Source organism: Diadema antillarum, unplaced genomic scaffold (genome assembly GCF_040938485.1).
Source record: "Diadema antillarum isolate AM-2024a unplaced genomic scaffold, OU_Dant_1.0 seq00000569_RagTag, whole genome shotgun sequence".
NCBI classification, from domain to species: domain Eukaryota; kingdom Metazoa; phylum Echinodermata; class Echinoidea; order Diadematoida; family Diadematidae; genus Diadema; species Diadema antillarum.
The window spans coordinates 2,021,034-2,165,212 of record NW_027271507.1 but is presented as its reverse complement, the minus strand read 5'-3'; the positions used below and the strand labels follow the sequence as shown (position 1 = coordinate 2,165,212).

Here is a 144,179-nt window from a genome sequence, read left to right as displayed (position 1 = left end):
TTTTAATGTGCTATACTTTTTCCTCCTATCAATCACATGTATTTTTGGGTGGAATGTATTTTGACATAAAGCATCATAGAATCAACCGCCTTTGGGGTCGGGAATTTTGTCATATCATATTGTGATTTAGATTCTGCTCTATGCCGATTTTGTTTTATTTCTATCAACTTTTTAAACTTCCCCATAGACTTTGTTCACCAGCCAACTACATCCCACCCTCTTTGGATAATGTGAACCAATCAAACATTGCTTTTACTTTTTAATAACATGTCTATACATAGCTATCAGACCAAAAATATTCAAACCGCTTTAAGTCTTTATGAGTGAAATTACAAATATCAATATATCTTTAAAAATATTCAAATTGTCTAAATTCAACTTTATCTATGAAAGCAGACTTTTAACTTTTTTAAACATTTGAATAACCCCCATAAGAAATAAGAAACATATAAAGAGGGGAGGTGCGGACTATAAAAATTGCTTACGGGAACCAGGTAATCCCTGCGCTAAACCTATGGAATTCACACAATCTTGGAGGAAACGGGTTAAATTTGTTAGGAAATATGTAGGGCAATACCCAAAACCTTAAGTTCTCAATGGAATATGCAGCTCTTCTACTGGTAAACTAGTAGTTCTGGGAGAAAAAATGAACTGTGACATAGTCCTACACCTGGCTCAGTCATTGCCCAAGATTTAAAGTATCTGAGCCAGAGTCACATGTCACTCTTTGCCATTTCTCTACAGGAGGTAGACAGTACTAAAAAAATCCTTTACCAGAAATTATATGAAATTATTCAATGAAAAGGTGCTTAAGAAAACTGGACTATTCCAACACACCTCCCTCAGGTCTGCAACACAGACTAACCACCTGTTACCATAGGAAAACCAGTAAAAATGGTGTATTACTGTAAACATGCACATAATATGTCGTATTATGGGTCTGAATTTTAAGACTAGCAACCATGTACATTGCATTGCATTGTACAGAAACCTGGCGAATGCCCTGTGTATAGTCTTTGAATTCAGACATTATTGTTATGTACAAATTAAGGGCATTTTCTCATTTTTTCTGTTAGCGGATTTCTTGGAGCACCCCCTAATTTTGATCCTCATATATATACCAATGTCTGAGGAAAAAATGACACTTTTGTCCGGCGTGTCACGATTATCAGTATATTTGTCACTAAGCCACCCCACTACTCGGTGTGAGCTCGACTGCGGATCGACACTGCACTAGAACGAATCAAATGCAGCTAGAGAATGAAGAGATTTTCTCGGACGCATATATGGACTTCTGCTATTTACTGTCTGAGCTCTAAAATATTTATGTCGGTTGCCGGGATATGGAGGCTCCATGCGGTTGGACCGGTTGGACCACAGAAAATTTTAGTAATGAGTCCATTTACGTTCTCTATATCGGGGTCGGTTCATGTTATTACACTGTGCGACCGAGTCTCTACCAGCACATTATGAACGTATTGAGTATGACTGTGATAAACAGCGTTGTAAAATCGCACCACAACTGCACATACATGTACCCGGATGTTCTGAAGTGACGTAAAAAAAAGGGGGGCGGGGTCTTCACAAGCCTGTTGACAACTCAATGCATAATTATTATAGCGGGATATTTTAAATTGTTATATTGGTTCAACGTTGCTGATTAGTAGGCCTAGTAGTTTTAGACGGTAGAACTTACTCGTTTGTGTTTGTTTTTTCATATTAAGCACTGTTTGTAAATTTTCTCTATTCCAGTAAACAAGTAAAGGGGAGAATATTTCCTGTCTCAGTATACTTGATTTAAAAAAAAAAAAAAAAAAAACTGCACGCATTTGATCTAGCTAACAACCACACTGCAAAACATCGGTGTTAGATTGAACACCAAGGATGTTAAATCTAACACCAGTCAAGTGTCAATATAGGACAACACCCACAGGTGTAGAAAGTATATCGTGATGGTGTTGAAAATTGTTCACCTGCATGGTATACTTCGTGGTGTTAATTTGACACTGTAGCTGGTGATGTTTTTGACACTGCGCTGGTGTTAATTCAACAATGACACCGCATGGTGTTAATATGATATTGCTGGTGTTAATGTCAAAGGTATAACACCTGTCCAGCTTCAATAGGAGACCACACCAACTGGTGTTTCTGTGGTGTAAATGTGTTCACACCCTTTTTTCAAAAATAAAGCACTTCATCGGAACTTTCTTGATCGTCTTGTAGAAGTTCAAAATCAACGATAAGGACAGTAACTAAGAAACTTTTCAAAAACAAAAATCTATATCTTGAAATGACACCCGGAGGTATTAATCTAACACCATAAATGAGCACCGGAAATTTAACACCAGCTCGGTGTTTCCTATTTAACACCGGACTTTTCAGGGTGCAGGGTTGTCGTATTGCCGCTATACCCTTTACTGCAAAACCCAGTCTGTATTTCACAACCAAATTAGGCCAAGCTATATATAATTCATACCGGCAAAATTTCACTGCTAAATCTTCCCTCTCCTGAAAAGTTTATAATTGATATACCCCTGTAATGAAAATGGATGCTCCCAGGCAGTCCCAGAGTGTGAGATAATGTATGCTTTTTCTACGAAATTTACCTGAGCGTATCAAAGCAGACAATAATATACAGCCGAATAGAGCGCGCTAAATTAACTCTATTCTAACTGGGAGGGTCAAATTGACCCCCCCCCCCCAGTAAAAACTTGGTCTCAAATAGCCCAGTTAGAATAGGGTTAAGCGGGGCCATGCTTCAGAAGGCATTTTATTATAATATTGACCTTATTCTCAAGGGCTTAGCTGAATCCGTCGTGAAGAGTATCTAATGCTGTCATTAAATATGATCATTTCATGAATATGTGGTGTCATGGAAGAATCGCTTGTGCATTCCCTAATTCAATATTGAATAATCATGTCAGTCTTAGTGACATTTTGATAGTCACATTGCAGTACGTGCCATTTAAAGCATTTTATCATACCTGCCGATTTTCACATAGGTTTATAGTCTTTATCATTAAATAATTGCAATGTTTTCGTCTTACTACAAGATACAGTACTTTAATTGACATTCGAAGAATTTTATCATGATTATCAGGTATGCTGTATATCTTATGATTATGAAATGTTTATATCTCTTATGTTTTTGTTTTTGTTTTTCATTTTCGAGCCACCGAATTTCATTGTATTGTGTGGGGCTATATACCATACGGAACATATCATTTTGTGATGGCCGAACTTAAAGTATGGTATTGATAAAGAAATTATCACACAACCCCCAAAAGTAAAAATGTCACCATAATCTGACAATAGTATGAAAGTGTTTCACATGTTTTTTTTATTAAAAGTAATATCCGCAAGTATATTATTGCACATGCAGATTAGAAGAGATGTAATATACTTCATTGCTCCTCGAATTTTTCATCCTAATTCACAGTAATCTTAATTACACTTCCTCTCTAACAATGAAATAACAAGGAAGACGAAATTTCCTTACTTAATTAAGAATTGAAATTCATTTTGGATTATAATAAGTAAACAATAGGCCTAGTGATTTGGGATGGGGGAAGGTTTGTAGTTACTATATCATTGAAGAGAAGTGAGTTTGCCTGCACATCCCAAGAACGTTTATTCACAAAGCAAAAGGAGAGTTATGAGGCGATGACATAAAAATACTTCGTCCGGTATGCATACGTTGTCTATGGATGGGGATTATCATATTTATTGTGAGAAAAATTGATTAATGTCTTTAAGAATGAAAGAGCTTATGGTGATGTTGTTCGACTAACATCTTTGCTTAATCTGACAACTGTTGAACAAAGCAAGGGCAAAGCAAGGAAGACAGGCAGAGATAGAGGGGAAAGAAGAAGGGGAATCCCTAAAGTGGAAATAAAGAAGCTTAGCAGACAATCCTTGCTTCCATTCACACTCCTGTCACCCCCCCCCCCCCCCAAATGGAACGTTTAGCACGAAGGATGGTCACACCAGGGAGGTTTCTCTCTTTTACCTCCCTGGTCACACATATTATACATGTATAGTATACAATGTATTTTGATATAGGCGCAAGAAGCGTCGTTTGTATATATACTTGGTAACTCGGAGGTAGCATCATCGTTGTACTTATAGCCACCAACGCGGAAGTAATCGGTACTATACGGAAAATTTGCTCTTCATAGCTTTCTGCTATACAGTTTGGTCTTTGTCAATGACAGAAAATCTACATGTGATAGCCATAATGATATATAAATATGATCTCTCTTTAATGTAATACACACAATCATGTTTATTTTCACAGGCATATTGTATAGTGTATAATCATTTACATACAAATTTATCAAAACTGCACATGATTATAAAGCAAATTTAGTAAAATTCACGTTGGTCCTTGTAAAATATGTACGATGTATAAAACAATTTATAATCTGTAATGTATGTATAAAGTTTGTGTAACTTTAAGTGCTCTTTTTTCCCTGTGCACCGCCCCCCCCCCCCCCCCAAAAAAAAAAAAAACACACACACACACACAGCAAGAAGAATAGTATCATAAACTGTTTGGCCGTCCCCGCTTATGAATGCAGTCTGTTTGTGTGACTGTGCCCTGCGTTTAGTAGTGCACTTGCATGTCTGTTTGCATACCTGGGCTGGGGCAATTTTTGTGTGGTGCTGTGTTTGTTTGCAGATAAAAGAAATAATAGAAGGAACTTCCTCGTGCAAATTTTTCCTCTCATCCCAACGTGACAACAACGTTGATGCGCTGTTAACTTTGGACTTAGGTTCTTGTAAATGTAACGCGTTCAAAGCGACGATTTATCTATTTATCTATTAACTTAATCATTATTAATCTAAAGAATTTATGCACTTGAGCTTAACAAACAATTACCTTGGCAGCCTGCAGGCCGAATAAAGGTAATTTACATATCATTTTTTCATCTGTTTATCAATACGAGTAACATATACTGAAACATACATACAATCTTACATAATTGCATACAAATGTTATATACGTACAGGATGTTTACAAAATAAGGATAGACGTGTATAACTAATATATTCATTGTATTCTTTTAAAACGAGATTGAAAATGCTTCTTTTGAAGTCTTATAATGTAACTGAGTGTATTTCATTTTGTAATATATTTTGTGAGCACGATATCATCTTCTCTTCTTTCACTGAAAGGCTGCGTTCTCTTGAGGCATCAATTATTTTTACTACCTGGTAGTATTCTATACGTGCTCTCGTTCTCTCGTCCTCACAGTTGAATCTCTTCTGCTGGAAAGCTGCTCGACAATTTGTCACTTTCGAAAACACTTGGCTAATTGTCTCTGTGGGCTTTCGCCCTTGGTGTATGCATCGACAATTTTTTGGTTTCTCTCTCTCTCTCTCTCTCTCTCTTCCTCTTTTCCCTGTTTTTTTCCTTTTTTTTCACACTTTTGCTTTCTTTTTTTTTCTCTATTCCCCGCTTCCCCAGTTTCCCGCACTCTTTGTAGTTGTAAGTTTTCACCCCATTTTCCCCCTTTCCCTCAGAGGTATCCACATGTTACAAGCTTAGTCTTTTGAGTGGGTACCTCCACTTTTTTTTCTCCTCGGTGTGTATATAGAGTGTATGTATCTTTATTTTACTGATCATGCAGACAAGAACATGTTGTTAATCCTGTCTGGTTATATATATTTACAACGATTCGCATGTCAAATTCATGATATTGTTTCTTATACATTCTGTTGAAGAAAGAAAGTGAAAATAAAGTTTGAATTTGAATTTTGAATTTGAATATGTGACTTAAGGGGTAAAAAAGAGAATTAGTTCAGTTGATAATTGCCCAAAACTATGCACTTTGTAAAGTTTCCATAATTAAGACTTTAATCATGTCCTTGTATTCTTTACAGGGATTTTATCCGTAACATTAGATCCACTGAATGCATGAAATCAGAACACGTCATCGCAGTTTGAGGTTAAGGGACTATTCCGTAATAAAGATTTGAGTCTAAGATGTATCAGTCAGTGGGTCTTGTCAAATCTATGGGACACCAACGTTGGACAGGTTATGATGTCACACTACGTAAACGGTATGAAGAAAAATATATGGCTTTGATACTCAGGCAGGATTTCATGTCGCGCTGTAGCAATTGTATGGGATATAACATTCACATATATTTATATATATATATATATATATACATATATATATATACATATATATATATGTATGTATATATATATATATATATATATATATATATATACATATATATATATATATATGCAACCCCCACACCCCTAATTGTCTCTAGGGGCCGACCAATGTTGTACAGAGGCGGATAAATTTTGGTCTGGTCTGTTAGTTTCTCTCTGTACTGGTCGGGGGTTAGCTAATCACATAGACACCAATCATCAACAAATTTCCAAAAGTCAGAAAGAGACTAATTATTGCTTCACAACAACAGTGAATATAAAATGCGGGAGAAGGATAGAATTTACGTTCAAAAATGTCGATGCTGCGAACAGCATATTTATTCACCGACCTGCCTTCTCGTAGGTCTGAAATATAGATACTTGATTACAAACACCAATTCCTTTCAATTGAACACATCATTTATCACTTTACTCTTCTATACCTGTGGAGACCTTTACTTCTTTAACACTTCTTAAGGGGAGGGGAGGGGTTTTGTTAGTAGGGATATAATGATGTTAATGGGTGTGGCCACTTATCTCGACGTCGGCATGGTCGCGGGGTGAGGTTCTCGCCTGCATGTCGATCGAGCTCGTCCAAGGGCTGGGGCGTCTGTTAACCGGTCTGCCTTCACTGCTTCTTTAAACAGTTCGTCACCATCATTGTCCACGTTGTGGCAACCTGACAGGACGCTTCAGCATCTCTAATGACATCAGTTGACTTCTGTATTCGGCGTTCTTTACACCCCAGATTGGTGTAAACCAAAATTTTGCACTCTCGTGGTGTACAGTTTCTCAACTTGTCGTTGTCCACCAGTTACTCGCGTAACCCGTTAACTCTTGGGCAGTTCAACCAAGATCCTCGTCACATTCGCAGCGTTGATAGAGTTTAGTTTATGGAGGGGAGCATGATGGATAAGGAAGGGGATCTCCTAACTCTATCTCAGATGTGGTCTCCAACTATTCATGGCCCTTCTCTATCTCTGCCGGTCTCTCTAATCACGCAGCTCCTCTGTTGTGTCCCCTCTCTTCTATCAATAATCTAACTCTCCTCAAACATGGTCTTTTATAACAAATTTACTGTTGGCATCCTTTCCTTAAAAGTATTTCATTGGCTAAATCTTATTTTAGGGTGTGATCTTCACTGGAAATTAGTTTCTTATTGGTCAGATCTTCCATTAGCTCCTCCCATTCGTTTCTGTGGAACTCCGTTTTCTCTGATTCATCTCAATTTCTGATTAACTCGCCCACTGTCTTTTAGTTTCTTTATTTCCTTGTTCTCTGTAACTACTGGTCAAGACTTATTGTTTCTTGGATAATAAAATCATAAAACAAATGAATGTTAGTGTCCTTATGACGTCCAACGTCATCGTCATCATTTTTCTGGGTTGTTGTCCCTGAATTAGGTGATCCGAGTATCCTCTCGGATCACCTATTGTATCTGTACGGATTCTTTCTTCTTCTTCTTCTTCTTCTTCTTTCTTTATTTCTCCCCAAAAGTTGTGCAGAGGTTAGCTCAGAAAGTACTATGCCTATCAAGTTCAAACTTATACCATGTATGTATCGTGTCCCAAAGACGGCAATCGAACTAAAATCAAAGTGATCAGTCGACCGTGACGTCACTATGACGTCATTATATGAAAACACATTCTCAATCATATCTCATTAATGGAATGAAGTTTTTCAATGAAATTCACGTCACATTTATTTCAAGTTATGCGCATTCTACTCATATTCTCAAAATTCACATTTTCTCTTGGTACGTGCGCGTACGCGCGCGTTGAAATATTCGTATGCTCAAATCGAGCTCAAATTTTTTTTGCACACGTTTCAGACCATTTAGAGCATTTTTTGAAAAATTGAAAAAATCGGACGGACGCGTACGCGCGCGCGCATATACGCACGCACAGCTCATATGCAATAGAAATTTTCAGTTTTTTCACACGGATCGGATGTCCACAATGTCAAGAAATATTTCTATCAAGTTTCAAGTCGATCCGACTCAATATGACATCATACGGGCCCGTCAAATTCAAAATTCCGCGCGTGCGTCAATGGGGATACACTGTGCAACTATGCCAAAAAACCGCCAATTTTAAATCGGATTTTACTCGTCAGGATGGACGATGACCCCCCATTTTCTTGACATATTCTAAAAGCTGATGAGTTGTACATGTCATTTCATGGGTTGGCGATACTGAAAAAATGATTAAAAGATATCAAATTTCTTAATAAAGTAAACAAAGTAAATTTTCCAAATGACGTCATCAAATTTCAAATTCACTCGAGCGTATCTCACTTAAATTTCGCCAATTTTCACCCAGATTTCAGTATGTTGTAGCTTATGAAATGTTCTTTCATCAATGTGATAACAACATTTTGATTGGATAACGTCATCACCTCGTAAAAATGGATTGAAAGTATCCTTGTAAAATTTCACCAGTTTACGTGTTATCTCTATGGGAGTGCAGTTTTTCTGGCAGTGAAAATTGACATGACTCTCTTTTTCGAGCACTAGCTCACTTATGCTTCGGTGAATTTTTCCCAGATTTTAGTATGTTGTAGCTGAGACTTTGGGCTATCGTAAGTGTGCCCTCCATTTTTTCATACAACGTTGGTATCACATCGAAAAACTTGGTTGAAAAATTGCATGTGGCTTCGATGCAGCGTCATTTTGCTTAATACACAGGGCCTATGGAGCATGAAATAGGTCATTGCATAGCGCATCCGACTCGTAATCCTAAGGTCCCTGGTTCGATGCTCACCCCTGCCAGTTTTTTTTTTTTTTAGGTGATCCGAGTATCCTTCGGATCACCTATTGTATCTGTACTGATTCTTTATTTCTGGACAAAAGTTGTGCAGAGATTAACTCAGAAAGTCCTCTGCCTATCAATTTCAAAATTATACCATATATGTATCATGTCACAAAGACGACAGATTTTGTAAAATCATTGTGATCAATGGACCGTGACGTCACTATGACGTCATTATATGAAAACACATTTTCATTAATATCTCATTAATGGAAAGGAATTTTTCCATGAAATTTACGTCACATATAGTTCAACTCAAGCGTATTCTACACATTTTCTCACATTTCAGTTTACACTCAAACCGTGCGCGTACGCGCACGTTAAAATGTTGACATGCTCCAATCGAGCTCAAATTTTTTTTGCACACGTTTCAGATCATTTGGAGCATTTTTTGAAAAATTGAAAAAATTGGACGGACGCGTACGCGCGCGCATATATACGCAAGCACAGCTCATATGCAATAGAAATTTCCCGTTTTTTCACACTTATCGGCTGTCTGAAATGTCAAGGAATATTTCTACCAAGTTTCAAGTCAATCCGACTCAATATGACGTCATACGGGCCCGTCAAAGTTGAAATTCCGCGCGCGCGTCAATGGCGATATACAGTGCAACTATGCCAAAAAACTGCCAATTTTAAATCCGATTTTACTCGTCAGGATGGACGGTGACCCCCCATTTTCTGTACATATTTTGAAAGCTGATGAGTTGTACATGTCATTTCATGGGGTGGCAATGCTGACAAAATGATTAAAAGATATCAAATTTCTTAATAAAGTAAAAAAAGTAAATTTTCAAAATGACGTCATCAAATTTCAAGTTCATTCGAGCGTATCTCACTAGTCCTTTGTCAATTTTCACCTAGATTTCAGTATGATGTAGCTTATTTAATGTTCTTTCAAACATAAAATAACAAAATTTTGATTGGATAACGGTATCACCTCGTAAAAATGGATTGAAAGTAATCTTGTCAAATTTGACCAGTTTACGTGTTATCTCTATGGGAGTGCAGTTTTTCTGGAAATGAAAATTGACATTACTATCTTTATCGAGCATTAGCTCACTTAAGCTTCGGTAAATTTCTCCCAGATTTTAATATGTTGTAGCTGAGACTTTACGCTACCGTAGATGTGCCCTTTGTTTTTTCATACGATGTCAGAATCACGTCAAAAAATTGGGTTGAAATTCATGCTTATCTTCGATGTATTGAGATATTTCTTTCTTTCTGCAACTTTCTTTGCAATAACTCAAGAAAAACGGCCTCTATCACTTCCATATTTTGCACATGTTTAGTTCATGTCACGTGAATTATTTCATAAAATAACAACTACTTGATCGGACACCATCTTGGGTATGTAAATTAGGGTCAAAGGTCATAAGTGTTTCACCCTGTATCTTAGTGAATACATGTCCTATCTTTCCCATATTTTGCACACTCAAAGACCATGTTACAAGGATCATTACACAAAATAACCACTTTTTACTCAGATGCCATCTTGTCTGTGCAAATTGAGGTCAAAGGTCATATGTACTTCTTTTTGTATCTTCGTTATGACGTGTTATCTCTATGGGAGGGAATTTTTTTAAATGTGAAAATTGACATGATTGTCTTTATCGAGCACTAGCTCACTTACCCTTCGGTGAAGTTCTCCCAGATTTTAATATGTTGTAGCTGAGACTTTGCGCTATCGTTATGTGCCATTCGTTTTTTTCATACGATGTCGGAATTACGATAAAAAAACTTGGTTGAAATTAAAGCTTATCTTCTATGTATTGAGATATTTCTTTCTTTCTGCAACTTTCTTTGCAATAACTCAAGAAAAACACGCCCTATCACCCCCATATTTTGCACATGTTTAGTTCATGGCTCGTACATTATTTCGTAAAATAACAACTACTAGATCGGACAACATCTTGGGTATGTAAATTAGGGTCAAAGGTCATAAGTGTTTCACCCTGTATCTTAGTGAATACATGTCCTATCTTTCCCATATTTTGCACACGCAAAAACCATGTTACAAGGATCATTTCACAAAATAACTACTTTTTACTCAGATGCCATCTTGTCGTTGCAAATTGAGGTCAAAGGTCATATGTACTTCTTTTTGTATCTGCGTTATGACGTGTTATCTCTATGGGAGGGAATTTTCTTTAATGTGAAAATTGACATGATTGTCTTTATCGAGCACTAGCTCACTTACCCTTCGGTGAATTTCTCCCAGATTTTAATATGTTGTAGCTGAGACTTTGCGCTATCGTTTCATTTCCTTTGTTTTTTCATACGATGTCGGAATTACGATAAAAAATTGGTTGAAATTAAAGCTTATCTTCTATGTATTGAGATATTTCTTTCTTTCTGCAACTCTCTTTGCAATAACTCAAGAAAAACACGCCCTATCACCCCCATATTTTGCACATGTTTAGTTCATGTCTCGTACATTATTTCATAAAATAACAACTACTAGATCAGACAACATCGTGGGTATGTAAATTAGGGTCAAAGATCATAAATGTTTCATCTTGTATCTTAGTGAATACCTGTCCTATCTTTCCCATATTTTCCACACGTATAGACGATGTCGCGAGAATCATTTCACAAAATAACCACTATTTCATCAGATGCAATCTTGGGAGTGCAAAGGTGGGTCAAAGGTCATATGTATTCATTGCTGTATCTTCGTTATTCAGTGTATACAGAATTTGGTACCAAAGATGGCAGATATGACTCCCTTTTCTAAATGAGAATGCAAACATCACACGGCCAATGTCTCTAAACACAGATGAAACTTGTATGGTCATGCCTATTGCGATCAGGACTCGAATCATTGATAAAAAAAAAAATCGGATCACCTTAATTTGTCAGTGATGACAAATTACAATCTCTAGTTTGTCTTTGGAATTCCTGTCTTACCTACTGCACTAAAGTACATCAAAATAGAGGAGAAGTTCTGGCTGGAGAACGACCTTCTAGCCCAGCGAGTCATTCATGTTTAGGGATCAGAGGGCAAAAACTCGTCATTCCCGTAATTAGGTGATCCGAGTATCCTCTCGGATCACCTATTGTATCTGTACGGATTCTTTCTTCTTCTTCTTCTTCTTCTTTCTTTATTTCTCCCCAAAAGTTGTGCAGAGGTTAGCTCAGAAAGTACTATGCCTATCAAGTTCAAACTTATACCATGTATGTATCGTGTCCCAAAGACGGCAATCGAACTAAAATCAAAGTGATCAGTCGACCGTGACGTCACTATGACGTCATTATATGAAAACACATTCTCAATCATATCTCATTAATGGAATGAAGTTTTTCAATGAAATTCACGTCACATTTATTTCAAGTTATGCGCATTCTACTCATATTCTCAAAATTCACATTTTCTCTTGGTACGTGCGCGTACGCGCGCGTTGAAATATTTGTATGCTCAAATCGAGCTCAAATTTTTTTTGCACACGTTTCAGACCATTTAGAGCATTTTTTGAAAAATTGAAAAAATCGGACGGACGCGTACGCGCGCGCGCATATACGCACGCACAGCTCATATGCAATAGAAATTTTCAGTTTTTTCACACAGATCGGATGTCCACAATGTCAAGGAATATTTCTATCAAGTTTCAAGTCGATCCGACTAAATATGACATCATACGGGCCCGTCAAATTCAAAATTCCGCGCGTGCGTCAATGGGGATACACTGTGCAACTATGCCAAAAAACCGCCAATTTTAAATCGGATTTTACTCGCCAGGATGGACGATGACCCCCCATTTTCTTGACATATTCTAAAAGCTGATGAGTTGTACATGTCATTTCATGGGTTGGTGATACTGAAAAAATGATTAAAAGATATCAAATTTCTTAATAAAGTAAACAAAGTAAATTTTCCAAATGACGTCATCAAATTTCAAATTCACTCGAGCGTATCTCACTTAAATTTCGCCAATTTTCACCCAGATTTCAGTATGTTGTAGCTTATGAAATGTTCTTTCATCAATGTGATAACAACATTTTGATTGGATAACGTCATCACCTCGTAAAAATGGATTGAAAGTATCCTTGTAAAATTTCACCAGTTTACGTGTTATCTCTATGGGAGTGCAGTTTTTCTGGCAGTGAAAATTGACATGACTCTCTTTTTCGAGCACTAGCTCACTTATGCTTCGGTGAATTTCTCCCAGATTTTACTATGTTGTAGCTGAGACTTTGGGCTATCGTAAGTGTGCCCTCCATTTTTTCATACAACGTTGGTATCACATCGAAAAACTTGGTTGAAAAATTGCATGTGGCTTCGATGCAGCGTCATTTTGCTTAATACACAGGGCCTATGGAGCATGAAATAGGTCATTGCATAGCGCATCCGACTCGTAATCCTAAGGTCCCTGGTTCGATGCTCACCCCTGCCAGTTTTTTTTTTTTGAACACTTTTTTTCCTTTTTTTTCTTTAGTTAGTCTTAATCTCCTTTCCTAACTTTATCTTTTTCTGATTTTTTCATGCTTCTCCTTCAAATTTCTATAAAAATAACATAATTTTTTCTTTATTTTTCTTTCTTTCTACTACTTTCTGTGCAATAGATGAACAACAACAATGGCTATTAATCCCATATTTTGCACATGTTTTGTTCATGTCACGTACATTATTTCATAAAATAACAATTACTTGATCGGACACCATCTTGGGTATGTAAATTAGGGTCAAAGGTCATAAATGTTTTATCCTGTATCTTGGTGAATACATGTCCTATCTCTCCCATATTTTGCACACACAAAGACCATGTTACAAGAATCATTTCACAAAATAACCACTTTTTGCTCAGATGCCATCATGTCTGTGCAAAGTGGGGTCAAAGGTCATATATTCTTTCTGTATCTTCATTATGACGTTTTATCTCTATGGGAGTGCAGTTTTTCTGCGAATGAAGCTATGACAATCTTTTTCGAGCAATAGCTCACTTATGCTTCGGTGAATTTCTCCCAGATCTTAATATGTTGTAGCTGAGACTTTGGGCTATTGTATTTTACTCTTCGTTTTTTTCATACGATGTCGGGATCACGTTAAAAAACGTGGTTGAATTTAAAGCTTATCTTCAATGTATTGAGATGTTTCTTTTCTTTCTGCAACTTTCTTTGCAATAACTCAAGAAAAACAGCATCTATCACCCTCAAATTTTGCACATGTTTAGTTCATGTCACGTACATTATTTCATAAAATAACAACTTCTTGATCAGACACCATCTTGGGTATGTAGATTAGGGTCAAAGGTCATAAATGTTTCATTCTGCATCTTAGTGAATACATGTCCTGTCTCTTCCATATTTTGCACACGCAAAGACCATGTTACAAGAATCATTTTACAAAATAACCACATTTTGCTTAGATGCCATCCTGGCTGTGCAAAGTGAGGTCAGTGGTCAAATATACTTAATTCTGTCTCTTTATTATGACGTGTTATACGGAATATGGTACCAAAGATGGCAGATCTGACTCGCTTTTCTAAATGAAATTCCGAATATCACACGGCGAATGTCCCTAAACACAGATGAAACCTGTATGGTCATGCCTAAATTATATATTTGTTGCTGTATCTTCGTTATCTAGTGTATACAGAATTTGGAACCAAAGATGACAGATTTGACTCCCTTTTCTAAATGAGAATCCAAACATCACACAACCAATGTCTCTAAACACAGATGAAACCTGTATGGTGTTGCCTATTGCGATCAGACCTCGAATCATTGATTAAAAAAAAATCGGATCACCTTAATTTGTCAGTGATGACAAATTACAATCTCTAGTTTGGATTGGGGCTTTGGGGATGGAGAGTGCCGAGAACTGACCACTAGCTGGAGAAAGTAGCCAATGTCAAACTCATAAATTCCTACGACCAATAACTTTTCCTGGGAGAGGAGAATTGACAAAAAAAAGGAAGTCTAGCTGGAAGCAAAATAAAGGGTTTCATAAACTCCAAGAAGGGGAAAAGACTGATTCATATTGACGTCACAGGGTGACTTGGAAAACAACTGTAATGCTTCTGTTTTCTTTAACTTTCTATCTTCTTCTTCTATTTTTTTTTCTTTATTATATGTGCTAGTAGCCATATGGGCTACATCTACCCCACCTCCGAAAAATTTCGTCCTCGAAATTGGGTTGAACGTGTGTCGTATTTACATACTATTTACAAGCAAGCATATCAAATCACTTTGTCAACCTGGCTTTGACCGATCTTAATACTAACTGGTTTTCATACTCATCAAAGTACGGATACAATCCTCCCATTGGTAAATATCAAGATATACGTGTCACTTCCATAGTTAGACATGAATAACATAATCACAATCATAACAAAGTATCTAGCTTCCAACAAATTAATGATAAGTGTGCACCTCTCAAACCTGAGACTTCGTAAACTTCGAGAACTGATGATAAACACGTAAAACATCAACGCAGATTTAAATGCAGGGCTTGCTTAATCTGCACTCCCGACATCAGGATAATCGTCCTCAACAAAATCAAAATGTAATAGTAACTCTTTCGCCAATTCTTAAACATAATGACTGTAATGACATTAGCATCACACTAAACCATTCAAACATAATCATATCACAATACTCGTCCTGGGGTAGCTCTTCCCCATAACAGAAACACATCATATACGAATTAATGATAACATCGGAGTGTCCATCATTACATGGCACTAGTTCAAGAAATGCGTAAGATGGGTAGTTATTCCTCATCTGTAAAGTGTAAGGCAGGTTCGGCAATAGCCCTTCACCATGGCCCTGCTGCCATGAAACATACAACACAAAATAATCAGACTGTTGAATACATCCTATCCAGACTATTCAACTCTAGTAAATCAAAGCACATACACAACAATTCAAATCGAGATGGTCATGGTTAGATGACACAAAACTGATAAAGTAACAATAGCAAGGTTCAACAAGTTATGGACACTCTCTTTATAATGCCCTAATTCACAGATCGTTTGATCCGCATTCATTTCATGTACGTCAACTGTACATAAACATCTCATCAAATTTTGAGATGCACATTTAAAAATCCTGACCTTCCTTTGTCAGTCATACAAAAATCACTATCTGACACACATTATACAACGTACAGTATAACTTTATCTAGCATACGTTCCTCAGTTAGAATTGCATAACAATACAGTTTCACAATGATACTTTATATACAAACGTAGGTAACAAACAATATGGCAAATTCAATGGCGACTGCCTGCACTATATAAGAAAAAGGTAGCGAGGGGGCAAATTAAAAACAACACGCTGACCACGTAAGTTCATTAAAAAAATGACATCTTCCTTGATTTGGAAAGGAGGTACAATGTCAAGTGCCTGCCTGAATTGGACCATAATTCAAACAGAAAATAATCTTCAAAATGAACAAGCGCGTTTTAATATTTAACGCAACACAATTATACTACCATCACTTCTGGGGTTTGTAGGGTGTTTCTACCTGCAAATGCATTCCAAAGAAAGTTTCCAATTTCAAACAATGAATTGTTACACATTGAATCAGCAGGCAAATCATTCTCCCCGTTAGGGTAATTAGCACTCAGTGAATGAGAATATCCCAGCCTGTCTGGGGGCTTAGAGGTTCTACGAGATCGTCGAACTTGACTATCTTCCTCAGAAACTTCTTGGGGAGCTGGAATAGGGTCCTGAACTTCAGGTTCAACATTAACTTCTTCAGCCTCAATATTTACCTCTACATCATCCCTCTCCTGAACATTGTCTGCTTCATTTTCGGGGGTGACAGGTTCTTTATCCTCAACATTCCTAGTCACATCATTATCATTGCTTTCGCGATCTACCTCAGCATCATTGTTCCCTAGGGGCGTGGCCTCATCTACTACGATAGGGCGTGGCGTCACCCACAGAGACACTTCTCCATTATCGCTAACGTCTTCATCATTAATTTCTTCTACTTCTACCTGAGGCACACGTCTTTGGGGGCGTTCAGGTTGCTGCTTGGGTTTCGGCACACTGGGGGCGGGGTCCTCAACTTTGGGGAGGAAATTACAGGGAAGGAGAAGGTTGCGATGGAGTGTTCTGACTCTCCCTACTCCATTTTCAGGGCGGACTCTGTACACGGGGATCTCGGGGTTCGGTTGTGAGACTACTACATAGGGGCATTTTCCCCACTTGTCTCCAAGTTTATGCTTCCCAATGATACCCACGTTTCTTACCAAAACTCTGTCACCTGGCTCGACTGTGTTCTCACGTAGTCTAGTGTCATACTTCGCTTTGTTCCTAGCACCTAGCTTACTAGTCCTCTCAGATACTAGCTTATACGCATAATCCATGCGTTTCCTTAGGTCCTCTACATATTTGCCAGCATCAGCTCTCCCTTCATCTCTAGGATCCAGCCCTAGGTAAACATCCACGGGTAAGCGGGGGTGGCGTCCGTACATGAGGTAGTACGGTGAATACCCCGTAGCATCATTTCGAGTACAGTTATACGCATGGACGAGAGGGGCTAGATGCGACTTCCAGTCGGCTTTGTGATCATCTTCTAGGGTGCCTAACATACCGAGAATGGTTCTGTTCATACGCTCACACATGCCATTCCCTTGGGGGTGGTATGGGGTAGTGCGGGATTTCTCAATACCAGCTAGCTTACACAGGTGCCTGATCACTTCCGATTCAAAGTTTCTGCCCTGATCAGAGTGAAGGCGGGAGGGGAAACCGTAGTGCACGAGAAAATGGTCAAACAGCACCTTGGCAGTAGTGTGTGCGGTTTGATTTCTGGTCGGGACAGCTACTGTGTAGTGTGTGAAATGGTCAGTTATCACCAAAATATTGGAGTACCCTCCTTTGGATTCTTCCAAAGTGAGATAATCCATACACACTAGTTCTAGGGGCCGGGTAGTCCTAATGTTTACTAGTGGGGCAGTCACGTGAGACTCGGGGACTCCTTTTCTTCTCACACATCTCCCACACGTCTTCACATACTGAGTGACATCATTGGCCATGTGGGGCCAATAAAACCGCTCTCTCACCAAGTCAATGGTACGCTCTATCCCTAGGTGCCCTGTGTCGTCATGGAGACTCTTGAGCACTTCTCTCTTGTACTTTTCAGGGAGGACTAGTTGCCTTGTCTTCCCTCCTTCCATACACTCTTTCACTCTGTATAACACACCATCATGTACCACTAACTTCTTCCACTCTCGCAACAGCACTCTCACTCTCTCACTCTCCGCATTCCGCTGGTCAGCAGACGGGGGAAGCCCCTTTTCTACGTAGTGGAGCACACGTTTGATTACGTCATCATCCCGTTGCTCCTTTGCCCAGTCAGGGGGTTTCACCTGGGAGTTAGGATTCGGGAAGGGTGGGGACTGGAGTTCGGGGGGCACTACATTACCTGCATGAGCTACTACCTCAGCATACGGGTCCTCGTCAACATTAACATGCATGGCATAACTACAAATAGCCTCAAATGAATCAGACTGAATGTGGCCACACTTGTTCACATCATCCTCACTTTCACCATTTCGTCCATCATGCAAACGGGAGAGTAGGTCAGCATCTGTGTTGGACTTTCCTGATCGATATTTAATGGAGATGTCATAATTCGCCAGCGCAGCTAACCACCTGTGTTGGGTTGCGTCTAGCTTTGCTGTCGAATTCACGTAGGTCAGAGGGTTGTTGTCGGTCAGTACTTGTACTTTGTTGCCGTACAAGTAGTCATGGAATTTGTCAGTCACGGCCCACTTCAGCGCTAGAAATTCGAGCTTATGCGCGGGGGCATGGCTCTCACTCTTGCTGAGGGACCTACTTGCATACGCTATGACTCTTTCTTTTCCGAAGTCATCTAGTTGGTACAATGCCGCGCCAAGGCCTGAAGTGCTGGCATCTGTGTGGAGGATGAATGGTTTCTCAAAATCGGCATAGGCCAGAACAGGGGGACTCATTAACTTTTCTTTGATTGTTTGAAATGCCGATTCACATTCGGAGGTCCATTTGAAGGGAGGGGGCTTGTGTTGGGGGGTCTTACCTTTTCTCTTACGGGGGCCACCGAGAAGCTCATTTAGGGGCTTTGCAATTTGTGAGAAATTACGGATGAATTTCCGGTAATAACTCGCAAATCCGAGGAACGATCGCACATCGCGCGTGCGCGCTGGTCTGGGCCACGTCCTGACAGTTTCGATCTTGTCTGGGTCAGTCTCGATACCGTCTTCCGATACCACATGTCCTAGGTACTTAATTCTACTCTGGAGGAGTTTACACTTGCTGGGTTTAAGTTTGAATCCATGCATGGTCAGTCGGTCAAGTACTTGTCGTAGTCTGTCCTTGTGTTCTTCAATTGTCTTGGAAAAGATAATTATGTCATCTAAGTAAACGACACATATCTTGTGATTCAGGTCGCCAAGGCAACGCTCCATCGCTCGTTGGAACGTACCAGGGGCATTGCACAATCCAAAGGGGAGACGGTTGCACTCCCATAGTCCTAGGGGAGGGGGCAAGACGAAGGCGGTTTTATGCTTGTCTTTCTCTGCGACTCCTATTTGCCAGTAGCCAGAGCGCAGATCCAGGGAGCTAAACCACTTCGCACCATTGAGAGCCTGTAAAGTCTCGTCAATGCGGGGGAGGGCATAGGAGTCACGAATTGTCTTTGAATTAAGCTTACGAAAATCTACACAAAATCTTAGAGAACCATCTTTCTTTCGCACTAAGACTATGGGACTGGCATATGGGGAAAAGGATTCTCTGATCACTCCTGAATGCTTCATCGTGTCTAAATGGGCCCTAACTTCGTCATACAGGGAAGGTGGTATCGGGCGGTATCGTTCACGGAAGGGTCGGTCGTCAGTCAGTTCAATGTTATGTTCGACTATGGTACTATGTCCTAGGTCAAACTCATCCGTACTGAATGCAGAGGGGTATTCTCTCAAAACATGTCTCACATCATCAATCTCATCACTTGAGGCTGGGGACTGGGAAAAATCTAGGGAACCTAACACTTCATCCGCACTGGGAGGGGATTTCCCGTTCCCATGGTTACTACCACTGGAAGTCTGGCTATTGCACATTACGGGACCTTGGACGGAGCACAAATATGCATCCCCCACAGCTGTCTTCCTAGGGATCCAAACTGGGTATGGGGCATGATTCTTCAGGGCTATTGCTACATTACGTCCCTCTCTCTTACCTACTGTCACCACGGCAGACTCGACTAGTATCTCCCTAGCAAGTTGTCGCTTAGATGTAGTTTCTACAAGCACATTGCACTCAAAATGAATGGGGGCAGACACCAATTCACACTGTACAACAATCATCTCATTTGCAGGCACACACACAGCTTTGCCACTACACAGTCTTAACGTGCCTACTTTCCCACTCCGGTCAGGCGTGACATGTACGCTATGTGATAGACTACGATATGCAGCCTGCCAGGTTGGGTTCACACTGCCACTGTTTACGCTCCTACCTTGAGTTGCTCTACCTTCTTCCATACAAACTAGGATTACATTAGTGCCAACGGTTAGGGGTACGCGTTTGTTGTAAGGAGTATCTCTTACAATCAAAATAGGGGCAGTCATTCTAGCATCACCAGGTAGAGAGCCGGGGAGTTCAATGTCGACTTCAATGTATCCTGCGTAAGGGACTGGCTGACCATTTGCAGCCTCAATTCTCAAATTCTCATCCAAATCCTGTAACTTGATATGTCGAAGGCGTGATCTGTAGTACGACAAGGGGAGGGTGGTCACTTGGGAGCCAGTATCAATCAAACATCTACATGGTCTACCGTTAACAACTGCATTAGTCTCCATTGGATTTCCGACAAGCTTAGGCATTTTATGGGCATTTGTTCTGGGCCCTTGCGGCTTCTGACCCTGACTTTGACCTACTGTCCGCCCCGCGACAGAGGTCCTATTCCGTTTAAATACGGATCTACTGGCTGGGACATGAGTGGGGAAATGTATTGGGACTGAGATGAGGGATAGGGAGCCGGGGCATTGACTGGGCCATGGGGGTACCTGGGGAAGGAATGGGCATGTGACTGCACTGGATTGATAGGGGGACGAGTGGGGCAATTTCGTTTATAATGTCCTACATTTCCACAGCTATAGCACCTATTCTGCCAGGAAATTTGAGGGGGACTTGTGGGGACATGGGTGGGGCAGTTACGTTTCAAGTGCCCCGCTTTGCCGCATGTGTGGCACCTATTGTGCCATGGGTTTTGTGGGGGCGCGTGGGGGTTACCTGTGTTAATTGGAGTTTGGGTCGTGAACTGGGCCTGTGGTTGGGGTATCTTACGAGCTCCCTTTTCCAAACTGGCTACCTTTTCAGTCAGCTCCCCAATTTTCGTTAACAGTTCAGACTCTTTGTTGGACACATATGTGGCAGAAAATGAGCTAGCTACCCGGGTGTTCTGAGTGGGGCGGGATTTTGTTCCAGGACTTGGGGCTGTGGCATGAAAACTAGCAAAATCTATGGCCTCTTGTTCAGCCGCACGCGCCGCTCTAATCAACTCATCGAATGCATTAACGACTTCGAACTTGTGCTGAATTGCCTGCTTCACCTTTTGGTTCGACAGTCCCCTCCAGAACACAACTTTCAGGGTTTGATCTCGTGCCTGCGCGGGAATTCCCCCTCTCTTTTCTGCCTTATCAAATGAGAGTTGCAAGCGGGCACAAAAGCTTGCAATGCTCTCATCTTCCCTTTGTTTCGAATCATACAACTTCTGCAAGAGGACCGCACCGGACTCGACTGTCCCGTAGAGCCCCTCTAGTTTTGCTATGATTTCATCCACTGAGGCATCCGGCCCCATGTGGAGGACGATCTGGCCTGCTTCCCCACGCAGTGACTTTCTAACAATCAACCCTAGGGACATATTATCATGGTCTTTCTGGAGGCACTCAACCTCATACCTCCACATCTCAAATGTGACGTCAGATCCTACCCTTTTTATGTCTCCTGAAAAATTTGGTAGCCGTGCACTGTTTTGGAGAATTACGGGGGCAGTGCTAGGACTAGGGGACGGGGCATTTTGGGGGGTTGGTGGGGATGTTGCTCTTAAGAATAGAGCGGAACGGGGTATCTCACATACTTCTATTTTTCTTCCTTTGAATTCTTTGCCGTTTTGGGCGAGTGCCTGGGTTGCATCCTGTGCAGTTTTAAAGCTGCAGTATGCAGACCCAGTCATCTCACCCGTCAACGAATCTTTCCCAAAGGAAATCTCAACTACGTCCATTTTAAAGAAATCATTCAGATCTTTGTCACATATCTCTGGGAGATTTTTAACGTACACAGTACAGTCACCCTTCATGTTTGCCATATTGCCACAATGAATAAAAACTAAATCAAAATATCTGGATAAAACAACAATGATCTAAGAACTTAACATACACTGTACCAATTCAGAGGTGCACTCTACGTATATTTCTTACACTTAAAACAAAGTACTAAAGAGCATCGTGCTGATAAACGGGAAAGAAGGTCGGTGAGTTCCGTGCAACCCCCACACCCCTAATTGTCTCTAGGGGCCGACCAATGTTGTACAGAGGCGGATAAATTTTGGTCTGGTCTGTTAGTTTCTCTCTGTACTGGTCGGGGGTTAGCTAATCACATAGACACCAATCATCAACAAATTTCCAAAAGTCAGAAAGAGACTAATTATTGCTTCACAACAACAGTGAATATAAAATGCGGGAGAAGGATAGAATTTACGTTCAAAAATGTCGATGCTGCGAACAGCATATTTATTCACCGACCTGCCTTCTCGTAGGTCTGAAATATAGATACTTGATTACAAACACCAATTCCTTTCAATTGAACACATCATTTATCACTTTACTCTTCTATACCTGTGGAGACCTTTACTTCTTTAACACTTCTTAAGGGGAGGGGAGGGGTTTTGTTAGTAGGGATATAATGATGTTAATGGGTGTGGCCACTTATCTCGACGTCGGCATGGTCGCGGGGTGAGGTTCTCGCCTGCATGTCGATCGAGCTCGTCCAAGGGCTGGGGCGTCTGTTAACCGGTCTGCCTTCACTGCTTCTTTAAACAGTTCGTCACCATCATTGTCCACGTTGTGGCAACCTGACAGGACGCTTCAGCATCTCTAATGACATCAGTTGACTTCTGTATTCGGCGTTCTTTACACCCCAGATTGGTGTAAACCAAAATTTTGCACTCTCGTGGTGTACAGTTTCTCAACTTGTCGTTGTCCACCAGTTACTCGCGTAACCCGTTAACTCTTGGGCAGTTCAACCAAGATCCTCGTCACATTCGCAGCGTTGATAGAGTTTAGTTTATGGAGGGGAGCATGATGGATAAGGAAGGGGATCTCCTAACTCTATCTCAGATGTGGTCTCCAACTATTCATGGCCCTTCTCTATCTCTGCCGGTCTCTCTAATCACGCAGCTCCTCTGTTGTGTCCCCTCTCTTCTATCAATAATCTAACTCTCCTCAAACATGGTCTTTTATAACAAATTTACTGTTGGCATCCTTTCCTTAAAAGTATTTCATTGGCTAAATCTTATTTTAGGGTGTGATCTTCACTGGAAATTAGTTTCTTATTGGTCAGATCTTCCATTAGCTCCTCCCATTCGTTTCTGTGGAACTCCGTTTTCTCTGATTCATCTCAATTTCTGATTAACTCGCCCACTGTCTTTTAGTTTCTTTATTTCCTTGTTCTCTGTAACTACTGGTCAAGACTTATTGTTTCTTGGATAATAAAATCATAAAACAAATGAATGTTAGTGTCCTTATGACGTCCAACGTCATCGTCATCATTTTTCTGGGTTGTTGTCCCTGAATTTGTCTTTGGAATTCCTGTCTTACCTACTGCACTAAAGTACATCAAAATAGAGGAGAAGTTCTGGCTGGAGAACGACCTTCTAGCCCAGCGAGTCATTCATGTTTAGGGATCAGAGGGCAAAAACTCGTCATTCCCGTAATTTGGATTGGGGCTTTGGGGATGGAGAGTGCCGAGAACTGACCACTAGCTGGAGAAAGTAGCCAATGTCAAACTCATAAATTCCTACGACCAATAACTTTTCCTGGGAGAGGAGAATTGACAAAAAAAAGGAAGTCTAGCTGGAAGCAAAATAAAGGGTTTCATAAACTCCAAGAAGGGGAAAAGACTGATTCATATTGACGTCACAGGGTGACTTGGAAAACAATTGTAATGCTTCTGTTTTCTTTAACTTTCTATCTTCTTCTTCTATTTTTTTTTCTTTATTATATGTGCTAGTAGCCATATGGGCTACATATATATATATATATATATACATATATATATTGAAACAAAGAGAGGGAAAACTGACCAGAAACAAATTATAAATAGTGAAAACTTTGAGCAAAGAAAATAGGTTTTCATCGGGATTCGAACCCGAAACCTCCGGATTACTAGACCGGTTCTCTACCGACTGAGCTATTGAAAGCCCTATAGTTCGGAGTTCGTCCCAAACCCTTAATTCTCTTTGCTCGTGTGGTCAGAAGCTATAGTGTGTGTATGTGAGCCACACACACACACACACATTAATCTGACATGAACCCAAATAATGTAAATCAACTTTGGAATAAATGCGAGGGATCACCGAAGCTTTTTTATTTCTTGTAATATATTATTGAAACAAAGAGAGGGAAAACTGACCAGAAACAAATAACAAATAGTGAAAACTTTGAGCAAAGAAAACCCGAACAAGGGCTTTCAATAGCTTAGTCGGTAGAGCACTGGTCTAGTAATCCGGAGGTCTCGGGTTCGAATCCCGATGAAAACCCATTTTCTTTGCTAAAAGTTTTCACTATATATACACACACACACACACACACATATATATATATATATATATATATATATATATATATATATATATATATTATATATATATATATATATATATTATATATATATATATATATATATATATATATATATATATATATATTGCTGATTCATATCCCAATGACAGTTTTGCATTCATTACTTCGATTAAAATATCGTATTTATGGTACTGTCGAGTGACGTTTCTGCAAAACCGCTTTAAAGCTTAGGGAATGATAGCTGCGCGCTTGAATCGCCCAGATATTGCCCAGATAGGTAGAGTTAAGATGAGAAACCTGCATAATTTCATGACAGATTGAAATGATTAAGAGTCAAGAACAGCACGAGGTAAGGAACGGGAGACTGTTATTGCATCATGGTGTTTCAGGGTTTTAATCACATGAAATCTTTTGCATCATTGGCATACACTTCACAGTAATACTTGAAAGAAACCCACATCCGTACACGAGTTAGTTCACCGTGGGGATCAATCCCTATGGTGACCAATTCCCCAATGAAAGACAATAATAATACAATATAACACGTTTTTTATCTCTTACTGCATCAATTTCTTTCAACAAGAAGAATAACACGTTCTATTAAGAGATCCAGTGCATATTTGGAGATGTGCATAGACTTACAACTGAAAGTGCTCGCAGTTACTTCAATATCATTTCAAGTGCAAATATGGAACTAATCCATTATAATCTACAAATTCTATAGACACCAAAAAGACGACGTATATAGTGCACAACACAATGAGATATGGAAGTTGAAATGTAGGAATATAGCCGTTGTATGTATTATGTTTATATACTCATTTCTTTTCTTGGCATGCGTGACACTCAATGTGGAACAATCTGGTTTAAATACAATTCTGAAGTTTTGACATAAATTATGCATGCCTATATAACACGAATATCAAAACCAATTGTGCATGCCTATATATCCAAACTAAAAAGTGTACGCAGATTAAATTCCTACACCAATTTTGGCTCAATAAATATATAAGAATCGGCCACAAAGATTAGTAGAAGTTTCATAAACACTTGAATTGGACTAAACACATTCGTACTTCGTATGGCACAAGGTACTATACAGTTTGCTCACTATTGCTAGTCTCCTCGGGAAAACCACGAGAGGTCGGCATCTTTCGTCCATTTTTCTTGTGTGGGTTTCTAGGGTGTTGGACCATTTCACCGGCTTAACACCCTGCTCTTGATTGAATGAATGAATGAATGAATGAATGAAGTGGGAACTTTTACGTGCGTGAGTTGTGACTAACTCATACACGGGACCTTCGTTTAATGTCCTATCCGATGGACAGAGTTTTTTGTCCCTTACTAGAGGGGACGGTATGATTTTACACGAAACATTGCTCAGCTATAGACTCCGGGGAATCGAACCCGAGTCTTTGTACTGGAAGGCAGGTGCGCTACCGACTGAGCCAAATCACACTGGTAATGGCATTTCAAAAATTCACTCAATTTTATGAGTTATTAGTTGCTTCCACATGATACACTGCAAAAGAGATGAGGTGAGAATGTTCCCTCACACGTCTCTTAGTGACATATATATATATATATATATATATATATATATATATATATATATATGTGTGTATTATAACTGAAATAAATAAGATATCTTGTGTTGTGTTTTAGTAATTGAATGATCGACAAAACACCTGTCATAACGCGTGTACAAAGAAATAGGGGAGTTGACAGTCGATAACATCAATGCATTATCTAATTATTGCAGATATCTGGCGAAAACCGGGAACATTCCATATCGAATCTTTCTTACCTCTGATCTCGACAAATCTTTTACCACTCTGTTTCTGTGATTTAACTATTTGAACAAAGTTGGATGGAGCATGAAGAGGAATTGCACTTTAATGATACGGAGTCAAAAAGCACGCATGTAATAGTATATAGCCAGTTGAAAACTGGAGCATTTTTTCCAATCTGTAACGCACCGTTACGATAAGAATCCTCAAAGTTTCTGCGAGTGTGTGATACAACTGAATACCATGAGTAACTGACGAGTAGAATTAATGCACTTTGAATAGACACATCAAATTAGTTAAATGATATCCTGTTACTGCACCTCTGTCAACTCATCCCAACTCAGTACTCTCTCACATGTCGCGCGCGCACACACGCACACACACACACACACACACACAGAGTCTCACACAAATAAACACACACGTGATTATTATGACGAGACTTGATACTAGTATTTGCATAACTTGGTTTGTATTGACAAGTAGAATCGTGTGCGCAGGTCAAAGAAATGGCGATGAAGATAATGTCAATAAAAAATATATTCAGTACTGTTCCATATGGGGTAAACCAATATAGCAAAACGAACTTCACCATCCATCCGTTTTTGATATTGCATTGTGGATCATAATTCCACATTCCTACAGATCAACGACAAGTACATTACCCTATTCGGGGCCAAACAAGGATTGGCAGAGTTGTGTTACGAGGAAATTACTCGCATGGCGCAGAGAGGTGGATTCCACCTCCCTACATGTCTTCAATACACCAGTTTATCGTACTGCAAGTAAATGCATGCGTTTGTCGTGCACGAAGTTAAGTTCTCCTCACTTATCATATTTCGAAACATGGTTGCTTTTGACAACCAAAAATGTTTACAAACTTGACAAACGTAGCAACAGCTGATGTGTACATACTTGATGATGAGTATCGCAGGGTACTGCTCTAGGTCAGTGAATGTATAGCGTTTTAATAGCTTCTTGCGGAAAGAATGGACGGAAATATCCCCATGAATAATACATCAGTATACCAGCTTATACGTTTTTTTGATGATAATATTTTAGGGTTTGATCTTGGACGGTCTCCGCGAGACTGGGTTGAGCAACGTGTCCTCGCAAGAGATGTTGGCACTCACTTGCAGATATTCGAGGAAGGATGTAGGGTGAAGATAGAGAACTAGAGGTTCTGATGACGTCAGATGGCTTATGGCGTCATCCAGTCTGCTCTCCACCTGTGGTGAGAGAGAAAAATCGAACTGACTGATAAGAATCGACTCTCAAAAGAGATTACATCTTACTTGATGTACTGAAAATTCATCTATGCCCGTCTTGATTAAGTTCTGAAGATACGTACTGATACAGTTGAATTTTATGAGTTACTACTATAGAATGAGAGATCTTTTCGTTTCAGTGAAAACATTTATGTCACAATCACAATTTCTGTGCTACAACTTTTGTTTGTTGTTATATTTGACAGAGAAGACAATATTGTAAACACTGATGTGTAGCCTCAAGATAAAAAACCCCATCTTGTTTATTCATGTTATTTCCTTGAACTTTTTCATCATTAATGCATAATCCAGTTGTGGTATTTCTTTTTGAATTGTGGATATCGTTGTTCTGGTTTAATATGCTGCGTTTACTTATGTCATTACTTATGTAAGCTAGAGTAAGAGGATATAAACAGCAACTCTCAAACAATCTGTGACGCGGGGAAAATACCACACTGAAAAAACGCCAACAAATGAATCAGAGCATCTTTGAATGTGACCACACAGCATTTACAATCATAATGATAGTTAATAGTGTCTAACAAAAGCTGGACACACTTTTTTCACGTGATCACAGAGGGTTGAAAACCACAACAAAACAAAACATCAAACAAAATGTTAATGAAAGAAAACACAGATGCACAAAGTGTTCTAACTCTAGAATACATGAGTTGAGAACTCCAAGCAGACCACGTGATAACTGTACACCATTATTTCGGACACCACTGAAGGAATTTTTACCTCTTCCGTTGAGGCGCCACGAGGGACCAACCGATCTCCGATGCTTGTGATCGATCGCCTGCACCGCTCGCCGGAAAACCATGCACAGAGTGGGTCGCAGACTTGTCGCAAAGCACCATCAGGGGACATGTGAACAATCTAGTGCCATGTAGGGAAAAATGCCGGTTATATGTCGGTTCAAATCATGCATGACAGAAAAAAAATGACAGAAAATATCACAGCCTACAGGGAACTAAGACGTGTCTGTTACCGGACCTCCGCATTGGATGACTGCATTTTCTGGTCTGTGTTCACTTAGCGTAATAGTCGTTATTTGAAGCACAATGTTTTACTACATGAAACTATGCAACTATTTACCAATCTATTAATGTGTTCATGTGACTTTTAGGTCGTCATGCTGAGAGAAATGAAATATTTGCCGTCTGTCAAACGTAGTTCTAATGTTTTCAACAACACCCGGACAATCCTGTTCATCATGACCAAAAAAAAAAAAAAAAAAACATAAAAAGAGAATTTTGTTATGTTGCCATTGCACCATGTTCAATTTCGTAGGGATAGAAGACCTTCATACCTCGCTGCTCTCTAACTGGATACCAAGATCCTCTCGTGAGCGGACATGCAGAGCAACGAGTAACCCGCAAGGAGAACGCCGGATCCGAAGGGTAACCTGCTCAGAACGAAAAGACCATTAGCCGATTATATTTCATACTTATATTCATATCTAAATATATTAATAAAGTGATACATATTAATGTACACATGGCTGGTGGATTATCTATATTGAATACAATACATTATCATCATGATAATTTATCCTTAAAGCCTTATTTTCCCTGGGTCTAGTGGGCTTCGATGAAACAAAATTGCCCATTTTAAGGTAATTGTTCTTTTGATAACATACATGGGTATCGAAATCATGCATACTTAATTCATGTAATGTGATTATCAACATGAATATGATATTCAAAGTATATGCAAAAATGTATCCGTATATACATATTCATAATTATAATACAGGTATAATGTATTTGCAGGTAGCCATGAATGGTATATTTTGGAATGATAAACTTTCTTACCGTCTCTTCTTCACTGGTGAGGATGAAGTTTTGCACGGCCCTCACATTACAGACTTTCTGCGCATTGATTGCCAAAATGCAGTCCAGAAAACCGATGTCACGATGACGGCGCTCCCATCCCGTCACACTAGAACAGAAAAAGACAGATCAAAAGAAACTGATAACTGTTTCTTGTGAAGACCTTTTGTTTTTGTTTGTTTTTTGTTTGTTTGTTTGTTTGTTTGTTTGTTTGTTTCAGGTAGAGGATGAGATACGTTTGTACATTTCAGCTTTGATGTCATTAAGTTTCTTCACTTGTGCTCATTTGCACAAACTGGCAAATCCATGCAATAGTACCATGATTGACATAACATGAATCACGACTATGGCAGCAACACGACGCTCTTATATGCTATAATAATTATATAGGACTATAATGACTTTGTAGGAACAGGTCAGAGAAATTTAGTGTCGTATTTAAAAAACAGTAAAAACTCTACGATATTATACAGACAGTAATTCTATACCAGCTGCTAGTCTTGAGTTCTGACTTCAAATCAATAGAGAACAAAAAAAAAGATTATATATATATATATATATATATATATATATATATATATCATATATATATATATACATTATATTTTTATATATATATATATATATATATATATATATATATATATATATATATATATGTATAACTGCATCCTCATATATTATGTTTGACACAGTCCTTGATCAACAGTATAAGTGTGAAATTCGGAGTGCAATTAATACTTTCCAGGGAATTCAGTTTGATAAATTATGACAAACATAGTAAGGACACATTATTTCTAATTTCTAAGCTTACGTCATCTCATCATTCAGGTAATAATGAATGTAATTCTTCTTACCCTTTTAATATTTTTCTCAATTCAATTCAATTTAAATCAATTTTATATTCATTTCCATCCAGCAAAGAGTGAAACAAAACACAATAAGATAAGATATTAAGCATTCATAATACGATCAAATTAGTTGATTAATTTCAGTCCAGGAAAAGAGGAAATATATACATAATCAATCGTAATGAGTATAATAACATATGACATAAGTAGAATAACAAAGAACACCTATGCATGATTTCAAAGATAACAAAAAAGTAGGCATGGAAAAAGAGTGGTATACGTCCACTAAAAAGCAAAGCTTGTAAAATGGATCACTTACGTCATGTTTATCATTGACAATAAATGATATAATACTGTATATAGTGGAACTCATGAACAGGATGTCCATTCATAACTATAATTCAATCTCCATTTCAAGATCGAGGTAGTTATGGTAATCTTTAGAACTCCTACACTAGGACTAGAGACTGACTAACAGATATGTTTGAAGTAGGTCCTATGACCTTAATGTCTTATCACTACTCCCAGGGTACACAGCAACAGGAAAACAATGTACAAAACAATCTTACTCTGCTGTATATATTTATCTGTTCGTGTGGTTTACAGATAATATACAGATAAAAATGAAATGGCATAGAGTTATGAAATCTATTCATTTGTGCTCGACAAGCATGCAGTGACATCAATCAAAGCTCTAACGGTTTCACGTCACGAGATCGACACCCACAAGTCATACAGCCCAAGAGTCATACAGCCAACGAGTCATACAGCCAACGAGTCATACAGCCAACGAGTCATACAGCCCACAAGTCATACAGCCCAAGAGTCATACAGCCCAAGAGTCATACAGCTCACGAGTCTTACAGCCAACGAGTCATACAGCCAACGAGTCATACAGCCCACAAGTCATACAGCCCACGAGTCATACAGCCACAAGTAATACAGCCCACCAGTTATATAGCCCACGAGTTCGACACTAAGTAAATAAAGCCCACTACTTCGACATCAAGTTATAAAATAGGCCCACGAGTTATACAGCCTATGAGTTCGACGCTACGAAGAAAAGGCTCACGAGACGGACACTACGCAAACAAAGCCCACGAAACTGACACTACACTTAAAAAGCACACAAGACCGGAGCTTCGCAAGAGAGGCGCTCGTTACCAACACTATAGGCAAAGAAGGCCCACGAGGCTGATATGATGAACAGCGCCACCTATACCGTGTGTCTAAAAAAAACAACAACAACTATACACTTTCGAAATGCCCGCCGAATTAAAAACATATACAATTCTGGCGCAAATGTTTATATGTATGGATAGCTTATGGACTCAACTTTCATATGACACCAAAAAGTCTGAAAAAATTTCATGTTTAAATGAGCACTGCTCACTTTTGTAAAGGGTATGAAAATTAGGCTGCGCAGGAATTAGCCTTCCAATTTTACGAGAGGTGAGTCCATTGGAGCTTACAAAACTGAAGTTAATAATATGATAGGTAGAGATTATGTAACATTGAATATTCAATTATGGATTGTCAAAAAAAAAGAAAGTCAAGGATGTCAGCTTTTTATTCTTCAGGTCAATGGGCAACCTGATTTATAAGTAGCCAGTAGCTGTGACATTCCTTTTTCATTAAAATGTATTTGAATAATGAATTTACATAATCCCCATCTGGTTATTAAGTAAATCAATGAGCTATTCTACTAATCTGAAAATAACTGCAATGTGGGGAGAAGGTTTTCATTCAAGTCACAGATGTAAAAAAATAAGAGTGTGTAACATGGAAATTGCAACATGTACCATCACCTCATTCTGACTCACCTGAACACACCACTGAGTCTACCAGGGAGATTTGCAATGCTACAATAAAATAAATGCACCTGCGGTTTACTCATGCACAAAATTTTGGTTTAATAAATCATAAAATTCACTCAGCAAACACAAACTGATCGCAATTGATTACAAATTTATCATATCAACTTCAGTTTTGCACGCTCCAACGAACTCACCTGTCGCAAATGTAAAAGGCTAATTCCAGTGAAGCCTAATTTTCATACCCTTTACAAAAGTCAGCAGTGCTAATTCAAGTATTAGTTGTTTTTAGACTTTTTGGTGTCATATAAAAGTCGAGTCCATAAGCTATCCATACATAAAAACCTTTTCCCCAGAATCATATATCTCTCATTCGGCAGCCACATTAATTTAAAAAATACCCAAACACTCTCGTTTGCATGTTAACTCTTTGACCTGTTTAAGATATTCTTACTCCCCATCCCACCCCTAAAAAAATAACAAAAAAAAAAATCTGCCAACGGTCATGGTTATCATATTCTAGTGTAGGGATCATGTGGAAAATGTGACTGCTAGATACATTTCACAAAGTAAAAGTTGGAAACTGCACCTTACCCGTCTTTGAGCATGATTCAAGTATGATGGGTTGATTAGGGAAAAAAGAAAAAAAAACGATGAGTAAGCAAAATTCTTAGTGAAACTCCATCTAATCCGCAAAAAATAGTACGTTGGCGTTATCAAAGATCTAAAATCAAACCACGCATCGTCTTGTCCCCTTTCATTTATTATCTTTTATGGGGGGGGGGTCCCATGACATTTCCAATTTCATCTTGAAAAAAAAAACATAATAGGTAACAATGTCGCTAGCGTAGTGTGACAGAACTGTCTCTTAAAAGCCACACCTGTAGAAATACATACTCGATGTCGTTGATATGTACACAGCGCTGTTCAATAAATAGTTACACGCTCTCGCTCTATCGCGTGACGAAAAAATAAAAATGTATCCCAGTGCATTTTTTTTTCGCTACAAAGCCATAGATCATTCATGAATATTCATTAGTAGGGGCATAGGGCAGCAAAAGCCTCGATTTTCTTGAAGTACGCATAGTTCTGTGAGGCGTATTATTTGAGTGTTCACACAGATGCTGCGTGCTGTGTGTATGGATGTGTGTGTGCATAGGTGTACAAATTCTTAACCCTAACCCTAACCCCCCCCCCCCACACACACACACACTCATACACACACAGTCATGTCCATGTGTGTACACGCAAGGAGGTACTTCTTTAGTACACGATGCTGTAGAAATTACAGGCGTGGTGAAATTTATGCATCGAGAGAATGGGGACTGTCCACTGCCTGCGTAATGAATATTCATGAAATAATCTCTCGCCTGCATACGAAATAAAAAAGGTTCCACCCGCCAGTATGTTACTACCCCCCCCCCCCCCCCCCAATGGAAGGAACACCCTTTACAAGGACATACTCGTAAGTGGCATGGAGATGGCGCTGTTCATCTTGTCAGTCTCGTGGGTCTTTTCTACGTAGTGTCGAACTCATGAGCTGTATGACTCGTGAGCCGCATACCTCGTGGGCTGTATGATTCATGGACTTTTTTTTTAATGTCGGTCTCATGGACCGTATGACTCATGGGTGTCGGTCTTGGATGACCCCAGCTTTACCGACCGTTTGCAAAAGACATTTACAGAGTTAGACAAAAAAAATCAGTGCAACAACAACACACACACACACAAAAAAATATCCCTTCAGATTTTTCGTAGAATCGTTGTTGTTGTTTTTTTTTTCCGGAAGAGGAGAGAAATGCACAGTAGTTACTAAATAGGTTACGAGGTTAGAATAAAGACAAGCATTAAAAAAATGGAAGATTTTATGCGTAAAGATAGGGGCTTTGAACTTGTCGTATTCGTTTGTCTGTTAACAGAACAGAACAGAATTCTGATATTGTGTATCATATAGGAACGATTGAAATAGGTGAATGGACAGAACTAACATGACTAGAAGCAGACCAAAGCTAATGAGCGAACGGAAAAACGAATATCAATCCGTGCATGCATGCATGAAAAGAAAACAAACGTTAATATAGAGTTCTTGGTAAAGACATCTGAACCGGTGAAAAGAGGGTAAGGTGTTGTAAAGGTTAATCTTAGGAAATATTTGTGCACTTTCTTGTGCACGCCCATATCAAAAGCTTGTTCTGGCTACTGGACAATGGATTTGATCTAAATTATACCTTTGTGAAATCGGGCTTTACGTGCAAATGCGTGCACCTGCGTCTAATTTCAAGCGTAAAATCAAAACATATATGATCATAGAACTGCGCATGCACATGCATCCTTACCGCGGTCTGTTATGGGCATCAACTGCACTTTGTCCTCAGAGGTGACAAGATAAAGACACTACCACACAGATTAGTGGAAAGGTTTCAGAGTACCATATTATAGCAAAATAGCACAGGCATATTCAGGTTTTAAAGTTGACGCTGATAGAAAGAGTAACAGCAGACAGAGTGACAGACATCATCGAAAGATCATCGAAGTTGGACTTGAAGTGAGAAAACTATTCGGCGTTTCACCGAATTTAGTTTGGCAGTTCATTTCTATTTTATTATAGTGTATCAAAAGAACAAAGGAAAACATGTAGGTTTACAAGGGCACTTCATTAACACTGAATGTGCTGGTAAAGGTGCCGGTTGGTATTCTGATAAGTTATGTTATCATTTTCAAGATATTGGTCGCAACCACTAAATACCGTAGTGGTTAAGTCATCAGTTTTAACTTATAATTTCTCCTCAAGTAAGTACACGTTTATGAATGAAACTATATTATAAACGTAATGTTTCAGTCGATATTTCAGGAGCCAAAAACCGTACCCTCCTAAAGGGTATCATTTTCAGGCTATAGAAAATATATAAAGAAATGATGGAAATGCTGAAAGTTTTCTTTCTCCTTGATTTCATGTCAAAAACCGCAATCTATAGTCAATATCTAAACAGTGTGTAGGTTTATGGGATCGAGTCTCATGACACCATGAAATTGTCACTAGTCTTCATCTTATCTGTAAGAGCAGGGGCGTCACCAGCTTTTTTTCAAGGGAGTGCGTTTTGACACTAAATGTTTACGAGATTTTTTTGGACAGACATTTGGAATATAGGAAGCTCTCAATCCCTAGACTTTTACTGTTTTTTGAGGGAAACCAAGCGGGGAAAGGGCAACGGCGCGCCGGTAGCTAGGATTTCATCGGGGGGGGGGGGGGGGGGGGGCGGGGGGCGGAAGTGCCGGAGAGGGTTGCATCCCTTATAAATGGATTATGGAATGACGGTGTGAAACGACAAATTACTGGCAGTGATATCAGGGGAATGGCATAACGACTACATACGAGCGAGCTTGGAAATTTTGACATTTTACAGTCCAAAAAACTGCCGTTTGTAGCCATATTTTTTTTTTTTTTTTTGCTTTGTAAATTAAGGGGGGCGCACCGAGCGCAACTGCTGGCAATTACTGGCAGCAATATCAGGTGAATGGCATGATAATTAAATGCGAGCGAGCAAAGAGAGCGAGCTTGGAAATTTTGACATTTTACAGTCCAAAAAACTGCCGTTTGTAGCCATATTTTTTTTTGCTTTGTAAATTAAGGGGGCCGCACCGAGCGCAACTGCTGGCAATTACTGGCAGCAATATCAGGTGAATGGCATGATAATCAAATGCGAGCGAGCAAAGAGAGCGAGCTTGGAAATTTTGACATTTTACAGTCCCAAAACTGCCATTTGGAGCCATATTTTTTCGCTTTGGAAATAAAGGAGGGGTGGGGGCGCAACGGGCGCAACTGCCGGTAATTACTGGCAGCAACATCAGGAGAATTGCATAACAACTAAATGCGACCGAGCGAGCGAGCGAGCGAGCGAGCTTAAAAATTTTGACATTTTACAGTCCCAAAACTGCCGTTTGTAGCCGTATTTTTTTTGCTTTGGAAATTAAGGGGCGCACCAGGCGCAACTGCTGGCAATTACTGGCAGCAACATCTGGTGAATGGCATAACAATTAAATGCGAGCGAGCGACGAGAGCGAGCTTGGAAATTTTGACATTGTACAGTCCCAAAACTGCCATTTGGAGGCATATTTTTTCGCTTTGGAAATAAAGGAGGTGGGGGGGGGGGGGGTTCACCGGGCGCAACTGCCGGCAATTACTGGCAGCAAAATCAGGAGAATTGGGTAACAATTAAATGCGAGCGAGCGAGCTTGAAAATTTGACATTTTACAGTAAAAAACAAACTGCCGTTTGTAGGTATATTTCTATATTTAAGGGGGCTCATCGGGCGCAACTGCTGGCAAATACTGGCAGCAATATCAGGAGAGCATAATGATTACATTCGAGCGAGCAGAACGAACGAGCTTGAAAATTTTACATTTTACAGTCCAAAAACTGCCGTTCTTTTCTTAGCCATATTTTTTCGCTTTGGAAATTAAGGGGGCGCACCGGGCGCAACTGCAGGCAATTACTGGTATCTAGCAACATCAGAAGAATGGCATAAAGATTAAATGCGAGCGAACGGAGCGAGCGAGCTTGAAAATTTTGACATTTACAGTCCCCAAATTGTCGTTTGTCGCTATAATTTTTCGCTTTGGAAATTAAGGGGGGGGGGGCACCAGGCGCAACTGCCGGCAATTACTGGCAGCAACTTCAGGAGAATGGCATTACGACTAAATGCGAGCGAGAGGAGCGAGCGAGCTTGAAAATGTTGACATTTTACTGTCCAAAAACTGCCGTTTGAAGCTATATTATTATCTTTTTTTTCGCTTTGGAAATTAAAGGGGGGGGGGGGCGGACGCCCGGTGCGCCCGGTGCGCCCCTCCCCCTGGATCCGCCACTGGTAGTCAAGGGTGTGGGTTTATGTTCATGACTGGGGGAGGTATGACCAGCGAGGTGGCGTCGAAGTGACCAAGCGGGGAAAGGATGTCCAAAATCTGCACTTTAGAGCATCCCCTAAACTAATTGTGCGTGTTTGTTTGTGTGTGTATTATATGTACATGGAAAAGTTAGGAATTAGCCCAGGTCAAGTCTTTTTATTGGCAATGCAAGACATTTCTACATAGACTAGTATGTAAAGCAACACTGCAAAAGCAATGATCTAGCTTTGATATAACGAAGTGTAAGGTACAAAGGTGCTGTACATTCTACATCACATTGCGCAACATTGTAGCGACTCTTCGTTCGGATGTACTGAGTACACTGCGCACGTCCTGCTTATATGCAGAATGCCAACCAGGAATCACGCTGAATCACAATCTTTTGTCGGGTCCGGGCTTTTTGAACAATGTTTCACACTATATACCTATCTAATTATGGTTAAAAGAAATCATAGAAAAATATCTTATTTCTTGATCACCCTTTCATTCAAAAGCAGTTTACTAACACTTGAATTACTATTTCGGTAAGTCTTTTTTTTTTTACCAGCGGATTATGAGGGGGCGCACCCCCCCCCCCCCCCCCCGTAGTTACGCCACTGCTTTTGGGTGAAATAATTGGACAGATTTCTTGAATTCTAACAAAAAAGCAAGACAATCTTTTCATCGCGGGAATTATGATCATGTGGGGTGGGGCAAATGGTGCGCTTGCCTTCCAATATTTTTATGGGGGCAACATTTTTGTTTTATTTCACAAGCAAGAAAATTTCTCATTTCGGGAATTATTAATTATGGGGGGGGGGGCAAAATTAAAATATGCTTGCCCCTCCAATATTTTATGGGGGTAACTTTTTGTTTTTCGGTCCAAAAAAAAGATAAGAAAATCTTCTCGTCTCTGGAATTATGGAGGGGGGGGTGGGCAAAGTAATATGCTTGCCCCTCCATTTTTTTTTTCATCTTTTTTTAATGAGGCTAAGGCTCGCTCTTGGGCTGGCAATATTGATTGGTCAGAAGTAATGTACATAGACCCTACTATGTACTTGTAAGTAGCACACGTACATGCAAACGTGTATAAGTGCTCGGTATCGTAGGGATGTACAGTACGGTCGATAAATAGTAAACACTGTAGAATACTAATAGATATGTATAAAATCAGTGCTGCCAGAACCAGGGGTGCGAATTGATTTTGTGTGTGTGTGTGTGTGTGTGTGTGTGTGTGTGTGTGTGTGTGTGTGTGTCCCTGGTGCAAAATATGAAGAAAAAAATAGAAAAGAGTAATTATTTAGCGTCCGGCGTTGAGGTCGCTCGCAGACTGATTTTTTTTTTTTTTTTTAAGGATCTGAAGGGGGGTGCGTTCGCACCCAACGCACCCCCCCTGGTGACGCCCATGAAGAGTAGCCTGTAACTACCATTATCTCTGTTTCGTGAAAACTTATCAAATTACATGGAACCCACAACCTATTTTTTATCGTAAGATTTTTGTAAAACTTCTATCATTCCATCCGTGTGGGGTTCATTATTGATCTATTACAGCAAACCTAAACATGCATGGAATGACATTTTAGGTTTCCATTATGTTGAATAGAATGGCAGAGAAAAGGAAGGTCATTCCGTCATCAAGTATATACTCAATGTGATCCCTTGCGATCTTTGTACGCTTAAATGCAAATTTGACTTAATTCTAATTATCTCTTGGTATGATATTATGACAGTACATAATGCAGCTAATTATTTGATGTTTGTTGATGATGTCTTTGTCTCATTGTTTGTCCTGTCTATTCCATACGTTCTTGTTGACTGTGAGCGTCTTGTGCCTTTGTGTGTGTGCGTGTGCGTGTGTGTGTGCTTTTCCGTATCTTTACATTTATTGTATTTTAAATTCAATGTACTGAGTGACCCACATTCCAAAAAGCTTGCGTGGGTCCCTCTTTTCCATTAACGAAATTATTTTTAACAATTAGTTCTATATGCATTTTTGTTGTTGTTGTACAGCGTAATACATTGTACGTTTTGTTTTCATCGAATTTGTATGACAACAAACATGTGTTACTGGAAATAAAATGTCATTGAATTGAATTTGATTCAGTTTATCGCTTTGTTTCCGAGAACGCCGTATTCTCATTTGCTGTGTAGGTCTATGTGATAAAAACTTTGCAGACAAAATGAAATGAAATGACATGAAATGAAATAAGCGAAACTTACATTCGTCAGAAAATTAACTTTGAAAAGATTATGATTAATATATACAGTGTCGTTGAAGACATTCATTCCATGTGTATATAATGAAGCTATAACATCTCGTAAAATTTCAAGTAGAAATTCAACAATGACTCAAACATTCATATGTCATTCAAATTGATATGCACACAAACACCTCGCTTCATTATCACCGACTTAACAATGCTTAATGAGTGAGGGGTGACTTGAATATATTCTTAGGACGTTGTATATTGTTTAAACATCATTTCTAAGGCCCTCATCCTCGTCAAGTGTTTGCTTATAGGTCTCATGTATTTCTGTTATATCTAGATTTGTTTAATCTGTCTTTCGAACGGCAGGTACACATCATTTTGCATTGATATGTGACAGAATATTGTTGGATATTTGAATTAATCATTTATCTGTTTCAACTGTCAGATTTAAATAACACTGTGCTCACTTAGTTCGTTCAATTGACTTTGTATTACATTTATTTATGAAAAAAAAAGAAATTCTGAAATCAAATCAAATCAAATCAAGTCACATCAAATTTCAACAACAAACATGACAAAGACAAACACGTCTGTAATAAACAACGAAGAATAAACGTACTAGAAATAATCGTCATGCTTGCACAGCTTCAGACCCATGATGGCGAGTTCACTTTTTTTCCCATGTATTGTGACAGATTCCTCGTCCCGCTCCTCTCGTAGTCTTCTGTAGAATTCAAATCAAAGATTAAAAAAAGAAATACTCTCCTAGATAAGATGTCGCCTTCATACATCGTCCACTCATTCTATGTAGCCACTTTTAACGAATCGTCTTTGATACGCTGTGTCATTTGTTTTCTTCTGTTTTTTTCTTCTCTCTTTATTCCTGCTTTCATAACTTATCATTCACCTTTCGTGAATGGAACAAATTTAGGCTAATAGATCATTTTACCGTATGTCCTACTGATGAATAATGATTAAAAAAGGTCTTGGTTAGCACTGATTCGGCCTACGCAGAAACCTACATTCCAGACATGAGGACTAAATTTGTGAAGTGTGAAGGAATCAATATCTTGAATATGTCAAGATAGCTACATTATATACATAGCTTATCTCCAGGCACTGAAGATCCTTTGAAAACTATCTCTTCTACTGTGGCACATATTCTTCGGAATACAGACATAATTCTTTCATGGCAAAAAGAGACTCAAAGCGGTGTTCTATCGCCTGAAAATCTTCGGGATCTGCCAGTTTCATCTTGCGTGAGAAGTTGGTGAATTCATTGTAGCTATGTAGGACTCCTACCAAACCACTGAGAACAACTCACGAAAAGTAACGCAGAATCGATTCCTATTTTGCAGGGCTTTTTTCCGATGTATAGACCTGATAAAACTTCATATTTCTTCATAGAGGAATTTATGAACTATTGCTAGTGAAAAGGCTTTATCTTCTCAGCGCAACAGCACTGGTAATGAAGAGCTCACCTCACGTTTTCCGAGTGAATCACACTGGGGTGAGACAGGAGAGGCTGTGGGGAGGAGTACGACCTGCTGCTGCAGCTGTCGGCATGCAGAGGTGGTACCCTATCGCCACAGCTAACTGTGGGCGAACTACAATCAAGTCCAGTGAGTCTATTAGGCTGAGGATCCGATACGAGAGGCTTTGGCATCGATACTGATTCGTTTTTAGACGAATCGGAGCCCGTTATTGATGACTGCGATATCCGTTGACCCAGAGAGTCAATTTCATTTCTGCAAAATGAGCACACGGTGGCATGAAGCTTCTCCTCGCTGCTGTGCCGCTGCTCCGGGGTGGGTGCCACTCCGCTTCCGAGTACATCAGCAATGTGCTGTTCGTCTGGCACCCGAGCCTCGTTACGTCCATTCGTTCCTGGTGGAACACATTGACCGGATGTGTTTTCGTCGTCATCGCAGTCATCGTGTTCATCCTCTTGCTCATCCGGCTGGTCGCTGAATTCGACCGCCTGCAGCTGGGTATTTTCGATAAGGATATCATTACTTCAAGCCACTATGATTCCAGTTTTCATTCTCTTCACTTTCACAACTTAAAGGAGACCTCCGGATGATTTTCAGATTTTTACATTTGAACAACTATAAATTAGTTATACTGAGGACAGAGTTTCAGATTTTGTGATAACTGGGGTGAAGAATAAGAATATTTTCAAATTTTAGAACAAATTGCAATGAACAAGGATGATGACATGGCAGAATCACCATAAGAATGTATGAGTTGGGGCTCAAGGAAGCAGAACAAAAGAAGAAGGCATGCATAGATTATATACAGGTGAACTCGCAAGCAAGCGGTATTGTAATGGAATTACATGGCTACATTTCTGAAATATGTGAACCTCCTATGTCATCATCCTTGTTCAGTGTAATTTGTTTAAGGTTTTTCAAAGTATTGTTTCTCTGCTCAAGAACCACAATAAATTCCACAAATCTATACATGGAGTTGTCGATTTATGTACTACATGATGTGAAATTATGAAAATCGTCTGGAATGTCCCTTTAATTACGCAAACACAAAGTACTCGTATGCAGTGCATCATACATACTGCTATATTATAGACCTATATATATCTTTTTTTATGTCATTCATTTTTTTCCTCAATCAATGAGCCAGCATGGTAAACATACCGAAAATCCGTTGTTTAATGGCGCCGATATTCCATCCTTCCGTCTCTTGTTCTTGTAGTGTTTATCCACCCCAGTATTCATCCTCCTTCTAGGCGGTGGCTCCTGCCCGGTGATTTTACACAGGGCATCCTCCCACTTATCAGCATCACTGTGTCATAAGCAGAATAATGATGGTTAACAACATAGTAATCAACATACAAACAATATCATACAGTCATATATGAAGAATTATTTACGTGAGCTCGAAATCAGTTTAGAATATCATTACTTTCGCCAATAATGCATAATTTAAGGTCTAAGTGTGGTTTTATCTCACCGAAAACGAAGTAGAATCGCGCGAGGGCAAATTATGAAACCATTTCTTATAAACTATTATAGAAAGTAAAATGTTTTATAGTATATCTTTAACAAGATGTGAGTCAACACAATTGTTAAATCAATACTAAGTCACGTGGTATTAATTTTGTCAATCACGAATCTTGTTATGAATACACTATATATATTTAGATATATATACATTATAATGTATACATAATAATTATATATATATACATATACATACATATATATACATATATGTGCATATATATACATCATATATATATGCATATTTAGATTATGTTCATTAAAGTTTTGTTTGTTTAAAATTTGAAAACAAACATTTCAACTTCTAATTTTCATTCAAAATCCATAGCAGCTTGAAAAGAACATTGCGAGATAAAAATGATAAAACAGTAATAAGAATGCGAAAGTGAAAATAATTATGGGAAAAAAATCACCTTTACTTTATTATTATTATCGTCATGATTGTTATCATTATTATATTATTATCATATCATTATTATTATTATTATTATTATTATTATTATTATTATTATTATCATCATTATCATTGTTATCATCATTATTTCGGCCTCGATTCCCACCACAACGTGTTACCATCGGACTTTGGTAGCTGAAGCTACAGTCATAAACTGACATTCTCCAATCTAAATTGAGATACATTAATTAATCGATGGAATTGCATGTATATCTACTGTATTTCCATTCTTGTTGCTAATCTATAGTTGCCAGCATCGAATGTGGAGATGCCAGACTGATACACCGTACAGTGGAAATACGGTCATTTGGAATATAGTTCTCTCTTGTAATTACCGCCTATGGGTGCAGAGTAGAAAGACGTGAGATCGATCTAACTCCGTGCCGTATTCCAGGCAGAGAATCTCCCTGTCGAATCGGTGTCTGGTGACCTTCCAGATTTTCGGGATGATCAAGAAGGGTTTCTTTCCGTCTGGCCCAAGCCCTTGAAGATATCCATTACTGGTATCAAGCTCCCATGTACTAGCGATTAATTTCTGTAATATGCCGATAATGAAAACCATTTTGTTTGATGCTAGGATACAAAGGCAGATTGGTAACAAAATATGTTTGATCTCATTTTATTTCCAATCAATCTTAGAAGGGCAAATGTGAGTCTTAATGTGAAACTTTGTTTTAGCCGAAATGGAGATAACATAGTAATACTCTTGTGAATTTCAATGTTTTCAACTGAATCTACACCACTTCAAGGTCAGAGACATGATTTTTAAACTGACATGTTCTCAGCCGGTTTTGATAGACAACCTTTCCATAACAAAGCTTTTTGATACCTTTGTGGTATCGTTATAGTATGCTTTGAGTTTTCTTGAATTTCTAAACACTTTTATTTAATTTTTGGTTTTTTGTTGTTGTTGTTGTAGTTGTTTTTTTTTTACTGAGACCACGCGAGATGCTTTAAAGACAGTATAGATTGTCTTTATTTCTTGAAAGACACATTTCAAATTTCTGTGGAGTGGACACTTTTGATGTAAGTAAACTCATCTCTTCTAACATGAATCTAGAGGATCTCATCTTGTACCTCGGGAGATATTTTGCATCTCGAGAACGTAACAATTTATACTTGCATAAAATTTGGTGTACAGTTCCAAAATGATGAAACGATGATGTGATCTAGCCCACCCTTTCTCATTCAAGAATAGTTCTTACTGTTGGTAGTCTCTCGGTCTTTGTTGTGTTCGAGGCCTGAATAAAGGATACATATTGAAATTTGAGGGTTTTATTTCTCACCGAATCTTTATTCAGTTCCGCAGCTGGTTGCTGACTGAAATGAAACAATCCAGTGAGTTTGTTCGGGGACGGTCCGCAAGCCATTTTCTGAAATAAACGATGTATTATAACATGCATATCTTACTAACAAGATGAGAGCGAAACAAAAAATGTGCCAGTCCCACATTTCTATATCTTTATGACTCCCCTCCCCTATAGGTTGCACGCGCTGAAATAAACTAGCAATATTTTTTTTTAAGGAAATCGTTTTGGAAGGAGGCAGAATTCGGAACAGGATGAGATTGACAAATTATATACTCAAATGTGACTTCATCGGATGATTCGCGGAAATCTAAATGATTGAATGTTTCTCCACATTCCCGTCTCGATCTCCGTGACATTGCGATGCATTTCCATAAACCCCACTCATCTCCTTACAAAAATAGAACGTGATAAACAGTGTTTCCAGGCCACTTTTATATTATTACAAGGCCCACGCAATGTAGTGTAATGCCGCGAAGTATACATAGCTTGATTCGGATTTCACTGGGTCAGTTAAAATACCCCGTGTTTACATTATAAGCTTTTTGGCACGGATCATGGCGCGACTCAAGTTAGAAATCTAAATGAAAGAAAAGAAGGCACTTGAAAGGTGAGTTTCCTGAAATGATGCCATGCCAAAGTGAAAACTTACCCTTCACGGATCCTGCAGTAGTTTGAGACACCCGATAAAATGATTGAATGTTATAGAGTGGTTCGATATACGTGGCTATCATAACCTTCAGTGTCCGCAGCCTATTCGTATACGGTATAGGTGAACCCTCGCATCACGCTTATTCTGATGCAATGTAGAAGATCGAGCCGAAAAAAAGGGATTTTTCGAAGAGGAATTCGAGCCCGTAAAATAGGTAAAAAGGAAATGCACTCGGAAAATTGGGAACTAAACCCTACTTAATTGTAGGGACATTTATGAATCAGTGTTTGCAGATTCAAAGGCTATACACTGAACAATACAACCGTGACATATTTACAGAATAGTGCACATCCACCGCTAAGTATACACATGTTTGTGTTAGAAAGCTATCGCAGGCTCAAAGTGTAAGTTCGATACCGTGTTTAGGTTTACTTTCAATGAATACAGTAAAATCAGAACGGAAAAGGAATCATGCAAACTTTAAATTAGGAAAGTATCAAATTCCAAAGATTCAAACTTTTCATCACATATTGATATTGGTCGCAACCATGTATTCACAACCTTCCCATTGGTTTGTACACTAATAATTTAACCCCCCCCCCCAAAAAAAAAGTGTTTTTTTTTTCGTCATTAAATTACCAATTGTAACACCTTCCCCTAAAAAGTGTTTTTGCCTTGCTCTCACGAGACGATGATATTCTGGAACATGAAAAATATAATCTTTTTTGCTTATTTCAAATAATCAGTGCAGAGTAAGGGCGCGTTTACACCGAGCACGGTATACGGGTAACGGTCCGGGTTTTGCTATGGTGCGCCAAAAGAAACATGTCTGGCTCTGTTTAAAAAAATAAATATCAGCTATTCGGTACAAAATCACCCAAAATGTTATTCTTGTGTCAAAATCAAGAGCAACAAATCAGCAGTAGAAGATGAATTTTGTAACAAAATTTTTAGCGGCCTTGAGTGTGGCAGTGCGCTTGATTTGGATGACACGAAGAAGTGACACAGAGAAGTCACTAGAAGTTTAAATTGGTATTTATCTCTCGAAACACAGACGGAGCAGCACAATGTTGCTACCTAGAATGAAAGTGAAAGCACTAAAACGTCTTCCAGAACATGTCCGTATACGGGACCCATACCACGTCATCATGGCCAGGGTATATACTTGATTAAGCGCAAAGCCAATGTGGACAGAAAACTAGAGGAATAAACCCTCAAACCAATTCAGCGACTTGGACCATTTTATGTCATGAAAGATGTAAATTTCAAATCATCAAGGTTAGTGATAATCGGAAAATGAGTCGGTTTAATTACTTACCTTCGGCTACGTAGTTGCCAAGTATTCGGCAGAGTATATATCCAATTTAGTGAGGTTAATGGCATGAAATACACCGAGCAGCAGATCGTTCTGTCTTCGTGTCACTTTATTCCAGGAGACTATCACTCCATCACCATGAGTTGGAATGCGAGAGCGTTATTGTCTATCAAAAATGATCTCTCCTCCAGCTCTACCGAATTTAATCCAGACTACCCTACATTGATGTGGAGGAGAGCATGGGAATGGGTAGCGTACACCTTCTATTCCCAGGGTTTCGTAAAGTTCCACTGTAGAAAATGAACGTGTACAGGTGCACTGATCCATTGGTAAAAATGGCGGAGTGCAAGAGTGAACCAATCAGATCGCCGTATAGAGGGGCTTTCCCGAATTACTATTACTGACCAATGAAGTCATTTAAAAGCATGTAGTCGTTTTCTGGAAAAAAAGGGACTTTTGGAAAATTTCATGTAGAAATTCATTTTCGCAAGCAGTACACATTGTACTCGCTATACTAAGTTTTGGTATATGACGTCACAAACTTTAGTATGATGTCACAAACTTGAGAGAGAGAGAGACAGGGGGGGGGGGAGAAAAAACATAGGAGGACGGCAACCTTGATGTTGATTGTACGTTCTGGTTGTGGACAACAGACTGGGGTGACATTCCATGACTCGTACGTATAGTGGTTTGAAATTAGGCCATCACTTAAATTGGTATGTGTATTATTATACGATTCATTCTAGATCATGTTCATCGAAATTCAAATTTGAATTAGAGAGCTATGTAAAAAGTAATACATGTACCTAATTATCTACATTTATGTCATCAAAATCGTCACTGTTTTGTGCTTAAAATTTCATGATCATGCTCTGGTAGATAATTCTAGCAACCGCTGGACACTTTTCAATACTGGATTTATTGCAAGGTAACAACAGATGCTGAGGACAATACTTTTTTGTTCCTCTGAGATTCAAGTCAAAGAAGAAACTTTGGGAAGGTCTATGTTAGGTCACACAGACTTGAGAGGACTTGAGAACATCACATCATTTGTGTGTGTGTGTGTGTGTGTGTGTGTGCGTGTGCGTGTGTGTGTGTGTGTGTGTGTGTGTGTGCGTGTGCGTGTGTGTGTGATATGAAATTAATATATTTTTTTCGAAACATACACAAAGGATATCACACAAGCGTAATTATTTCCCATCACGTCGGTTGACAAAAAATGAAAAAAATCCCACTTAAATTTTGAAGAAAGCATTTTTTGCTGTGAAATTGGGCAATTTTTTAAAAGGAATTCAGCATTACCAACGACAGCTTACTCCTTCTTATGAAGCCAAGTACATGAATGTGGGTTTTAGTCCAAAATTAGTGATAAAGGTGTAACCCCGGGTTACAAGGTCTGTGATGAAGACCACAGAGTTTGGAGTCTTCAACCTCAGTGTAAACATACACAACCCCTTCCTCCCATATGCACATGCCCTCTCGTGCATTGTCCTCCAGTCCCTACATCCGTCCTTATCTTTCTTTTCCCCTCTCTCCTTTTACACGGGGATGCAAACCCCTAATGTACACAAGTCTCTCCTCATCTCGTATTCGTCTTTCCCCTACCAACATCGGTACTGCCAAAATTTTGGGAGATAAAGATAGAGTTCCCATAGTGCCACGTCCTCTTGCCCCCTTGGACGTTGGAGAGAGTGGATGTAGTAAGGCGTGGTGCTGGCTCCTTTCAAGGTGAGACCACTATTATGTCAGTTTTACATGTCATAAACCTTATGGATTACTGTAATTTCAGTTTACATGCAAAGTGAAGGTATAATAGACTGATAAACTTATTCTTTGTAAAGGAAAGTTAGGATGTTCAATTGATGGAACATTTCACACAATGACTCAAGCAAGGCTGTCAGTTCGCAACCTCTATATCTATGTATATGTGTGTGAGATGAAGTGTGAGGTTTATAGTGTAGTTTGAACAATACCTGTGGTATGCACTCATGTATGTATGTCATATTTGTTAGACTTTCTACACCATGCTATATGAAAATCATATAGATTTGAACTCTGCCATGCAGACGATTTATCAGTTCCAGCTAAATCATGTGCTTTGTAATGGCTGAAGATAAGCAAAACTTTTAGGGTCTGAATAGTACAGGCTAAAGTTTGGTGTACTTGAGTGCTAGGGCGTGAGAGAGAGAGAGAGAGAGAGAGAGAGAGCCTGACTCTGTGGAGAGAAAGGACTTGATTGTTTTAGTGCTTGGCTCCGGCTTCATCCCGATTTTAGGACAAAGCTGATAAGAACTGTGTTTGTAGTGTGCCTGGTAGTGAATTACAGTGCAGGCTGAATAGGTATATAATATACTCGTATGTTATACCATCTCCTTGTAATCAGTCATTCCCTGCTGAGAGTAGCTATCCACTACCATTCTATTATAATTGTTTTGTTCCATTATTCTTGTGTAGAAACGGTAAAGTAGGAGAACAAGTGTTGGATTTTCCATACACTGTAGTGGGTAGTTTAAGTGTTTTGATAGATACAATAGTAGATATGTGTGTTATGTATGATTAGAATAAATTTGAGAGTGAGTGACATTTTGAAGTAAATAGTCATAGCTAGATACTTCTGTTTTATTAATGTTTTAAGAAGAAATTTGATTATATTTGGTATTGACAAGGTTGACAAATGTAGAAATCATAATACCATATACTTTTATTTCATAGGATAAAGCTATTTCCCAACTGAATGGATAATCAGATTAATGTGGTTTATAAGTGAAAAAGAGAATATATCCAATAATACCCATAACGATAATCACTTCAGAGTGATGATATTTGATTTAATGCATGAAAGTGTTAATGCAACTTCACATGCTTATTAGGTTCGGCTTTGATGATACAGTACATGTAGTTCAACCTTATGTTAATACACATGAGCTTCTGCTCTAATATTCAGTCCTTATGGTTATTTGATTGGTTTGAGCTGATAAAATAATAATGTTTGTATAGTAGTATAAACTTACATTTTTGATAAGTGCACGTAACAATTATTTGGACGAGAAGTCTGGCAAGTTATTCATAAACACGCTGTATGTATAAGACCTTTTATTTAGTGCATTTATGTTGTATATGCACCTCCTTTCAAGGTACCTCCTTTCAAGGGTTTTCTTCATGGATTCATCTCATCGATAGTCCACACCCGAGACATCAGTGACAATAACGCGCAATTTGGATCTTTTTTTGGATGCGACCCCCCCCCCCTGATTTGTTTAATGTTTGGTGAAGGACGCTCTGCTGTTAATCCCAAGTAGCAGTTATTTCCCCACGAAACAACGCTGTTAATAGTTCTCTGATGATAGCCTTTGGAGGATATTTGAAGAATATTTATTGATGCCTTTCTCATTGTACCCCATGTGAATTATGTGTCAAAGATATTGTTGCTCCTGCTAATAGTAATCTGTGATTAAAAGGAGGAACATCCACACATATAAACATAACCGTTGAATTGTACATTGTATTTATTTACATTGTGCTAAGAGAGCGAATCTGGTGTTACAAATGGCGACCCTGCCAGGACCTGCTCTCGATTAGATTTGTGTTATGTGAATTGTCACAATCTATATACGATTTGCACATTGTTTTAATGTTTGTTATTTGATTATTCGTAAAGGAGCCAGCACCAGCGCATGTTAATGATATAGTGTTGTATTGTAAAGAAAGTACATCACATTAAGGAGGTATTTACATGTATTTTGCATATGTGCGCAATTTACTGAGCAAGTCAAAGTGACCTCCTCTGAAGATAAACAGGTGATATTCTGTATTGTACGGAGTATATGTTCTCAGAATTTTGTACTGATTTCTATTACATTGAATTTCATCGTGATAGACTATGGCCGACTTTAAATCAAACCTTCTTGCCCCTGCTAAGGCTTTGTGTAAGAAGGAAGATATAGCGCTTGATATGGCGTTATTACTCCTTGGGGAAGAGGTAGATGGTGTGACCACGGATGAGCTAATAGTTGCCTTGTCTGAGGTGGTAGATTGCGTTCGGAGCGGCATGGTTCTGGAGCGTCAGTCTCACATCCAGTCTCCCTCTGTAGCACTCCTCGTGGAATTGGAAATCAAGTCCTCCCAAGTGATGATGCGGGACCAAAACATTCACTTGAACATACATGGGGCACCTAGACCGTTTTTCTTGGCACTACTCTCTGATGTGGCCGGACCCTCATCAAGACGAGTGACACTTGCGGAAGCCAAGAGGAACTTGAGGATGGCAGATCCTGCCCCATTGCAGCCTCCCTCATCTTCAAATTACAGATCCGCCTTACCACAATCAAGTCAGGAGCATCAACATGCCTCTCCGTACAAACATCAACAGGCAGGACAAAGCTTACCCATGAGTATCCCTGCTACTTATAGGAAGCTGCGACCCTTCTCTGGATCTCCGTCAGCAAAGGACGAAGACTCCTTTGACATATGGGTGGATCAGGCAGAGGGTCAGCTAGAAGAGTGGACAGCTGCCGGCATTGGAGAGGTGGAGAAAAGGAGGAGGATAAGTGAGGCTCTCAGACCACCTGCTTCGACCATAGTGAGGGACCTGAAGCTCTACAACGTTCATGCTTCTGCTGGAGACTATGTTTCTGCTCTAGACGCTGCCTTTGGAACCACTGAGAGTGGAGAGGAAATTTTGCTGAAATTCCATGATACCGCCCAACAGGAGCGTGAGAAACCTTCAGATTTCTTAATGAGGGTTAATGTTGTACTCCGTCGTGCCATCCGAAAGGGAGGAGCAGAGCCGGAGAGAGCAGACTACCTGAGACTCCAGAAATTCATCAGGGCCGTTCACGATGAAATGCTTCTCATAAGCCTTAGGTTGAGGGACCATCTGCCAAACCCGCCCTCCTTCATAGATCTACTCAGCCGAGTGAGGAGATATGAGGAGGAGGCCTCCCAAAAGAGGCAGAGAACACCTACCAGGGGTAGGAGCCTGCAGGCCCTCGCCGAGCCATCTACAGGTGTCATGGAAGCTCGCTTGGCAAGATTGGAAGAGCAGATGGCTGCGGTGAAACTGCCGAACATCGCCATGTATAACGCCCACCAAACACCCCAAGCTGCAACCAAACTCCCTGACTTCTGCTACAAGTGTGGGCAAGATGGACACTTCCGCAGAAATTGTCCTAACCCTCCCGACTTAGCAGCAGTGAACCAGAAGTTGTTGAAACATATCAATCAGCTGCAGGGAAACGAGCAAGGGCGCCGGAGTCGGAGCAATCAGGGGCCCGGATCATCTCAAGCTCCCCAGACCTTCTCCCAGCAGCAGTAAACGAACTTCATCCAGATACAGAAAGCAAGAGTCAAGGAGACGTTCCTGGTGGTTTGGTGGGGGAGAGAGCCACTTGCCCCTGCCTCATCGATGGTCAGCCCTCAAAGTGTCTATTGGACAGTGGTTCCCAAGTCACCCTACTCTCCGAAGGACTGAGCAAGAAGCTAGGCAAAGAGATTCTGCCATTGGAAGACCTCATCCTATGGCATGGTGGGGGAGGTCACATACCATATATTGGATACACCCATATCGAGCTCGGTTTTGACCCATCATTCTCAGGGACGTCCAAATGTGTTCATACCTTGGCACTTGTCATCCCAGACAATCCAAACACTGCTATCCATCCTGTGGTGGTAGGCACAAATTCTGGAATCTTCGAATCGTTACACCAAGCCTGTCAAGTAGAGAAAGAGGGTGAAGTCAGCGCAGTCTGTGCGGCAATCTACCAAAGAATGCCTGCTGAGACGAGAACGGATGTCAAGCAGTTACCGATTCAGTGGGGACCCATCCCACAGGTTGCAAAGGATCGTCTGGTCGATAAACTTCGGGAAAGGTCCAGTGTTTTCTGTCTCTCTGACCAGGATTATGGAGTGACGAGTAGAATAGAGCACCGGATTAGACTGACAGATGAGACCCCCTTTCGAGAGCGTTCGAGGAGAGTATCTCCCTCCGACTTGGCGGATCTGCGGGCCCACCTGCAGGAGCTCTCCCAAGCAGGGATCATAACGGATTCGAAGAGCCCCTATGCCTCGCCAATCGTCCTCGTCAGGAAAAAGAACGGGAGTCTCCGTCTCTGTGTGGACTATCGCACATTGAACTCTCGAACTGTTCCTGACCAATATGCTGTCCCCTTGATCCAGGAAGCAATTGATGCCCTCAATGGAAACCAATGGTTTTCTGTGATAGACCTGAAGTCGGGGTATTATCAGATCCCTATGGCCGACTGCGACAAAGAGAAGACGGCGTTCATTTGTCCAGTAGGATTCTTTCAGTTTGAAAGAATGCCCCAAGGAGTGAAAGGAGCCCCCGCTACCTTTCAGCGGTTGATGGAACGATGTATGTCGGGTCTTCATATGTCCGAAGTTTTGGTTTATATGGATGACATCATTGTCTTCGGGAAAACTCTGGAGGAAATGGAAGAACGCCTTCTCCGTGTTCTCGACCGTCTACAGGAGTATGGACTGAAGATTTCCCCTGAGAAGTGTCAGCTGTGCTGCACCTCTGTGAGGTATCTTGGGCACATAGTTTCTGGCGAAGGTGTGAGGACAGACCCAAGCAAGACAGAAGTGCTTCGAGACTGGCCTGCTCCCAAGACTGTGAAAGAACTGCGCTCTTTCCTGGGATTCACCGGATACTACCGGAGATTTGTGAAGGGGTATTCGAAGATTGCTCGACCTCTTCATGAACTGACTGCAAGCACATCACAAAAGGGACACACGAAGGAAGCTGGGAGACCCAAACCTTCAGCAAACATCAGTGAGAAGTGGACTCCAGAGTGTTCTAGGTCCTTCAAACACCTGAAGGATGCCCTAACCACTGCACCTGTATTGGCATTTGCGGACCTACAAAAGCCGTTCGTCCTCCAACTCGATGCCAGCCGAGATGGGTTAGGTGCAGTTCTGTGCCAGGACCACGACGGGCACCTGCGTCCTGTAGCGTACGCCAGTAGGGGCCTCTCCAAGTCAGAGCGAAATTACCCAGCCCACAAGCTGGAGTTCTTAGCGCTGAAGTGGGCGGTTGCTGAACGTTTCAAGGACTACTTGTATCTTACCAAGAACACCGCCATATTCACTGACAACAACCCTCTCACCTATGTTCTGAGCAAAGCTAAACTAGATGCAACAGGCCACCGATGGGTGTCAGAACTAGCAAATTATGACATAACCATCCACTACCGTCCCGGCCGAGTAAACACCAATGCCGACGTACTCTCCCGACTGCCCAAAGTTAGAGGTGCCGATGACTACACAGACCTCAGCTACCTGGAAGCACGGCTAAGAAATGAGGTGGCAGAACCGGACCAACAGATCGGTCTTGAATCTACAAATGCCGTCTTGATGTCTGTGTCTAGCAAGGAGGACACACCTTCTGCACATCTAACTTCTAGTCCACTGATAACTTGCCTTTCCATACGTGCCGAAGCCATTCCCGATGATTATGAGTTCCCACATATCAGTAATATGTCCAGTCCCACCAACTGGAAGAGTGCCCAGAATGCTGACTTAACCATCAAGAAGGCTACATCTTGGGTTCAGGCTGGTCGAAAGCCAAATGGACGCACCCTGAAGACACCAGAGGAACGCATCCTTGCACGAGAGTTTCCCGAACTGAAACTTATTGAGGGAGTACTTCACAGGATGCTGAAGGACCAAGATGGCGAGCCCGTTTACCAGCTAGTGCTTCCGGAATCTCACAGGAAGGATGCACTCCGCAGACTTCATGATGAACATGGACACTTGGGCACTGACAAGACATCCTCCCTCATTCGGGCTAGGTTTTACTGGCCCAAGATGGCCCTAGACATTGAGAAATGGATAGGAAGCTGTAGAAGATGCCTCGCCCGCAAGACCCTTCCGACTAGAAGTGCACCACTCCACAGCATCCAGACGACTCAACCGATGGAGCTGGTCTGTATGGATTTTCTGGGTTTGGAGATGGATGGAAAGGGATTCAAGTCCATTCTAGTCCTAACTGACCATTTTACGAGATACGCACAGGCATTTCCCACAAAAGATCAATCCGCTCGCACTGTCGCGAAAACTTTGTGGGAGAAGTACTTTGTGCATTACGGCCTACCTCAACGGTTACACTCCGATCAGGGCCGAGAGTTTGAGGGCAAGGTCATAAAGGAGCTTACTCAACTTCTTGGCATCAAGAAATCCCACACTACACCCTACCATCCCCAAGGAGACCCCCAACCTGAACGGTTCAACCGTACCCTTCTCAACATGTTGGGCACCCTAACAGATGAACAAAAAGTCAACTGGAGCCAACACGTAGCAAGCCTGGTCCACGCGTACAATGCTACAAAGTCAGCGAGCACTGGGTACAGTCCTTACCTGCTCATGTTCGGCAGGGAGGCAAGACTCCCAATCGACGTAACGTTCAACACACGTCCAGATGGGACAACTGCCCTCGACCACGTGAAGTACGTCTCAAAGTTGAAAGCTGGTCTTCACCGAGCATACCGAGCAGCGAAGGAGGCTTCGGAGAAAGCAGCAGCCACCAATAAGCGACGCTATGATCTGAAAGTTCGTGGTGGAGAACTTCAGAATGGTGATAAGGTGCTCATGCGAAATGTAGGATTGAAAGGTCCACACAAACTGGCAAATCGATGGAAACCTGATTCGTATGTTGTGGTGGGACGCAAGAATCCGTCCCTGCCCGTATATGATGTCCAGCCAGAAGCCGGTGGCAAAACTCTGACGCTGCACCGCAACTTGCTTCTCCCTATTGGGTCAACAGATGTGCCCAATGATGAGCACCCACCTGTCCTCTCTCCCCGAACTTCAACCACTAGACGCCCCAGAGCGAGGGGGCGGCGAGTTAATAGAAACCCGCAACCAACAACAGCCCCGCCATCGAGTGAATCTGAGAGCGATGGATGGCTCATACCTCCTTTGCCATCACACCGTCGTTTGGACCAGACGATCCCCAATCAGCAATCCCGTGGTCAGCAAAGAACAGGTCAACCCGAGCATGTTCAGGCTCAGGCCTCTGGAGACACCCCTCAGGAGGGAGATGTCACGGAAAATCGAGCCCTTGACCCCACTGCAGAACGACAACACCCCGAGGCAGGAATTCCCATGACTTCTGAAGAGATTTCAGAACAGGATGCTCCCATAGCAAACGACTCTCCAGAAGAAGTCCAGAGTCCTTCCCCTCTCGATGTCCAAAGTCCAACATGCGAGCTGCCTGAAGAAATTGATTCACCAGGCGAGACACCTGCCGTTGGAGATACCAACGTTCCTGAGACTACTGACATTGGCACTCCTATCGACCCTGATAGAGCTGATTCCCCAACTTTAAATGGCGTTCCTGAAAATCCGCATTCCCCTACTCCAGACCCAGCTGGTGAAGGCAGAAACGTCACCACTAATGAGGAAACTGCAAACCACAACGAGGTTGCTCAGGGAGTTGGTGGTGAGACTGGCAATCCCTCACCGTTGTCTTCTGGGCATACACATTTGAGAAGGTCGTCCAGACAGAGTGTGGCACCTGAACGACTAAACTATTTTGGACGAGGTCAACCACTGAACTGTTCGGTTACGACCAGCCCAAAACGTGAAGGGTTGTTTACTGCATTAAGACAAAGACTGTTAGGCTATTGATTCGAGCTAGATTGCTAATCATGTATTGAAATATGTTTAAGTGAGTTATATTATGCCCTTTTCTTCCACCGGGACGGTGCGAGATTTGGTGGGGGAGAGTGTAACCCCGGGTTACAAGGTCTGTGATGAAGACCACAGAGTTTGGAGTCTTCAACCTCAGTGTAAACATACACAACCCCTTCCTCCCATATGCACATGCCCTCTCGTGCATTGTCCTCCAGTCCCTACATCCGTCCTTATCTTTCTTTTCCCCTCTCTCCTTTTACACGGGGATGCAAACCCCTAATGTACACAAGTCTCTCCTCATCTCGTATTCGTCTTTCCCCTACCAACATCGGTACTGCCAAAATTTTGGGAGATAAAGATAGAGTTCCCATAGTGCCACGTCCTCTTGCCCCCTTGGACGTTGGAGAGAGTGGATGTAGTAAGGCGTGGTGCTGGCTCCTTTCAAGGTGAGACCACTATTATGTCAGTTTTACATGTCATAAACCTTATGGATTACTGTAATTTCAGTTTACATGCAAAGTGAAGGTATAATAGACTGATAAACTTATTCTTTGTAAAGGAAAGTTAGGATGTTCAATTGATGGAACATTTCACACAATGACTCAAGCAAGGCTGTCAGTTCGCAACCTCTATATCTATGTATATGTGTGTGAGATGAAGTGTGAGGTTTATAGTGTAGTTTGAACAATACCTGTGGTATGCACTCATGTATGTATGTCATATTTGTTAGACTTTCTACACCATGCTATATGAAAATCATATAGATTTGAACTCTGCCATGCAGACGATTTATCAGTTCCAGCTAAATCATGTGCTTTGTAATGGCTGAAGATAAGCAAAACTTTTAGGGTCTGAATAGTACAGGCTAAAGTTTGGTGTACTTGAGTGCTAGGGCGTGAGAGAGAGAGAGAGAGAGAGAGAGAGAGCCTGACTCTGTGGAGAGAAAGGACTTGATTGTTTTAGTGCTTGGCTCCGGCTTCATCCCGATTTTAGGACAAAGCTGATAAGAACTGTGTTTGTAGTGTGCCTGGTAGTGAATTACAGTGCAGGCTGAATAGGTATATAATATACTCGTATGTTATACCATCTCCTTGTAATCAGTCATTCCCTGCTGAGAGTAGCTATCCACTACCATTCTATTATAATTGTTTTGTTCCATTATTCTTGTGTAGAAACGGTAAAGTAGGAGAACAAGTGTTGGATTTTCCATACACTGTAGTGGGTAGTTTAAGTGTTTTGATAGATACAATAGTAGATATGTGTGTTATGTATGATTAGAATAAATTTGAGAGTGAGTGACATTTTGAAGTAAATAGTCATAGCTAGATACTTCTGTTTTATTAATGTTTTAAGAAGAAATTTGATTATATTTGGTATTGACAAGGTTGACAAATGTAGAAATCATAATACCATATACTTTTATTTCATAGGATAAAGCTATTTCCCAACTGAATGGATAATCAGATTAATGTGGTTTATAAGTGAAAAAGAGAATATATCCAATAATACCCATAACGATAATCACTTCAGAGTGATGATATTTGATTTAATGCATGAAAGTGTTAATGCAACTTCACATGCTTATTAGGTTCGGCTTTGATGATACAGTACATGTAGTTCAACCTTATGTTAATACACATGAGCTTCTGCTCTAATATTCAATCCTTATGGTTATTTGATTGGTTTGAGCTGATAAAATAATAATGTTTGTATAGTAGTATAAACTTACATTTTTGATAAGTGCACGTAACAATTATTTGGACGAGAAGTCTGGCAAGTTATTCATAAACACGCTGTATGTATAAGACCTTTTATTTAGTGCATTTATGTTGTATATGCACCTCCTTTCAAGGTACCTCCTTTCAAGGGTTTTCTTCATGGATTCATCTCATCGATAGTCCACACCCGAGACATCAGTGACAATAACGCGCAATTTGGATCTTTTTTTGGATGCGACCCCCCCCCCCTGATTTGTTTAATGTTTGGTGAAGGACGCTCTGCTGTTAATCCCAAGTAGCAGTTATTTCCCCACGAAACAACGCTGTTAATAGTTCTCTGATGATAGCCTTTGGAGGATATTTGAAGAATATTTATTGATGCCTTTCTCATTGTACCCCATGTGAATTATGTGTCAAAGATATTGTTGCTCCTGCTAATAGTAATCTGTGATTAAAAGGAGGAACATCCACACATATAAACATAACCGTTGAATTGTACATTGTATTTATTTACATTGTGCTAAGAGAGCGAATCTGGTGTTACAAAGGGCTCGGGAATTGTCCACTTTATTTACAGGTGATGTCAACGAGCTATATAAGTCGAATAATTTGAATATCCAGGGCTGTGCCAACCTTTGGCGGAATCATATCAGAATAGTATACCTAATTAGCCCCAACTTTGTTCAACTGCTTTCTGATTTAACACTGTCGCTGTTATGTGCAAAGTTATTTTTTCTCTACAAAAACATTAAATCAAATATCCCTTCAGAAGACTGAACATTTTGTTTTCCCTTTTCCACATACCACCCCAACAATAGTAGTACACGCGTTCTGTTTGCAATGATACGATAGACTGAACTTTGGGGAGTTCATGGGAATAAAAAAAAAAGGGGAAGCCCGATTTCCTTTTTGCATGACGTCTTCCTCCAGCAAAGAGAGTCCAACCATGGGAGGATATCTCAGCTTCTTTAATGAGGATTTGCAAATTTTCTTTTACACTTATTAGAACAAAACATCACCGGAGATAATACACTTATCATTTTTGTATACAACATTGGCTTTTTTGTTTTTCATTTATTTGCTTATGTCACTACTATTGTCATAATCGCAAATCTTTAGAATTCATATTTCATTAACATTACTGAAATAAGGCATTTGAAATAGTATTTAGGGTCATTATACTCATAATGATAATGAGGGTATCCTCAGAGCTGGTATCATTACCACCATCACCTCTTTGAAAAGCGCATTAAAATTTGTAACAAGTCAGTAATCCGCCAAATAAAAACTAGAATAGATATTATTTTTATTGTTATTATGATGATGATCATCATTGTTATCACCATTACTATGATAATTCTTATCATGATCTGTCTAAATATTTTCTAAATAGATACAGAATACCTCGACATCATCACATGGCTTAGTATTTAGAGTTGAAGACCATAGTGTTTATGCAACATAGTCCTAGAATTTAAAAAAAAAAAACCCACGACACTATAGTCTTGTCAAAGTCATATCATATAATATAGATTTGATCGAGGTTTACATAGGAAGCAAAAAACAAAAAAACAAAAACAAAACAAAACACAATCAATAATAGGGGATTTTCCCCGTTTACCCTTCACCTATGTTTGCAAGCCCAAATTTGATTGTTTGCGACTCTTGTAGAGGACAGCCGTATATCCGAAATAAGTCTCTATGATTACGTACAATGATAATGGTATATCACAAAAGTATCATCCAAGCAAATGGCAGAAGTCCACATTTGATGAGTGTTTGCATACAAACATACTTGATTTTTCTGCTGGGTTCCCGATATGTATATTTGACTGACTAACAATATTGACCTTGCCCAAACACAGACGATTGGGTAGTCGCCCCCCCCCCCCCCCACGAATTCTGAACTTGTATCGCTGAACTATAATTAGCACTGGCATTCACTTCTCTGGCAGAGTGCTAACCGTAAGATTTCCAAATGTCCTGGGGGTGTATCATAAAGCTGTTCGTAAAGTTACGAACAACTTACGAGCGACTGGTGATCAGTTCTTGTGCTGAATTATGGAAATTCTTATAAGTATAGCACATCAGAACTGATCACCAGTCGCTCGTAAGTTGTTCGTAACTTTACGAACAGCTTTATGAAACAGGGCCCTGGTTTGCTCCCAAGAGTGAAGTGTTCCAGAAAAATGCGAATCGGGGAAGAGCATGAAAAGGCCATGATTGCAAAAACTGAAAAACTTCCCTTTGTGTCACATAATACACTGACTGTTATTTTTTCCCCAATCATCATGGTTATCATCTCCACTGTCATTGTGTGTCATAAAAATGTATGTCATTCTTGTATCAATTCTATTCACACTGTTATAATTATCAGGGCATCCAAACACAACTTACCTGTTCGTGTAACTTCTCGGGACATGTCCCCCTTATCAGATCAATGTGTATAGCTGTCATGTTCTATCATTGTAAATCCATCTCTGTATTTGCGATCTGACTGCAGTATCTGAATTGAATTGAATAGAATTGAACCAGGATTTGTAAATGATTTGAAACTAAGAGAGAGAGAGAGAGAGAGAGAGAGAGAGAGAGAGAGAGAGAGATAAAGCAATGGAGAGAGAGAGAGAGAGAGAGAGAACAGAGAAAGAGGAAGACATGAGGCGAGAGGGAGAGTCGACAACTACATTCTGAACAATATATGCATCTGGCTGTAAACTTACAGCTAGTTCCAACCATGTTTAGTAAACGTCTAGTCATGCATTGTTTTTAACAGCAAAGATGACATTATCACTTTCATCCCTTGAACCCCATACCACATTGTCATCCCATCATGACAGCCCAATCAGGCCACAGTAAAATTGTCCTTGTAATGAACAACTTTTATTCTCTTACTCTTAGAAAAAAAGAGTATCTTCACTCAAAGAAGACTCCAGCCAGGTTTGGTTAAAATTAAGGATTTGTTGTTGTTGTTGCTAATGTTTTTCATTGAAGAAGTCAAGTGCAAAGGACGCAAGTCAGATGAAAAACTCACTTACCCTAAAGGGGGAGTGGAAACGTATTTTGGCAAATCATCTCATAAAGTGGATATAAATCCTGTCCTCTTAAAGCAAGTGAAGGGAGCAAATCCACTTCCCCATGCCGAGATGTAATAAAACTTAGGATTTTATCGCGGGAGTCAACATGTTGACTTTTAGGATAGATCTTGTTATTATTATGCAATATCGATGTTTATGGAAGTTTGTTATTTTAGAAAAGGAGGCACTATCAGAGAGCACAAAAATCGAGATTGTTTAGAGATTGGAATAAAAGTTTGCTCCTTTATCTGGAGTGATCAGTTATGCAAAGTAAGACTGAAGAAAAAACTGTGTTAACTGGTTAAGATGTGATATCTGGATTATACAATTAACGTGTTAATAAAGATTCATGAAACCATTGCATGTGTATAGGGAACAAGTTGAATGAATGATTCGTTCTAGATTGACGTTGACCTGATAACATAGATTCGAGTGAATCAATAAAGATATTCTCATAAACCCACCGGGGAGCTGATCAAGTCAGAGTCAACAATAATACCTGCGATTACTTCCCCTTTAGACGTTATCAAATTGAAGAAAAAAAATCCATAAACTCCGATGCTATACTTGTATGGGTTACATTATTTACTTGAGTAAAGATCAACAATGTTCTTCCCCCATGGACTGTGTCTCTGTGTGTTCTTACTCTTGTGAAGAGGAAGTTAACCCTTGATGGGGAGAGAGAGAGAACAAAAGAGATAGAAAAAAAATATGATAGAACTCAGCAAAAAAAAAAAAGAAGGAAAGATTAGCACGAAAAGAATGCGAGGTCAACTGTAATAAATCTTCTTGCAAAGGTCAATCACATACACACATGCACACACAAACCTACATATACATAAATATATATATTAAGCAGTAATAATGTAACAATAACAATAGAGGAATGCATTAAGTGCCAGTTGCCTTGATTTGATTTATGTATATATATATATATATATATATATATATATATATATATATATGTATGTATGATATCGACTATTTACAAATGATGGTTCTAAACGGTTTAGGGTATCATGATTGCCGAAAATTCCAAAATTTCTACATATTACGTATAATTATACAGCATAATCTACAAGTATATAATTTAGGCCTACATAATTACAAGTATATTATATTGTACAATTGGATATCTCAATTACTTGTTGAGGTTATAACAGCATTCATACCTTACTTACAGATAAGATTGTGAATTTTATTTCTGTTTGGCAGAAACATTTTTTTTTAAACCAGATTTTACTTTAATTTTCATTGCAATGCTCTTGCCTCATACAGCTTGAACATCTTTTTCTGTTTCCATTTTCCAATTATCTGCGACTTTTATTACACCAGAAATCTAGTGAAGTCGTTGTATGAGAAAAAAATACTGGATATCGAGGCAAGACATATAGGCGAAAACTTGAGCAAGTTTGTGTCAAAAAAAAGTTAAGCCGATTCCTCTTGCGGGTTATCATCCAAAATCGCACTGTGTGCGGACCTCGAAACTCAGTGGCGGATCCAGAGGGGGGCGCAACCGGCGCATGCCCCCCCCCCTTTATTTTTCGTTAAAAACACAAGAAATAAAAAGAAAAAAAATGAAATGAAACCCAGAAGTGGCACCAGAAATATTAGTCAGCCCCCCCCCCTTTTTACAGAATTCCTGGATCCGCCCCTGAAACTAGCATTTAATATACCGTCTCAAACTTCGTTTGAGTAGAGATCCTTTGTGGGTTGTTTTGCAGACAAAGTAAACAGAGTAAAGGTTACTGAACTTGTGTGAAGCAAAAGATTTTGGCTTTGGATGACAGAATATCTTTAGAATACGAATGTTCTGCTTTCGGTAAGGCAGCATTTTACAAACATTCCATGCACACAATAAAAAAGGAAGACTAGAATGAGAAATGTCACACAGTTCCGATTGAGCAACAAAATAAGTCAGAAATTTATGGCATGCCAATGGTATACGAAGTTTGATACACATCAAAACATATTCTTACGTGCCTGTTTGCATGAAGGCCAAATGAAATATTGTACATTATTTTCGTTGGCACAATCAACTTGTAATAATTATGGCATTTGGGAGTACACGTATTAATTATCTTATCAGGGGCTGGATAGGCTGGGCTCAGCGTACCAGCCAGACTAAGTGATAGTCCTAGCTGCTTGACATTGAGATACTCTTTTAGACACTTATTTTTGATATTTCTCTTGGGCTGCTTAAAGCTTATTCAGTGCCCATGGCCAATCTATTGTAATAGACCTAACAAAAATTCCTCCTTGAGAAGACCATTTCTTTGCGAATGTTCTATTTACATTAAATGTGTGATGTAAACGCGTTCTGTTCCACCCACGCCTTGTTCCGTTTGAGCGATAAAAATAGGAAACATTCCCACGATATTTTCCAGTCATATCATAAGGCAGTGTTCCCTTTTATTCGAGTCCCGAATACTAATAAATCAAGACGACTGTACATAATACACAGACTGTCAGTATAATGTCCTAACACAAAAGATTGTTCTCTCCAGAAGGGAATTATTCACCCCTCAAACAATAGTGAGGCAACAATAAACAACACCAACTGCATGTAAAGTCAATCTTGCATGTGATTGTAAGGCTGTATTCTGCCCTTCTGCGTCTGATGATATTATGACATCACACATTGACAGAAGGGGAATTCGACGAGGAATTTTCCTTTCCACTTCCTCAAAAGATTCATTTGTCTGGGTGCAAACAACCTTTGCGTCGCAAATAATGGGAAGGGGGTGGGATGTTCGTGCGGCGTTCAAACTCTTTTGCAAATTTGGGTCATGCAGTTATCAAATCTATGTTTACAGTTGATTAGGATTGTTGCCTTGTTTCTTGTTCTGTTAAGGTCGGACAACCCAGCTCTGATTTGAATAGTCACTGTGTGATACCCTTTATATCACAGTGTCTGAATTTACAAATGTCATAATCATAATCATTTTTAAGAGAGTGCGCCCTTTTCTCAAATTGCATACAATGAGACTGTTTCACCGGTGATCGGGGCGAGGAATGAACGGTAACGCGGGAACAGAAAGGACTGTGAGATATCAAGATACCGGAACGTACACGGCTCCTGCACATTAGTAATCATCTCACCGTGAAGTAAACCTCAAGGTTCCCAGACGTCCCATACATTATCATACTTCTTCTGATGTGAATAGATCTACAAATCACACATTCTGGAACTATTTGATCGAAGTGTCTTTCGTGGATTTTTTTTCTCCCTTATTGCACTCACTAAGCTCCACAATTAAAAGTCAACTCTCTTGCATTTTATGGTGTCACCAACAAGAAGAAATTCGGCTGAAATGAGCATCGCAATGCCTAAAGTTATGCATGAACCTTACTTTGCATAATGTAGAAACTTTCAAAAGCAGGGCAGGTATAAGAACTACACCTTTGATAACAGTTATGATAGCATGACAGTCATTGCTATGTGGGAAATGTTTTAGGGTTGTATGGCAAAGAAAAAGGTGTGGAATTGTATGGTATGAACCCGGCAATGGTAATGTGAGCTGGTGCACCTGGTTTTGGCAAAGTGCATATGGGTATTGTTCATATGATTAAGTTTATTTCAGCTGACTATACTGCTGTTGGCATCACGAAAGGCAAGAAAGATTTCTTGGACGAGTGGAGCGAACTGGGTGCAAAATAATGTAAAATCATACCATATAAAACATTTGATGAACATTTAAAGCAAAGGTCACTAAATCAAAATGTGTGATTTACATACATATAAATATCAGATGACGTCACCATAACACATGACAGGAACTGGATGTCAAGGGGCATTAATTTTGTTCTTGCAGCTTTACTGCGAACTATAGAGGGCGAACTACGTAAAACGAATAACGGAGCTGCAGTACGGAATTATTAATACTAACTCAAAAACATTTATTCGCAAGGGGACGCGTGCGCCAACTTTGATTTTACAAAGGCGCCTCCCCTTTACGGAATTCCTAGATCCGTCCCTGGTTACACGCATTACTGATTTTATTATTCTTTAAGGCGGTAGGGGCCAGAATTTTTGTAACGATACATAACAAGATTTAAAAACATTAAAGAGCTGATTGCTGTACACTGATTTATAAAATAAATACAGACCACCTCGGGGTGCTTAGCAGGTATATAGGCCTATACTCCTCGTTACTATTTTGTAGGATTGACATTTCGGAAGGACAGGGTGGAAAACAATACAGTATAACCTTACACACGTTTAACAAATATAGCGTGCAGATCAAGAAAAAACAGAGATAGTATCAAGTCCAAATAAGCAAATATTTCTTCCCGCTCTGCGTATGCGACTTTGCTGTGACTATGTACAGTATGCAACACAAGTCCGTGGCCATGTGTGACGGCAAGACTTATTAGGCAATTTCCATTTCTCAAGCCTTCGCTCTATCCAACAGCTGGTCACACGCATACATCAGTCCGATCGTGGATTGCCTTTTTCTCATCTCACCGGTCTGATACACCCGAAAACTGCAAGATTGAGCGGAATTACTTTCTTTTTGAAATTATCTTATTGTATGCATTTAATATGTTCAGGAAAGTCCAGTCGCGTGTCTAGTCTTCGAACACTGCGATGTGCGCGCTTTTCGACACTGGTTCCCCGATGCCATTGTCCACTTCGCATGTGTATGTTCCGCTGTCCGTACCACGAACCGGTGAAATCTATAGTAAAAAGACATACATGAGTACAGCTAAGAGATGAAACAAAATGAAAGTAATATTAGTGAAACTTGATTGTTTCTTATAGTCCAAGCAGCATCTGTTTCCAACAAACAAATCTGATTGTAACATTTACAAGACAGGAAGATATTGTGTTCGAAATGATCATAAACCAACGACTTGAAAATGCATGTAAGGGGACCTTATAGTGTCGTTGCTAATAGCAGGAAACGATGTAGAGGTTAATAACGGTCAAAGTGTTTGGCATCATGGTTGTGAAAATCATCTGGAACGAAGGCGGTCGTTCAACAATCTCGAAATATTAGTAAACTACTTCAGACTTCACGCCCGTAAATAAAGTAGACGAACCCGAGCCCTATCTCATTCATTGATTTCATTTATTCATTTTATTTTCATTTCCAAATAAACTTTGTCTTACAAAAACAAACAAAAAACAAAAAACACCCAACCCCCCCCCCAAAAAAAAGCTTGTTAAACACAAAGTAGGTGTGACTGATGAGGGAGAGTCCTTCTTCGAAGTACACATCACTTGGAGGCTAAGCACGCGTTTTGTTTGATCTCGGTAGAAGGTTTACACCACTTGTTTCGGCGTGGATTCAGAAAATAGGGACATATCTGGAAATGGTTAAAGACTATAGTGGACTACGTTACAATTCCAAAGCCAATCATACGGGTTTCACTGAAAATGATAGAGAGGGAGAAAAAGAGAGGGAGGCAAGACCCCCATAAGAAACCCGCAGTGCAAAGGTGAAATAACACAAAGCAGAAAAGAGTCACCATGAGCCATCCGGTGGCTTGGTTTTCCCGCGGTCCCCCGATCGTCTGCACTGCAATGTTTGAATAGTCGCCTGGCAAAAGAGCGCCATCTATCGTCCACTTGATGGTCGGGGTAGGGAACCCTTCCCCCTCACATTGGATGTAGGTTTGCTGGCCCGCTGACGTCACGATTGTGTCGTTGTTGTTCTTTGTAGGGGAGAGCAAATTCACTCGAGGAGCTGTATGGATTTAAGGTAAAAATAAGGAGAAGAAGAGAAAGGGGAAGGAAGAGAAGAGGAGAAAAAACTAATTCTGTTGCTGTAGGCCCTGTTATCATTACAATCGAGTACATGTACATTTTGTTGAGCATGCAGCAAATATTAGCACGAAGATATCATTTAACCGCAAGAAAACTGTATTATTGAATTGAATTGAATTAAATTGAATCGAAAGGTGTTTTATTGATCAATATCTTTCGCAGCCCGGAGGCTGAATTACAGACATTGTTAACAAGTGGCCATAAATACATTAAAATACTCACAAAATACAGTGTAACAATGAAAAAAGAAAAATATATAAAACAACAAAGGGTCAATCTTATTCATCTTAACCATTGCACAATTAGATTACCCTATAATACAAATAAAAACAGATATTACAAATACAAAATATCACTATTCTCAATGATTATCTTTTGCTGGATGTCTCCTTTATAGTGTCACTCCCACCACCACGACCACCACACACACCACGGAGAGGGCATTGACCCTTAGAACTCTGGTTCTGACCGTGACCTCTGGGGCCTGTTTCATAAAAAAATGCGATTGAGCTTACGCTCGATTTATTGATGGTAACTTGTTGAATCGAGCGTAAGTTCAATATTGAGCGTAAGTCATGTTTCATAAAGACACTTACAATTGATTTCAAGAAAAAAAACGCGTAACTTTCAGTACTTGCGATTAATCGCAAAGTTGTTTATGAAACACAATTTGCGATTGATTGCAACTTACGCTCAATCTTTATGAAACAGGCCCCTGGTCTCCCTATTAAAATACAACAACTCCTCCTGCAGAACAGCCATTATTATTGCATATTGTCATCACTTTATTGTTTCGGATATACGTTCAATGATTACTACAGCCATGGACCCTATCACTCCAGCCTACAATGGCCTACATTGTCCAAATTGAGACGCCATCAACGCGGTGCAACACACCAACTTCTGTTTCAGTATGTATGTCTGTAACACCTGTTGCTGCAACTCGAGTTACTCGACTCGGTTGGAAGTCGTCTTCAGAAGGGATTTGGATTGACAACGTATTTATACATGTACATGTAGTTGATGCGTCACTATAATGGTGCTAACTCCGATTGCTACTCTAACGCACAAACACCTACACCTACACACACACGCAGACACATTTTTGTGATAATCGTTATCTATTGACATTCAAATCAATGCAAAAATAATATCATCAACTGATGCCGCTGTACAAACAGAAAAAATCACACTTTTTTTCTAACGCAAATAACAACAGTGTTCTACCCAGGAGATACTACCTTTCTGCATAAATAGTACATGTACTTTTTTAAAAATTGAAATTAAACTTAATATTTCAACACCTGGCATTCCAGTCATCACACACACACACACACTCACACACACACACACACACACACACACACACACACACACACACACACACAAGCACACACAAACACACATATACACACACACAATACACTCACATAGTATAGCTCATAGAAAGGCAAACACAAATTTTGACCTCCTTACAGGTTTTTTTTTCCCGAGACGATTTGATTTCATTTCCCTATAAACAGAAATGTAATTGTTTGAAAATCTATAAGCACGTAGTGTATTCATATAAATTCAAATAATGTGTTCTTGTATATTCTCCAGTATTTGGCAATATCTCGAGTGCCACTCACCCAAACATCCTGCCAAATAAAACGACAAAAACTATTGCCTTAGTCAGGGCCTGCGGAACCGGGGGGGGGGGGGAGGGGAGGGGGAGGGGGAGGGGGGAGGGGGAGGGGGAGGGAGGGGGGGAGGGGGGAGGGGGGGAGGGAGGGGGGAGGGAGGGGGGAGGGCCCCCACTTTTTGGCACCATACAAAGGAATACAAAGGTGTCACCACTCTGCCCCCCCCCTTTTTTTTTTTTTTTTTTACCCCGGAAGTGCGTAAGTGGCACTAGAAAGAAACACATAGAAACCTTGAAGTGTGAGCGCGATACAGCATTTGTTTTTTCTTGTCAGCTGAAGAAACCCGGAAGTGCACGACAAGTCATGCCGAAGGCCTTTTTTTTTTTTTTTCGTTTGTTTGTATTTTTTTCTTTTTTTGCTTGTTAGCTGATTGAACCCGGAAGTGGGCCCCCACTTTTGAAAACGTTCCGCCGGCCACGGCCTTATAGTATAAGGTAGCCTTTTGCAAAGGCAGCTCGCAATAATTTGTGGATGTGCATGTATAGCGACCTGCGAGCGGAGCTGAGCGAGCTGTGTGCGAGCTGCCTTTGCAAAAGTATGTGAGGCTACTCTAGGTGCTAGTTCACACAAGCCAAAAATCTTGGGTTTATTTCCACCAAATAAAGACATTACAGAAGAGACACTGACTCCAGCTTAAAAGGTTAATGAGATTGCGCTAAGTCTCTCGCCTTCTGATTTGTCCACGAAGCGAGCGATTTCCCAACCCCACAAACAGGGAAATGGGGCGGAGATAAAACGGGAGAGAGGGGAGGGCAAAAAAAAAAAAAAAAAGACCAGGGCCCCGTTTCATAAAGCTGTTCGTAAAGTTACGAACAACTTACGAGCGACTGGTGATCAGTTCTGAAGTGCTATATTTATCAGAATTTCAATAATTCAGCACAAGAACTGATCACCAGTCGCTCGTAAGTCGTTCGTAACTTTACAAACAGCTTTATGAAACACCCCCCTGAAAGTGAAATAGGAAGCATAATGCCGTTTTGCTCCACTCCATGATCAAACTGACTTCCTAAGAAAGAGTGAACTTATGCAAACAGATAAGCGTAAGGTTCAGTGTATAAATCAGACCTCTAAGGGGCTTTCAAAATTTCTCACATTTTTATGAAACAGTGTTCAGTCATGATCGTAATATGCAGATAATATAATGATGAGGTGATGACATCATCGTCCAACCCCCCCCCCCCCCCCATTGACATGTACACTAACTTTCACTTAATGTCCTTGTTTGATAAGAATATAAAAAGAAAGCCCATTAATCGATTTAGAACAACGTCGCAGTGATTATGGCTCTCGCCTTCAATGGGGAAAAAATGAATGTTACTTATTACTAGTATTACTTATGATGACCGATCTATGATTGAAGAGATAGATAGTATTACATGCAATTCGAAGGAATTTCACTTTAATGTCAATGTCAGTTTCGCGGTAAGTCGATGAGAGGCTTCAGAGGAAATTGAGAGCAGGATAAGTGCAGGATTAACCTTTACGAGTACATTGTGCTTTGGGAAGCACATCCAGCTGACATCTGACCCACGTCTAACAAGGAGAGAGCGTTGGGTGTATTTCTATACCTCCTGTGATGCAAGTTTAGACAGTAGTTTCATTCTCATTCCACTGCCAAAGAAACACAAAGACAAAAATATATACAAAGTTGTCACTCATGGATTCTGGAAAGGGCATAAATTCATACTGTAAACAAGTGCAAAAACGTGTACATCAAACTATAAACGGAACAACAAAGGAAAATCCGACAAGGTTCTAATCATCTCTTTTTCTCTTGAAGTAACTATTATAAAAGTCATCGAAAAGAAGTCTCATCGGGTGTGTAGAGGCCGTAGTTGAAACAGAAGGTTTATAATTTTATGCCCATAAACGTTTTAGAATGTTATTTCTATTTTCAAATACCATGGGTCAAAGTGTCACACGTTGTATACAGTTTTGTATACGTGTATCCAGGTAGATGGCAGCCCCCCCCCCCCCCCTCCTGTATACCATCCTGGTATCTCATACTTGATACCTTCCTTGTTGAGCCAATGAAATGATGCAAGAATATGAAACAGAAAAATGTATGGGAATTACTCTTTAAGAAAAATTGCTTAAAATTTTACTCAATATTAAGTCGTATATATAGTTACATGGTCAAAACTGAGTGATTTTTTTTTTGTCTCAAGAAAACCGTAAAAATTTTCAGCCATTATTCGGTTTACCCTATGAAAGAGTAAAATGTGTTTTGCTCAAATACTGGTAATAGTTTGTTTAGTATATAGGTATGACCAAGCGACTCTTTTCATTTGCTTCTGGTGTAATTTCAGTAGTGCTTATATGGTCATACTTGACCATGTATCTTTTTTTTTTTATGTATGTGTGTTGTGTAAATGTTATCGTTAAAGTCGTTAATACAGAAGTATATGGTATAAATATTTTTTTACTTAGTAATGTCACATTGGGCCTGAATGTTCTACTTCAGGATAATACTAAATGTAATGACATAACCAGATTTACATAGCGCATGCATATTACTTCAGTCTCTATTGTTATACGATCAAGAACAAAGGTGTGACAAGTTTAGTGAGCTCCTATCTTTAAAAGCAAAAGCCTTATACTGACGTAATTATGGTTTACTACAGATTTTTTTTTTTTTTTTTGGGGGGGGGGGGTACATTCGATCCAAAAGATTGATAGCATGTCTGGTGTTCCGCTTACATCTTATCCTCAAATATAGTGAGCGATTGATTTTGTATAGGCGAATGTAGCTTAAAACTTATTGTTTTATAATACAACTTTCATTCAGACTGGCACTTGAAAGCAAGCTGTCAATTTTCATTTTGAAGTGGATTAAAAACTGAAATTCGTTTTCTTTACAATGATAATTTAATGTGGACTTAATTTGACCCAACTTTAGTGTGAAATAAAGTGCAGAGATTTCCGTCCAGATAAATTTGATAATGGAATGATATTTCAGGTGTTGCTTTGCAATACTTCTATATAGCTCACAGTCTTCCAATATAAATTTATCCGTTAGGAAGTTAGAGTTTGCCCATTGCCATTTGCAAATGCCCGTAAGAATGATCTGTGCCCTCGTTAGAAAGGTCAACTCGAACTGCGAACCTAGAATACAAAGAACCGATTATACACTCGTTCAACCATAGGTCTCAGTTTTAAATTTTGCGTGGAAGAAACGCAACACTGCTGACGAACGGATAAAATGTTTTGGTCTTTCATTTTCGTGCAAAACTGTTGAGTGTAACCAGGAAAAACAGTGATGAATGTCAAATGCAATTTATAACTCGTCTTTCTTGCCCCCACACTTTACTCCCACAGGGGCTCTATAGTAGCAAATATTTTTTTTTTCCAAAACTGGAAGAGAAATTAGATTACGAAACTGCGACGAGACGAGGGGCATGCAGTGCTAAAATCGGGTAGGTGTTAGAGCGTAGGGCTCCATGATTGTATACACGTTTAATGGAGACTCTTTTAATCACGTTAGGCTTGTTGACTTCTCGTGGGTAAAAGTGCGAACCTAATCGTGAAGCAAGCCACGATGTTTGAACTCACAACCCGAATATGGTCACTCCGCGAGCAGAGAGGACAGCGAAGCAAACGCGACGCACGGGTAAAACAGCCACGTTATAAATATCGCAATTTAAGGCAACCTACAACATGAATACTTCCCTTAATCCATCAAGTCTTGAGGTATAACTTTGGTGCAGAAACATTCATCTTGTGCCACAAATAATTTGACATCTTTGAAATTCACTACGTATCGGAGAGAAGTAATATGGAAACTGGTTATATTCATTGAATCTGCAGAAAATCAGAAAGATATTTACAAAATCAACCAGTGCACTAAGTTGATGTCATATTTCTGTCACAATCATTATCGTCATCTTTTGTCTGTAAAGATCGATTTTTATGTTCGTGTACGTTTGTTTGGACGTGGACGTGGAGGGTATATTGTACTATACGATGCTAGTGGTCACCATCAACATGGGAAGTCCGCCTGGTTGTTGATGACTTGATCAAACCCAAATTGTTGTCATGTGATTTACTATTTTGAACATTCTTATAATTTTCCGCTTACTTCCCCCCCCCCCCACCTCCTTCCTGTCTTTCTCATTGCGTGTTTATGTGCTTATATAGGGTTGCATTCTTCCTTGCGTTTTTGCTCTATGTTGTACACTGTACTTTTTTACATGTATATTATACTAGTACATATATGGATCACTGAAAGGTGTAAAGAATTAATACACCTCTTACCATTCACTGCTTAGATAATTTCTATGTTAGTGTATTAGCACACTGAAGTGATAATCACTTTCACTTGTTATTATATTTATCAACTTGTTCATTCTTGACGTCAAAGATTCGTGGCTACAAAAAGTACGCAGACACTGTGGAGCTGAGCTTTATTTCACTGAAATTTGCTACTATATGTAATATCAGTCTATTAGGTATAAAAAAACAAACAAACATGGATTTACAGCTCAAACCCCGCGTTGAGCCGTCTATAGGATTGAGATAGATAACTTTGCTGTCTTGAAACTTTAAGAGAGTAACAAAATGGTATCCTACCCTCCCCCTTTTCCAATTCTTCAAGATTACGCAACAATCTAACATTAAAATATTCATAAACGACAACTTAGTCATAAAGTAGGGACTTTCAGCTTGTTAGAGTGAACTCATGCACGGTAACTGATGAAATTTTCTGATTTTCTGCTTTAAATTGAAACTTGAATCAGTTATCAATTCCTGTCAAAATGGTGGAGATCGTTTATAAGTTTGATTGCTTTTGGCGGCTTATAACACATGCAACAGAAATTACTCATGTATTTTACGGATGATAATGAAAAACAACAATGATGACAGTGATGATGGGGATGAATCAATGTTGATGCCTGTATATTGTACTTCTTCTAGTAAGAATATTAATAGCAGCAATGAATAAAAAAGTTTAATATAAGAATAACAATGGTTCCACTTAAATAATTTTAAGATGCAAAGTTGCGCTAAACAGTAAATTCAGTAGTGCTAGTTTCAGTGAGTGATTTATAGAATCTACGAACTACAAACAATATTCAATTCAATTCAAATTTTATTTCATTTTCGAAAAGAACATAAACATATCACTTTCTTTGGTATTATATATAGAGAATAAGGTTGCATAATCAAAACAAAGTAAGTTAGTTTAGTGATGATTTTTATGTTTCTATAGGGCTCATAGGCCTTTTTCATATCGGCGACTGGAAAAAGAGGCCAGGAGATTGTCGGACACTGTCATTTCAACTGTGGTAACTGTATTAGATCTACGTGATATATCAGCGGCATTTCAGCGTATTGGTTCTGAAAGGGTTACAGTGGCGGACCTACGGAAGGAGGGGGAGATACCCCTCTGCCCTTATAGGATCTTAATGTGATGTACATATAAAAACGCCATAATTTGCGCAGACTCACACAGTATATGAGCATTTAGCACTGCATGTGTCTGAGGCTTAGTTCAACGGAACGAAAAAAAAAAATGAGAAGATCTTTATTCATTTATTTATTTATTTATTTATTTATTTATTTATTTATTTATTCTTCTTGTTATCATTATTATTATCATTATTATCATTATTATCATTATTATCATTATTGCTTGTCAGCTATTTTGGGAGGGAATTGGCAGCAAAAATGGGTAGGTCTTTTATTCGTTTATCAAATTATTTTTTTTATTTTTATTTTTTGGTTTGTCATTCGATTGTGGCAGCAACAACAACAACAAAAAAAAAAAGAATGTGAAGACTTATTTTTCTTGTCATGAACCATCGTCGCCACCCCCCTTCCCCCTTAGCACAAAAAAAAAAAAAAAAGCTAGATCCGCCCCTGCGGTGAAAATGATCATGTAGTAGGAGGAGGAGGAGGGGGAGAACAGATGCCATCACGATGATACATCGAAGAGACAGAAGGCACCACATAACGTATACCACCCAGAGGACAGGAACGAAGGTGGAATAGTTTCACGGTCAGGTTTGTATACTGGCGACGGATCAAATTCTCTGTGGCATCTAAAAATAAAAAAAGTGGCGGAAATAGAAAAGCGGTATGACTCCCTCCCCAATTCTGTTTATCCCTTACCTGCGAAGAAGTGGGTGATGTTATCCCGAAACACACAAATTCCCTATACCTACTCTCTAAAAAAAATCGAGTGAAAATTTTCACTCTAAAAAGAGTGAATACAAAAAAGAGTGAATTTCGAGTGAAATTGGAGTGAATTTTGAGTGAAAATGTTCATTTTCACTCATTTTGGAGTGACGTCAGGGATCACTCCAAAATCTTCGAGTGATCCCTGACGTCACTCCAAAATGAGTGAAAATGAGCATTTTCACTCAAAATTCACTCCAATTTCACTCGAAATTCACTCTTTTTTGTATTCACTCTTTTAAGAGTGAATATTTTCACTCGATTTTTTTAGAGAGTAGATATTCATTAATCCGAACATGAAAGAGAGATCGTAAATCCAAACGTTTGTACATTTGTGGCATTATTCCAAGGTTTGCTATTTCGAAGATTCGTAAACTTCCGAAAATGGAAAAAAAAAATCAAAATATGGTTTGTTAATCCGACAATAAAAGAAGATTCGTTATTCCAAAGGTTCGTTATTACGAAAATGAAAAGAAGGTCGGCATAGGCCTACTAATGTACGTTCTGAATTACGAAATTTATTTCGCTCTCGGATTGTAACAAATCCTTTGGAATAATGAACGGTGTTTTTTTCTTTTCTTTTTTTTTTCATTTTGGAATCAACGAATCTTCGGAATAACGAACTGCAACAAAAGAGGTAACCAGGATGTACTAACCTGCAAACATAGGGGGAGAGGGTTATGCTGTGATTGGAATAGACTGTCTAAGAAAAAAAAAAGTAGTTGAGAATGATTTTGTACACCTTTGCAAGGCAAATGTGTACTGCCATGGTTTACCGCTGTTAACTCGAACTCAGATCCAGGTGTCATCTTAGGGCTTCACTTCCCTGCAGCAAGAGGCGACTGACACAGCTGTGAAAAATTTTCGGCAAAATGATGCCACGATTTTAACTTATGAAGCAGATTAGTTTATCATCAGTATTTCGCAATTGTTGACAGCATTGCTCTAAGGATCACTATGATCATACAGACACAGATGAATGGAAAAGTTTCTCTATAGTCTTCTGCCATCAAAGAAAACGAAGGTATAAAATATCAAATAATAATAATAATAATAATAATAATAATAATAATAATAATAATAATGATAATAATAATAATATTCATCATCATCATCATCATCATCGTCACCATCATCATTGTAGTAATCATAACTAATATGTTGCTCTTAATAGGAGCTATAAAAAGTTCCAAACTAGAAACCACGAAAATTGATAAAAGACGAAATGTTTGTGCATTCACATATACCAATGAACGACAGATAGCTGCAGGTAAAGCTTACTTCACTCAAACATGTCTTTTAAAGCATGGTGTTAAAAGAAAATCATGTTCAGTGTTCATTTCCCCCTTGCTTCGTCACGTCGTATATGACACACAATTTAAACATTACTGACACCTATACGAGTATGTGAAACCTAACCTTTAACCTATAACTGCATTGCAATACATGACACTCTGGCAACCGAAACGATAATTCATAATATGCTGTGTTTGACTCCATCCGAAATTTATCACTTCTGAATGTGCATGGTAGTATGTCGTGTGCGAAAGACAAACCATGGCAAACATCAGTACAAAAGCAATAATAACTGTCTCCCGCGGAGCGACTTTTAAAGGGATGGCATAGTGGTTGGTAGAGATGGGTCTTCGGGTTTCCAACTTTTTTTTGAGATAATAAGAGACCTCTTATGAACTATTAAAAAACATATCGTACTGCATATCACTACATGTAACATTTTCGCCCGAATGTTTGGAATTCATTCAGTATTCATAAATGATGACCATGTTGTTTGGGAACCGAAGTAATAATGATCAGGGCTCCCCCGCTCAAACTCGATGCTACACAATGAAGGTAGTCTAGCAATATTTTCTAATACCGATAAGGAAAGGAGCCCATGTTCGAATTCCTTTCAGATATTACAACACATATGCAATCTGATTGGTGGAAGTCTCTGCAGTATATTCTCAAAGGTGTAAGAAGAATAATCCTTATGTAAATGAATTCAGTTCCTATGTTTCTCGTATTTTTTATGATCAAAATCATACTGCTTCTGGACCGTCAACACGGTCCAACTCCTTTGAAGCACATACTAGTCGACGTCTTCCGCGAAATAAAATACAGCAGCTGTGTATGAGACTGTGTACAGAAGGGGAAACTTGCATGCCATCATCTACTATCTTTCGACTCTCGAAATATCATGGCACGCTTCTGGCATTTCTCTCAACCGTGGGATGCGGGTATGTTAACCCCCAAAATGATATTAAACATCTCTTCCACCCTCTCAATCGCTCTCTCCCCTTCTCTCTCTCTCTCTCCCCCCCCCCTCTCTAATAATGATAATGATAATGACAATAATGGAATAATTTTGATTACTTACTATCCGCCACCTCCACCACTACTATACTGCTAGTACTACTACTTATCATTATGATTTTAATATCATTATTACTACTATTATTATTACTATCATTATCATTATCATTATCATTGTTTTAATATACTACAACTTCGTTGGGGAAAAACAATTAAGGAAAACGATAAACATTTTGCAAAGCATTCTCTAGATCATCCAAATGTCATCAAGAATCACTGAGTCTTGTTGAATGACAAGGTTCGCACCAATTAAGGCTATCAAAGAAAGATAAATCACAATTTTTGCCCCACTTCTAGTGACCAATAAGTATTTCCATCATAATGATGACAAGAGTAAAAAGACGTGAGTCTTATGGCGAGACTATAACTTAAGTTTCCTCTCTGTCCGTCCGCCGTCGATGCGAAACAGGTCCCTGTCATTCGGTCTTCAGAGCACTAATCCGGCTGTAATGAGCTCTTCGTGCAGACCGCCTGCTTTTCGTTACGGATGTCAACCACGATCGTTGTCTTTTAAAGTGCACGTCCACATCATGTTCCAGTTGACGTTCAAGGAAAAGTTACCCTAGACGTAATGCGTGGATATACAGTGATGCTGAAATATCAGTTGAGCACATCAGTGAACTTTGAAGTTCAAAACTTTGACTTGCTAACGTTTTGATCAAATAGATTTGTCATCATCTCAGGATTTTCAAGAAGGTTGCCATGGTTGCAACAGCTCGTAATGTTTCAGTAGTTAGTCGGAAAAAAGAAAATAATGAATTTCGCGGACTTTTAGTTTTGTAGTAAATTGAAAGAGTATTTGACACACGTGTTTGACTCCAGAGGGCGGGGGAAATAACATCAGAGTGACATCCTGTCATTAGCGGGAATATATTATATTTTTTAATTAATCAAAAAAGGGAAGAAAATGTGTGCCGCCTTCTCCAAATACAATCAAACACAGTATATCTTTCTGTGGCCATACAATCTAAGAAATGAAATGGCACTGTGACAAAATGACTTGTTGAATGATAATGATGACGATGGTGATAATGATATAATGATAATAATAAGAATTATTATTAATATTCTTCTTCTTCTTATTATTATTATTAGTATTAGTATTATTATTATCATTATTATTATTATTATTGTTATTATTATTATTACAATAACGACAATAATGATAATAAAAGATATATTGTACTTAAAATAAAGAAATGTGAGATCATTAATGCCTATTTATAGGGTGATGCGGGATAGGGAGTACCCCTCCTCTTTAATACAGAAACTGCCCTGCCTATATACGTTATTGCTTCAACCATATAACATGCTCCATTCCATACAGATAATTATAACAATAACACTGCACACGAAATGCAATTTTCAGATGGTGGTTGTTGAAGGGTAATATAACTGATATCATAATTATTTGTGGTCTAATGAAATCAGCCCTTTGCATAATTTATTCTTCTGACATATCTTAGTTGTGGTCTTTAAAGATCGTGCTGCTACACTACTTTTAACATTTTGATGGTCCGGATTAACGTTTTTTTTTCTGCTTACTCCAAGATTGAATACATGCAAGATGACGATGATATATCGCATTGTGTAATCTTCCATTTATACATCATATTCCATCGCCTTCTACAGTATTCGTATATGTCCTACGACCTTTTGTATCGAAATGTAACCGAATGACAGTGACGCATTCTTGTTTAACAAGTCAAGTAAATAGTATATATTTCATGTTGTGAATCGTAGTCGTGTACGACAGACCTACTTGACGCAGCGACTCACTCATCTACGCTTTAGATGAAAGTGGTAGTCGACGAGATGTTAAATAAGCTTCGCCTTGATCACAAATAAATCCAAAATAAGGTCACTAAATCCATAAGAAATTCCTGACAGATTTTTGCGCAATCTTGCATCATAACGGTGTGAAGTAGAATTGAATAAAAGCGGACGTAACATTAGAAGACATGGGTGTTTTATAGTTCAAAGACTGCGAAACTCAACCCTTAGCGCTATCAAGTATGGACGCAGCAAAAAACATAAACACAGAGAAAACAAAAACACAAAGGAAACAAGAAAATAGAAAACATTGGGCTGCTTATTTATTTTCATTCTTCTTCGTGATCTATGTAAAAAATCGTGTCCATTGTTTATTTATATACTTATGCTGAATTGTTTACATTAGTCACCTTTCCTTATGGTGCTCAGAGCATTTGTCAAGTTCAGAAGCGCCCAATGACTACATGCTCGATTAGATTAATAATCATTGGCTAAATACCGGGTTAACAGTGTTTATTCATTGACGGTTTCTTGCCAGGTTTATGATTGTGATTATGATCATGATTGTGTTCATAATCCCAAGCTTTATGAGCGCTGTACGAAGTGCAACGACATTAGATTAGGAGGTATATAGTATACCGTTCGCTCTTTATTGATTTTAGCGTGATATCGTTGCTGGTCCGAAAGGAACGTATCACGAGTTGTCATGACGACGTGAAGGAACGTCATTACTCTGTAGTGTGTTTGAGACAATTCAGTTTACACAGTGCCGAAAATGAAAGAAGTAGAATGACCATCACGTTATGCTTCCAGCCACGATGTGATCGATCGATTACGATATAAACATTAAAAAGAAAAAGCTGGAAAAAATGAATAGACAACGAAAATTGATAGATTTCTCCTGACAGGAAGCACGAAGGTTAATGTCAGCTTTCATGTCAAAAAAAAAGTAAGAGCAGGAGAAAGAAGGGGAGAGTGTGTTATTCGTATTACTCTTAATTTCAGAATTTTTCAAGAGATCAACCCTATAAACAAGTTCCAATGAAATATGTCAGCTTTTCACGTGTTTTTTTTTTTATTTGGTGGGGGTGGGGAGGGGTTGGGGGATACCTAATTGAAAACGGTATATCACTGAGAAAGAAATGCCATGTCACTTCGTCGATGTGAGCATTCCTCTGTCGCTGTCAATATTTGAGGAGCAGGCAACCAGTGTGGGGTGACAGCGTGTAACCAGAATGTGTCAAGATCAGTTCATTTGATCCCGTGTCAGGCAGACGATCCTGCCCGCCACAGTGGGAGTGTCAAGGTCCATCACTTAAAGGCATAATTTACCATTTGTAGATGAAACAAAAACCCAGCGTTAGTGCTTCAAATTAGTTCTAAAATGTGACTTAGGGATTGAAACAACAAATGTAAAAATTTGAATCCGTATAATCGATGTTAATTATTGTTAAATGTAATGTGAACAATAGTTATATTAAAAATGTTTCCAGACTAAACCGTCTACAGTTATGGTTTAATGAGAAAAATACTGATATCTCCTTATATTTTAGGCTTCATTGCAAAAATTGTATATGGTAGGATGTTTTGTGATACAATAATTGACCTACACATATGCATCAAAAGTGATATCTTGAACATTTTTTAAATCACTGCTCCCAAAGGTAAATAGGACCTTTAACATAATTATTGCCCGGTAAAAAGTTCGTATAGACGTGGTATCCATTCATTTTGACAATCCAGTCATCAACATTGATCCACAGGATGTACGGGGGTGGGGTGGGGTGGGGAGGGTAGCCATAGGTGACAAAGATCGCCGAGAAACTGTGCCAACAAAAACATTTTTTCCCCCTTAGTGAGACGATAACATTAATATACAGCGTGCTCGAAACCGACGTTCAAGTTGGCATAGGTGGAAAGTAAAACAACACTGTGTAGGCTTGATTTATACATTTCCCTCTGCAGTTGGGTATTGAGTCAGTGACGTATTTTCAGTTTCATAATACATAAGAGTCTGATAAAAGTACATTGGCAGACAGAATATCATCAATTCCACTCACTAGAACGGGGTGAGGAAGTGGGCTGAAGGCCTGGGAGATGAGACAGCTTTTTTATGTCGCTGTTCTTGTAGAATTGATTTGTGACATAATTGTTATAGAGAGTGACTGCGCACTTGTGTAATTCCATGTCCCACAGTACTACGACATCAACATTTGTAAATAGAGTAAAGTGAATAGATAGCATTTGAAAAAAAAAATCGAAGGAAAATAAAATTCTATCTCAAAATTGATAGGGAAAGATATTTTTGAAAAAGAATTGAGTAAGGGAATTTTCGATGAGATAGACATGCTTCAGAATACGGATCATGTTGACGTCACAGTTCCTGCTGTTACTTTAGCCGTCCAATAAGGCTTTCGTTTGAATCTACATAGATGACATGAATAAAACAAAAAGTGGAATGAGACAGAAGGCTGTACTCAGAAGATGTGCTCTATAAACAGAGAAACTCCTGTGCATGGTTCTGATGGCTTTGATAAATAGAGCAAAAATAAATCGAGGAAAAATGAACGTTTCAGCAAAACCGGACGAAAAACATTCAAATTATGGCACTTACAAGTTACACTTACAAGCATATTACAAGTTACAAAATGATTTATGTATCACAAAGCTGAAAGCATAAGCTCGGTCACGGAGACACGTACAACTTGCATGTAGGTCATACTATATGTCCTTCATTTATTTCATCTGATATGAGCTGATGATGTCACATGTCATGTATCCCCAACACGGAGTGAAGATTCCCTTTAAAGGCATAATCTATCATTTGCAGATGAAATAAAAACCCAGCATTAGTGCTTTAAGATAGTTCTAAAATGTGATTTAGGGATAGAAACAGCCACTGTAAAAATTTGAATCTGTGTAATTGATGTTAAGTATTGTTGAATACAAAAAATGTGAACAATAGTTACAATAAAAATATTTTCAGACCAAACCGTCTGCAGTTATGGTTTACTGAGAAAAGTACTGATATCTTCATATATTTTAGGCTTTATTGCAAAAATTTTATATGGTAGGATGTTTTGTGATACAACCGACCTACACATATGCATCAAATGTGATATCTTGAACATTTTTTAAATCACTGCTCCCAATGGTAAACAGGACCTTTAAGTCGGGAGGTTTTGAGAGATCACTTCACCAGTTGAGAAATCAAGCACCTGCGAGTTTGCCCAAGGAAAACGTCTGTATTCTTTGTGCATTCTATTCTTTACTGATTTTGGCCCTGTTCCGATGACATGTCCAGGTGGAGTGTGGCTTTGCCAAGCAGTAAACCCTCTCTCCTTCGCCTATTTACAACGCGATTTCATATCTTTTTCCCCGGTTCCGAGCGACTTGTTTTACATTAGTCGCATAGGAAAGCGAGCCTTTCCCCCATTTAGTCTATTCACACCGGGTTTCATTCGTAAAGGCTCTGTACTTTTCTCTTTATCATAACTTACCCTACCGAATCGCTTACTGCAAACCACAATAAACCATCGCAAGAGCAGCAATTATTATTGATACAAAATCTTAAGCGATATCAGACCAAACAAATCAAACTGACATGTCCGTTTGAATGTCAGTTGATAACTCCAAGTATAGATATAAATATATATATATTTTTAAAAACGCTGTGTGCGACGCATTCTCGCTGTAGTATCACTTATTATTTCGTAATCAATTCCTCCCCTCCCCCCCCCCAAAAAAAAATAAAACACACAAATAAACATATCATTGGCAGATGATACGCAATGAATTAAATGACTCAAGGCATGCACCAACGGAAGCAAATCAGTGGGCACGATATGACCTGTTGCAAGATCAGACGTGACGAGCCACGTACCCACGTTCTTCGGAGGCTAGTTAGACGATCAGTTACCATAGCACCCACGTTCTGCGAAGCGATGCACCTGTTTTGAAACGTGATGGAATTTTAGGGCAATTACTCAGACAAGCCAAAAGGGCAGGCGGGGACAAATATTGTTTTGATATCCAATGAGCGAGCACGCCCTCATACCTTCATTCTCAATTATTATGATGCACACAGTAAACACTTCCTTTGAGTTTTCCTTATGTAAAAAGTAAAAATGAATTGAAATAGTCCGACTAATCAGCGACTATTATGCTATATAATATGCAGTCTCGAAGGTATTTGAAGAATTTCCGTGTCCATGACCAAAATAAAACAGGTTTTGCTTTGATCACAAATAAATCCAAATTGAGTTTACTAATAAATCCATACGAAATTCCGAAGAGATTTTGCCCGTTCGTGCATATCAGCGGTTCGGAGAAGAATGAAATAGATGCGAACATAAAATTGGGAGATAAGGATGTATTATGGTTTGAGGATTTCGTGCAATTCAAGCCCTATAGCTATCTCCATAATTAATGGCTCTACCAATGTTATCATATACCTGTTTCCTATTTCAGCCATATAACGCCTAACAATATTTCAATTCAATTCGATTCAATTCAATTTAGCCGATATTTCCATCCAACAGAAAAATATTACAAATATAAAGCATAGGCCTTACATTAATAAGTAATAATATCGTTGACAATTTGTAAGCAGTGCAGATCATAACGTTTTTATATAATATAAATGATTAACGCGCTAACTTATCAACGTACGTGACTCATTGCGTAACCCATTAAATTATCTTTTCTTTTATTTGGAACAAATGCACCCCACCCCATGGCCGACATTATAAAGTTACAGTGTTGTAAAATCGAATAGGATCAGCATGCAGACAACACTGGTTCATCCCCATTTTTTTTTTTTCGTGATCTGTGATTTACGACCATACAGTTCTGTCAGTCTGGAATAACAAATACTAACGGATTTCGCGAGCTGCAGTACAGGGAAGCTTATCGCAGTGATCAAACGACGTTTATCTACGACATTATTTTATCAGTATAAAGGAGGCGAAGTGTTTTCCGAGACAAAAAAAAATAGTTTCCTCTATTGCGGGACTCCCAGATCAAGCTATTTCATCGTCTGCGTGACAAGACAGATTTCACAGCGTTACACGCACTTGAAACAAACCTTGTCACATACGAACGGTATTAGTGATTGAAATCCGCAGTCACTTGAGGTGAGTTGTTGAATGTATCAAACGACCGTAATAGTCCAGGCTAGGCTCCATAGAAAGTGCACCTAACCTTGTTTTTTGATATATACAATGTTTTTTGATGGTTTCTTGTCAATTCGAGGGTGCTGATTCCAAATCCGATTGATGCCACTCGCGTAACCTTGAGCATTTTCGGCAAAATGCAAAAATCCAAAATGGCCGCCAGATATGCTAATTTGGCCATGATAATCCCAGTTATGTCAATTTTATGACCAATTTTTCCATCAAAGTTTTTTAAATTTTTGTTCCTTGAGTAATTCTACTTGCATTTGCAAGAAATTTTTCATTTGAAGAGGTTCATTTAGTATTTTAAGCTTATTTTCAATCCAAAATGGCCGCCACTCCTGTACTCATGTACTATATGAATGGCAAAAAAATATGCATAGAAATAGAAGGCGAATTTTCAGTCACATACCTACGCTTTTATCAAATTGTGCATGTGCCATGCAAATCTGATGAGTGCCACTAGCAAAACAAGCAAACAAACAAGCAAACAGAAAATGTATTGTTTTTAGGCTTATTATATTCTTCTTAATACAAAACTTCAAAATGGATGCCACTCATATACCCCTGCACAATATGAACGGCAAAGTGTACATGGAAAAAAACACAATTTCTTTTTTTTTTCTGTTACCCGGGTACACTGTTTATCAATTTGTGTGCTGATTATAAATCAGGGGATTGTTACTAACAAAAGCTGTTTTATTCTTTGATGCAAACATCCAGATTTGCTACCTCAATCTGAATTCTTCCCAAGAAATTTGGAAAAACCCACCAAAGCTTGAATTGACGCCAAGATCAAGATCGTTTATCAGGAATTATTAGACATGAACAATTTGATACTTACTTGCCTTGAGATGTTCAACATCATAATATTCACGCTGATTTACTGAATTAAAAGGCTGAATCCTAGATGATGACACAATGAAATTTCCAATTACCTGTCCTGTTGTACATTATCTAAAAGCGATATTATACAAACTTTTCAGTCCCCTCACCCGAGAAAGAACATGAGGCAGGCGAAAGTGGAAAAAAGGACCACCTCACTTCCTGTTGTCAAATCTCTGAAATGAAAACAAATGCCCAAAAGTTTTTCATGTTAACCCAGATATATGGTAGATGAATTCAACCACCACTTTTTTTTTCTGAGTGAATGTGTTTGCGCATAATATGTCAAGGGAGACTCTGAGATCTGTACAGTGCTGCCTCATTCTGAAAGCAGTGTTATAACAACTTCACACTGCTTGTCTTTAATCTTCAGCACTCAGAGACTCCAACTCTCCAGCTTTCGACGGGAGATCTCCCGCCCCCGTTTTGCAAAATCTCCCGTTCTCCCGCTTGAGATTTAATTTCTCCTGCCCTCACTGGCTCTGTGTCTCCCACTTGAAATGATTTCTTACTTTGTGTGTTCGTATGTTGAAAAATAAGCCTTAGATAGCACAAGAGAACATTAGGAACCCTATTAGAGCTTCCAGAGCTCAAGCGGGCCCTGGACCCCGGCCGCAGGGAATTTCGCGCACATCAAGTTGGAGTCTCCCGTTTGCAAGGGGTTTCAGGCGGGAGAATCTCAAGATCAGAAGGTACTTGGGGTTGGAGTCTCTGAGCACTAGCAGATTCAGGATTGCTCTAGGTAACCAGACCAGCAGTGTTAGGACTCTGAATGATGGCCTCCTTAATGGTGGCTGTAAACTAACTCCACTAGAGCTCTTTTTATCATACATGGTGACATAACATTCCCTTCACGTAGGAAGTTTCCAGATGATCTTGCCTTTGCGTCTCATAGAAAGTCCTTGGATGGCACGAGCCGAGTACTGACCCATCTCAAGACAATAGAGGAGTTCTTCACGTTCTGGAGACTTTGCCCCAACCTTTATAAGATTATCATCCGACCCATGCCTTCCATCTTAGTAACCACCTTGCCAATGCTATGTTCAAGGTAGCCCTCTGTGGCAAGCCTTCCAAGCATAGGCTAAGGAAGTCTATCCTCCTTCACTGGTACTCGACCACTCTCCCTCACGCTGGAAGGAAAGGATGGCAAGTGTCACCAGTGCTGTCAACGCATAATACCTGACCTTCCAAACGCGATAGAATGGGGGCATTTTATGAAGCGTTTTGTCTGACAAATTTGTCTGACAAATTTGCTCTCAGCCAATGAGATGCAAGGATTTTAGTAGCTTATAACAGTTAGTCAAAAAGAAAAGATCTGACAAAACGCTTTATGAAATGCCCCTTTGAACAATCTGCCATCAATGCGTCTGAAATTCCACAAGCCTATAGATTTCCCTCCCGTAACTAGAAAGCTTTGACCCCAAAACCGGTTGGTGAAGATGCTGGTCTGATGTCATCTCTGACACCACCTAAGTTACCTACAACACTGTCCTGGCAACAAAGCCATAGGGCTTCAACTGGTAGTGATCAAGCAAGTCTTCATGTCTTCATTCTGTTTCTATGGCAAATAATCGCCCTCTGACCCCTGAGGAAGTGCTGAACATCACCAGATGCGGTTGCAATTAAAGGAATTGCTGGACTAATATGCATCTTTAGCCTGAGAATTCTGCAAATTTGGGGCTGATGTCACCTGCTGCCAAACATCCAATTAAAGGGTTCTTTAAAGACAATAAAAATGACAGTTTTAGTTTTAAGACAAGACTGAATGAGATCATGATGTCAAAGTGTATATTATGAACACCTGGGAACTGTGAGAGAACTGAAAGATGTATCTCACATTGCTCCTTGGTTGATGTTTAATGAATAGTTTGTACGGTATTGCGTTTAGACAGTTTCGTTTATGCCTTCACCAGTTTTTGTCGTTGTTTTAATTCAAGAAGAAAATCAAGTTTGCTCTATAATATCAAGGCGGTACTTCTAAATTATATCATACCAAAGTGATGGAGGTTATGATCCATTTCAAACTCGCCCCCCCCCCCCCCCAACTCCTTGCTGGAAAAAAAATCTACAATGTAAAGGGTTTTTAGTTGTGTCATTAATGTCCGGTATGTTTTGTCTGCAACTATGTATCTCTGCACTTCCTGTATAGGCTTTTTCTGTACTTTGTTAATATGGTTTTAGGGGAATGTATATGAAAAGCTTTGCTTTCTAGCTTCCCCTCCATTTTCAACATTATTTGATAAATACCATGCATCTAAGCTTCTTGATATATTGTGTTAGCATTACATTTTTATATTCAACCTGCGTGTAGAATATGATGGTATATTGATTTCTTGCGAGACGTTTGGTGAACTTATATTCGTTGTTGAGACAAAATGAAATAGACAAGAAATTGTGTTAAACATAGTAAGGTTTATGAATATTAAATGCTCAAATATACATGTAGATCCTCTATATTGTAAGTGACACCCAACATATTTGTATTACACATGCAACACTTTATGACAGCGTAGGTACGGGACTGGAAATACAGTAAATTTGTTCTATATTCCATGCATTGTGTTTTGCCATTCATATAGTACATAAGCATGGGAATGGCGGCCATTTTGAATTAAAAAATGAGCTTTAAATACTAAATGAACCTATATGAAATGAAAATTCTCTTGCAAATGCAGATGGAGTAACTCTAGGAACAGAAATGTACAAAGTTTGGTGGAATAATTTGTCATATAATGCACATTATTATGTTTATCACGGCCGAATTAGCATATCTGGCGGCCATTTTGGATTTTTGCATTTTGCCGAAAATGCTCAAGGTTACGCGAGTGGCATCAATCGGATTTGGAATCAGCACCCTCGAATTGGCAAGATACCATCAAAAAACATTGTATATATCAAAAAACAAGGTTGGGTGCCTTCTAGCCTGGACTATAATCCCGCTACATTTTTTACTCCTCTCTTCAAGGATAACTGCGTAAATGCGTTGATGATTTACTGAAACTCTTTCAAAAAAAAAGAAAAGAAAAAGAAAAGATGGGCTACATTGTATTTTCTATTTGTCCAGCTATTCGAACGCTACGTTCCACCTATCAAAAAAAAAAGTCAATGTGACATAACCTATATGCACAAATCTCCACATGCTAGGCCTACTGCCCCGTATTATCATTGTTGATATTATTACTTTCATGCAACAACAACAACAAAAAAGAATTATTGCTTTATGGGTATTCTGTCAATGACAGTAACCTTGCATAAACTCAGTCTTTCATGTTACAAGTATATCACTTTAAACTCTTAAACTTCGGCCGTGTATGCTATCTTGAAAGATTCGTACACATCTGTTGTTGTTTTTACTGCGTGTGGGTATCTCAATTGTAGAATCATGAATCATTAAGGGTCTGGTGAGGCAGACTACACGAGTGATGGGCGTGGACGTGATCGCAACACGAGATGCCTTGGGCATTACGGACACCAGCATGACGTCGAATAGGAGACGTGTGGGAAAGGGAGCCAAGTTCATCCAATTATAGACTTAGGTCAAGTTAAGACATCTTTCTTTTCGTGTCACATGGCAACCAAACCACTTTATTTCTGAGGTCATCTATAAATCTATAGGCCCTATACATCTATAATTGTTTTTTGTTTGTTTGTTTTTGTTTTTTTGATTTCGGAGAGCATTCGGAGGTGGGATGGGGTTTATACGACTTTTCCCAGATGCTGTGATCCACACAGTTTCATGAGCGTAGACTTCCATTCGTTGTCTAAAATTGTTGATGCATGGCATAGGTCGCAGACTTCACATATCAGATACGGTTTGGTTTGTCCATGATAATGCTACAAGTCTCACTTGCCATTGGTGAAGAAGATACAATCATGATAATTATGTGAGACTGTATGAGATGGTCAGCATTACCCAAATTGAATCACTTGTAAACGTCGTTTGAATGTCAATCCTGCTCGAATGAATCGGCCAGCAAATTTATCATCTTTGCACAATGCGTGCACCGAATGAAACTTTCTGAGTCATCGCTCATAATATATAATTTTCATCATATAATGGTTCTTTAGTAGGTCTTCTTCCATTTTGTTTTGCAGGACCCTCTAGAGCAGTGGCTAAACTGAAGAGGCTACCCTGGATAAAGAAGACCTTATTATGATTACTGCTTTGTTTTGTTGGTTAAGTATAAGATTTATTTTTATTTGCTTAGTAATTCTTCAACACTAATAGTTTTGATTTTGATTTTAATGTTAAAAATGTTTGCAGTATTTCAGTTTTGTTTATTGACCTTGAAATTATATTTACGTATCATATCTATACTTTTACTGGCTACCAATACATTTTTGAAGGTCTTTTTGATGTACGGCAAGGACCGTCCTTTGAAAATCAACCCTACTTACAGCTGAGAGATCATCACGTAAGCGGAGAACAGATGGATTAGTAAATAATACACAGCTGGGTAAATAAAAACAGGGACAAAAAGAAATACAAAGGCCTAAAATTCAGTGACAATACTGCGGCTGAGTCCACTACCAACAGGAATCATCGGATTTAAGGTAGATTATGCTTTGGACACACTTTTTTTTTTTTACTTCGTGGTTTGCACTTTTTTCAACTTTGTGGAATTTGATCATTTTTTGAATTTTCTGTTATTGTTGGAAATTATGCTGTCATTGTTGGTTCAGGCTTTCGACGGACAAGTATCATCACTCCAATGAATCGTTTTTACTACGTTCAGAAGCATGCATTTGATCATTTTCAAATTCAGCCTTTATATATAGCTCCATTTTGGCACAATGTAAAAGGCTGTGGTGGCACGGGGAAAACCATACAGATGAGTTTTGTGTTGTTGGTTTTTTTTTTCAAACAGGAAACAGCTTTAAATGGAGATTAGATTTATCCTACACAAAAATATGGATGCAAAAACAAAAAGTAGAACACGTCAAATTATCTCGGAGGAAATCGGACAATCCGTACGAAAGTTATGAACTTTTACAGTTTAGGTCAAATTCATGAACTGCATCGATGGATAAGAACGCTACAACAATTCGTGACGTCATAATAGTAGAGTGATATAAAGATTATAAACACGCAGGGAAATTTAAGAGAAGATTCCTCCACTTTTCTCCACTTTTTTATTACCTTTACATGTCAAAAGTAACATTTTTCTGACGTCTGAAGGTTAGTAAAATTTCTGTCATTATGCCAAAGAAAAGAAAATGGAGAGCATCTTTCCAAGCAACAGATGTTCTCGCATATGTTATAGCCATGTTTTGAGAACAGCTATGTCACCATTATGTTGATGCGAATAAAATGATGCGTGAACAACAGCTGCTTCTGTAGAAAGATTTGAACACCACCATCCACGCGTCCATGACAACAGCTCAGCGCTTCCGCTTCTGCCTATGACCAGATGGAATGCCTCTATTGAAAGAAGTTAAAGGGATAGTACAGGTTTGGTTGAAATGGGTTACAAGTTTCAAACAGTTTCATGATGATTTTTTTTTTTAGATGAGAAATCTCAAAAAATATGAAAGAGCATATAATTCTTGAGAGGAATTCAAAGTTTATTTGATGAAAATTGGTTTTGAAATGGCTGGGATTTCCAAAACAAAGCAATCCTAGTAAAAGGTAGGTGGGACCCACCTTTTATTAGGATCGCTTTGTTTTACTTTGTTTTTTGATGTCTGAACCATTTCAAAACCAATTTTCATTGAAGGAACTCTGAATTTCTGTTAGAATTGTTTGCTCTTTAACATTTCTAAGTATATTGCAAAAAGCTAAAGGCTGAATCCTCACCTCAACCAATACTATACCATCCCTTTAAATGGGTGATACAATTAGTGGAGATGGGGATTCAGGTTTTAACCTTTTGCAAGACAATTAGAAACTACGTATATGAAATATTAAAGAGCGTACAATTCTAGAAGAAATTCAAATTCAATAAACAAAGCAAAACAAATTGGTCCTAATAAATGGTGGGCCTGGTCCCACCTTTTATTAAGTACCCTTTTGTTTTTGGATATCTCAGACATTTCAAAACCATTTTTCATCAAATAATTATAAACTTTGAATTCCTCTTAGAATTGCATATACTCTTTAATATTTCGTATAAGTGCATGGCTTCTTATCATGTCGCACAACGTTAAAGCCTGAATCTCCATCTCAACCAAAGCCATACCATACCACAGATTTCAAGTACTTCGTAAATTAAGAGCTTTATAGCATAGTGAAACGCAGATGTATTATATCACCAGGATAGTGGAAAACAATACAGAATGTTTCTTTTTGAACTTAAAAATCATCCCACTCAGGAGCATTTTCTTTTTTAATTCTTAAGAAGATTAAATTCGTGCTCTCCTGAATGATTGCATTTGAGGTGGATTTTCTCTGTTGAATTTAAGCACCTCCTGGACAAGACTGAAAACATCACCATTACCAATATAATAATGCAAAAAAAAAATTCATCTTAGAATTATTACCTATTACTTCCATGTCCTGACAGGAGAATGTTTGCCTAAGCGTAACATTATGTTTACAGTGCAAAAGCTGTCACTGCACGTCAGCATGCATCAGCCCCATAGCTCGAAAATACAAGGGGTAGGCCCTATAGGTCCTATTAGGTTACCTGTGGGCACATGAAAAGAGAGAGAGGGAGAGAGAAGGAGAGAGAAGAATCATTATCTACCACATTCCAACATTTACACCTGTGACACTAACTCGTGTAACCATCATTATGCTACAGCCATCATTCACACGCTATCTCACAAATTCGTATGATAACAGTAACTGTGAGGTTTTGCATTCATAACACACACAGCCATGGATCGACCCTCGAACCCCAGGGATTCTTGAGACCAAAGACCATTTCGGACTCCCGACAGTTGTTTGCATGTTTCCCCGACTCTGCTCTGGTAACAGGGTGTGTGTAGGTGTGTGTAGGTGTGTGTATGTGTGTGTATGTGTGTGTGTGTGTGTGTGTGTGTGTGTGTATGTGCGTGTATGTGTGTGTGTGTGTGTGTGTGTGTGTGTGTGTGCGTGTATGTGTGTGTGTGGGGGGGGGGTATAACTATTGGTTTTCAGGACAGCAGGCTGCGATGAAATAAAATGAATTGAAATTTCCTTTACTCTATCGAAAATCCAAGCAACCCGTCGCCTCCGCCCCCTTTCCGACTTGATGTGCTTTACTACAATTTTGATATTACAAAACAAAAAGGGGGTTATCAACCCCAAAACAGTCCTCAGACAAGGTGGATATCAAAGTATAACTATTAATAATGGAGTGATACCGCATAGGCCGTAATATTGACCATGTACAATCAACATCCAACTGAAGGAAAGGAAATCGATTAGTTCCGCGGCGAATCGTCTCGATCTTTGCGCAATATTAGTGAATCCTTCTCGGAAGCATTCTGGTTTCTTCGCTATTTACGGTGACTCCGTCGATAATGAAGTGAATTTTGTTTCCTTTGCGACAATAGGCCTGCAGAAAATATCACCGCCATGCAATTGTCCTCCACGAGGACACTTATGTATACATAAGGTCGTTTTCAATTGCTGCACTCGTTGCACGTAGACACATTTTTGTATATCCGAGTGGCTAATAATAGGAAATGATACGTTTCACATTCGTGCGGATGAATGCCACCCATTAAAAAAGGTCATTATACATCAGACCTCATACTGATTGTAGACTCCATGTTTAGGCCCAGAAGAAAAAGAAATGTGTAACTGACATGTCTATAATCACACGTGTAATGGAAATTTGGCCCCACTTCTCAACAGACTTTGAACCAAAGACGTACCGAGGCAGATGTACAAGATGAACACGGTCAGTTTGATCAGGGAGGTGAGACTCGATCACCTCCCTGGTTTGATCAAGGAGGTACTAGGCAAGCTTCCCTAGTACCTCCTTGGTTTGATCTTCCCGGATTCATCTCATACAACCTGCCCCCCACCCCCCATTAAAATACCGGGGGGGGGGGGGAGGAGGTGAATGATAGCAAGAGTTGATCCCCCATCTCTTTCTTCAAGATATGACCATGTCTCAGGTACTGTATTACATCGTGAACAATGGGTAACCTGTCGTTACACTATCTAACTCAGTAACTGGCCATGGAAGCCATGAATCAGTGTAAATTGTGGCTTATAAGAAGACAGACAGAGAGAGAGAGAGAGAGAGAGAGAGACAGACAGACAGACAGACAGACAGAGACAGAGAGGAGGGGGAGAGAGAGAAGAGGGAGAGATAAGGTAATAACTTGGATGGTGTTCCAAACGTTAATTGGTCTAAACGGTATAAACGAACAAATTTGTCCTTCTGTCTGTGTAGACCTGGGGAATATTTTGCTACTGCTCCCGGGACCTGATGTCACTGCATATTCAATAGCCTTTTGACGAGACATGAATACGCGGTTCACTCACGGTGACAATACAAAAAAAAAAAAAAAAAAATCAAGGGTTCAAACATGTAAGAAGGGCAAGTGTCAGATTTACAGAAGTCAGAGGGTAGTGTTTGTCAGAGATAATGTCAGGGTTACCTATATCAAAGGTTTAAAGCAAAAACAAACAAACAAAAGGGTGTCGGGAGTGAATACAACTGTCAGACATACATTCACGTTCACTTTCAACCTTCTTTTTTATGATTATCATTATTTTTTTTTACCGCTGACAGTTTTCTATCTGGCATTTTTACCTCTAATATTTACAGCCCTGAAAAATTCTTTATACCTCTGATATTGAACTTTGACATTTTTTACTCCTGTTTATCGATTGTGACCTCTATATTTTGCATACGCGGGACTATCCGAGACTGATCTGTAGAGTGTTCTGAATGTTTAGTAGGGATTGATACACACGGTGGCCGCACTGAAACGAAAGAAGTTCATAACTTCTGTCCTATTTTCATAAACTTTCACTGGTGCGTTCTACCAGGGAGGGTTCGTCCCCCCCCCCCCGTTCTACTAATATTCCTATACATTCACATACTGTAATCTACACTATAATCTCGGGGGATAAGTTCCCTTAAAGGCATTATCAACCATTTGCATTTGAAACAAAAACACAGCATTAGTGCTTCAAAATAATTCTAAAATGTGAGCTAGGAATAGACAAAACTAATGTATAAAAATTAATGTATAATCTATGTTAATTATTGTTGAATATACAAGATGAGAACAACAGTTATAATAAAATTATTTCTCGAATAAACCGTCTACAGTTATGGTTTATTGAGAAAAATAGTGATAATATATCTCATTATATTTTAGGATTTATTGTGAATCTTTTATATGGTAAGATGTTTTGTGACACACCTGACCTACACAATCATAAGTATCAAAATAACTAATGTGATAACTCGAACATTTTCAAATCACTGCTCCCAGTGGTTAAATAGTACCTTTAAACGTCTTTGATCAAATTAACTCACAATGTGGGGCAGGAAGACGTCAATTTTGATTCAGACTCTGTCGTGTTTATCTTTCTGGCATACTCGCTGTGTTGGAAGACTGACATTAGACAGTAGCATTGTTCTCGTGGCCAAGATCAGCAAATACAATATCAACCTGAGGAAAACTAGAAAACAAATGTACAGCTATAAGTCTAATGTGCAAGTGATGGGATCGAAACCTGTGTTCGCTGTTCTGGGTTGTTCTCTTGATTTGCACCTTGCCATGCACTCTGTACTCGGAAATGTTAGTAAAGTATTAATACAGACGTATATATAGCTTGTGGAGTGAAAACATCATTACAGTGTCATGAGGGTATGTAAAGTTGCCACAGGAGGTACCAAGGAGGTGCTTATGTGGACGCGGGGATATCGTCGGGGATATGTTCCGCGGAAACTGCGTCTGAAAATCCTTAAAGAGAACCGTAAAAGTAAAAAACAAAACAAAACAAAACAAAACAAAACTTCTCTGGACAGACAGATTTGTCTGTCTACTTGAGTTGTAGATGATGTCCGCGTCTAAAAACAGGTACAAACACAGACATACGCACAAAATATTTACGCACACACGCACCCACTCATGATATAGAACTTCTGTTATAATAACAATCGTAACACTATAGACTAGTATGTCATAATGACGATGAAGATTAAAAAATAGCAACAAACGATAGTGGTACTAATGGTACATTATCATTATTGTCATTATCAAAAGACCCACAAATATCATTACTATACTGCCAGTAATATAATCATATAGTGATATCAATGCATGGTATTCAGGCCTTTTTTCGTCTCATCAGCATAAATTCCTCTTTCACAAGACCCTATCTTTTTTTTATACATATGCGTAATAAATTCCAGATTGAACACTGATCGAAGCACATGCCTCACATCGTTTCTAGAAATGATATCTCTTTCGTTATCAGAAAAAAAAAACCTATCTCAAGCGCATTCAAACGACTCAAACACTATATTGCATTATTTGCTGTAAAACGGTATGTAGGCCTACCCATCTGATGTGTATAGGCTGTGTATCGAAGTTATTTTCAACTATTTGTTTCTAGCATTGCGAGAAAAGAAATTCTCAATTCTAAATTTCGCTTACCACTGAAGCAGATTTTCCTGTCTGATGAAATTTCAATTTTATTTCCGCCGAATTTCAGCTGGTCGAAGCTCGTCTCATTCAAAGCGCACGTGTTCTCGTAAACCACCCCGTCGCTGCCGCAGACTCGATGAGCCTCTCGACATCGGCAGAAGCCGACTTCTCCCTTGCCGATGTTGATCGCCCTCTCTTTGTGCGGTCCCTCGCAGTAGTACGACCGACCACATCTGCCAAGATTCCAGAATTTCCCGCCGCAGTTCTGGTCGAGTCTCCTTGCGCACTGCGTACAGCAGCCACATTCGTCCAGCGTGATACCAGCTGGACAGTGGTCCGCCGAAACTTTGGAGCAGGAGGTGAGATCGCAGTCCGCGCAGTCCGGCGGCTGCTGGCCGGAGACCACCGCGACGGCTGCTAGTCCAAGAAATAATCCGTAGAGGATCACTTTCATATTTCTCTCTCTCGCAAGAAAACAAACTATAAAAGCGAATCCCCGAAATGACGATGAAAGTGTTTTATGCGGACTGAATAGGGGTATATTTTCAATCCGTGGAAATGTGAGATGCCAATGGCAATTGTCTGGATGCATGCAACGAAAATATACAAGAGATGACGAGTGGCAGCTGGTACAAGACTTCTCGACGTCTGAAAAACAAGCACCGTGTTCGTGACAGTCTGGCTGATACCGCTGACTGACACGGCTTTCTCGAGTACGACCACTCGGGTAGTCCCACTCGGGTATAGTCCCACTCGAGTTGTCCCACTCGGGATGCTGCGTGCTGCGTCAACGAGTGCGTTTAGCCTTAATCTCAGGCTTGGATACTCCGATGGCATCAGTCATTAGATTCAAGAGAATTTAGCTCCGCTCTGATAACGTATGTTTCCTTGACAGAGAATTGTGAGTAGATGCTTCTTCTTCTCTCTTCTCTAGCTGATCTTTATCTTGTCTTCGGGGATGATATCTTCCTCGGAAACTACGTCTGGCTTCACGGAATCCCCTCCTATGAGGAGAGCCGTAAAAGTAAAATGATAATAATGATGATAATGATGATGATGATGATGATAATAATAATACTAGTAATAGTAATAGTGATAGTAATAGTAATAGTAGTAATAATAATAATAATAATAATAATAATAATAATAATAATACTAACAACATCAATAATAACAATAATGAAGGAAGAAAAAGAAGGAAAAAAAAGACTACTCCGTACAGACGGATTTGCCCTCTACCCTACCTCCATGGCAGACCTACATGCACTCGCCAAAACTACACTTTAGTATGCAGGGATGTGATTGCTTGACCGTCAAGTATGTTCCCCTTTGTCATTAAAAGTTTACTTTATGCGTTATTACGCATAATGGTGTAACAACTCATTATGTTTTAGAGGTAATCTACTGGGTTTTATGGAATTGTAGAGAAAACGAAGAACACTAGAAGACTGTATGGGTAATAAAAAAAGGTTTACAGTTACACTTTATTGGCTGGTCCGTGGTATTCAGTCTTATTCAGAGTCTTCAATATCCTGCATCCTGACATGCTCTCATAATATTTGATCATTCTTTGTGCTTGTTTGAATCCAATTTGAAGTCGATTCTGCTTCCGTTGGATCACCGAAACGTGTAAACAACGACCATTTGCAGGTTCCAACGCAGAGAGTTGGTATGTGAATGCCGAGCAAATACGGAAGGTACATGGTTGGGAAATACTTGTGATGAACACTAAATATTTAACAATAGCTGCACATGATTTGTACACGAGGTCACGTTCATTGCTTGAGTTGATTTTTGTATAGGTCCTTCGTGTGCGCATGAAGATGTCCATGAACGTATTGAATTCCTATAGGAACTGGGAATCTTGTCTCTGGCATATTGGCTACCTCATCAAACCTGTCTACAACGGCTGCATTCTGTATATTTCGCTCGAACAGTCTCAGCGAGTGCAGAAGAATTAGTGAAACACTGAGTTAAAAGTATACAGCGCATAACCTATAATCATGAGAAAAAAAATCAGACAATTCGCTGAAAAAGTTTCGTTCAAAATCTAAATGTCGCCCTCTCTAGACATGAGAGTAGCAACAATGTTCAATTTCAAAGTACCAAAAAAAAAAAAAAAATCATAACAAGAACTTAGGACACTGAAAGACTGCTTGACGTATAGCTCCTCCAGTAGTTACGGAGAATTATAATTACCGTCATTTCATATCTCAATAGCACTTCAAAAAAGTGTACTTTATCGAAAAATCAAGACGTGTGACCTTGAGGCGCCACTAATAAAAAAGCGCGCTTTCTGATGTGCGGTTTTCCTAAATGATTTGAAAAGCTCCGCAGTTCTCACCGTAAGGACATGATTGATAAATCTGTGACGTCAAACAAAAATCAGAATAAGAGTTGAATTATACTGGATAGAAGAATTTCTTAAATTGCAATCATACATACGTCTATGATCCAGACTGAAAATTATGACGCCAATGCGTAATATTACGACTGTTTATAGTAGAGTCATATTTTTCCGAAACAATCGGGAGGGATAGACCAAAGCGTCTGGACTTGCCACAAATCAAAATGGTGACTGACCCGATAAAAAGGTTATGCTGTCGACTTATAAAGGAACCGCCAAATCCTAGGTGTCGACATTTATGTTGCAATATCGACCCCTGTTACTGTCAATGAAGTCAGGAACAGCATGTCAAGAAAGATATAATGGCATCTGAGCTGTTAAGTTGTCACCCTGTAGCTTTCGAAAGAGGAGGCCCATGGGCCGACATTAAATATAAAAATAATGTACACAGCGAGTAGAAAAATATATCTGTAAAAAGGATATTCTATTCCGTGATCAAGTTGACATTGATGAACAGAATAAACACAGACCCAGTATTAATTGTAAAACCTACATTATAAGCGATATTAAAAGAATAAGTTAAGGAGTTTATGATTTTTACATATTTCTCACAAAGTTGGTTTGGAATGATGTTATCGCCTTGCTATTAACTCTTGTTTGGACTTGATAAGAAATTGAAAGAAAACACTCCCACCTTTGTGGTTAATAAATTAATGAGGAATGAGGAAGGGAAACCGAGTACGATATACAAAAGATGTATTGTGAATTTGAATAATTTTTTAGTCGGCTTCAGAAGTTATTAACCATCAGGTGACCACTATTCGTGTGATACAAATTTATACAGACCAATGTATTAAGGGATAATTGGTGATTTCCTAACCACCCCTTCCCCATCCCCTCTCTCCCTCCCTCCCTTCTCCTCTCTGACCCTTTCCTCTCACTCTCTGTGTCCCTGTCTGTCTGTCAGTCTGTCTCATTGGCAGGGAGGGGTTGGGTGGGGTGGTATAATTCCCCTCTTCAGCTGGCTTCAGAAAAACGAGGATTGCATATGTTTTATATTACTTCTTCAACATTATCAAAATCTTCTTTTTCCTTATGTCTTTTTTGCAGATTCTTTTCAGATGGGATTCTAATTCATGGTTGACTGCGTCATCTATAGCTGCCTTGAAAATATCTTTTCGTCTCCTCTGTCGTAAAAGAAAGGGCAATTGTAGCAGCCTGACATACGGCTATGAGTTTATATGATTAAAATGATTGTCGCGACGATTTCCAAAAACGAAACGACAAACAAAACATCTATGAACGTTAATGTTATAATTATGTTAGCAAGACTGAAGATGATACAATCCCCTTAAAAAGTGAAAGCGGACCTTAATGTATATATAACAGTAAGCGCCACAACGTTATAAAGATGGCAGTGATCACGGAAAGTTGTTTATCATTATTATTATTATTATTATTATTATTATTATTATTATTATTATTATTATTATTATCATTATTATTATTATTATTTTTATCATTATTATTATCATTGTTATTATTAATGTTATTATCATCATCATCATCATCATTATCAATATTATTGTGTGTGTATAAGAGTGTGTGTCCTTAGGGGTCGGCTGCAGGCCGAAAGCAGGGGGGGGGGGGGGGGGTCAAGATTCAATCATGCAATAACTTTATGGTTATGATAATACTGATGATGATTATGATGATGATGATGATAATATTAAGCAAATAGCAGTGCTGCGGAACTTTTTTTCTGGGGGGGGGGCGGATTTAGTGGTATAGCCCAGCCTCCCTCCCCGCTTCGACGGGAAGGACTTCTTGACGGAATTCACGGGAATAATGTTTGTTGTTGTTTTATGTTGTTTTATTTTGTTTGTGAAGAGCCAAAAGTGTGTAGTGGTGTTTGTGGGGGGGGGGGGGGTATAGGCTGCAGCTCCCCTAAATAGAACAACGAAACGAGACTGTCATAAAACATTTTGTACAGAATTAGGATATTATATAGTAATACAACTGTATATCGATGGATGTAGGGCCTAACAGGCCTCATTGTTTTCTATCATCATCATCCCCGTCGTCGTCGTCGTCGTCGTCATCATCATCATAATCATAATCATCATTATGGCAGGGCTCCACACTAACTTTTTTATTTGGTGGCCCGATGGGGCCACCAAAATCATCAATTTCAAATTTTTGGTGGCCCGAGAGAAAAATTTGGTGGCCCCCCAAAAAACAATAAAAAAACATTAAAATTCCTGCTTTTTTTTTTGATGAGTAGAATATTTAAGTTTTATCATAGTAAGAATTGGAAGCTGGACATATCTACTCATAAATAAACCTCAACAAACTCGCAACACTCACTCTCAGGCACTCATTCAGTCCTTTTCATCCGTCCTTTAAACAAATTTAACTGCTGAATGGCAAGACTAAGTATAAATATTCATTGACAGGCACATGGGTTGCAACATCTTAACATAGATAAATGACACTTTTCAAAAAATTTTGGTGGCCCGAGGCGGGCCACCAAATTTGCCTTTCTTTGAAATTTGGTGGCCCGACTTTCATTTTTGGTGGCCCCGGGCCACCGGGCCACCGTTAGTGTCGAGCCCTGATTATGGTATCATCATCATCTATTGTCATCACTCGAACGTCATCGTTATAATCTTTATTCTTATTCCACTTTATTCTTCTTCTTCTTCTAGGTGAAGTACTACTGACCTCTGGGAAGAGTATTATCGTATTATTATTCGTATCATTACGTGTATTAATATGCTTCTGAACCATGAAGGTGCAGAAATTTCTACTATTAGTGATGCAAATGTATATGGAAGATTCATATCTTTCCTCCACTCTCCCACGTTCCTTAAATTCCAATCAATCTTCCATGCTTATGGGGAGTTTCTCCTCTAACTTTCCTGTGCACAGACTGTAGATTTACAAACGGAGTACAATCGGTATGATATATTTATTGACTCTCGAAGAAAAACACAAACAAAAGCTGCGCCACCGATTGTAGAGATAAATACGACAAAAACACACATAATCCAAAATTGCTAAAAGCAACGACCATCTGCTAAAATCGCTCTGACAATGATACATTACTGCAGCTGGTATTTAAGCGAGGCAACCTCATAGTATGAGAGGCGAGCCTTGTCTGTGTTATTATTATTATCTTAATAATTCCAAAGGCTCAATAAACACAAAAATATGCCGCATTTGTAAATAGGCCTAACTACAATCAGGTATGAACAAAAAAAATAAGAGATTTTGATACATGTACTTTTGTAGGATTTGCTTCACATTTATAGAAAATTGAATAACATGATATTAGTGTTGGGTGGCTTTCCATACACAGGTTCACTCTGATAAAATAAATGTGTTCGTGTATCATGAACGTACAGTATACTGTACACTGTACATAAAATGCTACGCCTCCGATCGAGTCCAAAGACCATTGTATTGAATTGATTGTTTGAGTGCAAGGCCACTCACAGCTGAGCGTAGGCCGACAGAAAAGAGCGACAAATGACATGAGGAGAACATCCGGTTTCGTTCCGATACGACACCCGTAAGTTACAGTCACATATAAACATACTCAGGCAGCCTTTACTCCATCCATCCTCCCCTAGCTAGCTAGTAGCCCCATATTATCAGTGCATTACCGAACTATCGTTTGTGCCTGCAGTTGCAGTCGTCTGTTCGCTACCGGAGCTAGCTTACGGCAGCTACTAAATACGAGACTACAGTTCAGTACATTTGTCGGTATAGGGACCTACTTGTCGCTGTCATTCCACAGGCCCAGGCTGATGAATCCGAGTAAAATTTACCGATATCCACACATTTGCCGGGCCGGACGAGCAGGGTAAACTAAAAGTAAAACTACAACTTCAAGTACCGGTACAAGAACCGTGATCCAAATTCGTCTGTCTCAAAGTCAAAGCTTAGACGTATTAGCCTTAGCCTGGGTTTCGTTTGTTGTGGTGCTCGGTGTATTATCACATGCATTTGACATATTAGTGTTGTCACGGCATCGGAGCAGAGAAGCGTTTACACAGACCGCCGATCATAATATCGGCAAAGGACGTTCGACCAAAGCAGTACTGTAGATTCTATAGACTAATGCAGAAAGCTAAATAAATGATATGTCTACTGTAGATTTATGTGGCAGAGAATGTGTGTACTGAGCGACATGTGTAGGCCTATGTGATGAGGCTAGTGCGTAGTGTTACTGTAACAACATTGGCTGGGTTAAAGACAAAGAGTGTGGAAAAGAAGTAGAGCTCTAAACATAACGCAGACTGCAACTTCTATTGATCGATTAATGGACAATGTTTCATATCATAGAGGGGAATATTTCACGAGGAAGGGGGCGCAGGTCAGGGGATGGAAGTACTTAGAATATGGTGTTGCCAGCAGTTGAAAGTCACTGTAAATATCAGGCAGACATACACGTTGTAAATCAGGCATGTTTAGAACCAAGTGGTGAAAAACTCCTTTTTTTTCATGAAATCGCTCCCTCCCTGTAGGACATTTCTGAATATCACTGATAATGTGAAATTACTGAAGTACAAGTACTGCCAAGTACTGTATTAGCTGTTATTTTTGCGTACATATAGTTTTGTGAATGAGGTCATGTACATTTGCGTTAGATGTTTTTGCGAATTGACTCCGAAGCTATTGTAAGTGCACTATTAACCTAGCGCATGGCAACATTTTTCACGTGTGCACTATTAATAATACTCAAAATACTATTAATCTAGCGCATGGCAACATTTTTCGCGGACCAACAGTGATTCGCGAAATTCGCGAAAATTAAACCCTCAAATTGTTATTGGATTAATTTGCCATCATTCTTGGATAAGAAGGCTAAAAAAATAGTTTCACTTCATTTCAACTGACATTGTAAAAATGTACACATTCCCTCGACTTGTAATTATTGTCACATAGGGTAATGGTACTGCTCCATTTTCGGAAGTCAGGTGTTCTTTCATTATAAATGCTACTAACATGAAAATATTTGGAATTCACTCTATATTTCTGTATGATGTTCTACAAGATAACTTTATGAGTTCTAGCCTTCTCATCATCAATCATGGTGCACTGATGAGATCCAAATGTTATAAATTCATGACTTTTGAACAGACTGTCTGATTTCCCCAAACTTCACTGATGTGTAATTTTAATATTTTTGCATTCAATGAATGCACTCATATTTTGAGTTAGGAAAAGTATCCCTTTGAAAGAAAGTTTACCCTAAACATGTGAATGCAGTAGAAGACCACATCAGCAAAGTTTAAGGAATTGACTTGGACTATCCATTCAAAAGTTACTAATTTGTAAAGTTTTGATTGAATTGATGTGCTGTCATATCTGGATAAGAAGCTGCAACATTCTGTGATGTCACGGTAGTGGAACGATATTAAGAGAATTCCACAAATGTTCATCTTTATCCAGTCTGTAGTATTGTGCACTCTTAATGCAAAATTGGTTTAGCCCCATTTACAAGAGTGTTCTGCAGTGTACACTTAGTGATATACAAAAAATGTACATGTGTGTTAAACTTTGGTTTGCTTTTCTTTTGTGAGTGGTATATTTTGGTTTGTCGACAGATAGTGTAAGAGCTTGGGTGGACAGATTAATGTCATGTTTGGTTTTATTTTTCTTCTCTTTATTTAAAGTGTTTGACAGAGTGAAGTTGATGTCTTGGTGACAGTACTTGGCATAGATACAGTACCTGGTCTGCATTGCAACGAAGAAACACCATGTAATTTTGGGGACTGGGAGTGTTTCTGAAGACCACCATCTTGGTCTGGGTGCTCCCATCGCCATGGCAGCAGCGGGCGGGGCCAGACCCAAGACCACTGGCAGACAGGTGTCCGGCTCCCCGCCAAGCCTCTCTTCTACGCCGCCTGGATCTTTGCCATCACGAACTCCTCCCAAGACGGCACATGGGCAGGGACCAGTGAGACCAGTGGCGTCAGGCTCTGGAAGGACTCCGAAGAGCCCCAGCAACGACATTGGAAGAATCGTAGAGGCTTACCGGTCACTTCAGACCTTGTCTTGGCCCATCAAGATGTGTTTTGAATTCATAACTTCTGTGCTTTGGTTAGTATTAGAAGAGTAGGTGTGGGGAGAAAGATGATATTCCCCCCTTTTTTTAACATGATTTATAAAATAAGTGTTGCATTGTATAGATTCAGAAGCAGACCTTGTATCATTTGTGACATCCGCTTTCCATGAGAATGCTAATGTAACCTCTTAGGTCCTCAATGGTCTAAATTGTCTATAGTTTAGTCAAATGTTTTGTACAAAATCGGCAGTGTGATAAACATTACCATATGCAAATGGACAACTTGTACTGTTCACCCATGAACAGAACATTCTGGAATGTTGCAAGTAGCTTGAAAAATGACAATCAATATGATATGTCTGTTGATGTTGTAATCTCCAGTCTATTGAGCTGCCTTGTTTCTCTCCTTTGTTTATGTCTTTATCCATGTCTCAGTTGGGAGTATCCAATTCTTACAATTGCCATCTGGTTTAGTTTGCAAGTCTTCTGTGTGTACATCACAGCAGGTGAGAGAAAATGACAATGAACCCTTTTGCGTGTAAGTTTGCCTTTGTGAATTCACTCTGCAAAATACTTCACAACCCTTCACTTCTTTCAGTGATTATACAAATGAAGCTTTGATTGAACATGTGTGTAAGTCAATACTAATTACTGTATAGGCTTTTATTTTCATGAGGGTTTAATTTTCATAAGTTTCACGAATAACTGTTGTACCATGAATTCAAAACATGCAAAAATGTTTCCATATGCTGGATGATAATGCACTTGCAGTGGCTGTGCTGTTAAATCGCGAAAGCAACATCTTGCAAAAATGTTTGTGTGATCCGTTCTTGCGAAAATATCTGTATGCAAAAGTAGCAGCTTATACAGTAAATTTTAGACCAGAATCTTAATACACATGTACACTGTAGTTGAATTTCTGACAAAGATTATGCTAATCTTGCACACTAGATTTTAAATTGATTCTTCTGCTCACTTTCAATCAAGAATGAATCAACATTCAATGCAATTTACCATTTCAAACACACGAAACGTCCCGCTGCTTATTAAAAAAAAAAAGGAGGAAAGAAAGACAGAAAAGAAACAAGATCTGCTTACAAGGAAGTGTTCTGGAATTATCAGCATGGAAAGAAATAGAATGCCCCCACAGGGGATAAACATTATTTCTGTACTTGGAATTTTTGTCTCGCTGTTTGATAATGATTATGCCACTTCCTCCAAATGAAAGGCTCATTACTGAGAGGGTATGCCAAAAGTGAAACCAGTATTTAGTTGGGCACACAAAAACAAGCAAAATCACCTGTTTGTTAAATATTAGCCTGCTCTGTCTGTCATAAACAGTATGTCCATTCTTTTACTTTTTTACAGTGTACCTATCTCTCCTTTTCTCTCTTTCTCTCTCTTCTCCTTTTCTCTCCTTTCTCTCCATGTTTGCTACATCTGTCTTCATACTTACCTTCCTACCTATTTATTAATCTGTCTAAATATATTATCTTACTGCCAAGAAGTCAATTTTCCACCAAGCTTGACAATTCGGAAATAGCCCCGATTTCACCAATATGCACTTTTGTTGATGCTAGGATACATGTCACAAAGTAATTTTATGTATGTTTGGGGTTTTTTTATGTGTGTAAATGAAATACAGAGTACCATAGTTCAAATTTCAATATCAATCCTAAAAGAATGTTGTTCCAATATTGATTTTACATGGTACGTTGTACTTTAAGCATGTGGGAAACTGTTAATGTAGTGAAATATGTTGGTATATTAATTGATTTGAATGTGTTTTCAGGTACCATAAAAGAAATATTTATTAAGTTAATATTTACCATTTCAATTATATCAGCATAACAGGAGAACCCTCAGATGAAGCTCAATGAAACGTAGCTGACAGTTACTCTTCCAGGACAACCACGGATTTGATGGAAATATTACTCTTTGTGCAAAATGGGGGTGATGAATAATATGTTTTTGTATATGATGATTTAGTTGCATGATCACTATTTTTGTTTTTTTTTTTCTTTCTTGCCATTGTAGGCCAGCTTCTGATTGTAGGAATGATGTGCTTGGTAGCCATAGCAATTCTGGGATACATTTCATACACAAACAAGCAGCTAATGCAGTCAAACATTTCATCTGCTGGCAAGAGACAGCAAATTGTGAATTTGGTATCACCGACATCGTCTTCGCCATCGTCAGCACGTAGTGGAGATTCGGCGACTAAGAGTAAGGTCACTGGCCAGACTACTAGTAGCATTCCAGTGCAGGACAACCACAGATCGAAACCAGTTTCATCTGCTGCCTCTTCCTCCTCCTCATCAACGGCACCAGCTGCCGTGCAGGGGCCAGCATCATCCTCAGCGGCATCGACGTTGTCCTCCCCTCCCGCTTCAATTTTCTCCGCATCCGAAGCTGGTTGCCAGGCCACAAGGAATGCAGATGCCAAGCTGCAGCAAGACAATCAGAGACGGAAGGAGCTGCTTGCAGAGTACCGCCAGATGATGCAGGACCTCAGTGGATGGCTCTCGACAGCCTCCCGCTTGCTCCAAGAGCTGGAGGACATATTGCTATGGCAACAGTGGATGAAAACGGCCATGTGAGTGCCCAGATTCTCAGTCTGATCTTAAGCAATTCATGTCCATGATGTTGTCTACAGACACAAATCACATTTTATTATTTGCTGCTTATCCCCATACATTTGCAATGAGTGAAAATAACTTACTCTATTCATGGTCTTTGTGCGTACTGTACCCACATTGTACATACCACAAATGCTTATGTTTGCCGTGAGAAGTAATGTTTAAAAAGAAAATATCATGATGTTAACTCGTGAAAAGTTGTTGTAAATGTTAAGATGTTTTATTACAGTTTTATATCTAATTTATGGCGTATGCCAGACATGTATAAAGTGTAAAATGCAAAGAAAGACGAAACTTTTTCTTCTTCAACCCAAAGGCTTTGACAGAAGTATGGTAGAAGCATTGAAAAATATATATTGCTGAAGTATAGCACACCCCTCAGTGTACTGGTATGTTTGCATTGCCTTTTTTTTTTTTCAGATTCTATTTCGTTCTAAGTGGGGGCCTGGTGTGCATCACTTATCTGCCGATTCGATGGACGGCTGTCGCGGCAGTGAACTGCATATTTGGGATCAACCCCTACTGTTATGCCACTATGCTTGTTATGAAGGACTTTGTTAGGTCAAAAATGGCTGCCAAGACACCCAATGACAAAGCTGAGAATCCTGTTAACAGTGTTCAACCAAAGGTACTGGTACATTTTGTGGTGAGATATCTTTCTAGCATCAGTGCCTGTGGCAATATGGTTTATAGCTTGTCAGGAAGACATTAAAAGCATAATTTATGATTTGCAGATGAAACAAAAACCCAGCATTAGTGCTGAGTTAGGGATAGAAACAAACAATGTAAAAATTTGAACCAGTATAATCAATGTTAAGTATTGTTAAATATACAAAATGTGAACAATAGATATAATGAAAATGTTTCCAGACTAAACAGTCTACAGTTATGGTTTGATGAGGAAATAGTGATCTCCTTATATTTTAAGCTTTATTTCAAAAATTTTTGTATGGTAAGGAGTTTTGTGATACAACTGACCTACACATATGCATCAAAACTGATATCTTGGACATTTTTTAAATCTTAAATAAGTTCATTTCTTAAATTCACCCAAAATAAAAAAAAAAACACACACACAAAAAAACTAATGTTAACTCTGATATATCTTGGTATGGGAACATGCTTTTAGTCTTATTAGCTAAAAATAGCAATTTTTCTGAATTTGATATATAATATACGTGAAAAATTGTGAGGTCCCTTGGGTATGCCATCATCAACTCGCTGATGTGAACATTCATATGGACTGGTCATGAAATGTTTTCTGTAAAAATGTGAAGTTTCAAAATGTCATATCTTCGTTATTTCATATCCGAATTTTGTCATTTTGGTATCATTCTGTAGGGAATATTTTTCTTTTTCTTTTGAAGTTATTTCTTTTGGGGTGGATTTCTTCTTTAAAAGATAGTTTTATGCCCACACCTATACATGAGTTCAGATTGTTGTGTGGAATGACTGTGAATTCACACTTACCTGGTAAACAAAGCACTCTCATAGTCACGATTAAGATTTCTTTTTGATTCAATTATTTTTGTGCCTGTAGGCACCGCAAGAGCCTCATTTGCAGAAGGATGGTCCAGTGTCTATGCATCCATTATCCGATGACGTAAGTAGCTTGAAATGATGGGATCACATGTTATAAAAATGTTCATTGTTTTGCTAAAGTGCTGTCTTCCTTCTCACTTAATCATGTGGTTACATTTCCAGTCTTTCTGCGGAAAGAGAATTAGGATTTGCTGCGGTACAATAACTCATATGTTGTGAGCTGTTGTTAGGATTTTGTTTTAAGTCTAATTGTCAGTGTGCGGCATCTGTTGAATTTTAAAATGTTTATGAAGCTGATTTATGTGTCTGCTTGCGATGCAAATCAAAGGATTTTGTTGGTGAACAAGTCTGCACTTGCTCCACCAATACCCCATCACAAGTAATATTGCACAGTTTCCATCCCTTGACACATTCAAATCAAAATTTTCTCTTTCTGAAAGCTTTCTAATGATTTAGCACGCTTTTATAGACATTATACAGCAATGTTACTTTTTCTTGAGTATGGGAAGTAGAATATGTATATCATACTCCAAAGCTGTCTCAATTTTTGAACAGTCAATGACAGATTTTAAAGTTAAAATGATACTGTAAAGCGCTGTAGAAAAGCACCGATTCAATAGACTTGTATGGAAGTCAAATAGACATGACAGATTCTGCATTTGTGTACAGGAATTCCCAGCTAGAGATGAAATCATTCCTATGAGTACTGTATATACTGCCAGATATTGTCATGTTGGCCATAAAGCATTCTCGTCAAGTTGATTACAGCAACGGAAGCATATCTCACCATCATAACCTGAGGTTGAAATCAAAAGTTCCTGAAGAAATATGATATTAGAGGAAGTTGCAATCATGTACAACTCTGATTGATTTATTTCCTAGGATAATGCACACTCATCCACCAAAAAGCACAAATTTATGTATTCTATTGTTCTTCTTCCTCATTTATTTCTTTAGCCAAGACCTGAAAAAAATGACAAAGCATAGAAACCTTTGGTAGTATTATCTTTTAAGATGTGGTATCATGTTGATAGTTTGTGCGATGAGACACTTAGTTTCAAAACCAACTCAGCCATTCCCCATTTGTGCGCAATCAGGGTGTTCAGACGCAAAAAATTTATACAAGAACGGTATAGCTATACCAAAACGGTATAGCTATATGATAAATCTATACGTCTGAACACTGACTAATGAAATAACGTATAACGAAACAATGTATAACGAAATGATGGTCAGAGCATTGTTTTGAAGTAGAACTCAATAACGAATAAGCATTCCATTGTGTCCATTGTGCGTCTGAACGTATGGTGACCATAGAACGGTATAACTGGGCGGGGCTTAATGGGAGCGCACGTGAAAGATGACCCCATAGCTGTCACCCATGACCATAACAGCGTGCGCAGTAGGAGACTGCACATCTATACGACGTTTTCCAGAACGGTCGAGATGAGCGTCTGAACGATCTGTCGACTATACGATGATTCTTTATATATCGTTTCTTTATTGAGTTTTGGTATAAACTGGCTTGCGTCTGAACAGGGGGTGAGTCAGTGGTTCTGTGAGATGACCCAATCCATCCTGATATTTTGTTTCCTTGTATGAAAACAGCAAAATCTGAGAAGTAGATCACTGAAAATTTAGGGGGGAAAATCACACATAAAAGAAGTTCATGAATTTGTGAACCTTAACGAGTAAGACAAAGTGGAAACTCTGTGTGATTTAGATGTTGAGCAGCTCTCCACTCAGTTTATACACAGATATTCATCAATATTCATGTTTCTCGCAATAACATTTTTTTTTTCCTAGATCTGTCTACCAGGTAGTATATAACTAATAACTAGAGTAATATGTTTTTGCTTGTCTTCCACAGTGGATAATTTCTGTCTGTGCCCAAATCATTGAGAAATGACATCAAGTTAAATTTTGCATTTAAAACAAATGAAGAGCTGCTGAACACCAAGATCACGCAGAGTTGCCAATTTGTTTTCTTCTCTAGAACTTATAATTAAATTCATAAGTTCTTTATGTGTCTGATTCCCCCCCCCCCCCCCATTTTTACTAATTTACTTCTCCGATTTTTACTGTTTTCATACAATGCAACATATTATACTGTAAATGTGGAAATATTTGCAAGGTTAATTTTTCACACTTGGTTGGATAAGATGAATTTCATGTGTTTTCAGTTTTGTAGAATCAAAATATGAAATACTATTGCATATAACAAGCAAAAAATCTGTGAGCTTTTATTGTTTGGACTACTGTAAAAGTGGATATTTTCGCGTGACTAATTTTTTGCGCTTGGCCGGGTCGGAAGAGTTTCGCGTGTTTTTAATTCCGCGGAATCAAGACATCACGCACAGGCACATATGGCAAGCAAAAATATTCGCGTGCTTTTATTTTCGCACTAGTTTCTGGTTGCGCGAAATGCGCGAAAATTTGAACACCGCAAAAATTTCCACTTTTACAGTAGTTTTATGTCGCCTGAAATGCATAAAATGTCTACTCTGCACAAATGTCCACTTGTACAGTATCTCGATGAACTTTCCCTGTAACTCTGTCATGAACACTAATAACCTGCCTGTAACACAATGTCAACGGCATTGAGCTGTGATGGCACTTAGTGGGCAAATCACTGAAATGAAGTTCACTCTATATCTCTTCACCTGGCAATCCTAATCATCAGAGGAACAGTTCAGAGGATAATGAAGATCCAGCACAAGACACGAAAGGAGATTATTCCACTGCCCAGCCAGTTACCAAGGGAAATACCCAAGAGTTGGCAGGATCCAAGAACTCGAGCCCCAACCCAAAGAAGTTTGAGAGTGGAAACTGCTACCTTTGTGGAACCCCGTTCACATCTGTCCTAAAGAGAAGGGTAAGTCATATGGTCATTTTATGGAAGTCCCTGATTCAAGGCTGAAGTTTTGTGATACTGGTAGGAAAAAAGTTGGAGTAACACTGTGTGCAGGCGAATGGACAGAACTTTGTGTATGCTATCGGTGTGTGTGTTCCCTATCCTATAGATGCAGATATTTCCTGTATTGTAATGTGATCTCTACATATTTACATGGACACGATCTCTGTATCATTATTATTGCTATGGACAAATCGGGTTTTGTGTGCTTACTTACAAATGTAAATAGTATAAGCATCTAAAAAAGTCTCAGCTTGGCTCTATGGCAGAGGATTTTGTCTCCTCCACTACCTTGTGAGAAAAGGGGGAAAAAGAGGGGGAAAAAAAATCACCAATAGTGAGAATTTTGTCAGTCCAGCTCAGACCTAACTAAATGACTTTATGAACATTGACCTTTGCTGTTTTGGAATGTCCCAATTATCTGTGCTTATAGCAATGAAGTGAACTTTTAAAAGAAATTGGTCCTTGGCTGTATCTGCTGTGTGGAACAATACCAAAACAGCAGTCATATTGCTTGATTGAAATTAATCTCCTCAAAAAATATTCATTTCCCCCTGTAACATAGAATGCTTACTGGAGTTCTTCGTGTGATATCTTCTTTGTTGGCTGCAACCAAAGGAAAGAAGAACCCAAGTGAAAGAAAAGAATTTGCATACATTGAACAAATTTTGCTCTGTTACACTGTCTTGTGGACATGTTGATGAATGAACTTTCTTTTGTTTGAGAGAATATCTAAAAAAGAAAAAACATACTGCCTCCTTCATAATTACTTATTCATGTTTCTGAGCCAATCTGTTGTTTGTCTCCATTGTAATATGTGATTATTTGTAGAGGTATTGCAGACACTGTGGAAGAGATTTCTGCCCCAAATGTTGCTCAAGGAAACTGCCACGTTCCGTTCTTGGAGCCACAGGTAAATGAGAATAAAGCTTCCATATTCCAACTGATATACTAACTTTGCAAATTTGAGCTATACTGTATAGTTCTGTTTTCTGAAGTAGTATTCCCTTTTTCAACAGCTCTGAATTTCAAACGATTTTAATCGCATAATGTTATGTTGCCTACAAATTGTTATAAATTTCCCTTTGATTACTTTTTTTTTTTCAAGTTCTAAATGTAAGCGTGATGACATTTGCAATTACAAATGGAATTAATTTTATTTGTTTTCAGTTTTGTTTTACAAAGGCTAAAAGCTGCCAACATCGTTTAGGGTGTTTGGAATGATTGAAGTATGTGTGTGAGTGTGTTTGTGTGTGTGTGTTTTTAGCTCACCTGAGCCAAAGGCTCAAGTGAGCTATTGCGATCGCCCTTCGTCCGGCGTCCGTCGTGCGTCGTGCGTCGTGCGTCGTCCGTCGTCCGTCGTCCGTCGTCCGTCGTCCGTCGTCCGTCGTCCGTCGTGCGTCGTGCGTAAACTTTTTACATTTTCATCTTCTTCTTGAAAACCCCAAGACCGATTTTCATCAAACTTGGCAGGTAGCATCCCTAGGGGGTTAGGAACTCAATTTGTTAAAATGGGCACCATGCCCCACCCAGGGGGCCCCCAGGGGGGCCCAAACCCCCCAAAATTAAGGAATCTGTAAAAATCTTCTTCTCTAGAACCAGAAGTGATAGAGCTAAGTTAATACTATGAGTTAGTACATTGATGACTGTAGTTTCAAGTTTGTTCATGGCAGAATCAGGGGTGCCCCCCTTGGGACCCAGGGGAGGGGGGTGGGAAAGGGTTCTAATGGGGCCTAAATTGTACATTTTCATCTTCTTCTTGAGAACCCCATGACCCATTTTCACCAAACTTGGCAGGTAGCATCCCTAGGGGGTTAGGAACTCAATTTGTTAAAATGGGCACCATGCCCCACCCAGGGGCCCCTCAGGGGGCCCAAGCCCCCCAAAATTAAGGATTCTGCAAAAATCTTCTTCTCTAGAACCAGAAGTGATAGTGCTTAGTTAATACTATGAGTTAGTACATTGATGACTGTAGTTTCAAGTTTGTTCATGGCAGAATCAGGGGTGCCCCCCTTGGGACCCAGGGGAGGGGGTGAGGAGGGGTCCTAATGGGGCCTAAATTGTACATTTTTATCGTCTTCTTGAGAACCCCATGACCCATTTTCACCAAACTTGGCAGGTAGCATCCCTAGGGGGTTAGGATCTCAATTTGTTAAAATGGGCACCATGCCCCACCCAGGGGGCCCCCAGGGGTCCCAAACCCCCCAAATGAAGGAATCTTTATAAATCTTCTCTAGAATCAGAAGTTATAGAGCTGAGATAATACTATGAGTGAGTACATTAATGACTGTAGTTTCAAGTTTGTTCATAGGAGATCCAGGGGTGCCCCTCTTGGGTGGGGGGGGGGGGGGGGGGTGGTTGGAAGGGTCCAAATGGGGGCCTGAATTGTACATTTTCATCTTCTTCCTGAAAACCTCATGATGGATTTTTGTCAAACTTGGCAGGTAGCATCCCTAGGGGGTCAGGATCTCAATTTATCAAAATGGGCACCATGCCCCACCCAGAGGGCCCCAGGGGGCCCCAATCCCCCCAAATTAAGGAATCTTAAAAAAAATTGGGCCTTTATTGTACATTTTCATCTTCTACTTGAGAATGCCTGGTCAAATTTTGGTAGAGCTGTGAATAATTTAGGTTAGTGACTGCGTGAAAGGTGAACTTGCGATACTCAGGTGAGCGCTAGACCCGCGGGTCTCTTGTTTTTTGTGGTTTAGACAATTTTTACATTAGTGTGATGACAACAAAAATTGCGATCTTTATTTGATTTTAAGCTCAACTGAATCAATGGCCCAAATGAGTCAATGTTACTGCATTCTTTATGTGTGTAATAGTGATGTCAGACTTTCGCAAGTATTTTTCCCCCATTGTTCACAAGACTGTGGAATTAATTTAAAGCACAGATTTGCAAGTGATTCCCGCCGATGAGTTTCCACTTAGAGTTCACTTGGCCTTTCACCAACACATTCTCTCTTCCCCCCTAAAATACTAGCTCCAGCTGCCCAGACGGAGAAGGAGTTGGTGTGCAACCTGTGTGTGATTAAGCTCACCGGGGAGGAGAGCGCCACCTTGAGATGACAGTTACAGCGGAGCGAGTCGCAGCTGGCTGCCACCTCGGCCCAGGGTGTGAAAGTCTACCCCTACGGACTGGCCTGAGAGACGGACGGCAGGGGGTGGGAAGGTCATCCTGCGAGTAGCGTCGCATCTCCTGCTGCTGTTCTGTGATGACCTCAGAGAACACGAAAGAGAAGGACAAGATGGTGCACATGAGTACCAGTGAGGTGTGTACGAGATGGGGGGGGGGGGGGGGTAGGGGGTTGGATGTACCATTTGTAATCATCAGTATTAGGCATTTTGTTAATTATGGTCCTGTGCTATTCACCACATCGATGTGTTCGCCCTGCGATTTGGATAGTTTGTGGCCGCTGCATGCTATGAAGCTGTCAAACTGATGTATACTCTTTAGTCCAGGATGAAAGGAATATCAAAAGTATTCATTAGCCTAGAGGATACATTTCATTGGTTGATGGCTTCTATTTTTCCCCTTCTACTCTATGTACAGTCAAACTCGGATACCTCGAAGTCGTCGGGACTGAAGAAATTGGTTCGAGGTACGCGAATTTCGAGGTACGCGTACGTCGAATTTTCTTCGACTTATCCGATTTTTGTCGATGTTCAACATGGTATCTGTTACAGTGCCTACCGATTGTTTGTATGCTTGTCAATTGGATTTGAATCAACTTTAATATGAATGAATTGAATGAAAATCGATGTTCTTCTTTCATCAGTGTTTTCTGGTGAACAATTAAATGACTTAAATCACCATAAAAACAAAAAGAAAATACCGGTACGTAATCGAGCGCAAGACAGGGTTGCAGAACATGCGTGCTGAATGTACATTGTCGCGTCGGCGTAGGTACCCCCTCGATCACTATTCGTTTTTCCTCCTTTTCTCTCTCTAAGTCATCATCTCGTACACAATATCCAACACAAGAATCAGTCTTAGCTTTGCAAACTATTAAAATTTCGCACAACTATGGGTGTACATGTAGCTCACCAAGACTGTGTAGAGCTACAGGGAGCGACGGCAATGTCGCACCGCTACGCACCGGTCTTCCATGTGTCTACCAGCAGCACTCACAGTCAGCAGGCGATACCGTTAATCATTTCCAAATGTAAAAGCAACGATCAGTTATTTATTTTAGTATCATACGGAGCAGAATATTACTGTTATTCATTTCTAAATTTCCAAGCAAACATCCGACATTCGTTTTACTACCATACGGAGCCCAATATTACTGCTGTCCACTTCCAAAAGTGAAATGAATTATCTGACAATCATTTTATCATCGAATGGAGCTGAATGTTACTGTTATTAATTTCGAAATGTATAATAGCAAATATCCGACATTTATTTTAGCATCGTATGGAGCAGAATGTTACTGCTATTCACTTCCAAATGTAAAAGCAATCATGCCTGTGATATTTATTTTGGAATCTTCCGCAGCCGAATGTTCTTGCTATTTACTTTCGAAAGTAAAAGCAAACATCCGACATTTATTTAATCATCGTACGGAGTTGAATGTTATTGTTATTCATTTCCGAACGTAAAAGGGATCATTCGACATTCATTTTAGCCTATCCCGGAGCCCAATGTTATCGCTATGTACTTTCGAACGTAAAAGCAAACATCCGGCATTCATATATTATCATCGTACGGAGTTGAATATTATTATTTATTTCCGAACGTCAAAGCAAACATTCGAAATTTATTTTAGCATCTTCCGGAGCCGAATGTCATTGCTATTTATTTTCGAATATAAAAGCAAACATCATACGGAGTTGAATACTATTGTTATTCATTTCCGAACGTCTAAGGGATCGTTCGACATTTATTTTTGTATCTTTCGGAGCCGAATGTTATCCTTGTTTATTTCCAAACGCAAAATCAAATATCTGACATTAATAAATTAAGCACCGTACAGAGCTGAATCTTACCGTTATTCATTTCCAAAAGTATAAGCAAACATCCGACATTTATTTTAGTATCGTATGGAGTCGAATATTACTGTTATTCATTTCCAAAATCAAAAGCAATCATCCGACATTCATTGTAGCAACTTTTGGGGCCGATTGTTACCGCTGTTCATCTCCAAAAGTAAAGGCAAACATCCGACTTTTTTTTTTGGTGGCCCGACGTGCGTTTTGGTGGCCTCGGGCCACTGTAAGTGTCGAGCCCTGAATAAGTGCAGCACAGTACATTAAGGATGGGCTACTAGTGAGTGATATCGCTAGATCAGATTCCGGCTATGGCTTCTGAGGACAGTGCTATTGCTGTAATCATAAACATTTACTGAAGAGGATTGTTCGCATTAAAAAAAAAAAAAAGAAGCGAAACAATCTTAGGGGGCCTTGACGATTGTGCTAGAAAAGAAAAGAAAAAAAATACCGAAAACTCGAAAAAGATTCAATTCAAAACAGGGGTAAAATACATGATGATTTCTTTCTTCTTTTTTTGTCTGAAAATCGTAAAGCGTATTATTCCGTTACTTCGAAATTTATCAAAATAAACTGTTATTAAATCATATCTATACTATTCTTTATTATGCTAGGCCTATACTTCCAGATCATATACCACAATTATGCTTCATAATCGCATTGCTGGAAAAAAAATATTCAGAGCTTGCGTTCTCGGGGAGAATTAATGAAACAAACTTCGTGAAAGGAAAAAAAAAACTAGCGGGAGATTGATGTTTGGACAGTGGACCTTGATTAATGCCAAAGATATAACTGTTAACACCTAAGCAGGTGCGCCACGACGGTTAAGAAATGTACGCGCACGGCATGACTATCACGATCGCAAATCAAAACAGAGCGTAGTGCTATTGTAAGCTCTCCATTTGCACGGCTGCTACAAGTATATGCATTCCGGGTACGTGTGTAGGTATACAGTAGGTGTTGGGGATTTTCCTTGTCAGCTGTGTATCGGGTGTTTGAGCGCACGATCGTTCTGGGGCTCAGAAAATTTACAATCGAGTGTGAAAAGATTTGTGACATGTCTTCGCTGTCCACGCGCGCTTCATCGGAAATGCTGAGTGATGTTTGCAATTTCAATTCGAGCAACATGCTGGGAAAAACAATAAGTTAATTAAGATCGGGACATGAGATTTCCCTTCGAGGTAACCGAACTTCGAGTTTGTTTTTTTCGAGCTACGCGAATTTTAACACACGAAAACTCCATAGGAACAATCGGGACTTTCATTTTGCCTTCGAGGTAAGCGATATTCGGCTTATCCGAGTTCGAGGTATCCGAGTTTGACTGTAGTTAGTATTCTTAGGTGTATTAGGCCAAGTAAAAAAAGAAACCAGTTTCTCGTCCTCGCGCGCATCGATTTTGGCCGCCGCATCAATTTTTTTACTATTTACTATTTTCAAAATGGCGCTGAAAATACCAAGAAATTCATAATTCTCGTCCCAGCCCGCTCCCCGCCCGCATCGAATTTCAGTTGCCGCATCGACTTGCAATAAAAATTCACCTACCAATCGTGATTTCTCATTTCTAAATACGCCTTGCGTCCTCTACTTAGTACAGCTGCTTCTGTGGTGCGTATGTAATATAACGCATGCATTTCATACTGCGAGCTCGGCAAGAAGGAATGACCCACAAAGCAGTCGAACTGTATAGTTGGATGGGCGCGCGGGCCTGAGCTGTGATGTACAGCGCACTCGGTACGTCGTGAATGCGATAGCGGCAACATTTTTTGCGAACAATCGCTGATATTCCACGCATATTTTGCGCATTGTTCGTATTTTTCCCCGTTTCTCATATTTTAAGCGGATGAATTGTACTGTACAAATGCTTGTGAGGATTGTATCGAGTTTGTATGTATACGTTTTCATGTCATTGTGACTAAGTGCATGTGTGTGCAGTGTCGGAAGGTACGGTGCCAGTGCAGTGGCCGTGCCGGTCGTGTATGCGTGTCTGTAGCTGTCAGGGTCCCCATCCCCCCTTACCTGGTCTGTCAGCTGTCTGCACGCACGAATGAACACATTCGAATGTGTTGATGCCCAAACACTCTGCTCTGTAACATTGCATCTATTTTGAAGAGAAAATGAATGCGCTTTTCCAGCAAATGTAGAATTATTAAATGGGTGTATCTACAAAATAAATAACTTTTCCACGGATTCTGGTTTGTCTCGTATTTCTGCGGGATACTTTTCTTTACGATGTAAATTCATGGACACGGCCGTGAGTCGTATCACCTGTAGTGTGATTGAATCATTCATCATCCAAATGATGAGTGATTATCAAATGTCTTTTTTAGAACATGAAGAAACATCTTTAAATGTTTAATGCTATAATGCCATATCAGTATCATTTTGACATCCATGTACCAGCCAGTTTCCAATTGAATGTGCTACAATTGTACTGTGAAGAGATGCAGATAGGCCTACAGCGCAGCTGTGTGGACACAAAAAGTCACAAACACCAATGATAAATAAAGCAGTGTTTTGAATATCATGGAATTTATTTCAGTCGTACATTTGTTGATAGAGTGTTTTATACCTGTTTCAATTAATAGCACAATACATCAGAATTGCAAGTACACTGCCGACTGGTATCAGAAATGCCATTACAACACTAAATACCAGTATTGAGATGGTCATTTTCCCTTGACATCTGTTATAGTGGAAAGGAAAAGCAAATGTATTTCTGCATGCATGAAGTTTCATTTCAAGTATGGTACATATTTATATCTATTTGTTTGAAAATGCACAGAGTGCTGGCAAGACATACACTTGGGACCTGGTCTCTCATAACACAGCTACCAGAGTGATATTTCATTTCATAAATTGGATATAGAAAATAGTAAAGCCCTCTCTCGTTACCTTTCTCAGAATTACCGGACGAGAAACACAGGTTACTTTCATTTTGACAATCCTCGAAAAAATAGTAAGATATCAAATAGTAAGGACCTCCCTCATCGCCTTGCTCAAAAAACCCGGACGAGAAACTGCTTTCTTTTTTTACTTGGCCTTATTCTTTTTGTTTTTTTGTTTAATGATTTTATTATATTTTTTTATTAGGACATATTCTTCTCAAATCAGCCCCTGTGCTGAGACTGGAATGGTAACACACAAATTACAGCAAGGTATGTGTGGAAACAAGTGAAAGGTCAACCAGCTGTTTTTTTGGTTTTTTTTGTGTGTTTTTTTTTAATGCCTCTGTACAGTAACACATGTGACACTGATGTTCTGTTTTAAAGTTGTAGGATGGGTAAAAGTTTAAAATGGATAAGTGTGTGTAAATTTTGTGTTGTCTTTTGAAGTCATAAGTGTCACTGAAATTTTCCTCTAAGGGGAAAAAATGAATATCAATCCGTCATAACTTTCTATTCAAATGTATTGAAATGTAATTTATGTGATGGAAATACCTGTGCTGCTTGTGCCATCGGACATATTGTGTAATCAAAATGACCAAATGTTGAATCTCACTTTAGCACTCTATCAAACAAAAGAGATGTCGTTTTGTGTGTACAGGATGACATGTTGCATTCACCATGTCTTTTTGCCACACTTTTTGAGCACTGTAGTTCCATTGTTCAAATGTTGCTATTCAATCATGAATAAGTAATAGATGTTAAACTTTTTCATACTTACTTGTATTTTTATGCCTTCGCCACGAAGTGGTGCCGGAGGCATTATGTTTTCGGGTTGTCCCGGTTGTCGGGTTTGTCAAATCGGGTTGGTCAAATGCTAAAAATGTTGCTATTTCCCCATATCCATACAATGCCCAGAGGTATTTTCTTGAAACTTAGTGTAGACATATACTACTGCATAAAGATTCTCAAAAGAGAGTTTCATGTCATAAGGTCAAAGGTCAAAAGGTCAAAGATTAGGTGAAAATGTTACAATTTCACTTTTCTCACAAATGGTTCAAAGTATCTTCATGGAACTTGGTACATACACATGTACTGACTGGCAGGGATTATCTAGGGAATTTAGGGGTCATGGGTCAATAGTCAGGGGGTCAAAGGTCAAGGTCAACTCATCAAAATTTTACTTTTTCCCTCATATACTAGTACATGCAATGCTTGCATTATTATTTTTAAAACTTAATATACATGTATTACCTAATGGAGATTCTCTTGGAAATTTCCTGCCAGAAGGTCAAAGGTCAAAGGTTAAGGGTCAAGGCCAGAATTAAATGCAAAAAAAAAAAATCTATTTTATACTGTAATTACACTCTTTCTTTATACCTTGAAAATTACTCAATGCATAAACTTATAAAAGGGTTAGTCAGAAGTCAAGTAAAAATCCTCAATTCCCCAAATACGTGTACCTGCACTCTTTAATAGACAATTATAGCAAACGTAGTTCAAGGAAAGTGAACATTCAAGATATTTCTGACAAACCTGTCATTTCAATATTTTGCCAGTTATGTGAAACTGTTATCTCACATTGTGAAGACATTATACTATACACCTGTTGGGAGAATCATGCATTATGGCGGAGGCATCAGTCGCCATAGCGACATTTCTAGTTTTTTCGTTAATAGATAACATGTGCACATACATGTATACTGTGAGTATGTGCTATCCTGAAGACAGGGTTCTTTCGAATAGTTGATACTTCAAAGACACATTAGCAGTCAAACATACAGTAGCTACTCGCACAGATACTGAAAAAACTGCAAATGTGGATTGGTGTTTTTTGCCATTCTGTCTTTTGGGTATTCTGTAATTGTGTTTTTATTGGCAGATAAATAATGGGATGCCCCACCCCAAATGTCATTGCTGTATTGCCACTGCCTATCTTCCTGATACAGATGTATGTATCTCTAAACATCATATACACACACACACACACACACACACACAAACACACAAACACACAACCAGAAAACAAAGTGAACCCATGCAAACGCAAACATGCATGCACACATACACAACAGAATCAGAATTTTGTGCACAACTACTGAGAAACGTCTTCTCTCTCTCTGTTAAAGTGAAAACATAGTTCTCATATACCTGCAGAACTGTTGATTTTTCCTCTGAATTTACTCACATGCATAAGAAATGTGTGAAAGACACTAATAACATGATTTCAGTTGGGTAATGACAAAAATTCAAGAATTTGGCCGAACAGGTTTGTCAGAAGTACAACAGTTTACGAGCATACCCTGTTGTGATTGCTGCAATGTACATAATTTTTGATAATCAGCAACAAATCAAGCAACAGTAATACTCAACAATCTTCTGTGCTAGTTTGAATGGTATGGAGATAATTGGAAGATATGATTGATAAGGCATGATCGATTGTCACGTAATGTTCTATCAACTCACTGCTGAATGGGGAGGGCTCTTGTGGAATAACAGTTTTGTACTGCGATTAAAATTATTCTACCCTACTGATCTCAAAATACTCCAGACAACTCATCATCCTGGCAAATCGCATAAGCCAGGTACGTGTAAGTTTCGTGTAGACCCTTCTGATGTACAGTGCAATTCTAGTGGTGGAAGATGAATTTTGAGCCTTGTGAGGACTGTGCTTTGGCTTTAAAGTCGCACCAATTAACTAGATTCATTTCCAATAATGGTTGCATAAAATGCCGCCATGAGTGACACACATTTGAAGTTTGAATACACTACTAGTATGCAAATTATGATGAAGGTCTTAGTTCGCCTAGCCATCCTCTGAGTAGAAGACGACACAAATAATGTTTCTCCATGAGCAATTTTGTGCCAAAAGCTCATATATAGACAAGGTTCAGTTACATCAAAAAATGTGTTGCCTGAGGGGCAGAAACAAATTATATGTGTATAAAGCGCATAGCTCTAAGACCCGGTACATGTACCGCATACCAGCCTGCCTGGCTGGCTTGGTGAAATGGCATGCCATGATGGGACGTGGGATATACACTTGTACGTAATGCTTATGCACTTGCCTATGCATTTCGGGTCCCCACATTGGCAATTTTTGCCCCTTAGCATGACTCGATGATGTCATTGGAACCTTGTCTACACAGTTGTATCCATGAATAGATTTCTTGTACTGAATCTAGTTCTTGAGAGATTTGTGACTGTTATTCTTTTTTAATACATTGATGTCTGCAAAAAAAAAGTGCAATGATTCTGTAAATAGTACCTGAAATATCTATAAATATTGAGCAGAATACAATAATAGTCATATGTCTGTGAATGCATGTACAGTGATATTTCTGTACAGTTGATTTTTCATCATGATGCTGTGATTCTATTGCCATGTGTGTCTGTATAATGGGACATGGTAGAAATTATCTTACCTCTCACTTCCATAGCTTAGCAGCTGTTTGGATCACAGGTACCCAAGTTGCCATGCAAAGAAAATGGTTACTATAAAACCAGAAATTTTCATATGCATGAAACTTTCACAAACTTTGCAAGGAGCCAAGATTTGTGAAAGTAAACTGCATGTGAAAGTGTTTTTTTCTGCACAATGCATTGAATATCAGTACAATGCTACACACCATCATTTTCGGCAATTCACGAAAGTTTAATGCTGTGAATGTGTCTGGTTTTACGGTAGTTTGATAGGGTTTTGCAGCAAAGTAACTTTCTAAATTAGCCTCCTGCCCCTCTCACCTATTTGGGATAAAGGAAAGAATAATGGAATCATCCAGATTATAACTGGCCTGGCAAGTTGCACTCTAATTTGTAGTTCCCTTTTAGCTGCTTTCATTGTAACTTATAGTCGTTGAATCTTCCTGTTGGGATTTTTTTTTCCATGTATATACTGTACATTGTGACCAGCAGTAATAGTTATATTGAGGTACATTCCATGGGTAATCCCCTCTTTTCTTTCTCTCTTTTTTGTTGTTGAAACAATCAGGGGCATTAGTTTCACTCTTCTGCTTTCTCCCTGTCAAACTCTTTGTAGTCTACTTACAGAGCAGCCTACACGTGTACTTAATCTTTTGTCTCCTGTTCTAAAAATGTTCATGTATAGTGTCAACCAGTAGTTTACAATGATTCAGAGAGGATGAAATGTGTGGAGTCATTGGCCGTGCAGTGTACTAGGTGCCATAGTAGTGTCTTATATCCTATCATAGTGATGTAGAAGTCTTTTAAGTAGCAAATTATTACTGCAGTGAGGGTTTTATTTAGGATAAAACATATGTAAATTCTGTGAAATTTGTCTTTCAGTCACTCGTTAATCAGAAGTTCTGCATTTAGGACTTCAGTTTGATGTTGACATTTACATATCATAATGTTACCTTTTTATGCCTCCGCCACGAAGTGGTGCCGGAGGCATTATGTTTTCGGGTTGTCCGTCCGTCCGTCCGTCCGTCCGTCCGTCCGTCCGTCCTTCCGTCCGTCCGTAATGAATTTTGTGGACAGGGTAACTACCAAAACCTTTTGAGGTATCCTAATGAAACTTGGCATGTATGTGTATTAGGGGGTGAAGTTGTGCCTATCAACTTTTGGGTGCACATGCTCAAGGTCAAAGGTCAAAAGGTCAAGGTCAAATGATTAAAATTTCACTATTTCCCCCATATCTATGCAATGCCTAAAGATATTTTCTTGAAACTTAGTGTATACATGTATTACCCAATTAAGATTCTCTGGTGAAAGTTTGGGGTCATGAGGTCAAAAGGTCAAAGGTCAAAAGGTCAAGTAAAGTGTTAAAATTTTACTTTTTTCTCTGTATCTTGGAAATTGTTCAAGGTATCTTCATGAAACATAGTATATATGCATGTACTGACTGGCAGTGGTTATCTAGGGAATTCAGGGTTCATTGGGTCAAAGGTCAGGGGTCAAAGGTCAAGGCAATACTTCAAAATTTTACTATTTTCCTTATATTTATGCAATGCCAGCAGGATTATTTTGTTTAACTTGATGTATGCATGTATAACCCAATAGAAATTATCTGGGATTTTTTTTTTTTTGCCAAGAAGGTCAAAGGTCAAAAGGTCAAAGTGAAAGTGCTGAACTTACTTCTTTCTCCATATCTCAGAAGTGGCTCAAGTTATCTTGAAACTTAGTACATATTTATGTATGTTCTGCCTGACAGTGATTCTCTTATAAATCAAAGGCCAGATGAAAATGATAACAATTTACTGTTCAATACAGAAATTGCACTTTTTCTCCATACATGGTACCTTGAAAATTACTCGGTGCATAAACTTATGAAAGGGTCAAAGTCAAGTTAAAGTTCTTAAATCCCCAAATACATGCTCTCCTCCAATTCATCCAATTAAACATACACGTGTAGGTCAAGGAAGGTAAACATTCAATACATTTGTGACAAACATGTCATTTTGATATTTTGCCAATTTTGTTAAAATGTAATCACACATTGTCCACATGTACTATAGACCCATTAGGAGAATCATGCATTATGGCGGAGGCATACCAGTCGCCATAGCGACATTTCTAGTTAGGTTATGTAAATGTGTAAGGAAATGTATGGCTTTTGGCGGTAAGGCCTGGGCTATGCAGTCAATCAAGCCTGCTTGGCTTGAAGAAGGCTGAAATAGAGATGATTTGGTGGATGTGGGGGGCCTCCATTTAAGACAGGTAAGAGAATGAAGACCTCCTTGTGTCCCTGTAAATTTGGTGGGAGTGGTGGAGGGGCTGAGGGCTGGAAGATGGAGGTGGTCTGGGCATGTGACATGGGGAGAGATGAGTGCCACTGACTGTAGCAGGCAATGTAAACCTCTCACAACATCTGGTTCAAGACTGGGGTACGCCCTGCAAGACTTGGAAAAACCCAAAGACCTAGTCTCACCAAGATGCATATCTTAGATCTGGGGTACGTTCCATCAAAGTCTCATAAGACTTTCGTGAAATGGACCCCAGTTCCATTCTGTATCTGTAGTTTCTATATTGGATGAGATGCTGGTAGTAAGAAATTGGAGTCATCTTCTCATGCATTACATTCTTAACAGACTATTCTGAATAAAAGCATCCTATGAGTGTGTGGTGTGTCTTAAGTTTGGCTTTGTAGAAAAAGATAGAACAAAAACACCAAAACAAAGATCTTCATTCCCAATGGTTGAAAACTGCACAGCAATGCTCTAATCTAGAGGGTATATTTTTGTGCCTTTCTGTTCATGTGTGTGTTTGTTGCTATTTATGCTATCACGTTACCTCTGGCAACCACACTATATCTCTACCGAGAAAGAGCAAGTTCCCTGACCTTAATGCGGTTTGCAGAAGAAACCGTAGGTTGTACTGGCTAATGTGAGGTAAGCAACAGATTACACTTTAGCTGTCCATCTGACCGTAACCATGGTTACAGTATTGCCCCCGTCAAATCATCCGTGATGACTCATATCTATCCATGATGGTTTTGCCATGCCCTTGTCGTTGCTGGTATTAGGACATTGCCCTTAACATGTCAGTCCTCTGTACAGAGTTTGTATGATCCCATTCTAGTGGTAGTGTAAACTTCCATGGATCCTAATGTGGGTTGAGCTTTTCTTCTTAGTTTCTGTTCTGGTATCTTCTCCTTTGAAGCCCCACTTTCACAGATGCCCATGAATACATGTACAATGTATGTCTGTTCATAAGGCAGCATTTACCAAAACCTCCAGTAAAAAAAAGGGGGAAGGGGGAAAGCCAGACAAACAGAAGTAAAACCAACTTGAAACTACACAGACCACTCAGAAGTATTTATAAATGTTCTGTTTGAGTCTTGCTAGCAATGAAAGATTTTCAGTGAATGGGTAATCAAGGTAAATTTAAACTTTCTCAAGCATAATAGCAATGGATACTAGAATTTTAAAAAATAAAGACTATTATTTGCTACATTACCAGAAAATTAATTTTCAAGTCTTGAATCTAAAACTTGATAAGACTTGACATCTTCTCAGATATGATACCAAAGTCAACTGCTGATTTAACAAGAGTATTTTATCGAGAGCAGAATGAATTCCACGAGACCTTAAAGTAGAAATTTGAAATGCTGCTGATCTGTTTATGCTGATTAGTGAGTAAATAAAGTATTACATTACAGGTAGATTGCAGGTGCCAAAGCTGAAAGGCCAAAGTATCATTGTTTGAGGATTTAGGCAAAGACTTTTACCCCTGAGTTGTACCCTTGTGTGGTGTAGATTTGACCCTTTTTTGGGGGAGGGGGGTGTTTTCTTCTTCTTTTTTTTGACACGTCCAGGTGTAAACTTTGTGGCTGTATCAATGTGTCCTTCCAAGCTAGATAGTAAGAGTCACATTGATATCAAGGTTTCTTTTTACTCAGTTACTTCCTGTGGTGAATGAGCAGTAGTTGTATTTGTTGTCATGTTGAGATATTGTATATTGCTATCTTCTATTTTCTATGATATTTGTGTCAGGTGTATTACCTGTTAAACTCCAATCTTCTTAAAGACTAAGATTTCACATGGCTTGTTGATGAAATTTAAAATCTGCTCAATTGACCTTTGGTTTCCTCATTCTTACGCTTCATTTTGAACATTTCAGATTTGCTTATGTCTGCTCATGTTTTGAATGATATTGACATTGTCTCAGAATGAAGTTGACAGAACATTTTCATTCTTATATAGGAATCACTTCCATCTTTTATAGGAAGAATTTGTGATGTGTAGGACACTTGTTTTGCTCAATGTCTTGGCAGGACTGTAGATTGTACTTGTCATAATAATGTGTAATGATAAGACCGAAATCCTACCTCGTGTATACCATTCTGTTGTGCTGTTTCTTCTGTTTTATGCAAAGTTGGTTGTACAGGTGAATTCTCACCTATATTGAGTCAGTAGTGTACATTAGGCAGACAAATTCCTCTGAATAGGGCACAATAAATCACTCAAAGTTCATTGCATGTTACTGTGAAAAAATTTAAAACCACTGTTATTCAGTGGTATTCATAAAATAATTCAGTGTACTGTAAATCCAGTGACCAAATAGCCTGTGGGTAGATCCTTCACTCGTAATACTTTAGAACAGTGATGTCCCTTTATTTTATGAGACACGTTGGACTATGGAATTTACCATAAAATCTTGCTTGTTTTGTTTTATGCATTTTTCTTTCAAGGGCATTGGTGCTGTATTTAAGATGTACATCAACCAGAGTGTGAGGATAATGTCAGTGTCATCAAAAGTTACCTTTCGTCTAGAAATGTTACCATTTGTAGATGAAACAAAAACCCAGCATTAGTGCTTTGAAATAGTTCTAAAATGTGACTTAGGGAAAGAAACAACCACTGTAAAAATTTGAAGTGGCAAAGTCAATGTTAAGTATTGTTGAATATACAAAATGTGAACAATAGTTACGATAAAAATGCTTCCAGACTTAACCATATATACAGTTACGGTTTATTGAGAAAAATACAGATATCTCCTTATATTTTAGGCATTATCTTGAAAATTTTATATGATAGGATGTTTGTGGTACTACAGACCTACACATATGCATTAAAGGGATCGTATAGTTTTGGTTGAGACCTAATTTCAGGTTTCCAACATTTTTTGGTGAGATAATGAGAAACCTCTTATGAAATATAAAAGAGCATGTAATTCCATGAGGAATTCAAAGTTTATTTGATTAAAATTGGTTTTGAAATGGCTGAGATATCCAAAACAGAGTGATTCTTGTAAGTGTGGGACCCACACTTTATTACAATTGCTTTGTTTTACTTTGTTTTCGGATGTTTCAGTCAATCTAAACCCGATTTTCATCAAATAAACTTTGAATTCCTCTTTAGATGGTATGCTATGAACTATTTCATAAGTGTTTTCTTGGTATCTCGCAAAAAGTTAAAAGCCCAATTTTCATCTCCACCAATACTGTACTATCCCTTTAAATGTCATATTATGAAAATTTTTTTAAATCACTGTTCCCAAAGGTAAAGAGGACCTTTAATGATAATAATAATTAGGAGGTGAAAGTGAGTCTAGCATCAGTCACATCGCACAGTGTTCATAATACTGTATGGTACGAATATGACGTCATAGGACGGCGCGGCAGTGCATCTCGGTATCCTCGTAATTCCGCGTACATCCTTGAAATTTCCGTGCTTTAGCGCCCGCTGGTGTTGAAATCTGTGTTTTGCTGCGTTATGAGCACACGGTCAAAATGAATGTACTCTACTTACTGGTATATGCGAACTTCGAAGAATGACACCAAAATAGCAACATTCGGTAAAAATGCTCGAACGAGCGACCACATGGATTAACGCAAACGCATGAACAAATAAGCGAGTGACTGTCCATCAAGTAACAAAAATAAATGAATAAATTACTTGAGCGAGTAAATAGAATGTGTGATTATCCCGAATGCAATTTGGTGTTCACACTTGAGTTTTATCTGTAGTAGCTATGAGTGTAATTGTATAGATTTGGATTCTTCCATTTTTGGAATTACCAGGTGAATATTTAAAGCTTAGATCTTCCTCTGCACGTAGTTATCTCAGCGAACATTTTGTTTGCCTATAACCGGTTGTAGCTCCCTTATGGGTCGGTTAATTTTGTCCAAACGTCTCATTATACTAGTATATAGAGTAAGTTGTGCCGATTGTTGTATGATAATGTGTTTAAGGTCACAAAGAACAGTGTAAGAATGTCTTACGTCAAAGGACCCTGACAACTCATTGATTTGTTTCATATCGTTGTGAAAAACAAACACAAACAGTGAGCAAACCAAATACACACCATGGGACAGTGACTTGTAGGGTCATTACCTAGATCAGAGAGAGAATAGTTATGTACAATGTGCAAACTACATTACGCACAACTATTGTATAACATTCCGTGTCCGTTTTAATCATCGATACTTTAATGTAGCCTACCTCGTGTAAGTGATCCCTTCAAAAGGGTTTCAGTTTCTCAAAGTATTTCAAGGAAATGAAAATCGAATTCCGTTCTAGAAACAGAACTACGTTTGCAAGTCATGCTCGCCTTTGATCTAAAAATGCCGCCACACGATGACTGTATCATGTCGTGCCATGCATCAAATTAAAGATAAAGACAGTAGCTGGACAACGATAGAATCTCGGTATCTATCTCTCATTACTCGTTGGTTCCTTTTTTCTCTTTAATATTTTTTTTTCTCAGAATTACTGAATGACGCTGGTACAATATGTGAGTTGATAATGAGCAATATCATGAGTTATTGCAATCTTGTAGCTTCGCTAGTCGCCGTGACACAAAAAAGAAAGAAAGAAAGAGAAACAAATGCTGTGCAGTAAATGAGATGTACAGTGGTAGAAGTAGGCTTGTCATATGTCAATGATGCTAACACTAAAGGAGGCATAATATTTTTAGGCAGCTGCGCGGAAGAGGGTTTTAACGACTGTTGTGTCTTTGTTATTGTGCGCAAGTAATCATGGACGTGCGTGGTTGAGCATTTTGCATTTTGTGTGTGTGACTGTAAGACTGCAAATGTAATTATTGTCCATGTTTGTGTAATTATATTTCTAAAGGTGAAAGCTATTTCATACACCTGATTGCGAGGCTATGCTTGTTCAACTTTGCTGATCTGATGTCATTTTATGTGTAAGGCGTGATATAGCAGTGGTATAAAGTTTTTTATTGAGAGTGTAAATTATCTTGTCGGGTATGCATGCTTCTCATTCTTTTACTTTTTAATTTAGATTTTACTATATGCATGAAATCTTATTGCATCATTTCTTTGTTATCTTGTTATGGTTCATTTTGAATTTTCCCAAACTACCGCTGGAACCGTATGCAATATATTTCCACAAAACACATTCTGTGTTAGATAATTATGTTTATTGTCTACAAGTAAGGCTTAATGCCCCATGATTTATTGTCTTCGGGAATTATGTTGTACGTGCATGTGTGTGTGTGTGTGTGTGTGTGCGTGTGTGTGTGTGTGTATGTGTGTGTATGTGTATGTGCGTGTGTTCGCGCTTACTTTGTAGGGAAACTGGAGTCAGTGAGCGTGTTTTTTTTTTCTATGTTCGGTCGGTTAGAAAAGTTGGTAGTTGGGGAAAAGCCTGGCAAATACTATTTCTCTCATTAAGTGCACAAAATGTGTATTGTGTGTTCTCGTGACAATCCCATGTAAAGCAGGAGATATTGTATAAAGTATGCTCTTCCTTGCACATACTGCGCAGTTTTTGATTGTTTATAATGGTTAGGGGTTTTTTTTTAATTCAATTTGCCAATTATGTTCTACTTACTGATGACAATGATAATTAATTATATATGTCATGATATCACAGTACACAGGATGTACAATGTATTGTAGGTTTAATGCGTTACCCTGAAGTGTCCATAATTATCTAATTTCTCGTGTGTCGGTTTTTGTCGAGCCCACCGGAGGTGCGGGGAGATTAAGGGATCGCCTGCGGCGTCCGTCCGTCCGTAACGCTACAAAAACTTGAATAACTCTCTACTGAAGACTTAAATTTCAATCAACCTTGGAAGGAAGAGTGGTTATGCAAAGTTACACATTTTACCAAACATGAAGTACACCTCAAGGTCAAAGGTCACAGGCAGGGGTCAATGAACTTAAGGGCCCAATGTTAAGTTTTTACGGAGCATTTCGATTATGGCTCATAACTTTTGATCCCTATTTCCGTTTGTGACCAAACTTGGATGGTAGATGTCCCTTGGGAAGTTTAAGCTCATCACGAGATCAAAGGTCATAGACAGGGGTCAACGAACTTTTAGGGCCCGATGTTAAGTTTTTGCGGCGCATTTAGATTATGACTCATAACTTTTGATCCCTCTGTGACCAAACTTGGATGGTAGATGTCCCTTGGGGAGTTGAAGTTCATCACAAGGTCAAAGGTCACATACAGGGGTCAACGAACTTTTAGGGCCCAACGTTAAGTTTTTACGGTGCGTTTCGATTATGGCTCATAACTTGATCCCTATGTCTGTTTGTGACCAAACTTGGCTGGTAAATGTCCCTTGGGGAGATGAAGGTCACCACAAGGTCAAAGGTCATAGGCTGGGTCAGTGAACTGTCGGGAGTTAGAAAATATTAATTTCTTCTACGTGAATGGGCGAGACACATTTTGGCACTTGCCTTGTTTTTTTCTTCAAGTGAGAATAAGTAACGATCCCCAGCACATTTTTATGAAGGTTATTGCACTTCTATTTTCGCCTTTTCAGTTCGATGTTTTATCAGAAGTGAGCGATTTGTTTACATGATATTGCGCTTCCAACTGTATCAAGTATGCTTGGATTCCATTTTGTTGGTTCCTGAATGTGTATAATGTCGACAGTATAGTTCAGGAGACCGTTGATTGCGTAAAACGGCTACATTTACATGCACTTCCCATCTTAACTCGTGCCAGGCTCAAATCGTGTGCTAGATACGAACGGGAAGTCAGCTCGTCCTATAGTGTCATCGTGGTAATATTGTTTGCCATGCGAAACATGTCGTGTTTTCATCTTTTTGGGGAAGCGTTGTTCCCTCTTGAGTGCTTGTTCGGTTAGTATACTTCGCTCTCTGACAAAGCGTACGTAGCATTTTCGTATTGATCACAATTTACGCGATTAGCATGTACAGCGGTATACACTGTATTATTATGTATGTATGTCCACAGAAACTCTACTTGCCAATGTAGGCGTATTGGTATAGAAGTAAGATCATTGTAGTATTTCAGTCACATGATTCCAGAAAAAAAAACAGACTGGGGATATTGAGTAGTGTGCACTATTACACACGAACACAGTGCCCCGTTTTCATATGCCCGAAGCTCGCCGTTGCCTGTATTTTGATGAGCATGAGACTTTATTCTATTTTTTTTTTGTACGTGTACTGGATAAACCTAAAAATTACGAGCATCTAGTATTACTGATATTTGCTATAGAATCTGTCTCGTGCAGAACAGGATTGTTGAAGGCCTATATAACAAAGATTATAAGTATATACAAATGTACTATGATATATGTGTGTGCGTCATTATTCTTAAGATCTTTATTTAAATCTGCACCTTTTTTGTGGAAAATAAATGAATATGTGATGTATCAACAAAATGAGCGTAGAGTGTTGCTTTTTTTTTCAGTTGTCCGTGATTATATATCCGAGTAGATTTTGTGTTTTCCTTATCAGTTGCACTTTCTATATAGAATAGTCACAGTTATGAGAAGCGTGTTTAGTGAGTTTAAAAAGCAGGAGGAATTACATAAGGAGAAGAAAAAGAGGAACAACAACAACTACATGCCGCTAGTACAGTATACTACAGGTATTACTCCTCTTCCTCTTCCTCTTCCTCTTCCTCCTCCTCTTCCTCCTCCTCCTCCTCCTACTTCTCCTCCTCCTCCTCCTCCTCCTCCTCCTCCTAATGGGGACAGAAATGAAAATGTTATCCAGACTGGCGAGTGATATGGGAAACGTTATGCAAATAATCAGATGACACTGTCAATCTAATATGTATAGAGACTTAATAGGCCTACTGTAAGTAATGATAAAGACAAAAACGTCGAACACGATCATTACCCACCTTTTAAGGTGTTTAAACTGCCTACATAGTTGTGTAAATACACACCAAAAATTATTATGCATAGACAAGTCATATACGAACAATAAAACTAGCACACTGAGTGTCGATCATTGCTGTAAATTTGTGTATATAGCTTTTGGGCAATGATGACAAGGAAGAAATTAGTTGTCTGTTTAGGGAAATTCTTGTGACGTGACTTAGGTTTCAGTTTGTCTGATAAAGATAGTTCATTTTTATCTATTACGATCTCCAAAGCATTCGGCGTTGAAACGAATAGTGGCCGGGAGTTCCAATACAGAGGAGCGGCTGCAACATAATCGACAGTATGGGCGAAAGCCACAACTCCTTTTGAATGATACTGCATGACTGTACAAAATAACATGGGAATTCAAGTGAAGTGCAAATCTGTTTGCATGGAAGTTAGGGTTATACGAATAATGACTTTTATTTGCGGATAAACCTAAATTAACGTACTTGTTTCGTTTGTTGAAGGGTTTTTTTTTTTTTGTTTCTTTTGATAGATAAGCAATCGTCACAATGCCGTTCCATGCGAAGCAGTTGATGGCCGTCACCAGTATAATAACGGTTGATTTCTTGTCTCCATTTCAATTGAACGGGTTCGCCGAAACTATGCGGGGGGGGGGGGGGGGGGGGGGAGAATACCAAATTACATGACACTACTGTATTATGCTTCTCAAAATCCTAAATACAATTGTTATGAGAGAAAAGCAGGTTCTTTCTTCCTGTCCACGAACACGAAATAATCTACATAATGGAAAGCTCAGATTGACGTTTGGGGAATCCCCGGCCCCCAAAGCAAAACAAAACAAAACAACACACACACACACGCACACACACACAAAGAGACCACTAATATTGTCCGCAGAAGTTTTCGCCTGTATTTCGTGGAAGCAAGACGGAAGCTTATGTCAAAACTACAATATACGTGCGAAAACGACCGGATTCATCGGAGTACTAGATAGGACCTCGGCGTATTGGATTAAACTTAAAAAGGTCCTCTGCGGTGTTTTGTATCACTTTTTTATTTCTTAATGAACGTAATCTAGCCTAATGAAACCTAGGGTATTCCCAAGAGAGTATAGAAAGGAGTATGAGAACATGTGGTAACGTGAAAACGTGTCGTGACGTGAAATCGTGTCGTAATGTTGGCCTTGTTCAGATGCAAGTGATTCACAGTCAAACTGTATTCCGGCAAACGGATAAAATGTATCTAATTTTTTATGTATAATAATTTCAAAATCCGGGCTCGTTCGTTTCGTAACTAGTGTTGACGAAATGTGTTACTTGTACAGCTTTGCCACGGACATTGACGATAATGAAGACGATTCATGAACCTCACAGTGCTGTCCATTGTAAGCAGCTGTATGTGTCATCCCCCTCCCCCTTTTTTTTGGGGGGGGGGGTGGGGATGGGGTTGTGTCCATATGCAGTCATAATGTTGCGTTTTGTATTACAAAAAAGTGTGTTTCAGAACATTGATGATTACTAACTTTGTGATGGATTTATTTTGTTTTATGACGATGATGTTGATAATGCATGCTGCTCATGACATAATTGATAATCATCATCTAGATGTTATGATTTTTTCGGCATGGAATATGCATCGCGGTATTTTTTCAGAATTTGTTTTACAATGTACTCTAGAGTCCAGTTTGATTACTTCCGTTATACATATTTCAGTGATACAAGACGTGTTATGAATAGAAAGACTCGTGAATTGATGACAGCTGTCGAATTTTAAAGTTGTACGTGAGTTTCAGACAAATCAAAAGTAGTCCCACCCATTCATGGTTATGTACTCCTTTGATTGGGTGATGATGTCATCACCTATGTAAGCTGTGATTGGCTATAGCATACGAAATGAATGATCTTCTTCTTCTGTAGAAGTGCAAGTTGCACGTGTTTTCCATTGTCTATACGTACATGACGTAAATCAGAATGGATTATGTAATTGGAGTACAATATTCTGCAGTCGTGACAGTTAAAGGAGTATAATGACGTTTGATGGCAGAGTTTTGATTGCTAACTTACTGATAATAGTGATATAGTTTTACAATCTTTCACGTGCCATGTGTATACGTGTGTTGTCATGACGAGCGAGAATCACTAGTTGTGTTATGTTGTGTGTTTCTGAAACGGAAACTATTACAACCACGTGCTTATAATACTTCACTGTCCAGTATACGCTTTCCTTTCTCTTCTCGCTGTGTGCAATCTTGCTCCACTTCATCGCAATGACCTCATCTGCTACATACCCTGATTTGGCGAACCACGCATGCATCCAAGGCCTTGATCTGATTTTTGACTCGATTTCTTCTGACGGTTGAGGATGAAAAACGTCTTCGAGGCACCCCCTGTGTCATTGACTGCTACAGCCTAATCAACACTGAAATACCAAGGAGGTACTAGGCGAGCCTAGTACCTCCTTGGAAATACAATGTACCATCATCAGTGATGTTTATCCAGTATAGTTCTCAAGGAAGATTACGTTTGAATATTAGAGTTGGATGGAACAATTCTTCCTCGCATCAAGCTGAAGTGGATTTCATTTTCACAACTAATTACGCTTATAAAGTGCGCGTGCACATTTCTACTAATTTGATCAATCCACGGCTTGCCAAAATAAAATGTGCTTCTAATTACACCGTACCTGTATAGGGTTGCGCAAGTGTGATGTGGCAGTACATCGCATGTTGCTGAAGTCTTTCTGCTTGATTTCCTCTCATCCTCTGTCAGTTCACAAAGACCCAATCATTTGGCAATACACTATAAACAGCATACACAAATTCCCCTTCGGGAAATTTTAACAAAGTTCAATTAGACAATGTTCGCATCATGTCTGCGAATATTTTTTAGTGACATCACGCGATATTATTAATATTTGCAGTTTTTGAAGAAATCATTGTAACGTAGCTAGCAAATTTATAATCATTAAGCATTGACAAATACCGTACATGAAGTGCACGTGCATTGCGTATTTCCGATGTCTAAGCCAGACTTATCATGAATATCAAATTCTATTTTTTTTTTACATGAATATATTAAAATACAGTTAAAAAAAAATTATTAGAGTAATGTATCCGAATCTCTAAAAGTACATTTCTGTGATAACCATTTCAAAAAAAAATAAAAAAAATAAAAATCAAGTAATATGTTAATACGAACATCACATTGCATGTCAACTCATTAAATTGACATGTTGCAAACAAGGTTAGACAATCAATATTATTTGGGTGGCTGGAAATGAATTGATATGGAGTAAGACAGAGAAAAAAAAACCTCTAATTGTGTTCGAAGAGAAACGATTTGTAAGTCATTACTTTAAAGGTATTGTTTACCATTGGGAGCACTGATTTAAAAATGTTCGAGTCATCACATTTGATGCATACGTGTAGGTCAGTAAGTATCACAAAACGTCTAAAAAAACTCGTACTAAAGCCTAAAATATCAGGAGATATCACTGCTTTTTAACTGAAGACGGTTTATTGTAGACACAATTATGTTATAACTATTGTTCACATTTTGTATATTTAAACTTAACACTGATTATACTGATGAACATTTTTACATTGGTTGTTTCTATCCCTAACTCACATTTCAGAACTACATGTATTTTGAAGCACTAAGGCTGGGTTTTTGTTTCATCTGCAAATGGTAAAGAAATGCCTTTAAGGCTTTTTGACTGTCAGTGTATAGTATGTCTCTGGATGTTTACGAGCAAAATAAATTCTTCCTCAGTAGTATCGATTCCATTACTCCTCACGTGATGAGACGTCATAATAAATTTCACTTGTCATGTTTCACGTCATAACGGAGAGCTCGCACTGAGAGCATAATGTCCCATAGATAATCATCGCGCAGGGCGTATGTAAGTATTGTATATTGCGCAAATATCGATAGGGGAAGCGGAAATCGAGTGGGTATAATGACATCCATTAGCACGTAAATTGCGCAATTCTCAAGAAGCGGTATTATTGACCAGCTGACTGTATCAAGTGTATTTGCATTCTCTTTTGTCATCACCCTTAACAGTGCTTAATACAGATAAAGATACTGGCTAGTTATTGATGTTATATATAATAATTATGTCCGTCCGTCCACACCTAGCGATGGGAGAGTTTTGAAAACAAAAACAAATTATCGAATCGAATCAGTTCATAGTCACGAGAAAGATATGCTGTTCATTGTCATCAAATGCTTCTGTGAAAGAGTATAGCTCCTCTGCAAATCGGTGAGAGATAACATTTTACCTTGTTAAAATATCTCGCAATTTCGATTTCAATGTGGGTGTAATAACATTTGGACCAGAAATACAAATTGAATTATCGAATCGAACCAGCAGTTCATAGTCACGAGGAAGATATCATGCTGTTCATAGTCATCAAATGCTTCTAATATGAAAGAGTATAGCTCCTCTGCAAATCGGTGAGAGATAACATTTTACTTTGTTAAAATATCTCGCAATTTCGATTTCAATGTGGGTGTAATAACATTTGGACCAGAAATACATATTGATCGATGTCTGCTCAGCTAGACGTGGCCAACGATGTTTTCTGACTCTTTTAACGCATGCATGGCTTCTTTTTATGGTATATAACCTAAACTGTTGCCCTATTAATGTATTAATGACAGGAGTATCATATTTCTCACGTATGGGAAGCATCACTCCTTCAGAAGTTGGAAATCAATAATGACTCGAAATGAAGGATCTTGATAAGATTTTGACCAAAAAAAAAAAGAGAGAGAGAGAGAGAGAACGTAATAGAATTCTCAAGTATTACCTTGTCCACGAAAATATTAATGGCCATCGTGCATGGACGTATAGTTCTTTACTGTGTAAATTACGAGTACATTACGTGAAGGGTCATGGTCAACCGTTAATAATGATGTCCTATGGTAGTATTTACCAACAAACCGTAAGTTTCTCCATCGTTCCTTATAATTGTATTATTCCAATGAGTTTAGAGAAATATTGCAACTTGCAGTGAATGCATGCACTCACTATATATAGAGGCATTCAGTTTTTAACAACCAATCTGTCGTGTGGTATATATCTGTATATTAAAGTCGTAAGCTGACGTAGTCGCAATTTGCAATTAGTGCTATGTAGATTGTATGTTGCTACCTTCACACATTCCAGCAGCCGTTGAGTTCGTGTTGCCTAGCTATTTCCATTTAAGGAACTGTACATCAATCGCTATATTGCAATTACCGTAAATTATTTAACCTGTGATTTTGCAGTCAAGTAACACAATCTTCTACAGATCAAAAGCAAATAAAGAAACAAATCTCTATATAGTTGCTATCTTATATTGTAAAATTAATGTCAACGTATACTACCGTTAGAGGCCTACCTTGTCTTTTGTCAGTCTATCCTGTAAACACACCCGATCCTCACATCATCAGCTCCCACTCTTTGGAATTCATTACCTTTTTCAATCAGAAGCATATCTTCCTTTGATTCTTTCAAGAAGACACTGAAAACTTATCTGTTCAAGTATTGATGATTGTATATGTTATGTCATGAGCGATTGTATATGTTATGTCAAGCGCATAGAAAATTTTGTTAATTTTTATGTGCTTTATAAATGTGAATTATTAGTATCAAAAATGTAATCATAAAAGGCGTAATATACTAGTATCTTATGAAAGAATATCGCTCTTTCAAGTCGGCCTTTGAGACTTCCGGAACAAAAAAAAGGACTTATATACAATGTATACAGTAATAATAACGTACGGCTAACATTGCTTGGAATACGAGAGAGAGAGAGAGAGAGAGAAGAGAGAGAGAGGGAGAGAGACGAATTGATTTCACGTGGTATGTCTTGTAATTATTCACACACTCGTTGATCGAAACGGAAACAAAATGAAACAAAACAAAATCCTAGCGATTGTCAATACAAGTCATGGACACCACTGCCTTTGATATCTGACAAATAAGGCAAGCGTGGAAAATTTTTACCTCTCTATCTATCTCTCTTTGATTTTCGATTTGTATGGCTTCATCATGGAATCTTCCATGACGACACACTTCCCAACTGCGACGAAACTCAGAAGCTTTTGATCTTGTAAAGCTATAGCTGAACTTCTCTTTCAATTTACTTGCAGAAACTATAAAAGAACGCGAAAGAATTTGGGGAAAATGTTTCGTATTAAAGAACATGCCTCATAATAACAATCTTTGATACAATAACATCGCAATGTGTAAATAATTTATAAGGACTGCGCTCAAAAGACACATTTTGATGAGCAGTCGATGGAATACCAGTGTGAAGTATACAAGAGTGCGCTCGGACACTTGAATCATGTTTTCATTTGTTTGTTTGTTTTATGAGGAAGATATCATATTATCATACGTCATCTTCATGATAGATTATACTGTCAGACGACTCTAATGTGCAGATTCATTTCCTGGTGTCCCGAACATATTATGGCAGTCAATATCTGAATTACAGAGAGAGAGAGAGAGAGAGAGAGAGATGGGAGGGGGAGAAAATGGAAGAGGGAGGGACAGAGAAATTATATAAAAAACGAACTGTAAGAACAATTTAGCCAGTTTTACGCGTATTGAATTTTTGTGGATGTTTTTCCTCTATAAACAAATCTTCAACGAACTGTATATCTATATTAAGGGGAATGGAACCCATATTTATATAATTTATATGTAACATATAATATACAATATGTTATAATATATAATGTATAATATTATATATACATATATATATATATATATATATATATATATATATATATATAATATTATATTATATATATATGGTGATTAGGACCATTGGTGAATGCAGAAATAATAGTAGAACACGTCAACGAAGTTGACATAGAATTGGACAATCTGTTCAAAAGTTATGCAGCCATCGCTGGATGAGAAGACAGGTACAATTCGTGACGTCACGTATGTACGACGATCGATTATGTAAAGAGAGAATTTCACAAAATTCATTTTTGCTATGAAAGGAACACATTCTCTCGAATTGTTACCGGCATCTTACTAGTATGTCAAAGGGTAACATTATTCCCCTCATTTCTGAAAGAGATTGTTCAAGTGTTCTTTTATTATGCTGAAAAAGTGGTGTTTTTTTTTTTATGCCTCCGCCACGAAGTGGTGCCGGAGGCATTATGTTTTCGGGTTGTCCGTCCGTCCGTACGTCCGTACGTCCGTCCGCATTCGTTTACGCGATAACTTGAGTAATATTGACTGGAATTTTACCAAACTTGGTCCAAGTATAAAGTATGATGGGGCAATTACTTGATTAGATTTTGGGTGAAATCGGCCAAAGGTCAAAGGTCAAGGTCAAATCATGAAATTGTATCTGTTTACGCGATAACTCAAGACTGGATCAAGCAAATTTCACCAAACTTTGTCCAAGGATGATGCATGGTGGGACAATTTACTTGACTAATTTTTGAGTGAAATCGGACAGAGGTCAAAGGTTAAAGATCAAGGTCAAATCCTAAAATTTATCTTTTTACGTGATAACTCAAAACTGGATGAAGCAGCTTTCACCAAACTTGGTCCAAGGATGATGTATGATACGGCAGTTAGTTGAGTAGATTTAAGTGACACTGGCAAGAGGTCAAAGGTCAAAAGGTCAAGGTCAAATGCTAAAAATGTTGCTATTTCCCCATATCCATGCAATGCCCAGAGGTATTTTCTTGAAACTTAGTGTAGACATATACTACTGCATAGAGATTCTCAAGAGAGAGTTTCATGTCATAAGGTCAAAGGTCAAAAGGTCAAAGATTAGGTGAAAATGTTACAATTTCACTTTTCTCACAAATGGTTCAATGTATCTTCGTGGGACTTGGTACATACAAATGTACTGACTGGCAGGGATTATCTAGGGAATTTAGGGGTCATGGGTCAATAGTCAGGGGTCAAAGTTCAAGGTCAACTCATCAAAATTTTACTATTTCCCTCATATACTACACTCTTAAAAATATCTAGTCATTTTGTGACTAGATTTTTGGTTCATATTTTTTCAACTAAATTCTAGTTATTTTGACTAGAATTCTATCAACTTTCAAGCAAATTTGACTGCAATCGAGTCAATCGTTTTTAAGCTTTAGCTAGAACCGTCTTGTCAACACTTCTTTGAAACGTGATTGGCTCTTGTCTGCGCGCTGCACGCAAAAGAGAGCTAGATGGCGGCGCGCGCAGAGAGCAAAAGCGTACTCGATCGCACGATCCGTGAGGAGTGTGCTATGCTGAGCGTGTCTTGTACCCTAGCGAGCGCCACGTACGTACGTATATACGTTAGTACAGTACGTACTTGATCAAAATGGAGTTTGTGGATGACAAGCTTTCTGAGTGGGGTCTCGACAAATTTAGCAAAAATTTTGAGGGTAAGTGCTGTATTTATTTTGTAGCATATTTTAAATCGTGTTTAGAAGCTCTTGTAGTGTACAGCTTCATATTAGGTATTGATTCAGTATTGTCTAAAAAGATAATTCACTAAAATTGTCGAGCTCGGGGAAGAGCTGCTGCTGCCTTGGGCCTATCAAGTTGCCTCAAATTGTTCGCGCCTAGCCTAAATGTGTAAAACGTGCTGCATGAACCGTTGCGTTGTTGGGCGGCAGTGATTAGCAGCGTAAACATCGGTGAACATTGAAAAAAAAAATCCCCCCAAAATTGGCTTTGTGACAGATATGGTTTCAAGCAGTTGTAAGATATGCTGTTACAATATTGGGAGGTCTTTACTTATTTGGTGAGAGACGATTACGGTGATGTAATCAGATTTACCGCACTTCACCACCTTTCAATGAATTAGCAGAAGGTGATCACTTTTCGAATGAATTCACAAACAACCGCGCACTCGCAAGTCACAGGCGAACGAGCCGATCTCCGTCATTCTAGGGGGCTTAATTCATTTTGGCTCAACCCTGCCAGTCCCCACCCGTCCTCTTTCCTTTGGTCCAAGATCTATTTGGCACCTAGTTCTAACTGCACTTCGTACAATGGTAGCCTATAGACCGGTGATCTATCTATTGAGTCTCTATACTGTAGTGTAGACCTAGACCTATCTACCACCAGTACCAGTAGTAGGCCTACCAGACAAAAGGTCTAGCCTTCATGTAGAAGAACTCTAAAATTAGTAGATCTATAGTATAAGGATGTAGATTTAGACCAAGTCTAGGTAAAGTACTAGGTCTAGAGGCATTATTGTGAAATAGGTCCTCATTCACTTCTTCGCACGCGCGCACTTGCATGTAAAGTACCGTACTAGAATCTAGCAGTTAGTCTTAGTTGCTTGATCTTTTCCTGATACGATAAGCTAGAAACTTCTAGTCAAATACAATATAGAGTAGATATACTTGGTAATTGAATATCTAGCTTCTAGTCTACATGTAGATCTTCTAACTACAACGTATTCATTTTTGCTAGTCTGAGCCCTTTCAGTCCTCTTCTCATTTGGTCTAGATCTAACTGACACTTGCGCTTGGTACAATGGTAGCCTAGACCTCGGATCTGTAGGTCTAGGCCTACTGCAGAAACTACAACCAGTTCCAGACAAAAGGTCTAGCCTTCAGGTCGAACCCCTAATGCACTTGTCAATGTAATGACTCACCCCACTACCCCCGGACATGGGTACGTCATTTCTTCGTTTGGTCCGTCAAATTTGTGACCCTGGTGTGCGTCATTTTACCAGCTATGTCCGTCAAATTTTTGACCGAGAGGTGCGTCAAAATCTCATCGTTGTCGTCAAATTTTTGACCGAGGGGTGCGTCATGGTACGTCACTTGGCTATGGAAAATAACACGCATTATTCTGAACCGAGGGGTGCGTCATGGTATGCACTTGGCTATGGAAAACTGCACGCATTTTTGCACGCTACCAGTACCGGATACACGTACGTACCGCGAGTGAATTTACAGTGAGCGCTTTCGCGGCGAGTGAAAATCAAAGTCGGGAAGCGTTTTGGAGTAGGCCTAAGAGGGAAAAATGCTTGCCCGAATCTGGCAAGCAAATGATTTAAAAGCCACCCTTTCTCCTCACATTTTCTTTCCAACAAACTCATGAAATCACGCATACTCAATCTCAAGCCAGACGGACTGTTTAGCGATATAACGATTTCAACCTCACAGCTACAGTACGGTACTAAATAGTAAAATCAAAGATCGTATACTGCAGTACGGAATTCCGTATACGATCTTTGGTATACCGTTGCGTGGTGCGTACTGCGCGTACCTGCAGTATAGTAGCAGGCAAGTCGAGTGTTAGTGGTGCGCGACTCGCTCGCTAACGCTGTGCAATTCGCAAGTGAGCAGCGTGCTCGTTATTCCTCATCGAACGTACATCGTCCATGTGTTGCATTCAACCGGACTAGAAATGGCCGCGCACATACAGCGCATCTGCAGACAAGTCATGGCCAGGTACAGTGACTATGGATTGCATGCACATACATTCGGAATATCGTAGCAGCAGAGTGATGTACGGTGAATGACGGTACGGTGCTTACAGGGCCAGGGTAAGGGAAACTTGCCGAAACTTTGACAAATTGTGTTTACGAACCGAAAGAAAATGAAATTGCGTGAATAAAGCGTATGCAAAAATCCTTTCAGTATTTACGGGGTGCGTCAAATGTACCGAGGATGTCCGTCAAGAAAGTGACCTAGGTGTTCGTCAAAAACCCCGTGTTGTCCGTCAAAAAAGTGACTGTGGTGTTCGTCAAAAACCCCGTGTGGTCCGTCAAAAAGTGACTGTGGGGGTGCGTCAAAAACCCCGTGTGGTCAGTCAAAAAATGACCATGACGCACCCATGTCCGGGGGTAGTAGGGTGCGTCATTACATTGACAAGTGCATAAATAGTGTAGAAGCTCTAGCGGCATTATCGTGAAATAGGTCCACACTCATTCACTATGCAAGCGCGCACTTGCGTGTAAAATAGTTTTAGACTTAGTCTAGAATAGCCCGACCAGACGCTGTGCGGAGCCGGTTGAGTGACAGGGCTGTGTATGTACTATAATTAAGTCTAGAATTAAAAGTCTAATGACACTGACATATATCTAAAGGGAAATTCGACAAACTGATGTGGCTCTATTCAAGTACTGTCATGGAACTGGGTGTATAATCCCCAGAAAATGATTGTGTGCCAGTCATGTTATATTATGGTCTCACACTGGCAATATGTACTGTACCCATTAGGAGAATAATGTGATATGGCGGAGGCATACCAGTGGATAGCGACATTTCTAGTTTTTAAGTTAAACAAAAAAATATCCTTTAGGACACCTAAATATTGTGCACTTATCAGGATCAAAGTGGTCATAACTTAAAATACATGTATTTCAATTCTATCCCCAAAGATACATACATTTTCAAAAATGAATTTCCAGAGGATTTCCAAAATGTAATTGAGACGAATGAGGTAGGATAAGGTGGTAACATCTTATAAATTGATAAATTTGACTTTTGATCCCAAAATGTCTTATTTTGAACATCCTATGTGTTTTCCGTTTGCTCTTACCATGAAATTTTCAATATCTTTTAATAATTAATCATGAAATCCAATTTTGATGATGCATAAGTTATAATGATTGGGGTTTGTTAATTTTATAATGAAAGTGCCTACATGTTAACTTCCGCTTTTATATATCACAGGTTGATCAAGACTTTCGGATACTTTTCGAAAGTGAACTCTGCAGATGCCCTCTTCGAAAAATGGCCGAAAATGTCAGCAAGAGTTCTGGAATATGCAGAAAAACAAGTGCAGTGGAAGAAGATTCTCATTGTCGAAGATCCACATTCAGGTATCACATTACATGAAAATAGCACAATTCTCACGGGAACTTAACCAGTTGACTGGTGTATGCATTATATGGGAGGGTCAATGATCTAAGCAGATATTGGGGTCACAATCTTAAAGGTCAAGGTCATTGCGTTTATATATGTGAAAAGGACACTCTTGTGCTAACTATTTATTTGGTGGATGAAACATGAATCATACTTGCATATGAGAGGGACAACGATATTTATAGAGTTGGGATCACAACATTGGCCTATTCCAGGGGAATCTGCATGGTTTACGCGCAAACGTAATGTCAATGACCTTCGACCTCGCCCACCGTTGACATTATTTGATCTGGCCGACAGCCACTATTTGCATGACACACTTGTTATTCACATCACACCCTTCCCAAGCTGCGTGGTGCTGCCCCGCCAAAATAGCCCAAGCTTAATCGGGTTAAAAGTTGAGAACCATTAGATCAATATGA

General features: G+C 39.0%; 3 protein-coding genes across 3 annotated transcripts; 1 reads left to right on the top strand and 2 right to left on the bottom strand.

Moving 5' to 3' along the window:
- Positions 1-40,037: 40,037 nt before the first annotated feature.
- Positions 40,038-42,286, bottom strand: LOC139735322 (uncharacterized). The gene is made up of 3 exons (XM_071646074.1): positions 42,074-42,286; positions 40,901-41,406; positions 40,038-40,143 (listed from the first exon to the last, which is right to left on the bottom strand). The coding sequence occupies exons 1-3, from the start codon at positions 42,152-42,154 to the stop codon at positions 40,038-40,040; spliced, it is 693 nt and encodes a 230-aa protein (XP_071502175.1). The 5' UTR covers positions 42,155-42,286.
- A 22,306-nt stretch (positions 42,287-64,592) lies between these two features.
- Positions 64,593-95,627, bottom strand: LOC139735278 (insulin-like growth factor-binding protein 7). The gene is made up of 3 exons (XM_071646033.1): positions 95,005-95,627; positions 66,086-66,303; positions 64,593-65,290 (listed from the first exon to the last, which is right to left on the bottom strand). Exons 1-3 carry the CDS (start codon positions 95,585-95,587, stop codon positions 65,183-65,185), a joined length of 909 nt encoding a protein of 302 aa, XP_071502134.1. The 5' UTR covers positions 95,588-95,627; the 3' UTR covers positions 64,593-65,182.
- Positions 95,628-100,857: 5,230 nt separating this feature from the next.
- Positions 100,858-113,747, top strand: LOC139735321 (uncharacterized). Its single transcript, XM_071646073.1, has 9 exons — positions 100,858-100,916; positions 103,027-103,453; positions 103,854-103,924; positions 105,456-106,014; positions 106,478-106,685; positions 107,598-107,660; positions 110,283-110,474; positions 111,345-111,426; positions 113,500-113,747. The coding sequence occupies exons 2-9, from the start codon at positions 103,176-103,178 to the stop codon at positions 113,583-113,585; spliced, it is 1,539 nt and encodes a 512-aa protein (XP_071502174.1). The 5' UTR covers positions 100,858-100,916; positions 103,027-103,175; the 3' UTR covers positions 113,586-113,747.
- The last annotated feature ends 30,432 nt before the right edge of the window (positions 113,748-144,179 follow it).

Excerpts from the sequence above, each read along its gene's own strand:
- LOC139735278 (XM_071646033.1), bottom strand. The coding sequence starts at position 95,587 with ATGCATCCAGACAATTGCCATTGGCATCTCACATTTCCACGGATTGAA. Across the intron at positions 66,304-95,004 it reads CAGGAAAATCTGCTTCAGTG|CTCCTCGAGTGAATTTGCTC; the intron begins GTAAGCGAAATT and ends AAATCCATACAG. Across the intron at positions 65,291-66,085 it reads AAGCCACCGGATGGCTCATG|ATTTCACCGGTTCGTGGTAC; the intron begins GTGACTCTTTTC and ends TTTTTACTATAG.
- LOC139735322 (XM_071646074.1), bottom strand. The coding sequence starts at position 42,154 with ATGAATACTGGGGTGGATAAACACTACAAGAACAAGAGACGGAAGGAT. Across the intron at positions 41,407-42,073 it reads CATTAAACAACGGATTTTCG|CTGCAGGCGGTCGAATTCAG; the intron begins GTATGTTTACCA and ends GAAAATACCCAG. Across the intron at positions 40,144-40,900 it reads ATTCACTCGGAAAACGTGAG|AAGACTACGAGAGGAGCGGG; the intron begins GTGAGCTCTTCA and ends TGAATTCTACAG.
- LOC139735321 (XM_071646073.1), top strand. The coding sequence starts at position 103,176 with ATGGCAGCAGCGGGCGGGGCCAGACCCAAGACCACTGGCAGACAGGTG. Across the intron at positions 103,925-105,455 it reads CTGTGTGTACATCACAGCAG|GCCAGCTTCTGATTGTAGGA; the intron begins GTGAGAGAAAAT and ends TTGCCATTGTAG. Across the intron at positions 106,686-107,597 it reads TTAACAGTGTTCAACCAAAG|GCACCGCAAGAGCCTCATTT; the intron begins GTACTGGTACAT and ends TTGTGCCTGTAG.